At 44.0% G+C, this 110500-nt stretch overlaps 1 protein-coding gene across 1 annotated transcript; it reads left to right on the forward strand.

Moving 5' to 3' along the window:
- Nucleotides 1-41593: 41593 nt before the first annotated feature.
- On the forward strand, nt 41594-105493 carry LOC115460504 (matrix metalloproteinase-17-like). The gene is made up of 12 exons (XM_030190269.1): nt 41594-41985; nt 54448-54660; nt 63528-63764; nt 65320-65452; nt 71563-71716; nt 76132-76415; nt 81893-82069; nt 83520-83610; nt 86289-86371; nt 86678-86830; nt 91721-91978; nt 105075-105493. The coding sequence occupies exons 3-12, from the start codon at nt 63645-63647 to the stop codon at nt 105398-105400; spliced, it is 1779 nt and encodes a 592-aa protein (XP_030046129.1). The 5' UTR covers nt 41594-41985; nt 54448-54660; nt 63528-63644; the 3' UTR covers nt 105401-105493.
- The last annotated feature ends 5007 nt before the right edge of the window (nt 105494-110500 follow it).

Below are 110500 nucleotides of genomic sequence, written 5' to 3' on the forward strand. Positions count from 1 at the left end.
ACCTATTCCTCTGATTTCAAAAAGGACTAGACAATATTTTTCCATATGTGATATCAGCATTGGAAGAAAACAAACTTGATTGGAGACAGCAAAGTTCAATCCTAAAATGTATTTATTTATTTTATTTATTTGTATCCCACATTTTGCCACCTATTTGCAGGTTCAATGTGGCTTAAATAGTACTGTAGAGGCGATCACCAATACCGGTATGAACAAATACAAAGTGAGGTTATGGTAATGATCAAGTGTGATAGACACATTGGGGGTCATAAGGAGGAAGAGTTAGGTTATGTCCAGTACAAACTTTTATATTGTTGTGTTGCGGGGTTAAGGCATTTAGGTTGGGTCGTTAGGGTGTGCCTTTTCAAACAGGTTAGTCTTTAGGAGTTTCCAGAAGGTTAGGTGGTCGTATGTTGTTTTCACGGCGATTGGTAGTGCGTTCCATAGTTGCGTGCTTATGTAAGAGAAGCTGGATGCATAGGTTGATTTGTATTTGAGTCCTTTGCAGCTTGGGTGGTGGAGATTTAGGTATGTTCGTGTTGATCTTGTGTTTCTGGTTGGTAGGTCTATGAGGTCTGTCATGTATCTCGGGGCATTGCCGTAGATGATTTTAGGAACCAAGGTGCAGATTTTCAACGCAATACGTTCTTTGATTGGGAGCCAGTGCAGTTTTTCTCGTAGAGGTTTGGCGCTTTTGAATCTTGTTTTTCCGAATATAAGCCTGGCTGCTGTGTTTTGAGCAGTTTGGAGTTTCTTTAAGATTTGTTCTTTACATCCCGCATAGATTCCATTACAGTCATCTAGATGGCTTAGTACCATGGATTGTACCAAGTTGTGAAATATTTCTCTCGGGGGAAAAAAGGTTTCACTCGTTTGAGCTTCCACATTGAGTGGAACATTTTCTTTGTAGTGGCTTTCACTTGGCTTTCCAGTGTGAGATTTTGGTCAATTGTAACTCTGAGAATTTTCAGGCTGTCTGAGATAGGGAGGGTGTAATCTGGGGTGGTTATGTTGGTGGGTTTGGTTGTGTTGGGATGAAAGGATGAGACAGTGTGTTTTTTCTGCGTTAAGTTTTAGTTGAAATGCATTCATAAAAAAAAGCCAGCAGGCAAAATTCTGAAAGAGAGAAAATGACAAAGTGCAGAGCAGTAAAAGTTAAGCCTGAAAAGTGGGATTAGTGATACTGTCTCTGCACTCTCTGATTGCATGTCTGTATCCCAGTGGATCCCAATGTGTATGTCTTTAAAATATAGCATTTTTATTTTGAGGGCAAGAGATGTACAATACATGTGGACTTCAATTCCCCACACATGAACTTTTGAGAAGCTTCTTTGAGCTTAATTAATCATTTTAACTATTTAAGCTTGTTGCTGTGTAAAGTAGTGGTAGAGAGTATTAACATGAGAACTCATTAACATAAAAGGTCATATTCGTAAAGAACCTGGTGCAGTGCCAGATCAGAATGAAGGTACAAACATATTTTAATTATCATGCCTGAAGAAGCCTTTATTTGGATGCTTTTCCTTGCTCTAAAACAGTGGTTCTCAGCCCAGTCTCGGGCACACCCAGATAGTCAGGTTTTCAAGATAAGGTTGGCATTTGCTTGCAGATCTATCTGATATATACTCAAAGTGGGTACCCTGAAAACATTTTGACTCGTTGTGCCCTGAGGATGGAACTACTGCTGTAAAGTATCATAAAATTGTGGCTTACATTTACAGGTCTCTACGGTAGAAAAAGTGCTCAGGTCCTTTAAAAATAAAAAGCATACTTAGCGTTATCATTTGAAGTATAAATATTCTATCAGTTCTAGTGGCATTGAGTGCTATTGATCAGTCAAGAGTCTGATTAGAAAGAGTTGCCAGTGAAATTGAATGGGCTGCCATCATTCTGGAGTACAACTGAAAAATGTTTCTTATTAAATGAAATTGGTGTTCACATTACTCACACTCTGCATGGAGCCTCACTCAGATCCATCACTGGCCCCATGCGTGTGTCAGGGAAAGAATTTGACACATATCAGTGGTTCTAGAGTAGTATCAGTGGATATAATTAATACTCTCTTTTTTTTTCTTTCATAATTTATTGCCAAATCTAATTTGTTTGGGCCCTTATAAGCTCCACGGGAAAAGAAAACTTCCAGTTTCCTTTATTGTAATCTGTTTTTCATGTGATTGTGATACTGTAGAAGTATGCTGAGAAATTTTGAGGATATATCCTGAGGTGAAATCTGATGGTGGCATTTTATGTTTGATCGGTAGCTCTAGAGCAATGTTTCCCAAGTCTGTCCCGGAGCACCCCCTGCCAGTCAGGCCCCCCCAGGACATCCACGACCAACATGCATGAAAGAGATTTGCATATAGTACAGACAGTATATGTAAATCAGGTTCATGCATATTAATCGTCGACATCCCGAAAACCTTACCGGCAAAGGGCACTCCAGGACTAGACCTGGTAAACACTACTCTGGAAAGAATGCAAAGCTTGTCTTAAATCTTTCATGATGTCTTACTGCCTGTAGACTTTTCTTGTTAATGTGTCTGCTGATTTTTAAAATGCACAAATTTTTGAAGAAAAATGTAGTTGGATGGATTCTAATGCACTGCTTGATTTTCTGTGCCTTTCCTTCAGGTTCTCATCACCAAAAACAGGAAGGAAACCTTTTTAATGCAGAGACCTGCAGTACAGCTGTTTGGCGATCTCACTGTATCAGTAGTTTATTCTTCCCTCTTTAGCTGCAGAACATTTATTTTGGAATATTAAATGTTGTACCGGTCAGATTAAAAAAATGAGTCTTTATCTGATCTGGATCGGCCCCTACTGAAGCATGGAGCCCCATGTTTTTCACAGGGTTGGACATTGGTGCCTGTGAGTTGGCTGTGGTGTGACTAGACTTGTTCTCTGGCAGACTACTCCTCCAAATTTGGTGACAGCCAGTGCCTGACAACAATATGGCAAGTAGTGGCGGAGGTGGTGCTGGTGGCAGCTGTAAATTCGGCACAAACAGCTGGAGCAAGGCACAGGAAAAGCTGCCAGTACATGTATGTACCGACTTGCACAATGTCTCTCTGGTCTTTGGTGTCCAGGTACTGTTATGACATGAGGATTTGGTTTTGTCTGCTTTCTAGGTTGAAGATGCTCTATCATATCTGGACCAGGTTAAGATTGGTTTTGGAAGTGACCCTGCTACTTACAATGGATTTCTGGAAATCATGAAGGAATTTAAATCACAAAGGTGAATTATGGCTCTCATTAATGTGAAGAAAGATGGACTAGTACTACTCCCAAAGCTTCTTGGGTCTAGGGTCACTTTTCAAACTATGAACATAAGACCTTCACGTTCAATAAAGTCTTCAGGGTGGAGACATATCCACACTCCTGTAGTAATCCTGAGTTAGGATATTACTCATTCTCCTTCTAGTAAAACTCCAAGTGGAGTAACATTACACTGACACGCCCTCATGTTAAAATCCCAACTACATCACCAGTTTAAAAACTGGTCCTCTCAGAATGTCTGGAAAAGTATAAAAAAGCTTTTTTTGGTCCAACATGGTTCAACATGAGAGATAAGGACAATAACCCCAGCATAGCAAATTAAAGCACTTACAGATTAGAAAGACAAGAGACAAAAACAAAAAACAGAAAGATGGCCTGAGCCACCTTAATGGAATTGATTTTTATTTTGTGCATTTATTTAGTCAGGTCTGAGGCCCACAAAAAAGCATGAATAAGACCCAACTTAAGATTTTATCCAGTTCACCAATTTCAGGTTTTCCTAAATCACATTGGGTAGGTGATGTTGAAATTTGCTTCCTTCCCAAAATGCATTCTTTGGGGGTAGTTTTGAATTCCTTACTTCCCATGTCAGATCAGGTTCATAATATGATTCAAACCATATATTTCAAACTGAAGATTGTTAGGCGGCTGAAAGATTTTATACCTTGCTTTGACTACTGTAATGAGCTACTTCTTGCATTTGTATCAGCCAGTGCGGTCATTACGATCATCGTCAGCTAACGTTTTATATGTCCCATAATTTAGGATTGTTCACCTTGAGATGTATAGTTCTACAATATTTTAGATAATGGGACCTACATTATGGAATGCTCTTCCAGCTAATATTGCTTATGCCTGATTTTATTCTTACTGTACACCGCCTTGAGTGAATTCCTTCAAAAAGGTGGTAAATAAATCTTAATAAGTAAGAGATCTGAAAGATTTTAAGGTGACTCTTAAAACTATGCTGTTTCAAGAAGCTTATGGCTTATAATTAGTTTTTTTTAATTCTTGATTTCTTTTGCACTAATATTGTATTTATTTCTAATTTTATATTATTGAATGTTTTGCTTTATGTATTGTTATATGTTTGAGTTGAAATATGATTAATTTAAAAACCTCACTGTCAATCTCGCAGAACACAGACTGAGGGGCCTTGAGAATGGTGGGTGTACTGTAATAGCACATAAATGGGAGCCCTTTCTGGCTGTAAGATGTCTCTCTTAATGACACTCCATTAATAAATGAATATGTTTCACGTCAGTACTGTGTATTAGCTCCTCTTTTTTAGATTGTATGCCGCCTTATATGTACAACAGAAGAATGATGAAAAGTAAGAGTTAATTTGTCTATAGGATTAAAATTAATGATTTCCAGATACTCATAGCACTCCATTAAAAGAAACATTTCTAGATATCCTGGGTATGATTCCCTCATTCCAATTCCAGACTGCAAAGATGATAAATTATGCTACTTGACTGAAGGTCAGAGCATACCTACACTGTATGCTTAATGTTTTGAGTCCAATTCAACTCATAGTTGCAGCCAGTTGCCTCACTGCTGCCCTCTTCTGGGCCTGCTTGAAACTTGCTCCTTTAAAAAGGCATAGACAAACACTGAACATGAACAAAAACATTCACAGCCTGCTGCACAGAAGTCCAGCCCTGTAGGGAATTGCACTGGAAAAACAATGGCTGGAACACAGAGTCGAAATTACCAACCAATTCTCAACCCTAACAACATGCAAATTATATGCATGATATTAGTGTTGAATATTGGTCAGTAAAGGAACAGTGAACATTCCTGGTGGATGTCCACAAAAGTGATGCGGTAGGCACAGCTCTTGTTTACATGTCCAAGACTCCCTATTCCTTGGTGGTCCAATGGGCCCCCTCCCCTGACTTTAAAAAATCCCCAGTAGTCCACCAGACCCCCTCCTGCCCCTAAACCTAAAAAAATCACCATCAACCTGATCTGGCAGCCCCTAGACTCCCCTAGTCACCATTAGGATTTCCCCCCAACCCAGACCCTTCCATATACCTTTCTGTAGGAGCCAAAAGGAATGCCTACTCCAGTGGTTCCCAAACCTGGTCCTTGAGGCACCCCAGCCACTCAGTCTCTGGACCCATCAGCTTCAAAATGGCAGCACCCTGCCCAGTGCATCCTGGGATGCACCTCCTTATATAGTACTTAGGCCCCATCCAATGCATCCCAGGATACAATGGGCAGGGGCAGGGCACTGCTATTTTGAAGTAGGTGGGCCTAGAGGCAGGAGGGAGTTGGCATTCCTCCTGCCTCCTATGGAAAGGCATGGGGAATTTCACTAGACCACAGTGCCTAGTGGTGATTAGGGGGTTGGGTCCAGCCCAGCCTGGCTGGAGGCCTCCTGGACCACTAGGCGTTTTTTGGGCATGGGGATGTTTTAAAGGTTGGGGGGGTTGGAAGGGGTCCACCAAACCACTGGGGATTTTTTAGGGTTGGGAGGGGACCACTGGGGATTACCAAGAATTTTTTAAGACTAGGTAGGGAAGGCTCGGGCTTGGGAGGGTTTGAGGGTAAAGGGCTGTGGCATGCTGCTGTGTTGACTTTCCTGTCAGTGCCTGAGCCAATCAGCACTCAGACACTGACAGGAAAGATAGCATGGGACCCCCAACAACAGCTCTGGAGCTGTCAGTAATTTTTACCTGTTAGGGCAGGGGTTTTCTGTGAGTCAGTTCACTTTCATGGAATTGATAATGAGCTCATTTTTATACTAGCGAGCTCATTAGCTTGAGACTTTTGGTCACTGCTTTCATGCAAGAATTGGCCAAAAGCCTCTGTGCATTGGCCGCACAATAACATTTGATTTAGACTAGCTAAAACCAGTCTCCCTCCCCCAATTGCTTCAGGTGCTTCTCAGTTTTTAACAGGGTTTTTTTTTATTTTTGTTTGGTTCCTTCAAGAAAACTTTAGAGCCTGAGGTAGCTTTTCAATGAGGCTTCTTCCAGGGCGAATCAAACAGTAAGCAGCTCCTCAGGTGCAGTCCCTGGTCTACTACTGTGACCATCTTCATCACCACATGTTTCTGGATTGACTATCCAATTTGCTAGTCCTTAAACTGCACCTCCTTTGCCTTTTAACCATGGAGCCTTCAGGTAGCATCAGGTCTCATCCTGTTAAATATATTTTTTTAACCAGACATCCCTTCTTAGCTCAACCACACTAATGATGGGGAGGCTGACAAATGAGTACCATTCTTGCCAAGTCTCTCAGATGAGACATTGGATGAAACATCCTGCCAACTCCATTTTGGTAAAGATTGGTCTATAGAGTTGCCTCATTCAATCCAGAGGTCCTTGAGCACTCAGGTGGAATAGGCATAGATGAGATTCAATTTCTGATCTGGGCATTTTACCCTGTTCCATTGCTCCCACTTTCTGGAAGCCCCATTGCTTCTGGTCAGTAATTGCTCCATCTCCAGACTGGAGACAGTCCAGCGCAGGGACACACCTGAAGAAGACCAGGCACAAAATGTCAAGCATGTTACTGAACACAAGGAGGCCCATTTTGAAAATCTTTCTGGACTAATCGGCAGTGGCGTTCCTGGGGGGGGGGGGGGGGGGGGGGGCGGTGGGTGTGGTCCGCCCCAGGTGCACGCCGCTGGGGGGGGGGGGGGTGCTGCGCGCGCCTGTCCTCCATTCGTTCCATGCTTCTTCTCTGCCCCGGAACAACCTGTTCCGGGGCAGAGAAGAAGCATGGAACGAACGGAGGACAGGCACGCGGCACCCTCCCCCCCCCAGCGGCGTGCACCCAGGGGGGTTCTTTCGCAGGGGGTGTCCTTTTGCCGGGGGGGGGGCACTGCACCCGGGGGGGGCGGGGCGCATCGGCGATCCGGCCCAGGTGTCAGCCCCCCTAGGAACGCCACTGCTAATTGGATACACCCACTGTTGATGGGTCCAACTGCTGGTTTCCTAGACCTCTATCTGGTCAAACCAGGATAGCAATGGAACAGGAGACATTTATTTATTTTTATTTTTGTTACATTTGTACCCTGCGCTTTCCCACTCATGGCAGGCTCAGCTCAATGCGGCATACGTATTATATACAGGTACTTATTTGTACCTGGGGCAATGGAGGGTTAAGTGACTTACCCAGAGTCACAAGGAGTTGCCTGTGCCTGAAGTGGGAATCAAACTCAGTTCCTCAGTTCCCCAGGACCAGAGTCCACCAACCTAACCACTAGGCCACTCCTCCACTCATGACATAGTTTTTCTGGATCCTGGTGGCTTTTAGGCCCTTTTAAGCCCTCTTTTTAGATCTACTGTAATGCAGCTCTCCCTCGGCTGTAGTTCTGGGCCCCATGACATTCACACTCCTTTGTTTCCCCTAAAGGGTCCATCCAGTTGAAACTCAAAGAGCTCAAAGCATGTTGTGAACATTTTGACAAGCTGGTCGGCTGACTTTTACTCCCTCTGGTCAAACAAGGACACAAACTAAATGCTCACAAATCTTTCTCCCTAATGCAGTGCTGCTCAAACTTTTTCTGATTGCATCTCCATGATTGCAGCCACAGTGACACCTGCAACCCCCGCTGAGCTGCATCATAATGATGTACCTATATAGTATGCACCCAGGTTGTGACCCCCAAACTTGGTGTGCATGACCCCCATTCGGGGTTCTGACCCCCACTTTAGGAAGCACTGCCCTAACATGACAAAGAGGGGTTTTTGCAATTTTCAAAATTTCCACTTCTGACTGTAGGATTGTCTGCGCCCTGTTCTGTTCACCACCATAAGCAGATAGGAAAGGAGAAACCCTTTTGCAATAATTTCATAGCATAGGAGGTAGCAGAACCAACAGTTCCCGCAGTAATTTTATTTTTGCTTTATCATAGATCCAAAAAGTTTATATTGTTCCAAACATCTGCATAGTTAGGGCAGGTCCACCATCTGTACAAATCGTCGCTTCCCCCATAGCCTGGGTTCAATTTCCACTCTCACTTTATGCAGATGGTCTAGTGTTAAATACCATGATAGAAGATTTTAGCCTGTAGAGAATTCCCACTGGCTGCTCTTTGCCTCATCTTATTCATATTGTCAGAAGGAATTATTCTAACCAAATTCTTTCCCAGAGCCTTGTATATATTATTTTTTCTCATTTTTTCCTAATAGAGCACGTTGTAAACTGTACATATTAAGGATTAACCTTGTCACCTTAGTATTTTCAATTAAAATGTCTCAAATTCTTTTTACCATCTAGTACTAGATTTTAAAAACAGAAATGAAATTGTATATCTCATATTAAAGGACTTTCATCATGTGTGTGACCCACTGACAGAAAAGGTACCAAAAGTGGAGTTACAAATAACAGAGATAAAGGTTATAAATGTTTGGAGAGGCAACTTTAATTTTTGAAAGTTTTGTGTACTATAGGGTCAGTAGAGTGGGACTGACTATGCAATTTTTTCACAACTTTGATGGTTTTCATATTCTACAGCTTAAAAGCTGCAGGTACCAAAAGTGAGGTATGTGATTTCCGGCATTGGCACCGACTCTGTGGGTGCTCGAGCACACCCAATATTTCCCCACCGGAACCGGAAGTTCCCCAGGACAGGAGCCAGCTCACTGCCCGACCTCTTCTCCCACTCCCACAACAGTCCTTCGCCTGCCCCTCGCCTTCCTGCATGCCGCCCATAACTTAAAAGTCATCTTACCGGGGTCCCGGCAGCAGCAGTAGTGAAAGGCGAGCACGAGCAGGCTTGGCGAGTCGGCGCTTCAGCCTGCCTTCCCTTCTCGTTGCTCTCAGCTTTTCCTCTGGTCCCGCCCTCATTTCCTGTTTCCACAAGGGCGGGACCAGAGGCAGAGCTGAGAGCAACGAGAAGGGAAGGCAGGCTGAAGCGCCGATTCGCTGAGCCTGCTCGTGCTCGCCTTTCACTACTGCTGCTGCCGGGACCCCGGTAAAATGACTTTTAAGTTATGGGTGGCATGCAGGAAGGCGAGGGGCAGGCGAAGGACTATTGTGGGAGTGGGAGAAGAGGTCGGGCTGGAACTCAAGTCAGAGGGAGGGAGGGAGGGGGGCCTGGAACTCTGATGAGAGGGGGTCGAGGGGAGGGGGAGAGGGGGGCAAGGGGAGGGGAAGAAATGCACCACCTGTAAAAAAAAAAAAAAAATTAAGCATCCCCAATCATTTTGAAAAGTTGGCTCCTATGATTTCCGGGGTTAATTACTGTTTTTTTTAGTGAGAAACATTTCTCATTTTTAAAAACATAATTAGTCCATACCTGAGGAAGAAATTTGGCCGGATTATGCAGTTGATATTCTTCTATCTTGTGGTATAAATAAGTCACATATTCCACTTTTGGTACCTTTTCGCTCAGCAGATCACACATCTTGCTTCTTTTTGAAATACTGGTTCCTAGAAAAAGCCCCTGTCCCAGCTTGAGATATTAAGCACAGCGGACGAAAGAATGTCCAATTTGGAAAAAGGCATCAGAAAGCTCACATTTGTCTATAAAAAGAGATATTGTACAAAATGTTTGACTTCCAGAACAGTCTGTTTCAGGATTTGAACAAACTCTAGCACTACTATTGGGAGGTCAAGACAGAAACCTTTTACAAAATAACTAAATAAACACATTTAAATCAAACAGTTTCAGCCCACTTTTTATCACAATGTATGCTGGGTTTGGCATTGTTTTCTGGACCAGAGATAATCACTGTACGTTTTCTTCTCCGCCTCTGATGGCAGGAGTGGAAGCAGGGGCTGTCTGGCCCCCATCACGCTGCAGAAGGAGTCCAGGAGCCTGCTTGTGGGACCTCTGGGAATTAACAGCTGCAGACTTAGAAATTCCTGAGACTGCCTCGTTAATGAGGCTACAGAAGAGGAATCCCATTCCTATAAGAGTTTGTACATGAACTCATATCTATACGTAATCCTCCTAACAGAATCCAGTGAACAATGCCTATTGTAAACCAGCTTCATCGCTGCACAACTATGCACTCATCCACAGCTCCAGATACACATGTTTAAACACCCAGTTATACACATATACAGGGAGGGACAGACAGACAACTGGCCAGGCTTGTGGGGGAGATCTGGAAATGGAATTACATATAGAATGATGGTAGTCAACTCGATTTTTAATTTCCTTTGTCTTTTGCTGGTGCTTACCATCCTGCCACTATCCTCCCCCTCCCCACCCTCTTTTCTTTGCAAACATTATCTGCTGAGCACCTGCTCTCAGGAGGGATGAGATGCCTGATGTCCTCTTCTCAAGGTCCAGCAGAAGCTCCAGCTGGGTGTATGTATTGTTAAGTGACTCACTGTCTGTGGCTTAACTCTTAGGAGCCAACTTTTCAAAATTATTGAGGGTGCTAAACCCAACAGAAATTACCTCTGTTTGGACACAGTCAAGGAGATTGTTCAAGACTGGGGGTACTCAAGCACCCATCGTACCCACACAGCTTGCTCCTATCTCCTTCTCGATTCCTTACTCTTTGTTACAATTAAGGAGCTGATGATTACATCTACTTGTAGCATCTGAGTTATTCACGCTACGTAAAGGGAAGTATGAGAGAGAGGGACCCAAGACTAAAAAAATAGAGGGGTCATTACAAAGGAAAAGACAGAAAGAGAGCACTCTATAATTATAGAGACCAATGCAAATGGGGAAATAGCGGACAGATTCGGACAGGAAAATCAGCATTATAGCCTCCTGAGCACAAACAGCTGCAGCTTTTGGCTTCCAAGAGCTGGGCTCTGCCTCTGTCTTCTGCCTGAAAATAAGGGGGGGGGGGGGGAGGCCAAGGAAATCTCAGGCCGACACTATTGGTCAAAACACAGTGGAAAAGCCAAAAAACAACAAATCAACGAAGAGTGACGTTCTACATGGTCTTGGACTAATAGATGTAAATCTCAATCCATCTATCAAGATATATTCAAAAAAGTGTTTTATAACCAATTTCAATTAATATCCTGGAACGCAAAGCAGCACAGTTTGATTGTTCTGAAAAACAAAATATCCTTTTACCCTTCTACTTACTTTCAGTTAAATTATGCCAAAATGTTTATTCTGCATTATTAGTATCAGTGAGGCTTAGGCCTAGAATAGAGTCAGTACGCTAAGCTCCAGCTCTGTCTGTCTTCAAATCTAGGCTAAAAGCCCACCTTTTTGAGGCTGTTTTTAACTCCTAACTCCTAGTCACTTGTTCAGTACCCATGTCTGTTTCATCATTCCCACCTTAAGTAATTCCCTTATCCCTTATTTGTCCTGTTTGTCTGTCTTAATTAGATTGTAGCTCTGTCGAGCAGGGACTGTCTCTTACACTATAGAAATAATAAATAGTAGTAGTATTTCTTCTGTCTGACCAAAAGCAGGAGAATCACAGAGAATCAAAGAAAAGAGAACAAAGGTTGGACTGGGCTTTGGGTAAAGGAGATACATTATGTAATTATGTAATTCACTTATAATAAATTATTTGTATATGCAGAATACAGAGTCTAAGTTAGACTATCGCAATTCTCTATATATTGTCATTACTGAAGCGCAATGTAAGGCATTAGGTTAGTGGAGAATACTGCTGCAAGATTGATTGTAGGGCAGGGAAACTTTGAACACATCAAGCCAGTATTCATGTCTTTGCATTGGCTTCCAATTTATTTTAGAATTAGGTTTAAGTTGCTGATGATTGTTTTTAAAGCTGTCTCTGAATTTACTCTTATTTAATACAAGCACTTGAACTTCATTGCCCTACCAGAACGTTGTGATCTGAGGAACGTAAATTGTTATGTGTTGTACATTGCTCTAAAATAAATTATGCAGTCACAAGGGATGCTGCTTTTTCTGTCATTGGTCCCTTTTTATTGAACAAGCTGCCAGATCGGTTGCACTGAGGGAGGTGGCAGAGGTAAAAACGATGATGGAATTCACAAAGGCATGGGATGAACACAGAGGGTCTCTAATTAGAAAATGGAAGGTGTAAAAAAAAAAAAGAATGGCTGCATGTGTGTGGATGTGTAAAGTGGCACTTAATGGCAACTCTGGCTGTGAAAAACTAAGGCTGTTTTGGGGCAGACTTGTATAGTCTCTGTCCTGTATATGGGAATCCAGTTTAGGATGGGCTGGAAAGGGCTTCGACAGCAACTTCAGTAGTTTAAAACTTTCAATTTTCTTTTCATTCAAGCAATTCCTTGCTATATATCCTGGCTGTTGACATAACAGACAAAATATTTGAAAGGTATTAATCTGCAAATGAACCTTTTCCGGAGATGGGAAGGCGGTAGAACGAGAGGACATGAAATGAGATTGAAGGGGGGCAGACTCAAGAAAAATGTCAGGAAGTATTTTTTCATGGAGAGAGAAGTGGATGCTTGGAATGCCCTCCCGCGGGAGGTGGTGGAAATGAAAACGGTAACGGAATTCAAACATGTGTGGGATAAGCATAAAGGAATCCTGTGCAGAAGGAATGGATCCTCAGGAGCTTAGTCAAGCTCGGGAGGCGGGGATAGTGGTTGGGAAGCGGGGATAGTGCTGGGCAGACTTCTACGGTCTGTGCCCTGAAGAGCACAGGTACAAATCAAAGTAGGGTATACACAAAAAGTAGCACATATGAGTTATCTTGTTGGGCAGACTGGATGGACCGTGCAGGTCTTTTTCTGCCGTCATCTACTATGTTACTATATATGTTACTATAACAGACAAAATCTCCTTCTCCACTCCTAGGGAAATACCTCAGAGATCTTCTATCTCTTGTTTCTCTATATTTTCTATTCTTCAGTTCTCCATACTTTCTCTTCCCCAACTGCATTGTTCCAAAATTTCTTCTTGTTGTCTTTCCATTTGTGACAATCTTCTGGATATGTTTCTCAAAAGGATGCTTACTTCTGCTCCACTCAACTCTTCAGAGTCTTCAGATCCTTTATGAAACCCTTCTGTTCTGCTTCTCAGCACAGGTTTATCTTCTCATCTGGTCACCGGTTTCTCTTCCTCTGCCCACCGAACAGCAGCTAAACAGTATTCTGGGCTGTTCCTCAATCCTTCTGTTCATCATGTTACGCAGTATGTCATCACACAGTTCAAATACAAATTGTTCTTTCAATGTGTTTTCTGGATTATGTATTTGATCTGGATCCCTATCTAGAATAGCATACATTTTCTCTTGTAGCTGATAAGCATAATCCCTAACAGTTTCTCCATTCTTCTGTCTTCTTTCATAAAATTCCATTATCCTCATCCCCATGTGTACCTTATCACCATACACCTGCTGGAGAGTTTCAAACAACATCTCCAATGTACATCCAATTCGATGTAAAGAATATTTAATTGTGCTTTTGGCCTACCCTTTTATATGGCTCCATACCATCTCTAATTGATCTTCCGGCAGTATATGCAAAATTCATAGTAGAGCTCTTATAGTTTCTATCCACTCTTTAATTCTTAAATCTCCCTTCTTGAGTGGAGGAATAGCCTAGTGGTTAGTGCAGTGGACTTTGATCCTGGGGAACTGAGTTCAGTTCCCACTGCAGCTCCTTGTGACTCTGGGAAAGTCACTTAACCCTCCATTGCCCCTGGTACAAAATAAGTACCTGAATATATGTAAACCACTTTGAATGTAGTTGTAAAAACCTCAGAAAGGCAGTATATCAAGTCCCATTTCCCTTTCCCTTCTTAACTGGAGGAGTGTGGTAGCCGTGTTAGTCCACTCTTAAGGTTATCAATAGAAATCAAACAAAATAAAACATGGAAAAGAAAATAAGATACCTTTTTTATTGGACATAACTTAATACATTTCTTGATTAGCTTTCGAAGGTTGCCCTTCTTCGTCAGATCGGAAATAAGCAAATGTGCTAGCTGACAGTGTATATAAGTGAAAACCTTCAAGCATTACTATGACAGTCTGACAGGGTGGGAGGATGGGGGTGGGTCGGAGGTATGCATGGGGATATCAAAGCATATCATTGATATTCTTACAGGATGGGTGTGGATAGGTGAGGGGTGGGGTGATCAACAGAGACATACAGCTTTATGGTTTATAATGGGCTAGGAACCCCAGGTCCTTGTTAAGTCCTTTCTGTTGGGTGTTAAAATATTCAATCATTCTGACTTCAAAGGTCTTATGTTCTTGTATGGTTTTAAAGTTACCTTTCAGTATTCTCACTGTGAAATCACTGGTACAGTGTCCTGGTTCTGTGAAGTGCATGATATATACCACATTGGAAGATGAGCAAGTGAAAGATCCCTTTATGTTGAATATCTTTCCTTTGTGGATGACTTTGGGGTCCTGTGAAATATTTTGGCATAGTTTGCAACTGGATAAATTACAGGGAAGTGTGCCCTTCTGTTCCTTCCCCCCGCAGATCTCCGGTCACGCAAAAGGGTGTGGATCATCGGACACTCCTATATCGCCAATGCATCCAAGCGCCTGACGGGCAGGAGGCCCGGCCGACACCTGGGTCTGGATGAAAGAGGGGTTACACTGGCATGGATGGGAATTCCTGGTATGCGATGGTGTCAGCTGCTCCCTTCTGTTCGCCGTTTGCTGCATAATGCCCTGCCGCCGGATGTCTTGCTCATCCACCTAGGATGCAACGACATCGGGCACACTCCATGCCGCTGCCTGATCACCACAATCAAGCGAGATCTCAGCGAACTAACTACCATGATGGCTGGAACCACAATCCTCTGGTCAGATGTCATCCCGCGCTGGTGTGGAGGTACTTCTAGGCTATGGTCCAGAGGAGTCATCAAAGTCAACCGGCAGGTTGGCAAGTGGGTGGAGCAACTCGGTGGTGCCAAGATCTGGCATCATTGGGCCTTATCCCTTAGCCCTGGATACTTCCTCCCGGACGCCATGCATCTTTCAGAGGTCGCCGATTACCTCCTCCTGAACAACTTCCAGGAGGCACTGGAGAGGTACTGCTAAAAGAAGTACGGGGATGGGGAAATAGGGGGACCCGGGGGGCGTGTAGCCCACTCCGGGTTGTGGCGGAGGCACCCGAGCCTGAGAACCTGGGATGTGCCAGAGCGACAGGCAGAAGGAAGATCGGCACTTCTGCCGAGGAGCTGGGGCGCTCATCGCTAGCAGACCAAACACCTCGCTGGTTGCATGGCAGGTGGAGCTCTGGTCTAGGAGCGCAGTTCCGAATCCGAGGGACGCACGGCCACGCTGGGGGCGGAGCATGGCTGGCCACAGCGCCGGATTGAGAAGCAGGCTCTCTAGCTGGAAGGCATGGCGGAGAGCCGGTACATCGGCAATTCCGGGGTCAGGGCTCGGGTGCTTCCTAGGGATTGTTATGTGTTTGGATGTGTGTACAATAAAGCTGTGGCCATTTATTCCCAAAGAAAATCCTGTTTCATGCTTGGTATGTGGGCATTACGGGTTAAGATGAAGGAGGGGGCGTGAGCGAGTGCAGCCTGCCCATGTTACATGTACTATTCTATAAGGGCTTGATCTTCAGCCAGTGGTGATCAGCATTTTGCTAACCACTGCTGGGCCATGTCTAGGCTCTGGAATTGAATTTCCTGGTGTACAGAGCCGGTGAAAACATAGCCAGTTAAGTGCGATATTCAGGACTTGACCAGCTATGGAGAACCACATAAAGATAGGACTGACTTGTATGCAAGTTACCTTGGCCGCAACTCCCCCAAAATAGCCAGTTTTGGCTTAGGTACTATCCGGGCATTTTCAGCGGCATTAACTGGTCAAATGCTGCTGAATATAACCGATTAGTCCTAAACAAGTGATTTAACTGACCAGGAACTGTTTTTGGCTGCTTAAATCACTTGAATATCGACCCCTATATTTCTAATTTACAAAACCTCCAATATTTAGCCACAGCGGTCAGCGTTTAATTTAAATGCCAGCCACTGCAAGCTTTTTATACCCAGATATTTATTCAGTGCCAGATGGCGTCAACCTCCACATTCTATATGTAGCACCCAAAATTGGGCACCAATCCAAGATGTGCCGATTTTTGAGCACCAGTTATAGAATTCCCCCTGAATATTTAGATATAACTTGGTGGTCAGCACTTAATTCCAGCCTTCTCCCCCTATGCATACATGGAATTCAGTTTGTCCTTGCTCTTTGGATGAGGGAAGATTTCAAAATCTAACCCATTCCAAATTCTCGGCTTCTTCTCCATAAACACACGAATATGTCATCATAGAAGGAACCCAATGCTGACCTGCAAGGCCTCCCTTCAGGCCTCTTCCCCAGATGCAGTATTTCCACAGTGACAGAGCCCAACAACGTTGGAATGTACTCTGCCTCTTGTTTTGTATTGTTCTGTTCACAATTTCCTAATCCAATTTGATGCAAGTTGCTGTTGTCAAAAATCCCTAAGAGAAAAATGTGTTATAGTCCATAGTTGCCACAGAAACGACCTCAGACTGAGCCTTGGAGAAAAAGCCACACACATAAGTTTAATAGCCTTATTGTTCAGTGTGGTGACTGAAGGAGCTATAGGAACATTAAATTAACATAACCAAAAATAGAAGGGGCCAGAAGTTCTATTTTGTTGTCACTAGCTTCTGAGACACAGTCTCTATAGCAATCTGTCATAAGACACAATACCTTCAGTATCACTATGCACCACAAAACCTGCTGAATCACTCATTGTGGCTAAGGTCTGAATGCCCATAAAGAATGAGGTTTGAAGTTCTCAGATCCAAATATAAAATTATTATGTAATAATCCTGATATCAAGGAAGGGCAGCACAGAGTTGGGAACTGGTAAAACACAGCCGCCGTGTGTGAGGTTGGTTCCGGAAGGAATGAGTAAGACTCCATTGCAGTGTTTAAGGTCATTCATGAGAGCGATCAGTGAGGTTATTGCTGTGTGTGATCTCAGTGATGTGTGGGGGAAGAGAGGATTCATGTTGGTGTGATAAGCCAGTGATGGGAGAAATCATTGAGACTCCACTGCAGGGAATTTATTGTAACTCCTAGCTGTAATGGTCTGGCTTCTTAGAACTGACATGGTGTTGGTGGAATATAAGATCTAGCTGTAATGTAATGGAAAGGTGTGAGGGTAGTGATGAGAAGAATGAGATAACCCCAATACCTGTGACAGCACAAATTGGGGAATTTATACCTATGATCAGTTTGTTTTTTTTCTCCTCCATTCTTCCTGAACATTTTTTTTTGTTACATTTGTACCCCATGCTTTCCCACTCATGGCAGGCTCAATGCGGCTTACATGGGGCAATGGAGGGTTAAGTGACTTGCCCAGAGTCACAAGGAGCTGCCTGTGCCTGAAGTAGGAATCGAACTCAGTTCCTCGGTTCCCCAGGACCAAAGTCCACCACCCTAACCACTAGGCCACTCTTCCACTCATGCTATGGAAAGGAATATTATCTGAGCAAATTAGACTGTGAACCCTCCAGGGACAGGGAAATAACTAGTGTACCTAATTGTGACTTACCTTGAGCTATTACCGAAAAAAAAGTGAGAGCAAAATCTACAATAAATTAAATAAAAAGGGCACAGCAGGGTCTCCCCCCTCTGATTCTTAAGTGAAGACAATATCCTAGAAATGCATCTGTCTCTTCTTTGGATGGCCCAGGGCTGGATTAAGGCCAACCGATGCCCTAAGCACAACCCAACAATGCAGTCCCTCAGCCTTTCCGTTGTTTAACTGACAAGACATTAAGACTCATTAAGTGCTGAGAAATATCATTACTGTATGAAACAAAACATCATACATATTTATAATGATTAGAAAAACACTGAAATTTATGTTAGATAATAGGCATGGCAGATGGTAGTGAAAGAGTTAAGGGCATGATAGCTAGGGGGGGAAAAGTCTGTGGTGCCCCCTTTCCTTGGTGCCCTAAGCACCTGCTTATTTTGCTTAATGGTTAATCCACGGCTGGGAAAGCCCCAATAACTCCACAAAACCAGAACACTGTACTAATGATTTTATAGTGAGAATACTAAAATGGAACGTTAGAACAATACAGGAACGTAAGACCTTTGAAGTCAGAATGATTAAATATTTTGACACCCACCAGACAGGACTTAACAAAGATCTGGGTTTTCTAGCCTATTATCTATATAAATAAAATCTCCCCTCAAACGTTCTGAAGCTCAAATCCCCCCTCAAAGGTTCTGAACCTCACTCCCTGACAGTGAAGCACTGAACTCCTGTACTGTTTGTAGGCTAGGCTATCACCCTCATTCATAGACCCGCCCTCAGCCACGCCCCATCTGCACATAAAAAGCAACCTCAACGTTCTAAGGCTCACTTTGTGGCTTCAGGGTTCGTAAGTTCGAAGCTCTGTAACCACATTTAGTAACCATCTATCTGTGCCCCACCCTCACATCACAACGTTATGACGTCGAGGGCAGGTCATAATGAACACAAGCTCTTTCCACTCCCCAACGCAGCTGTCATTCCCATACAGTACCTACGCGTCGCCCCCCCACTCCAAAATCGAACCCCCCCTGTCTTACTCTCACAGATGCCCCTGCACGTCACCCCCCCTCCAAAAAACCACTCCCATCTGTCTCTCAGCCATCCCTCCACCCGCGCAACAGCACTCCCCTCCCCGACATAGGCCCCGCCCATCCCCTTACGTGCACGGTTGCCCCGCTCCAAAATCGCTAGCCCCCATCTGCTACCCTCCCTTCCTCTTACCGGGGTCTCGACGCAAGAACTGAGGGGCAAGGTAGCTCGCAAATTCTGCTGCCTTCCGTTGTCTTCGCTATGAGCTCTGTGCCCTGACTCTCTGGTCCCGCCGTACAGGAAATGAGGGCGGGACCACACAGTCAGGGCACAAAGCTCATAGCGAACACAACGGAAGGCAGCAGAATCTCCGAACTACCTTGCCCTTCAGTTCTGCCACTGCGGCTGGGACCCCGGTAAGAGGAGGGGAGGGTAGTAGAGGGGGGTTGCCGATTTTGGAGGGGGGGGGCGCCGTGTACGTCCATGGGATGGGTGGGGCCTATGCCCACCATCGGAGGACCTTGCTAGCGCCCGTTTCATTCCTGCCAGAAAGGGCCTTCATTACTAGTAAACCATAAAATTCTACTGCTTTGTCACCCTCTTATCACCATGCATATCATCTCCCTATCCCTCATCCACTCGGCCCTCCCTGTCCCTCACCTAACCCACCCTCACCCTGTTAGACTATCACCTAAATGCTTTGTTATTTATCAACATTTGCTTATTTCTGATCTGATGAAGAAAGGCTACCTTTGAAAGCTAATCAAAAAATATATTAAGTTAGTCCAATAAAAAAGGTATCATCTTATTTTCTTTTCCATGTTTTATTTTATTCTATTTCTATTGATTACCTTTATAATTTTATAAAAACATGGGTCATCACTGGTGCCCAGAAGACTGTGAAAAGATAATGGTAGGCACTAGATTTCCATAGAATCTGTGTCTTTCCTTTACTCTTATCTATATGATTCTCATCTGTTGAGGTCTCTCTCTCTCTTTCTTTCTTGCAAAATGTCTTTTCTGCCAGTAACTCAATTTGTCAGCAATGGCTTTTGCAAAATTATTCTGGTTATGCCTATAAAACAATTCCAAAGTGAATTAAAAGATGCAGGGAGAGCAAAAGAAGCTCTGTAAGACAGAGAGAAGAAAATAGGGAGTGCTATATGGTGTACACAAGGAGACCTTGACATCATTTAATGCACTTCTCTGAATATTCTCCTTTAGTTTTCTCTTCCTGAGCTGGAGCAGGTCGGAGCCCTGAGTTCCACATCCCCCTTTGAAAAATAAGTACTGTACCTTTCTCCATGCATTTACTGAAAGTAAGTAGAATATACTTAAAATAATATACTTAGAATATATGTGGAACGCCCTGCCTAAAACCGTGAAATCAATTCATAACCATCTTAACTTCAGGAAGTCACTGAAAACCACCTTGTTTAAGAAGGCCTACCCCTCAGACCCAACTTAATTTTCTACTTCCTGTGATACAGCAAAACTATGGACTGTATTGGACTTTTTATCATATCTTTGTTGCGCTATACTCATGTTATTTATAGGTTTACTATTATTTTGTGTATTTCTATTTTACCGAACCAGAGCCTGCCTCTACGGTATTATGTAAGCCACACTGAGCCTGCAACTAAGTGGGAAAATGTGAGGTATAAATGTGTTAAATAAATAAATAAATATCTCAGAAGCAGACTAGATGATGGTTATGGTCACCCATCTTCTCCATGAAGGTATGTGCAGAACCTTAAATAGAGGAGCTCAAAAAAAGAGAATTACAGTCAAATGTGATTGATTTGGAGGTTGCCTTGTGGGTAGAGTTTATTAAACCACGATAATAAAACTCTGTAAAAGTGAAGAATAAATAGTGTTTATGGGCTCTGTTTACTAAGGTGCGCTAGCGTTTTTATTGTATGCTAAAAATTAGCACATGCTAATGCTAGAGACACCCATGGGTATCTCTAGCATTAGTGTGCGCTAATTTTTAGTGCACGCTAAAAACGCTAACGCATCTATAGCACAGCTTAGCAAACAGGGCCCTAAGTTTGTTTATTTTGGGCTTGATATACCACCTTTCAGCATAGAATCAAAGAGGTTTACAATCAAATGAAAAATATAAAAAGAAATAAACAAATGCAAAGGAACCACAATTCAATTGATAGGACAGGTATGGTTTCTGGTTTAATTTGTTTGATATACCATCCTTCCTTTAGACAACAGCAGCACAGTGTACAATACATAAAAGCAAAAACAGAAACAAAAGAAATGGACAGGAAGTACATAGGAGGCGTGCAATATAGCAATACCCCTCGGTTTTAAATTGCTGTGTCTTGTATACAAAGCATTACAATGAGGTCGTCCTGTTTATCTTTCCAGTAAATTGATCAAATAGTCCCCTTTGAGGGCTTTGTGTTCATTGCAAAAAGGACTTCAGCCTCCAGGTCTTGATTCCATTAAGCTTTCATTAACCAGGAAATCTGTTTTTTTTTTTTTTTTAAAATGGAACTGCTTGTCTGTACACTTTCATGAAGTTCCTTACTATTTTATTTATTTGTTTGTTACACTTGCATCCCACATTTCCCCACCTATTTGCAGGCTCAATGTGGCTTACATAGTACCGTAAAGGCATTCGCCAAGTCCGGAAGAGAAACAAATACAAGGTGATGTTGTGATCAAATAAAGGTTCGTGTGTTTCAGACACAGTAGAGATAGAAGAGGGGAAGGGTTATGTAGTATCCGTTACGAGCTTTGGTTTTGCTGAGTTGCAGTGTTGAGGCACTTATGTTGGGTCAGTGGGGTATGCCATTTTGGACAGGTTGATTTTTAGTGATTTCCTCAAGTTTAGGTGGTCGTAGGTTGTTTTCACTGCTTTTGGCAGTGTGTTCCATAGTAGTGTACTTATGTAGGAGAAGCTGGATGCATAAGTTGATTTGTATTTGAGTTCTTTGCAATTAGGATAGTGGAGGTTTAGATATGTTCGTGATGATCGGAGTATGTTTCTGGTTGGTAAGTCTATGAGGTCTGTCATGTAACCTGGGGCTAATCTGTAGATTATTTTATGGACCAGGGTGAAGATTTTGAAGGTAATACATTCTCTGATTGGGAGCCAATGCAGTTTTTCTCGGAGGGGTTTGGCACTTTTGAACCGCGTTTTACCAAATATCAGCCTAGCTGCTGTGTTTTGAGCAGTCTAGAGTTTCTTTGTGAATTTTTCTTTACATCCCGCATAAATTCCGTTGCAGTAGTCAGCATGGCTTAGTATTATTGAATGTATTAGGTTGCAAAATGTTTCCCTCGGGAAGAATGATTTCACGCGTTTAAGTTTCCACATTGATTGGAACATTTTCTTAATTGTGGAATTCACTTGGCTCTTGAGTGTAAGGTTACGGTCGATTGTAATGCCAAGTATTTTCAGGCTATCTGAGATAGAGAGGGTGTAGTCTGGGGTGTCAATGATTGTGGGTTTGTTTGTATTGTGCCGAGATGAGAGGATGAGGCAGTGTGTTTTTTCAATCCATGGTGTTCAATCCGAGCTTGATTTCGTTGGTGATTTTGGTCAGATCATGCCTGAAGGGAATGTATATGGTGACGTCGTCTGCGTAGATGAACGGGTTGAGGCCTTGATTGGATAAGGACTTGGGATCATCATTAGGTTGAAAAGTATTGGTGATAATAGTGATCCTTGAGGTACTCCGCAGTCTGCTTTCCACGGTGATGATATGTGTGAATTTGATTTCACTTGGTATGTTCTAGTGGTTAGGAAACCCTTGATCCACTTGAGTATGTTTCCTCCAATCCCAAAGTAATCTAGGAGTCTTAGTAGTATATTATGGTTTACCATGTCGAACGCGCTCGACATGTCGAATTGGAGGAGAAGTATGCTTTTACCTGTAGCTATTTCCTGCTTGAATTTGGCCAGGAGGGTGACTAGCACAGTTTCAGTGCTGTGGAGGGGGCGAAATCCTGATTGTGATTCATGTAATATTAAGAATTTGTTTATTTAGTCAGTAAGTTGTTTGGTTACCATGCTTTCCATCAGTTTGACCGCTAGTGGGATAGATGCAACTGGGCGGTAGTTTGTGAGTTTGGATGTTTTTTTCTTGGTATCTTTTGGTATTGGGGTGAGTAGGACCCCATATTCCTTGGGGAAAAGACCTTGTTAGAGCATGTAGTTTAGGTGGGATGTGAGGTCTGCTGTAAAGCAGTCGGGGGCGGATTTAAGTAAGTAGCTGGGGCAGGTATCTAGTTTGTAGTGGGTATTGGAGAATCTATGAGTCGCATGGCTGTTTGGCGGTGAGGAGAGCGAAGTTTGACCAGGTACGGTCCGCTGGGTATTCTCCAGAGGTTGGGTCCAGGACATTGAAGAAGTTATCGATATCGATGTTGTTCTGAGGAAGTGTGTTGCGTAGATTTGTTATTTTTTTCATTGAAGTATTTAGCAAGGTTGTCTGCGGATGGGATGTCTGAGTTGGTTGTGGTGACTGGGGAGGTGTTTAGTACTTTATTTACGATTTGGTATAGTTTCTTCATGGCTTTGTAGTCCGGACCTATTTTAGTTTTGTAATAAGACCTTTTGGTCTGTCTTATTGCATACTTGTATTTTCTTTGAGTTTGTTTCCATGCGTTGAGTGTGTGTTCATCTTTTATTTTTTTCCATGCTCGTTCGAGTTTTCTGGATTGTGTTTTGAGTTTTTTCAATTTGTCATTGAACAATGGTATCAGGTTTTGTCTTTGTGATGTTCTTGTTCTTAGGGGTGCTATTTTGTCTAGTATGCTTCTGCATCTTTCGTCCCAGTCCAATAGGTAATGTATGGAGTCTGTTTGTGCTGTCCATTCGTTGATGTATATCTGATGCCAGAATGCTTTCGGGTCTATTTGGCCCCTTGTGCTGTATGTTGTATGTTTTTGTATCCGGTATGATCCCTTTTTCTGCCAGTTTAGGGATAGGTTTAGTTTGTAGTGATCGGTCCAAGGTGTGTCTGTCCATTTGATATCTTTTATTAGTAGGTTGTGATCTATGGACAGTTTGTGTGAGAAGAGGTCGAGTGTGTGCCCTTTGATGTGGGTAGCTTGCATGTGTGGCCATTTCAGATCCCAGGAGTGGAGGAATTCCTTGCATTCTCGTGCATTGGTGGAGTTTGGATCTTCATCGTGAAGGTTTACATCTCCTAGTACTAGTATGTTGGAGTTGGTTACACAGGTGTTTGAGATGAAGTTCATGAAATTTGCCTGGCTTTCATTCCAATTACCAGGTGGTCTATAAAACAGGACGCAATTCAAATGATCAAGCAGGGATTTGTTGCAGATTCTGATTGAGGCAATTTCAAGTTGGGTTGTTATGGACTTGGCGCGGGGTACAAATGTAACAAAAAAAATGGGAGTTGTAGATAAGTGCTATACCTCCGCCTCTCTTTTCTTTTCTGGTCCGGTAAATGTTTTTGTATCCTGAAGGGCATAGGTCAAGGATTATGGGGTCCTTTTGATCGTGGATCCAGGTTTCATTGATGAAAATTAGATCGAGGTTTTCTGACGTGATCCAGTCCGTTACTGTTGTTGTTTTGTTTACTAAGGATCTGGCGTTAATGTAGCCCACTTGAAGTTTTTGGTATGGGGCTTCTATGTTTGGTGTTGTGTGGATTTTTGTTAGTTGCTTTTCAAACATACATCAAGTCATTGTTGTTTCAACAATTTTATATTTAGTGGATGTTTGTTTTATTTGTAAGAATTTTTGAATGTATAGTACAATTGCATGTTTAGTATATATGAGAACTTATCTAGAAATTGTAAACAACTTTGAAACTGATGTAAATTGCAGTATATTTCTTCAATAAATCCAATCCAATCCAGTAAGAAAAATAGGAGAAGCGATAAGACTTAAAAGAGACCCGACAGTGGAGACACCTAAAACACTGAATAAAAGACAGGAAAAAGGGACCTGGGGAAATAAGTGGATCACAGAGACCACCGAGTCACCTAGCTGCAGATTAAAGGCTCTCTCAAATAGAAGAACATAAGAATAGTCATACTGGGTCAGACCAATGGTCCATCTAGCCTAATATCCTGCTTCCAACAGTGGCCAATCAAGGTCACAGGTACCTGGCTTAAACCCCATTAGTAGCAACATTCCATGATGCCAATCTCAGGGCAAGCAGTGACTTTCCCCATGTCTATCTCAATAGCAAACTATGGACTTTTCCTCCAGGAACTTGTCCAAACCTTTTTTAAACTCAGATATACTAACCACTTTTACCACATCCTCTGGCAACGAGTTCCAGAGCTTTCAGTGAAAAAATATTTTCTCCTATTTGTTTTAAAAGTATTTCCATGTAACTTCGTTAAGTGTCCCCTGGTCGTTGTACTTTTTGAAAGAGTGAAAAATCGATTCACCATTACCCTTTCTATATCCAGGGCCAGCATTAAGGGGTGCCAAACAGGGCAACTGCCCTGGGCCCTCATGCCATAGGGGGCCCCAAGTCTTCCTCAAGCTGAAGGAGGCATAGGCTGAAGGCCAGTTTTCAGGCCCCCTCCCCGATTTTTGCCCTGGGCCCCTGAATGTCTTCCTGTCTTCACCGCTCAGGATTTTGCAGACCTCAATCATATCCCCCCTCATCCGTCTCTTTTCCAAGCTGTAGAGCTCTAACCTTTTCAGCCTTTCCTCATATGGAGGAGTTCCATTCCCTTTATCATTTTGGTTGCTCTTCTTTGAACCTTTTCTAATCCCGCTGTCTTTTTTTGAGATACGGCAACCAAAAGTATGTAACATTTGTGTAGGAATCCTTAACAGTCCAGCTTATTCTAGTTTCCCAGTAGAAGGTTCAGTATATTGGAGCTGTAGGGCCCAGTGCAATATTTACAGCACTGTCTTTTCATAGGTGGGTTAGGGCTGATTGGTAAGTTTGCTATATAAGTTTTTGATTGTCTTTGCAGGGTTTTGTTGTTGTTCTTGTTATTTTGCAAAATGTTTGGCCCTATTTGAAAGCAGGCCCTTGACACCCAAAATAAAAATGCTGAAGACCAGCCACTCTGGTTTTCAGGATATCCACAATGCATACACGTGAGATTTGCACGCACTGCCTCCATGGTGTGAAAATCTATTCATGCATATGCATTGTGGGTAATCTGAAAACCTGAGAGTCTGAGTGTATCCCAAGGACTGCATTGAGAAGCACTGCTATGGAATAACCAAACAAACAAAAACCAAACAAACACTAAAACACATGTATGATGTTCCACCATAACGTTTACAGTTGTTGAACATTGGATTTTCTGCCTCCCTATTACAAATTGGATTTTCTGCCTCTCTATTACAACCTCTTTTCCTCTGACACTCTCTCCCCTTCTTCTCACCATAGACACCAAGGGGGGGGGGGGCAAAATTCCCCTGGCCCGGGCCTCTAGGGGGGGCCCGGTGCAGGGGTCTTTCTCTCTCTCCTGCTCCTGATGGGACCCTGGTGATCGCGTCCCAACAGGAGCAGGAGAGAGAACACTATGGCGCCAGGCCCCCCTTGCATTGCCTGCCTAGCAGCTGCTGGGTCCTCAGGCTGTGCATGCTCAGTTTTGAGACTGAGCATGTGCGACCTGAGGAAAGCAGCTGCAAGGGCAGGCAATGCTGGACAGAGGAAGGAGCCGCACTGCCTGCAGCTGGCGGGGCCAAATAAGGTGCTTTGGGTGGGCAGGAGGGAGGAGGGGAGGTGGCGGCAGCGGCGATGACGATTTTGAGGGGGAGGGTGGCGGCGATGACAATTTTGTCCTGGGCCTAGCGGCGGCGGTCCTGCCCCGGGCCCGGCTCAGTCTCTCAGTGGCCCTGCTTCTGACAGTAGAATTCTCCTATATTCTCTCTCTCCCTCCTTTTCCTTCCTCTCCTGTTGCTTGTGTGACACTCAAAGGACATCTTTCTTTATTTTTCTTTCTTCTATCTCCATCTCTCTTCACCCATCCTTCTTTCCTTGTTTGTGTTTCTGCCTCTCTATTTCAGCCATTTCACTCTTTATTCCCCCCCCCCCCTCCTCTGTCGCTGAGTGACTGATATGGAGAGACAGCGCTATACAGTTAGAGCTTGGTGGCATAATCCATAATGTTTCCTTTGCTTCATACAAGTGATCTCTGCCAATTTTTAATTCAGAATAACTCTGGCATATACTTATATTCCAGGCAGGTCGATAAAGCAAATTGAGTTATGAAAGGGAAGAGAGAGGAACACTGAGAAAGAGAGAGAGAGAGAGAGAGAGAGAGAGAGAGAGAGAGAGAGAGAGAGAGAGAGAGAGAGTGGTGAGGGAGAAGCCCAGCTCACAGAGAAATTGCAAGAAGGTTCGGAAGGTAATGTAGATTGGTCCCAGGTATTGAATCAACTGACAAAACTATCCAAAGGTTGCATCATTTTGGGGCCAACTTTTAGACAAGGCCTGTGGGTACTTTTTCCCCTCAAAATTTATATCAATCTTCAAAGTGAAAATGTTCCCTTTGAATAGACTAGAAAAATGCTGTTTGTGTGGGCACTTTTTTCTGAGAAATCTTTTGGAAAATCAAAGTGCCCTCTCTGCCCCAACTCTGCCCCCCTCCCCCCAGGAATTCTTCTCCAATACACACCTACACTTCTGTACATTTTACATAGAGCATAGATATCGGAATTGAGATGTCCAGCTTGGGATATGCTCAGTTGTAGTGGCCTTCTAGAAAATGATCCACTGGCGCATGCAGCAGGAGCAGGCATTTCTCAAATATACACATTGAAAACATGAACGGCACGGATCCAGCACCTTCCAAATGGAGGTGTCGGCATTTACAAGTAGAAGTAGCAATTCACTATTTCCACGGGAAAGTGGCACTACTTCCATGTATTGCTGCCCATTTGCTATATGTTAAAAGCCCCTTTTCTTCATATAAACCCCTCTTTCATGCATGGAAATGCCATTTAAATGTGTTCCTATAGCTTTCAGAGCATGACAAAAGAACCTGACCAGAATAAAAAGAGTGTTACAGAAAACACAATGTCAGAGTATAGCAAGAGTTCTCAATCCAGTCCTTTGGAGCAGTGGTGTAGCCAGAAGACAGTTTTTGGGTAGGACAATGGGTAGGTTACTATGTTGACAAGATCAAGGACTGCTTTATGGAGCAGTTGGTAAAGGAGCCGACGAGAGAAGGAAAACTTCTAGACCTGGTCCTTAGTGGAGCACATGATCTGGTGCAGGAGGTAATGGTGCTGGGGCCGCTTGATAATAGTGATCATAATATGATCAAATTTGATGTTGGCTTTGGAGTAGGTATACATAGGAAATCAAATACGTTAGCGTTTAACTTTCAAAAAGGAGACTGTGATAAAATGAGAAAAATGGTGAAAAAAAAAACTTAGAGGGGAGGCTGCAAAGGTCAAAAATTTACGTCAGGCGTGGATGCTGTTCAAAAATACCATCCTGGAAGCCCAGGACAAATATATTCCACGCAGTGGTGTGCTGTAGCCGGCTCGCACCGGCTCGCAAGAGCCGGTTGTTAAATTTTCTTCCGGCTTGCGAGCCGGTTGTTGCAAATAGCGAGCCGGCTCTGGCTCTCCTCCCTCCCTCCTCCCTCCCTTCGGATCCGCCTCACCTCCCGCTTGTTTTTTAAATTCTTGGCTTCCAGCGCCGAGTCGCCGACTGTCCTGAGTCCTCCCTTGCCGATTTGCGCTTTAAAAATGGCTGCCGAGACTTCCAGAGGCGGCCTCGCGAGACTTCGGCTGAAGTCTCGGCGGTCATTTTGAAGCGCAACTCGGCAAGGGAGGACTCAGTCGGCGACTTGGCGCTGGAAGCGAAGAATTTAAAAAACAAGCGGGTGCGCGGTGAGAGACCGGATCGGGAGGGTGGGAGGGAGGGAGGAGAAGAAGAATTTCATAAAACAGCTCGGGAGGGGGTGGCAGGGGGGAAAAGAGAGTCGCTGCTGGGCATGGGTGGATGGAGGGGGTCGCTGGACATGGGTGCATGCAGGGCAGGGCAGAGGAGGGTCGCTGGGTATGGGTGCATGCAGGGCATGGGAGAGGAGGGTCACTGCTGGACATGGGTGCATGCAGGGCAGGGGAGAGGAGGGTCACTGCTGGACATGGGTGCATGCAGGGCATGGGAGAGGAGGGTACACTGCTGGACATGGGTGCATGCAGGGTAGGGGAAAGGAGGGTCACTGCTGCACATGGGTGCATGCAGGGGAGAGGAGGGTCACTGCTAGACATCTGGGTGCATGCAGGGCAGGGCAGAGGAGGGTCGCTGGGTATGGGTGCATGCAGGGCATGAGAGAGGAGGGTCACTGCTGGACATGGGTGCATGCAGGGCAGGGGAGAGGAGGGGAGAGAGAAGAAATGCTGGACATGGATGGAGGGGAGAGAAAAGTGAGGAAGGAGATGAGATGAGGGAAAAGGAAGAGAGGAGAAAAACTGCACATGGATGAAGAAAATAGGCAGAAGCTGAGGACCAGAAATGAAGAAGAAAGGAGGAAAGGAAAGAAATAAATGGAAAGGAAGCCCTGGAAACGGAGTTAAGAGGACAGATAGCAGCAGAATCGGATACTGGGCCGGCATGATCAGAAAAACAGTCACCAGACAACAAAGGTAGAAAAAAATCATTTTATTTTCATTATAGTGTTTGGAATATGTTCACTTTGAGAATCAGGTGCTCAATATTAAAAGTTTATATTTATTTACTTATTTATGGCATTTTATCCCACATTAAACATGAATTAGATTGGAACCTGGGATCATTAAATTTTTTTCCTGGAGAGAGTAATGCATTGCCCCCTCCCCCGCTATAGCCAGCTCTGCAATTTTTGGGGGGCGCAGAGGTGGACGGGGGGGGGGGGGGGGGCGCTGAGGTGGACCGGGGAGAGAGCCTGTTGTTAAAAATTTACCAGCACACCACTGATTCCACGTATTAAAAAAGGAAGATGGAAGACCAAATGACAGCTGGCATGGTTAAAAAGTGAGGTGAAGGAAGCTATTAGAGCTAAAAGAAAATCCTTCAGAAAATGGAAGAAGGAACCAACTGAAAATAATAAGAAACAGCATAAGGAATGGCAAGTCAAATGCAAAGTGCTGATAAGGAAGGCTAAGAGGGACTTTGAAAAAAAGATTGTGTTGTAGGCAAAAACACATAGTAAAAATTTTTTTTAGGTATATTAAAAGCAAGAAGCCGGCAAAAGAATCTGTTAGACCGCTAGATGACTGAGAGGTAAAAGGGGCAATGAGAGAAGCCAAAGCCATAGAGCAGAGATTAAATGAGTTCTTTGCTTCAGTGTTCACCGAGGAATATTTGGGAAAGATGCCAGTGCCGGAAATGGTATTCAAAGATGATGAGTCTGAAAAACTGAATGAAATCTCTATAAACCTGGATGTAATGGGGCAGTTTGACAAACTGAAGAGTAGCAAATCTCCTGGACCGGATGGTATTCATCCCAGAGTACTGATAAAATTGAAAACTGAACTATTGTTAATAATATGTAAATTATCTTTAAAATCGAGCTTGGTACCGGAAGATTGGAGGGTGGCCAATGTAACACCAATTTTTAAAAAGGTTCCAGAGGAGATCCAGGAAATTATAGACTAGTGAGCCTGACGTCAGTGTCGGGCAAAATGGTAGAGACTATTATAAAGAATAAAATTACAGAACATATTCAAAAGAATGGATTAATAACACAAAGCCAACATGGATTTAGTGAAGGGAAATCTTGCCTCACCAATCTATTACATTTCTTAGATGGGGTGAACAAACATGTGGATAAAGATGAGCTGGTTGATATTGTGTATCTGGATTTTCAGAAGGCATTTATTTGACAAAGTACCTCATGAAAGACTCCAGAGGAAATTGGAAAGTCATGAGATGGGAGGTGGTGTCTTGTTTTGGATTAAAGACTGGTTGGGGGATAGAAGACAGAGTGGGGTTGAATGGTCAGTATTATCAATGGAGAAGGGTAGAGAGTGGGGACCGCTGCTTTTTAATATATTTATAAATGATCTAGAGATGGGAGTAACTTGTGAGGTAATTAAATTTGCTGATGACACAAAGTTATTCAAAGTTGTTGAATCGCGAGAGAATTGTGAAAAGAAGACTTTGCAAGCCTGGGAGACTGGGCATCTGAATGGCAGATGGCGTTTGGTGTGAGCAAGTGTAGAGTGATGCACGTGGGAAAGAGGAACCCGAATTACAGCTACGTAATGCAAGGTTCCACATTAGGAGTCACTGACCAGGAAAGTGATTTAGGCAGCTTTGTTGATGATACATTGAAACCTTCTGCTCGGTGTGCTGCAGCGGCTAAGAAAGCAAATAGAATGCTAGGTATTATTAGAAAAGGAATGGAAAACAAAAATGAGGATGCCTTTGTATCGCTTCATGGTGCGACCGCACCTCAAATATTATGCTCAAATCTGGTCGCTGCATCTCAAGAAAGATATAGTGGAATTAGAAAAGGTACAGAGATGGGCAATGTAAATGATAAAGGGGATGGGAAAATTTCCCTATGAAGAAAGGCTGAAGTGGCTAGGGCTCTTCAGCTTGGAGAAAAGATGGCTGAGGGGACATATGATAGAGGTCTATAAAATAATGAGTGGAGTGGAACGGGTAAATGGGAATCGTTTGTTTACTCTTTCCAAAAATACCAGGACTAGGGGGCACGCGATGAAGCTACAAAGTAGTAAATTTAAAACAAATTGGAGAAAAAGTTTCTTCACTCAACATGTATATAAACTCTGGAATTTGTTGCCAGAGAATTTAGTAAAAGCAGTTAGCTTAGCGGGTTTTTAAAAAGGTTTGGATGGCTTCCTAAAGGAAAAGTCCATAGAACATTATTAAAATGGACTTAGGAAAACTTCACTGCTTATTTCTAGGATAAGCAGAGAGGTGTGGTAGCCGTTTTAGTCCACTCTTAAAGGTTATCAATAGAAATCAAACAAAATAAAACATGGAAAAGAAAATAAGATGATACCTTTTTTATTGGACATAACTTAATACATTTCTTGATTAGCTTTCGAAGGTTGCCCTTCTTCGTCAGATCGGAAATAAGCAAATGTGTTAGCAGATAGTATATATAAGAGAAACATCAAAGCATTACTTTAACAGTCTGACAGAGTGGGAGGGTGGGGGTATGCATGGGGACATCAAAGCATTTCATTGATATTCTAACAGGATGGGTGTTGGTAGGTGAGAGGAGGGTAATAAACAGAGAAATAAACAGAGAAATACAGCTTTATGGTTTATAATGGGTTAGAAAACCCAGTTCCTTATTAAGTCCTGTTTGTTGGGTGTCAAAATATTCAATCATTCTTATTTCAAAGTGTTCTGGTCTTGTAAAGTGTATTTCTCTGTTTATTTCTCTGTTTAATACCCTCCTCTCACCTACCAACACCCATCCTGTTAGAATATCAATGAAATGCTTTGATGTCCCCATGCATACCCCCACCCTCCCACTCTGTCAGACTGTCAAAGTAATGCTTTGATGTTTCTCTTATATATACTATCTGCTAACACATTTAAGTTATGTCCAATAAAAAAGGTATCATCTTATTTTCTTTTCCATGTTTTATTTTGATAGGATAAGCAGCATACAATGTATTGCACTTTTTTGGGATCTTGCTAGGCACATGTGACCTGGATTGGCCACTGTTAGGAACAGGATGCTGGGCTTGATGGACTTTTGGTCTGTCCCAGTATGGCAATACTTAAGTACTTATGTACTTATGACTTCTTGGGGTTCCCAATTCAATTTTGTCTTTATATCTCTATTTCGATCCCATTCTGTTTTGGGTGAGGGTCTGTCTGTTTTCCGTGTGACTGAGGCACGTTATTCTGTGGGCATTCAGCTTCTGTGTAGAGATCTGTAGTTGTCCCACTTGTTCTGTTTTACCAGTAGGAGGAAGTGTATTGGTGGTTTTGGGCCTAGTGTAATATTTGTAGTGCTGCCTAATGTTCTGTAGGGTTCTTGCTATTTGAATCATAGGAATTAGTGCTATTGTTGTATGACATATTTGTACATGAATGTTAGGATATTTTTTTCAAGTTTTGTATTTCATAATGTGCTTAATAGTGGAGAGTTTTATTTTGCGATAGCTCAGATGACATCATAATATTTTTTGAATGGTGCCTTCCATGTTTTTGAATGCATGTTATTTGTGGCTAATGTTGTTAGCTTTGAAGTGTTTTGATGCCCTTTTGCAAACTTGTGTCTTCAATAAAAGTATTCAACTATAAAGACAAGGATTAAAAATGCAATTATCAAACATATAAATGACAATTGACCGACTCACCTGCAAATGCGCAGTAGAGACTTCCCTCTCTGTACCGCCCTCGCGTCAAGACGTGATGACATCAGAGGGCGGAACAGAGAGGGAAACGGAGTCGGACTGTCGGACGCTGCTGCTGGAGCCTGGAAATGAACATCGTGCGCACCAAACTCCCCCCTCCCCGCCGCCGCTCCCGCCCCCCTCCGTATCGGGCCCCCTGCACTGACCTGACAGCGCCTTTCACCTGGGGGAGGCAGCGACAGCGAGGAGGGTAGCTGGAAATCTCGCCCGTTTTAACAGGCTTAACAGCTAGTTGAACTATAAACACAGTCTTATATTCATTTGTTAAATGATAAAATATATATCCTTAAAAAACTGATGGTGTGCCTTTGACAATTTTTGCTCGTTGTCAGTGTGCCACGAGATGAAAAGGGTTGAAAATCACTGGACTGGGCTGAGAACCACTGCAGTAAAGACAAAGAACCAGAAATGACTGAGACAAACGTGAAGGGGCAGCCGGAGTGAAGTGGGAACTAGGAACAGAATAAGGAAAAGATGGGTTTAAAGAAGGAATAAAGTGATGATGCTGAAAGGAAAGGCGGGGGGGGGGGGGGGGGGAAACAGAGGGGGAAGATGGAGATTTGAGCACATGGGGGATGGGGAAGGGTCTCCTGCACTTGCTGGAATAGCTCCCAGGAGACTCAGCTTTCAATTAGTGAAAGTGGTGCTGGATATGCTGCTATAAATCACAGAGGATCAGAATAGAAAGCATCTATGTATGGTTAACTCCTTCTGCGCTGGGTGAAGAAGCCTGTACTAGGACTGCACTCCGAGAAGCATTATATGGACTATTAGACTGTCATAGGCACAGATCTGACTGTGCCACTCTCAGTTTATTCATACAGTGCATCCTATGTGAAATGTAATTGCGGAACTGAGGGAAGTCTATGGCAATAGACAGATAAAGATTTATCAACTCCAGTATTGGGGAACTAAGGCCAATGCTGAACAGGCTTCTATGGTCTGTGTCCCACATATGGCAAAAGACAGATGAAGATTTGGCAACTCCAGTATTCTATATCACTATTATTACATGCTGTGAGTGAGGGTGCTGTATAACTCAAGGGGGAGGGAATGACATCTTAATTAGCAAGTTAAATACTGTTAGCAATACACTGGCTACTACATGTATTATCCTAAGGCTGCATTATATTTAACTGCCTATATGCATGATGGCAAATTGGCAATCATTATTTAAGTATAAATGACTGTAACCTGCATAGAGTGGTGGCTATGGCTCTGTCCGCTTGTTGGATAGACTGGATGGATCGTGCAGGTCTTTATTTGCCATCATTTACTGTAATACTTTTTTCAGTACTGAAAAACTATAATGGAGGAGTGGCCTAGTGGTTAGAGCACCAGTCTTGACATCCAGAGGTGGCTGGTTCAAATTCCCCTGCTGTTCCTTGTGATCTTGGGCAAGTCACTTACCCTCCATTTTCTCAGGTACAAACTTAGATTCTGAGCCCTTCAGAGACACAGAAATGCCCAGTGTATCTGATTGTAACTCACCTTGAGCTACTACTGATAAAAGGTGTGAGCAAAAATCTAAACAAATCTCTATATATAAAAGGCACCACCAATATTCTAAATGAAGCCTCCAGCCGGAAGTGTGAAGGGGGAGAGATATCCGGTTTCCCCATGAGTGTCTGCCCTGCCCTCGCTCTCTCTGTAACACAAACAGTGAAGGAAAACACAGCAAAGCACAAAATCAAATCGCTCTTTCTGTAACAGTGAAGGACTCAGAGGGGGGAGGGGAGAGAGGGCAGAAGCCCTCACTATCTCTGTAACACAAACACAGCACAGCAGGAAACAACACTGAAGGACTCGACTCCGAGGGGGGAGGGGACAGACAGCACAGGGGAAGGGAGAGAGGGCATAGGGCAGGGACACACACACTCCCACATGCACACAGAAGAAAACCTTGCTAGCCCCCATTTCATTTGCATCAGAAACGGGGCTTTTTTTTACTAGTAATATGATAAATACCTGGAATATCCAGAGACTCCAGGAATATGTATCAATTGCCCAGTTTCTGAAAGAATACTAAAATGCTCCTGTTTTCTGCTCCAACCCTTCCCTCTGAGGTCTCCAGCAAGGAACGGGGGGCAGATGCTGGAGAATGGAGATGAGCACCTGTTTTCTGATGTTGTTACCCTCTGCTCTCCTGCCCCCACAAGTGGGAAGAGAATAAGGAAGAAAGAGGAGAGGAGGGGCTGGAGAAGGATGCAGGGCATTCATTTTTTTTCTATGCCCATTGCAGCCTCAACCCTCCCATCCTGTGTCTATAAACAGCATGGGGAGAAACAGAAGGGGGGGGGGGGGCTGGAGCAGACATAATTTACCCTGCAGCTAAGGGCAGAATGGAGAAGGAGGGTAGGAGAGACCCTGGAGCACAGGTCAGGAAATACCACCACAAATTCACCACACATTCCATGACTAGGAAGTGCTTCTTCACAGAAAGGGTGGTGAATTCATGAAATGGCCTCCTAGTGGAGGTGGTGGAGACAAAAACTGTATCTGAATTCAAGAACGCTTGGGACTAGTACATAGGATCTGTAAGAGAAAGGAAGTGATAGCAGGAGTGGAGGAATAGCCTAGTGGTTAGCGCACCACCCTTGACATCCAGAGGTGGCTGGTTCAAATCCCACTGCTGCTCCTTGTGATCTTGGGCAAGTCACTCAACAGTCTAGTGCCTCAGGTACAATACTAGATTGTAAGCCCTCCAGGGACAGAGAAGTGCCTGAGTGTAATTCACCTTGAGCTACTACTGAGAAAGGTGTGATTGAAGTCCAAATAAATAAGTGGTTGGTCTTTATCTGCATTCATTTTTTTCTGTTTCATCAGTGCTAACAGGGTTACTACACTCAATAAACAGGTCTTTGTAGTGTTAAGGAAATGTAATCCTGCTTGGGATGTTGGCTGTTCTGAGGTGCATTTCTCTTTTATAGTCTGTACGATTACCTTTCTTCCCATCCAGCACAGTTCTGGTGAGTACAATGTACAGAGCAAGAATCTTTACATTCCTCTCCCTGCTGGGAAAGCCTGGAGAGAAAGCAGGGGTATGAAGATCGTTTATCTGAAGATAATTGTAAATATAGAACAAAAATGTAATTTAAAATTACCTTCCCACCCTCCCCAGGGAAGGGGATGTTGCCAGCATCAGAAGATTGTAAGCTCTTTGAGCAGGGACTGTCTTTCTTCTATGTTTGTGCAGCGCTGCGTATGCCTTGTAGCACTATAGAAATGCTAAATAGTAGTAGTAGTAGTAGTAGTAGTAGTAAGAGTGCCAGAGGGTACATGTAGCTCCATTATGCAGGCTGCTAGCTCTAGGAAGAGCTGGCAGCACAGAGAGGAGGGAGAGCAGCTGCCCCCATGAACCCAGAAGTTCTTCAGGCCACGAGTCGTGGCAGCAGTTTGGGCCATGGAAGAGAGCTGATGGGTGTGAGCTGTGCAGGGCTGAAGAGTGCTGGACAGGGCCTGGAGTGGAGACAGCAGGCGGCGGGGGGGGGGGGGGCAGAGAAAGGGGACGTCAACACAAATAAGATACAGGGCTAGTCCATGATGGGCACAGTGAAGCAGGGCATGCTAGGCTAGAGAGAAGCAGGAGGGGAGCCATGTGGCCTGGGCCCTGAGCCTGTGGAAGAAGTCCAAACCTTGAGAGACAAGCCCAACCACAAGTGCCTGCCCTGAAAAGAAAAGGTCTGCCTTGAAAGAGACCCAGTCCGAGTGCTTGTACATAAGTGCCTGCCTCCGAGAAGCCTGCCTTAAGTACCTGCCCCCTAGGAGTCCACCCTGAGTGCCTGCCAGTGTGAGCTGTGGAGTTTAAAGGCATGTGTGTATAGGAACAAAAGGAAAGAGGCATATGTACAGTTCTGGATGGAGTCGGTCCAGAAAGTGGCTGTTAAAATGATTAGTGGTCTTCAGCAAAAAGCGTATGGGAACAGACTTAAAGATCTCAATATGTATACTTCAGAAGAAAGGCGGGAGAGGGGAGATATGGTAGAGATATTTAAATACCTATGCGGCATACATGCTCAGAAGGCGAGTCTCTTTCAATTGAAAGGAATTTCAGGAATGAGGGGGTATAGGATGAAGATGAAATGGGATAGACTAGGAAGTAAACTGAAGAAATACTTCATAGAAAGGATGGTGAATTCATGGAATGGCTTCCCTGTGAAAGTGGTGGAGATGAAAACAGTATCTGAATTCAAGAGAGCTTGAGACAAATACATAGGCTCTCTAAGGGAGTGATAGGGAAAGTAGATGGCATGGATGGGCAGACTGGATAGGCTATATGGTCCTTATCTGCCTACATTTTTCTCTGTTTCTATGTGCCAAGGGGGTAGACAGGGATTCCCTTCCTTATCTTTTATTTTAATCTAGTTAGTTATAACTTTCCCTGCCAATGAAGACACTGAGTAAGACTAGAGTGCACACACGAAAAAAGGGGTCAGGGTTTTCCTTTGAGTTTGTTGAGTTAATGTAGTAGGTTCCTACACCTAAGAGCTGATGGGACAGAGACCAACCACCAAAGTACCCAACACAAGAGATCAGCAAGCTAGCCAAGATAACTACCACCTCTTCTACAATATGTGCACAAACAAATTGAGTAACAGTAATAAAGTACCTCATCGGCCATTGAAGTATAAGTTTGAGCTGCATTGCATGAGTAGAGTTTAATTAAGAGTAATAGTGTGTGAAGATTTACTTTGAATGTGAACTGTTCATTGTGAACTTTAAAATTTGTTACTGTGATATCCTTAAGAATACTCATAAGTAATAAGTAACGCCATACTGGGAAAAGACCAAGGGTCCATCCAGCCCAGCATCCTGTCCACGACAGCGGCCAATCCAGGCCAAGGGCACCTGGCAAGCTTCCCAAACGTACAAACATTCTATACATGTTATTCCTGGAATTGTGGATTCCCAAACCTGGTCATGGAAGCACCCCAGCCAGTCAGGTTTTCAGGATATCCAGAATGAATATTAATGAGAGACATTTACATGCACTGCTGCATGCAAATCTGTCTCATGAATATTCATTCTGGCTATCCCGAAAACTTGACTGGCTGGGGTGCCTCCAGGACCAGGTTTGGAAACTGCTGCTCAAGTGTTTAAATATTTTTAGACACTAGCTGGGGTCGTAATATTCACTATCCAGTTAGGACACGTGTTACAGAATCTCTACCCCAGTCCTGAACACTGCCATTCCCCTCAGTGCTGAAGGATTCCATTCTCCTGTCTGATGGGATAGGCCTTCCTGCATAGGCTTGGTGTATTCTCCTATTTGACTAAGATCTTTATTTATGGCTGGTCCTGCTCTGCTGGGGCCTGGTGTAGAACAGTGGACACTTCACCACTCTTTCTTTCCATGCCTGTTACACACAAAGAATTTTTTTCTATCTGGAAAGGGTAGAGGACACCACAGCAACTTCAGGAACAGTTACAGAAAAGGGAAGGCGGGTTGATGCAGCTGCTGAGTGTGGTGTGATATATACAATGAGAACTTTGATTTTTTTTTTTTTTTTTTTTTAATCATTTATTTATAATTTTTTCATTTTACAAGGATCACTTGCAAAACAGTAAAACAGAGATGATTGTACATTAAAACAATATTAGAAGAAAAAAACAATCTCAACAAGATAAATGGATTTTATACAATCTTTCTCTTTCTTAGACCACAAAATAAATAGGGAGAGTGAAACAAGACAAGGAGATCAATTTAAGCAACAGCAAACAAAGAAAACGTGGTATTAACCCGATTATCCCCAGTTATTATTTATCTAAATCATTATTCCACATTGATCATCTGGTTGGTTTCTTCAAGACCACAACGGTGCATAGTCCATCAATTTCATTGGAAACATACTTATTGTCCAATATTAGTGAAAGTAATACACCTGATTTCATTTTTTTTCCCTTTTAAAACCAGAAATTGTTTAACAATACAAACCCTTGAATCTCCAATCCAATTCCCGCTGATTAAAGTAATCCCAGTTTCACAGGCTTCACTCCTTTTGAATTAATATATTAAGAGGAATCATTTCAGAGGAAAAAAAACATTAGGAGTCATACCCGGAACTCTGGGAAAACAACAATCTCGATATTAATCATCTATAACAATATTCATTTTGTTCAAATTTTTCTGGTCTTTTATCATTTTCAAATCTTAACCGTTTCCTACTTCAGTAGAACTTCATTTGCTGTATATTCTCAAAGGATTCGATTAGATTATCCATGTGGCTCATTAACAAGACTATATCTGAAGCAAAGTCATTCTCTACCACCGTCAGGTCCTGGAGCACCCTCCAGATGACATTCAATGCAACCTCCACGGGAGCCAAAAACTCCAAGCTGATAACTCTTAAGGGTTTAGGAGTAGCACCGCCGACACGGGTTCAGCTGCAAACGACTTCCGTTTCAGCATACACTCCTGACTCACTCCTCCACTCCTTTGGGCATGGTGGGTTAAATGATTTTTGAGCGATGAAGTTGTTTCTAGGTCCAAGAGCATCGACGCTCCTTCGTCGGCGCTAATCAAAGGACTCATCAACCCAGTCATCTATGGGCAGCTCGTCACACAGCGGTCCCACACTTGCTGCACAGGGGACAAAACGCTGGTCATCGGCGGCTGACCCCCCATTCTCCCCTTCCTCTGTTAAGGCAACTGCAATGCAGAGAGGAAATTTCAAGTGAACAAAAAACTGAACTTCAGAGGACAGCTGGGCCGTTGAGTGTACGAGCTTCAGGTCACCATCTTTCCTCTCTCCCTAATTTGGGACACTCTTTGTCTGGTTTCTCCTCAGAGGCCTGTCTGATATGGGTAACCCTTCAGCATAGCCCTCTGAGTCATTGAAACACGGAAGCCCCTCCACCACTTACAAGGTGGTGTCCCTTCGGAGGGGGAGAACTTTGATTTTTAAACACCTTTCATCCAAACTGAGAAAGAGATAGTCAAGGCTCATGGGCTGTTGGGATCAGAGAGGGGTGACAAGTATAACCTCAGGTCAGGTGTAGCTACCATTGAGCAAATCCGGCAAATTCCCAGGGCCGCCCAATGGTAGGGCCACCTGAAGCTGCATGCACCTGTCCAAATCCAGCAGTGCTCTAGACCCCTCCTCTCCCACTGGGCCTTCAAACGGTGCAGCGGGGATCATGGCAGAGACAGCCTGAACGCTGACACGTTGTCCGGCAGGGCCTTTCCTCTGCATGGCCCACCCACAGGAAGTTGCATCAGAGAGGTGGGACGTGATGGACTGTACAGGTCTTTATCTGTCATCACTTACTATGTTATTTTGTACCTGGGGCAATGGAGGTTAAGTGACTTGCCCAGAGTCACAAGAGAAAGGGAAAGATGTTGGGGGGGGGGGGGGGGGGGAGATTATCAGTCCTTTAGGGAAGGGAGAGGAGATGGGATTTAATAAACTGCTTTTCTGTAGTTACAGTTTACATATTATATACAGGTACTTGTTTTGTACCTGGTGTAATGGAGGGTTAAGTGACTTGCCCACAGTCACAAGGAGCTGCAGTGGGAATTGAACCCAGTTCCCTGGGAGCAAAGTCTGCTGCACTAACCACTAGGCTACTACTCCTCAAGGAACTCTGTTTAGAAGGAATGGTTCCGTGGAATCTTAGCGGAGATTGGGTGGCGACGCTGGTAATTGGAAACAAAACGGGAGCTGGGCAGACTTCTACGGTCTACGCCCTGATCGTGACTGAATAGATAGGGATGGGCTGGAGTGTAAATTTTAAGGGGCTTCGATGTTAGCTTCAGAACTTAGTACAAGAACAGTACTGGGCAGACTTCTACGGTCTGTGCCCTGAGAAAGGCAAGGACAAATCAAACTTGGGTATACATGTAAAGTATCACATACCATGTAAAATGAGTTTATCTTGTTGGCAGACTGGATGGGCCCTACAGGTCTTTATCTGCCGTCATCATTTACTATGTTACTATACTATGTTAAGTGACTTTGCCCAGAGTCACAAGGAGCTGCAGTGGGAATTGAACCCAGTTCCTCTGCAAGCCACTGCACTAACCATTAGGTTATTCCTCAACTTGAAGCAAAAGTGATGGAGAAAAGGCAGAATGTTAGTTAAATACTTGCTCGGGGCATTCAGAAGCTGAAAGATTAGTAGTTTCGGAAAGTGGAGACCAGTGGCAGGAATTGATTTGTGTGCGGACTGATTTTATGAGCAATGAACGAGGGTATTTCCAGGGCTTGTTGGAAAGAAAGCTGTGCTGCAAACACTTAGAGAGATTAAAAGCCGAAGAGGAGGAGAAATCAGCAGTGAAAACGGGAAGAGAGAGAGAGAGAGAGGGAGGATGGAAAGGGAGAGAGACACAATGAACATAGTTCATACAAAGCTGGGTAAAAAAGGAGAGCCAGAATTTAACAGCAGCAAAAGAAACTGCGTCCTGCCAAAAATGTATATATAGTCCGTGAAATGCCTTCACTGTAGCAGAAAGACCTCCGAAAGGGAATAACACTTGTTTTTTTTTTTTTTTGCATGTTAACTACTAAAGCTGAATATAAAAGACTAACGATGGAATTAATTAGAAAAGAGACAACGAGAAGAGAGAACTATAGACTGACAACAGACTGAGGACTGATCCTAGACACTGCCCAATTTTCCTACAAAAAAAGGAGAGCTGAGAAGAATATGGAAGACTGAAAGAAAAAAGTATTCAAGGGAAGAAAAGTTTCCATAGGAAAAGATCGTGGGAGGAGGAGCAGAAGGACTGAGTGGAAGAAGACCGACCACGCCAATAACATTTCCTGAATCAGATAAAGGGGAAGGAGGCGACGCAGTGAGTGAATGAGAGGCAGAGTCTGGGGTCTCTGTTCGGGGCATTAATAGGAGGATGGGCAGAGAAAGGACCCAAGAGAGTCCACTCTGAACAGGCTCTGAAGAGAAAAGCACCTGATCATCCCTGAAGGAGACAAAGAAAAGATTGAGTTAAAATCCAGAGGATCCAACAGGTAAAAGAGAAAGAAAGACGTGCTGTTATCATGTCAAATCAACGTACGTTTGATTTGACATGCCAGTAAAGTGTCAGAGACAAACTGGAAATGTGTAATAGAGAGAGGCAGAGAATTACTAGAACCTGAGAACTGTCTGTCTTTCTCTTATTTGTAATTTTTTTTTCTGTATTACTGCCGCTTATATTTGATCTTGCAAGAAAATTTTAAATGGGGAGAGGGAAAATGTGTGCAGGGGAGGCAGAGGGAGAACTGGGACAGCAAAACTGAGAATGAGAGCTGGAGCCAAGAGAAGGACAGGAAAAGGAGAGAGAGAGTGTGTGTGTGTGTGACTTCACAGCTCAGGGCATAGGTGTTGTTTGCCTGCTTTGGGGGGGGGGGGGGGGGGGGGGGGGGGGGGGAGAGGAGGGGCAAGGGCTTGGGAGCTCAGATTAGAGGAGAGGTGAGTGAAACTTTCTCCCCATCCCTTAAATGTCGCATCTCTTCAGATAATTTGCCGCTCTACCCTGGCACTTGTCCAATCTATAAGGATTTTTAGCTTCACTATCCACATAAAGCTGATGTAAATTCAAGGATGGTCCCAGTCACCATTTTTATTTGGGTAGCAGGTATTGCTACCCGGACATAAATGCTTTTACCAGGTCCTAATTTTTTATTCTCTCGGCTTTTCCTCTAGAGTTTTCCATCCTGTTGACTTCTTTGCTTCTGTTATAGATCCAAGTTTCTTTTCTTTTACCTTTTTTATTGTGTTTCCTTTATCTACCTCTCTCCTTACATTGAGAAGGAAAATCTTATCCCAGTCCTGCATGCCATAACAACATCAAAACTGGATTACTGTAATGCACTCTACGATGGTCTGACTACAACGGGTCTGCACCAGCTCCAATTGATTCAGAATGCTGCAGCAAGACTCGTAGAAGGCTGCAAGCGACATGACCACCTCGCACCATTTTTACAAAAACTCCATTGGCTACCAGTACGATACAGGGCTAAATTTAAAACTCTATATCTGACCTTCAGAGCCCTTACAGGAAATGGACCCGAGTACTTAAAGAACAGGATGACCCTCTACACACCTCCAAGGACACTAAGGTCCTCCGAAGGAGTATTCCTAAACACACTCTCTCCAAAAGACATTACACGATGTGATACCCACAAGCAAGCCTTCTCCGGAGTAGCCCCCACACTCTGGAATGCTCTCCCTGAAAGGCTCCACTTAACACAAGACTGTAGTTCAGGAAGCAGGTGAAAGCTTGGCTTATCAACCGGGCCTTTAATGGAAGAAGTAACTAACGCACACACACACACACACACACACACACACACACACACACACACACACAAGGAGTGACACAGGCTGCACATACTGCAGCAGGACGTGTTTATCCACTCCTACCCTAGCTGAGATAACATTTAATCATCTCTCTGACCTCATGTGCAACTTTCTTTAAATTAATCACCATATTTTCTAACTCATCTTACTCTCTTGCCTATCTATATGTTCCATCTTTGCTTATACCCTACACAGTCTCTTAAAATGTTCTATTACGTATTGTGTTGACATTGGATGTAGTATACTCACGCCATACTTTGTATTGTTATTTGAATATTTTTACTGCTGTAATTGTCTATTGCTTATGTTTGATTTATTCTTACTGTACACCACCTTGAGTGAATTCTTTCAAAAAGGCCGTAAATAAATCCTAATAAATAAATAAATAAATAAAAATCTCACTTATACTTTCTCATTCTCCTCTCCCTCCCTTCCTTTTTCCTCACACATCCTTCACCTGCCCACAAACATTCTTCTTCCTACTCACTCACCCTTTCCCACATCACCATAACTTCCTCATTCTTCACCTATTTTCCTCATCTTTCCCCACCCCTCCTTTCTACCCTTTCCTCCACACCACTCTTTTCCTTTTTCTTTCCACTTGCCACTTATCTCCCCTCCCTACCTTTCTCTCAGCTCTTTCTCCTCCATCTCAGTGGCGTAGGAAGGGGGGGGGCGGGAGGGGCGGTCCGCCCTGGGTGCACACCGCTGGGGTGTGTCGGCTCCACTGGTTCCCCACTCCCTCTGCCCCGGAACAGGTTACTTCCTGTTCCGGGGCAGAGAGAGCAGGGAACCAGCTGGATTGCAAGACTGGTTCTCTAACCACTAGGCCACTCCTTCACTCTAGTGCCTGCGTTTGCTTCTGATCATCAGGGCATGAGTGAAGAAATATTTTCTCTGATTTCTTTTAAATTTACTACTTAATAGCTTCTTTGTGTGCCCCCTAGTCCTAGTATTTTTAGAAAAAGTAAACAAGCAGGTCACCTAAGCACTAACATTTACATGTTTACAGTGCTAGCGTGCCGTCCAAGTGGTATTCTGTACAATGCATGTAACTTGCACGGCATGTATTTGCAAGGGAGCATATATGAGGTGGAGAAGATGATATAAAATTATTCAAGGTTGTTAAAACATGTGCGGACTGTGAAATATTGCAGGAAGACCTTAGGAAATTGCAAGACTGGGCATTCAAATGGCAGATGAAATTTAACGTGGACAAATGCAAGGTGATGCAGATTGGAAAGAATAATCCGAATCATAGTTACCTGATGCTAGGGTCTACCTTGCTCAAGAAAAAGATCTGGGTGTCGTTGTAGAGAATACGCTGAAATCTTCTGCTCAGTGTGTGGTGGCGGCCAAAAAAGCAAATGGGATGCTAGGAATTATTAGGAAAGGGATGGTGAATAAGACCGAAAATACTATAATGCCTTTGTATTGCTCCATGGTGCGTCAACACCTTGAGTATTGTGTTCAGTTCTGGTCGCCGTATCTCAAAAATGATATAGCGAAATGAGAAAAGGTTCAAAGAAGAGCGACCAAAACGATAAAGGGGATGGAACTCCTCTCGTGTCAGGAAAGGCTAAAGAGGTTAGGGCTCTTCAGTTTGGAAAAGAGACGGATGAGGGGAGATATGATTGAGGTCTACAAAATCCTGAGTATAGGGCGTCAAAACTTAGGCACTAGATGCAGCATGCCTAGTGCAGCTTCTCTAATAGCATTTGGGTACCCAGAATACTAGCGGAGGTCAGCATTTACATGCCAACATTTAGACACATCCACTTACACCATGCTATAGCAGGTGTAAATGCTATGCCTAAATGCGACACTTTAGCGTGTATTCAATAACATTAAAGCTTCAAGTTAATCACAGTTAACTCCGTGATTAATGCATTAATTATTAATCACAATTTTAAAAATTAATCACGTTGCAGTGTCTACTCTTTTCCATTCCCAACCCTTGTCCTCAGCACGATTTGGATCTTACCCCGAACTGTGATTCAGCATCATCACCACCCCCCCTCGCCGCACTGATTTACCTTGAAGGTAGTCTTCTGCTGATCCCTGGCAGTGGTAGTGTTGCACACACACTGCCTGCGGCCTGGTCCATAGCTTTCCCTAACCCATCGCACCCATAGGAAGTGATGTGAGAGGAGGCGGGATGGGCAGAGGGAAAGCTTCAGAACAGACTGCAGACAGCGTATGTGCAACACTCCCACTGCTGGGGACCAACAGAAGACCGCCTTTAAGGTAGATCACAGGGGGGAGGGGAAGATGTGGAACCTGCGAGCAGTACTTCAGAACTGGCAGGGTCACCGGTGGAAGCTATGGCCAAGGTGGTGAACTCCAGCAGCTTCAAGAAAACCTTGGTGCTCCTCACTACCACTTTTGTGTCACCACTCATGGGGGTGGAAAGGAGGGAGGGAGAGGTGCTGAACAATGGGAGGGAGGGAGGGAGGGAAAAGCGATATAATAAACCTCAGGAACAAAAGAAAGGTAATGGACCTGAGGGAAGAGGAGAGGAAGGGAGGGAGAGGGAAAGATATTGGATCTGCGGTTGGAAGGGAAGGAGATTAGCAATCCTTTAGGGAAGGGAAAGGGGATGGGATTTGATATACTGCTTCTCTGTGGGTTCAATGAAAGCAGTTTACATATTATATACAGGTTCTTATTTTGTAATGGGTAATGGAAGATTAGGTGACTTGCCCAGAGTCACAAGGAGCTGCAGTGGGAAATAAATAAATAAAAATAGCTTTAATTGTGTGGTTGATTGCAACCGAAATGCAGCCCTAAATAACATGCCTGCATAATGTGGGAGATGTGCATGATTCCGCTCATTCCCTGCCCATGTAAATGTCCTCCTTGCATCTGCATGCTATGATTTTGGAATACCGCTTAGCGCCCAACTAGCACTTACGCATAGGACTGTTACAGGTACATGCGAAAGTGCCAGGATTCTACAATCTTAGTGTGCAAATGACGCTCACACTTAGGCAATTTACAACATTTTTTTAGACACAATCCCCCTGGTATTTAGCCAGTGCTGGGCAGCGCTTTTGCTGTCCATCGCCAGCGTTAAATCCAGATATTCAATTCTGGGCCATTTCCAGCAACTGACATTGAATATCTGGTTTTATTTTTGACTATAGCAACTTAACTAGTTAAGCCAATATTCAGCACTCGCTGGTTTAGGGATTAGCAGTTAAAGATAGGCTGCTTAATTAGCCGGTCTGTTCTAACCACTAGACATAGCCAGTTTGGTGCTGAATATTCACGCCTAACTGGCTATGTCGCATGATATTGCTGGTTAGCGTTTAACTGCAGATATTCAGTGGGAAATAATCAGTTATCTCCTGCTGAATAGCCACAGTTAGGTGCTAAAATGCTACTTAACCGGCCAGGAGCTATTTCTGGCAGGTTCAACAGTTTTGAATATCAGGCCCAATAAGTCTTTGCCCTAAAAACATACAGGACATAACCGGGTAATGCATGTTATTGAAAGCTGCATTTCAGTAAAAAAAAGTTTTATTTACAAACAATCACACAATGAAAGGTACCTTATTTATTTATTTCCCATTGCAGCCTCTTTTGACTCTTACCCTTAAAGCTCATAGGGCCGGTTACCCCCCCCCCCCCCCCCCCCCCCCCCATCTGGCTTCCTTTACTATTCCATAGTCCCCAAACCTGTCTTCTTCATTCTATAAATGATCATCGCTTGGTCCTCCCCTGTTCCAGATCTGCTCAGTTGGAATTGACCAGACATCGTGCCTTATACTTCACAGTCCGTTCTTTTTGGAATTCCCTCCCATTAGCTATCTGTGCTGAATTAGTAACATATTAACATAGTAATTGATGGCACATAAAGACCTGTATGGTCCATCCAATCTGCCCAACAAGATCAACTCATTTTACATGGTATGTGATACTTTATGTATACCCGAGTTTGATTTGCCCTTGTCATTCTCAGGGCACAGACCGTAGAATTCTGCCCAGCACTCTTCTTGTACTAAAAGTTCTGAAGCTAATGTCGAAGCCCCTTAAAATTTACACTCAAGCCCATCCATTTCTGTTCAGTCACAATCAGGGCGTACATCGTAGAAGTCTGCCCAGCACTGGTTTTGCTTCCTAGTTACCGGTGTCACCACCCAATCTCCCATTCAAGAACTTCAAATCTGCTTTGAAGGCCTGGCTTTTCGGACAGACTTTCAACCCAGATTAACCTACTACAGACAAAGGCTATGTCTGGTTTCCCCATCACATTTCCAGTACCCAAGTACCCAATTTGATTTCCTCCCCCTCCCATCCCCTTTGTACACTTCCCCGACTATCTTTGTTGTGAAGACCAATATACTTGATTGTCTCCAGACTCTGTCTAAGATAGTAGTTCGTCTCCTACTTTGAAATTTTGTTTTAGTCTGTAAACCGCTTAGATCTGTGAGTTAGTCTAGGCGGTATAGTAAGCCCTAATTAACTATAAACTATAAAATATGAGGACCCACCTAAATTTAGGCAGCTAAAACATGTGTAAATGCCAGTATTCTAGTCACCGATGGGCATTAAGTGGCCACTCATGCATTTACCCCCAGATTCTATATAGCGCAACTTAAGTACATAAGTAATGCCATACTGGGAAAAGACCAAGGGTCCATCGAGCCCAGCATCCTGTTCACGACAGCAGCCAATCCAGGCCAAGGGCACCTGGCAAGCTTCCCAAACGTACAAACATTCTATACATGTTATTCCTGGAATTGTGGATTTTTCCCAAGTCCATTTAGTAGCGGTTTATGGACTTGTCCTTTAGGAAACCGTCCAACCCCTTTTTAAACTCTGCTGAGCTAACCGCCTTCACCACTTTCTCCGGCAACGAATTCCAGAGTTTAATTATACGTTGGGTGAAGAAAAAATTTTCTCCGATTTGTTTTAAATTTACTACACTGTAGTTTCATCGCATGCCCCCTAGTCCTAGTATTTTTGGACGCTTCATATCCACCTGTTCCACTCCACTCATTATTTTATATACCCTAGGGTCATCATCTTGTTCAAGTGGGAGGTTCAGATCCCCAACTAATATCAACCTTGAGTATTGGGCGAAGCAAGAGCTTAGGAGCTTGTATAATCTGGTTCATATATTGGGCCAGGAATCCAGAGGTCTGCAGACCAGTATGATCCCAATTCTGTTATGAGACTTGTTAGTGTCATCTTGTAGTTGACAGTGCATAAATTCTAGACCTGGGACGAAGTGCGAGTCAATCAGGGTCAGGTGAAAAAAACTCCTATAGAGTATAGTTGGCCCTCCTCCTTGTTTCTCTGACCTAACCTCTTTAGCCTTTCCTGATACGAGAGGAGTTCCATCTCCTTTATCATTTTGGTCGCTCTTCTTTGAACCTTTTCTAATTCCGCTATATCTTTTTTGAGATACGGCGACAAGAACTGAACGCAATACTCGAGGTGTAGTCGCACCATGGAGTGATATAGAGGCATTATAGTATTTTCGGTCTTATTCACCATCCCTTTCCTAATAATTCCTAGCATCCTGTTTGCTTTTTTGGCTGCTGCCGCACACTGAGCAAAAGATTTCAGCATATTATCTACAACGACACCTAGATCATCTTCTTGAGTTCTGACCTCCAAGGTGGACCCTAGCATCAGGTAACTATGATTCAGATTATTCTTTCCAATGTGCATTTGTCCACATTAAATTTCATCTGCCATTTGGAAGCCCAGTCTTCCAATTTCCTAAGGTCTTCCTTCAATATTTCACAGTCCGTATGTGTTTTAACAACCATGAATAGTTTTGTGTCATCTGCAAATTTAATCACCTCACTCATCGTTCCAATTTCCATATCATTTATAAATATGTTAAATATCTCTGCGACACTGCACTGTTCACCCTCCTGCATTGAGAAAAATGACCATTTAACCCTACCCTCTGTTTTCTGTCCAATAACCAATTCCTAATTCACACGAGAACCTTGCCTCCTATTCCATGACTCTTTAATTTTCTCAGGAGTCTCTCATGAGGAACTGTATCAAAACTTTTCTGAAAGTCTAGATACACTACATTAAACGTCTCACCTTTATCAACATGTTTATTCACGCCTTCAAAGAAATGAAGCAAATTGGCGAAGCAAGACTTCCCTTGGCTGAACCCATGCAGACTCTGTACCATTAAACCATGTTTGCCTACGTAATTTTATTCTTTATAATAGTTTCCACTATTTTGACTGGCACCGACATCAGGCTTACCTGTCTAATTTTCCGGATCATCCCTGGAGCCCTTTTAAAAAAATCGGTGTCACATTGGCCACCCTCCAATCTTCAGGTACTACAGATGATTTTAAAGACAGGCTACATATTATTAACAGCAGATCAGCAATTTCATGCTTGAGTTCGTTGAGTACCCTTGAATGTATGCCATCCAATCCAGGTGATTTACTACTTTAATTTGTCAATTTGGCTAGTACATCTTCCAGGTTCACCAAGATTTCTTTCAGTTCCTTCGCATCATCACCTGTGAAAACCATTTCTGGTACAGGCAAATCTCTTACATCTTCTTCCCTAAAGACTGAAGCAAAGAATTAATTCTGTTTCTCCACTATGGCCTGGTCCTCCGTTTGGTTCCTTTGTGATCTAATGGTCCCATGGAGTCCATAAGTACATAAGTGCATAAGCACCGCCATACTGGGAAAAGACCAAGGGACCATCAAGCCCAGCATCCTGTCTCCTACAGCGGCCAATCCAGGCTTCAGGAACCCGGCAACCCACCCCCCCCCCCCCCCCAAAAAAAAAAAAAATAATAATGTTCAATGGACTTTTCCCTCAGGAATCTGTCCAAACTCCCTTTAAATTCCATAAGGCCAGCTGCTGTCCCTACATTCTCCAGCAACGAGTTCCAGAGTCTAACTACACGCCGAGTAAAGAAAAACTTTCTCTTATTTGTTTGAAATCTACCATATTCTAGCTTTATCTTGTGTCCCCTGGTTTTGTTGTTGTTTGAAAGTGTAAACGCGTCACATCTCTCCGCTCTACTCCGCTCATTATCTTGTAGACTTCTATCATATCACCCCTCAGCCGCCTTTTCTCCAAGCTGAAGAGCCCTAACCTGCTCAGCCTTTCCTCATAGGGAAGTCGTTCCATTCCCTTTATCATTTTCGTCGCCCTTCTCTGCACCTTTTCTAATTCCTTTATATCTTTTTTGAGATGCGGCGACCAGAATTGGACACAATACTCGAGGTGCGGTCGCACCATGGAGCGATACAACGGCATTATAACATCCTCGTTTTTGTTTTCCATCCCTTTCCTAATAATACTCAACATTCTGTGCGCTTTCTTAGCCGCGGCAGCACACTGGGCAGACGTTTTTAGCGTCTTATCAACGATGACTCCCAGATCCCTCGCAGGCTTTCTGCTTCTGATGTTAATAAATCCCAATAAATAAATAAAATAAATACATAAATAATCCTACACTAATCAGTTAGCATGTGGTAATGTAGCTGCACTGATTAGTGCAGAACACCCACTCTCTGCCCCCGAGCACACCCTTCACAAAAAATATTTTCAGTGCGTGGTTTTCGCATGCAGATTAGGATGTTACTGCAGGATGTGCGAGCGCATCCCGCAGTAAGCCTTTTTAAGCAGCTTAGTAAAAGGGCCCCTAGGTTTTTTGTACCTGGGACAATGGAGGGTTAAGTGACTTGCCCAGGGTCACAAGGAACTGCAGTGGGACTTGAACTGTCCACTGTGCTAACCATTAGGCTAGTCCTTCACTTATCACTTCATTTTATGGAGAGTGGCTATTGCCATGTGTATGTATAGCTTACTGCGCAGAGCAGGACTTGTGCAGAATTCCATAGCTGCACAGAATTAGCCATTTTTGCACAGAATCTGTTGATCACCTGGGAATGTCAACAGGGACTAGTTTTTCTAGCCACTAAATTTAAGCAGTGCTGGCTGGCTGGCCGGCTGGCCCATCTTACCCCACCCCACCCCCTGCCTTGGTGGTCCCTTCCCAGGCGTACCTTAACACGCCCTGGTGGTCTAGTGGCCTCTTCGGGGGGGGGGGGGGCAGGAAAGAACCTCTCTTTACTGACTGCTCCTGCCGCTCTCTTTGCCAGTGCTCCGCTTCTTCAAAATGGTCGCTGAGACTTCAAGTGGTAATCTTGAGATGCTGCTGCAGGAAGTCTCGGTGGCGTTTGGAGGAAGAGGTGGTAGCGGCACAAAGCAGTTGCAGCGAGCAGGAAAAAGTGGGGTTCTTTCCTGCCCCGAAGAGGTACTCCTGATGCAGCTCCTTTCATTGCTCACTGGTGAGTGTGGGGAGGGGGAGGGCGGGCTGGAAAAAATAATAGATGATATTTGTAGGTGCATGATTGTATGTACTGGTGTGGGCGCTGGGGGAGTTGGAAAAAATAATGGATGGTATGTTTGGGTGCAGGGAAGGAGGCTGTAGTATTGTTCAAATTAAGGAAAACAAACGAGAGACTTATGTGTTAGGTGGTGAGAGTCTGATAAGTACTGAGGGGGAGAGGGATCTTGGGGTGATAGTATCCGAGGATCTGAAGGCGACGAAACAGTGTGACAAGGCCATGGCCGTAGCGAGAAGGTTGCTAGGCTGTATAGAGAGAGGTGTGATCAGCAGAAGAAAGGAAGTGTTGATGCCCCTGTATAAGTCGTTGGTGAGGCCCCACCTGGAGTATTGTGTTCAGTTTTGGAGGCCATACCTTGCGAAGGATGTTAAAAAAATGGAAGCGGTGCAAAGAAAAGCTACGAGAATGGTATGGCATTTGCGTTCCAAGACGTATGAAGAGAGACTTGCTGACCTGAACATGTATACCCTGGAGGAAAGGAGGAACAGGGGTGATATGATACAGACGTTCAAATATTTGAAAGGTATTAATCCGCAAACAAACCTTTTCCAGAGATGGGAAGGCGGTAGAACGAGAGGACATGAAATGAGATTGAAGGGGGGCAGACTCAGGAAAGATGTCAGGAAGTATTTTTTCACAGAGAGGGTGGTGGATGCTTGGAATGCCCTCCCGCGGGAGGTGGTGGAGATGAAAACGGTAATGGAATTCAAACATGCGTGGGATATACATAAAGGAATCCTGTGCAGAAGAAATGGATCCTCAGAAGCTTAGCAGAAATTGGGTGGCAGAGCAGGTGGGGGGAAGAGGGGTTGGTGGTTGGGAGGCGAGGGTAGTGGAGGGCAGACTTATACGGTCTGTGCCAGAGCCGGTGATGAGGTGGGAGTGGTGGTTGGAAGGCAGGGAATCCTGCTGGGCAGACTTATATGGTCTGTGCCCTGAAAAAGACAGGTACAAATCAAGGTAAGGTATACACATATGAATTTATCTTGTTGGGCAGACTGGATGGACCATGCAGGTCTTTTTCTGCCAACATCTACTATGTTAAACTTGCAGAATTTTGCAGAATTTGTAAATTTTGGGCTCCTTTTACTCAGCGGTGGTAAGCCCAACGTGAGCTTACTGCTCGCTGTACAAGAAGTACCGCCGGGCTACTGCAGCAGCCTGGTAGTACTTCCCAACCCTAGCACGCCGTCAGTTCTGGCACTACAAGCATTTAGTTATTTTTGTAGCACTGGAGTGTACCCGGCGGTAATTGGGCAGTGCCGCGTGCTGCCCGGTTACTGCTGGGTTAACACAGGCTCCCCCCCTCCCCCGAATTGGCCATGCGGCAAGTGCTTTACTTGTCACACGGCCACTTCCTGCAGGAAGGTGAGACTTCCCTTTTGCCAGCTGCGGTAAAAGGGGGCCTCGACACACATGTGAAACACACGCCGACGCCTGCCCCCTTTTGCCACAGCTTGGTAAAAGGGCCCTTTGTGCACAGAATTTTGAATTTTTTTGTGCAGAATTTTTTTTTTTTGCGCAGAATTCTGGCAGGACTAATAGCTGCTGGCAGCAAACACTCTCCAAAAACATTTAGTACCATCACCTGTCTGACTAGCAGCACTGAATACGTACATTTTTAAAATACTGCAGCCAGCATTTTAGTAGAACATTCTCAAATATTTACTTATGCATTTTTAAAAATCTTTGCTAAATATGTTTCCAAGTTAGACATGTGTATAAGCTTAACAATACCTATTTCATCCCTGATTAATCTCCCTCACTGTATCGCTTCCTGCTGCATCCTGTATCTCTGCCTTTCTTGTTCCCTTTTCGGGAATTTCTCAGTTCTACTGTTTGATGTCATCTCTGTCGTTCTCCTCTCTCCTCCATCTGACTGCCGGTCCATTTCTCATTCTTGCTTTCTGAATGTATAAAATGCCGTAACCAGAAATGACAAACTGTGAAAGGAACTGTTTAGCATTGAGAAAAAATTGATTTCATCAGAGAGTATTTGCATAAAAGCAAATTATGCAGAACTGCTTACAATTGCAATCCATAACACCACCTGGAATCTCCGTCAACGATCTTTAAACATCTTGGACAAATAGACTGCCTTAAAGCACTGATTTCCTTGGGAAAAACAGAACTACAAGTTAATCCACGAAGGGGTTAAAACCAGGGCTGAGTCAAGTATAATATGCTCCAAGATGTTCTGAAGTTCAGAATACTCAACAGAACCAAATCTGAACCTCACAGCTATGCATTCACAAAAAAACAATTCACAATTTACCTGATCTAGAATCAAAGGAATCCTGTAGTTGCTCTCACTGATAATTACCTGAGCAATTTGTCAGTCATAGGGAAACCAGGCCTTAAGGTCCCGATCCCAATAATCAGACTCTCAATTGTAGGAGTTTTATATTAATTTTTCTTTCACTCTTCATCCCTCCCTTCTTGTACTTATTCAACCCTTCACTATCAACTATAATGATCTATTAATTACCTATTGTGTTGACATTGTAAGTAGTATACCATACAATATGTTATTTGAATATTTTTACTGCTGTAATTGTCTATTGCTCATGTTTGATTTATTCTTACTGTACACCACCTTGAGTGAACTCCTTCAAAAAGGCGGTAAATAAATCCTAATAAACAAAATAAATAAATAAATAAATCAAGTCCTTCCTTTATCCCGGAGCTGGTCTGCCCTACACTCAGGCATTTATAGATCTGAATAATAACCATTCACTCTCTTTCTCCTCCTCTCTGTCCCTTTGCCAGGAATATCACTAGAATTGGAGGAGCAGATGTTCAAACAGAGCCTCAGAGCTGGAGAAAGGGGAAACAGCTAGTTCCTGCATCCAAGGCTTACTCAGGACTTAGAAACAAGAATCGGAGATTTGAAAACAAAGAATAACAATGTGATCTCTACTACCTCCTGCCCATGGCACAATCCCATCCCACTGGCTGCTCAAGAGCAAGATTCCTATCCAGGTATGAGAGCCAGAATGAATTTGGAGATTTAATGGGCACCACTCACAGAGGAAAATCCAAAACTGGAGGGAGGGAATCTTTTCTACTTCATCTCTGTCAGGAGCTAGCTCAGTGCTGTCAGGTAGGGGTATGTAGTTTCCATCCCATCTAAAGTTGAGTCCGAGAACTGTAGCATTGTAGAACCATATGGAGTGATTGAAGTGGTGTGAAAAGCACCAAGAACTGACGATTATCTGTAAAAGAGTCACCGAACACTGAGGAGAGGAGGGAAAGGAGTAGAGTTGTATCTGGGAGAGTCCCCAAACCCCCAAGGAAGGGTGGAGCGTGCCAAGGGGAGTCAAACAGTACTGAAGAGAGAGGGATAAAGATGAAGAATTGTACCTGAGGGGTTTGTAGAACTGAAAGGGATACAATGTATCTGTTTTGGTTATTTTGTACAAGAAACCAGGGATACAAAATGTGGAACTTCTCATATCAACATGATCGAAAGTATTAGGGAGGAACAGTCAGAACATTTTCGTTTTGTGTTTTTCCTGGAAATGTTTGTTTTATTTGTTTTCGATTGGCCATTTTGTCATCACAAAAGTGAAGTTGTTGAGTGTGCGTTCTTTCAAAGGAGTGCACATTATTTGCAAATAAGTGTGCCTTCTTTTCTCAATAGTGCATTGGGCAAAATACAGTGCATGCTTATGAAAACTATTCACACACACATACTGATTCATGCATATACATGATGGTTTGCACATGCATAATGGTTCTTATGGGCACACTATTGGGAAAAGAGTGAGCACTCCATTGAAAGAGTGTTCACCATTATTGGCAAACAAAATGCTCTTTTTCTGCTCGTTTTCATTCATTGATGTCATGCAATGAAAAGTTCCCATGCTGTTGCAAATGACAGCCTATGCCTAGAAATTATATCTATATGGCTCCCCTCCCCTCATGGTGGAGCAGCTTGGAGCAGTGGAGTTCCTATGTTGGCTGCCACCCGGGGCGGATCGCCGCTGCGTGCACACCCCCCCCCCCCCCCCGTGTGCAGCAGCGTCCATTCCCCCAGGGTGCAGCACGGCATCCCCCCCCCCGGCGCAATGACACCCCCCCCCGGTGCATCAACCCCCTCCCCCCCAGGTGCATTCATATCTGCTGGGAGCAGCCGTGCGGCTGGCTCCCTCTGCCCCAGAACAGGAAGTAACCTGTTCCGGGGCAGAGGGAGCAGGGAACCAGCGGAGTCGACAGACGCGCGGCTGCTCTCTGCACCCCTCCAGCAACATGCACCCAGGGCGGACCGCCCCCAACGCCCCGTCCTTGCTACACCACTGGCTTGGAGGGTATTAAAATGACAGTGGCTCCTGAACTAAATTATATCTTAAGGATGCTTTCTCTCCCTCTTCCTACTGGGTTATTTTATAAGCTAGATAACATTGGGCCCAATATTCAGCCAGAGACAATCAGCGCACTGCCAGCGTTGTACCTGGAAATTCAATTTTGGGCCATGTTCGAGCTTTGGCATTGAATTTCTAGGTATATGGATCTAGCAGAAACATAGCCAGTTAAGTGCAATATTCAGCACTTAACCAGCTATGAAAAACTGTATACGGATAGGACTGCATTTTATGCTGTCCTGTTTACGCAGTTATCTTAGCCAATTAAGTGACAGCTCTGCCCCACCCCCCCTCAGAAGGCCCACAAAATAGCCACTTTCAGCTTGGATGCTTACCGGGCATTTTCAGTGGCACTATTCGGTTACATGCTGCTGAACATGCCCGGTTAGCCCCAGACAGACGATTTAAACTGCTAGGATCCTCTCCTGATCATTTAAATCATTTTGAATAATGGGCCCATTTGTCCCAGAAATGGGAACATTGATTTCCAAGAATATTTTATTTAAAAACTTTTAGGCAGGTTACAATAAAAATAACTTAAACAATATAATTAATTACGTAAAACAACATACAATCTCCAAACCATGTTTTATGTAATAAGTTTTATGTGTCTGTTTTTTTCTCTTTAAATGTGTACATGGAATGTTTTGTCTTTCCTTCTATAATGTACTTTTTTTTAGTTCCTAATAAAGATATTAAAAAAAAAAAAGGAAGTGAATTGCATAATGATGGCCCAACCTAGAATACCCCAACACTGTGGAAACCTATACAACATCTAAAAAACATAATAGATCAAGTGACACTGAAAACTTCCTTAACTGCAAACAAATCTTAGTGTCAAAATTGTTTATTATTTTTTCTGGTTTTCTTTCTTTTCTTTTCGTTTTCTTTTAAAATTTTCTTTTTCTAAAAATGGAGGAAAAGGTCTCAGCAGTAAAAGGTAATTGCCAATGGCTGGGCACTATTGGCCCATTTTTGTTCCAAAGCCAGGCACCAAATGACTCAGACCAATCATCAGATTAAAAAACCTCCAAATCATTCAATTTTAATGGAATTCTTCCTTATGTATGCAATCCTTTAACTTAAAAAAATATTTAAAGGTCTCATCAGTCTCACAAAACCAATGGTATTTTTACCTGTGTCACCATCCATTAAAGAATCAAATGTTTCAATATTCAATCTTTCTACTGTTCGCCACACTTCATAACTTAAAGAAGCTCTTAACGTTCCTTGCAGTTCCAAGGATGTTCGCTGGGATTTCAATTCCTCTCAACTGAATTCATCAATGACTCAGAGTGAATCCCAACAGGACCGTTTCACCCAGTGGCGTTCCTAAGGGGGCTGACACCTGGGGCGGATCGCCGATGCGCCCCCCCCGGGTGCAGCGACCCCCGGAACAGCGTGACGCCCCCCCCTGGCGAAAGAACCCCCAACGAAAGAAACCCTCCCCGGGTGCACGCCGCTGGGGGGGGGGGTGCCGCGTACCTGCCAGCTCTTCGTTTTCATGCTCCCTCTGCCCCGGAACAGGAAGTAACCTGTTCCGGGGCAAAGGGAGCATGAAAACAAAGAGCTGACAGGCGCGCGGCACCCCCCAGCGGCGTGCACCTGGGGCAGACCGCCCCCACCGCCCCCCCCCTTGGTACGCCACTGGTTTCACCCACCTAGGCTCCTTCAGGGGATGATTCTCAAATAACACTGTGTGAAAATGAGTTTAAAATTAATGATAAAAAAATAGTCAAAAAATAGATGCAGTTACACCACCCCATCAAATAGTAACTCACCACAGCACTAAATCTTTCACATTCTGCATGCCAACCGGCAGGTTACAAAGACATAAAAATGGCGCCGTTATTTCACTACAACGCCAACATCCACGTCAATGATGACATCTTTATTGATGTCTGCCAAAATTCAATGATGTGGAGGGGCATAATCGAGCGGGGGCGCCCATCTCTAAGGGTGCCCATCTCCGGGGACGGTCCAGGGAAGGGGCGGAGCCAACCGTATTATTGAACAAGATGGGCGTCCATCTTTCGTTTCGATAATACGGTCAGGGCCGGCAAAATCTCAATATCTAGGTCGACCGAAATGTTGAGATCGCCGGACTCAGAGATGGCCGGCCTCGGTTTTCACCGATAATGGAAGCCGAGGCCGGCCATCTTAAAAACGACCAAATCCAAGCCATTTGGTCGTGGGAGGAGCCAGCATTCCTAGTGCACTGATCCCCCCTGACATGCCAGTCACCAACCGGGCACCCTAGGGGGCACTGTAGTGGACTTCACAAATTGTTCCCAGGTGCATAGCTCCCTTACCTTGGGTGCTGAGCCCCCCAACCCCCCCCCCCCAAATCCCACTCCCCACAACTGTACAACAGTATCATAGCCCTTAAAGGGTAAAGGGGGGCACCTACATGTGGGTACAGTGGGTTTCTGGTGGGTTTTGGAGGGCTCCCATTTACCACCACAAATGTAACAAGTATGGGCCTGGGTCCGCCTGCCTGAAGTGCACTGCAGTACCCACTAAAACTGCTCCAGGGACCTGCATACTGCTGTCATGGAGCTGGGTATGATATTTGAGGCTGGCAAAAAATATTAAAAAAAAAATTTTTTTGGGGGGTGGGAGGGGGTTAGTGACCACTGGGGGAGTAAGGGGAGGTCATCCCCGATTCCCTCCGGTGGTCATCTGGTCAGTTCAGGCACCTTTTCGTGGCTTGGTTGTAAGAAAAAAAGGACCAAGTAAAGTCGTCCAAGTACTCATCAGGGACGTCCTTTTTTTTCCATTATGGGTCGAGGACGCTCATGTGTTAGGCATGCCCAAGACCTGTCTTTGCTACGCTTCCAACATGCCCCCGGGAACTTTGGTCATCCCCACGACGGAAAACAGTTGGGGATGCCCAAAATCGGCTTTCGATTATGCCGATTTGGGCGACCCTGTGAGAAGGATGCCCATCTCCTAATTTGTGTCAAAAGATGGGCGTCCTTCTCTTTCTAAAATAAGCCTGAATATGTCCCAGTTGTTCCAGAGGATCTTGGCCAGTTCTCCACCCCCCCCCCCCCCCCCACCCACCATATATTTAATCACACAAACTTCCATAGGCACTTCTTCTTGAACATCTTGTCTAGTCCTCAAAAGCCATTCACGGTGGTTCTATTTTGACCGAGTATAAGCTGGTTTAAGAACATGCTTCGGATAACTTCTGTGCATCAATTGTTGAAAAACATCATGAGCTTGCTCCTTGAATGTAGAATCTTCAGTGCAAATCATCCTAAAATTCAAAAATTGCGAATAGGTAAGTTCTCTTTCAGCCATCTAGGATGGCTACTATCAAATGCCAAAAAAGTATTCCGATCAATAGTCATTCTAAATACTTTAGTACAAAATCTGGTGCCAATCTGTGAGATTTTGACATCCAAAAAGTGAATGCATTCCTTAGAACACGTAAAAGTGAACTGCAATGCCGGATTCCGTTCATTCAGCCAGTTAATAAAACTGTCCATTTCCAGTGAATCACTGGTCCATAATAGAAAGGCATCATCAATAAACCTGCGCCAGAGAAAGACCCTGCTCTGAAAAGGGGAGTTTGTAACCCAATCCTTTTCAAACTGCTCTTGAAATAGAAAAATATTTTTTGCATGAAGCTAACCCAACTAGTTCATACAAAAAATCTGTAGGTACTTCATGTGGTCTCAATCATGATTCCAACACACCCCAGATGACTCTAAGGACCTGATCCTGGGGAATGGACATGTACAATGATTTTATATCCAAAGTCACCTTCAACAACTCTTCACGGGGTTGATCATCAACCTCCGCAAGTATGTTCAGAAAATGAGATGTATCTTTAATGTAGGAAGAATCAAATTACCAGATGAAGTTCAATGTTGACAAGTGCAAAGTGATGCATGTGGGTAAGAGGAACCCGAATTATAGCTACGTCTTGCAAGGTTCCGCGTTAGGAGTTACGGATCAAGAAAGGGATCTGGGTGTCGTCGTCAATGATACGCTGAAACCTTCTGCTCAGTGTGCTGCTGCGGCTAGGAAAGCGAATAGAATGTTGGGTGTTATTAAGAAGGGTATGGAGTCCAGGTGTGCGGATGTTATAATGCCGTTGTATCGCTCCATGGTGCGACCGCACCTGGAGTATTGTGTTCAGTACTGGTCTCCGTATCTCAAAAAAGATATAGTAGAATTGGAAAAGGTACAGCGAAGGGCGACGAAAATGATAGTGGGGATGGGACGACTTTCCTATGAAGAGAGGCTGAGAAGGCTAGGGCTTTTCAGCTTGGAGAAGAGACGGCTGAGGGGAGATATGATAGAAGTGTATAAAATAATGAGTGGAATGGATCGGGTGGATGTGAAGCGACTGTTCACGCTATCCAAAAATACTAGGACTAGAGGGCATGAGTTGAAGCTACAGTGTGGTAAATTTAAAACGAATCGGAGAAAATTTTTCTTCACCCAACGTGTAATTAGACTCTGGAATTCATTGCCGGAGAACGTGGTACGGGCGGTTAGCTTGACGGAGTTTAAAAAGGGGTTAGATAGATTCCTAAAGGACAAGTCCATAGACCGCTATTAAATGGACTGGAAAAATTCCTCATTTTTAGGTATAACTTGTCTGGAATGTTTTTACGTTTGGGGAGCGTGCCAGGTGCCCTTGACCTGGATTGGCCACTGTCGGTGACAGGATGCTGGGCTAGATGGACCTTTGGTCTTTCCCAGTATGGCACTACTTATGTACTTATGTACTAATTAGGGCCAATTGGGTGAATCAACCACTTATTTAAGACTGGAGAATGATCCTACTGAGGAGTTACAAGATCTTATCAAAAAAGTGACCTTATAGGGGTTAGAACTGGGTTTTATGACTTTATGAGAATTTAAATTTTTGAATCCCAAACATCATATGATCCCAATTCTCTATACTTTGCCTAAGGTGCACAAACATCTTGATAGACCCCCCCTGGGCGACTGATTCAATCCTCTCGTGGCAGTGAGATTGTGGTGAGTCTATTGTATTGAACATATCGTATCGTATTGAACATATCGTATCATATTAGAACCCCTGTCTTCCTTTTGAGGCTGGATCACCTTTCTGTTCCTGTACGAAAGAGGGAAATGTCCTCACTAGCTCTTCAGCAACCCAGGGAATTTCTTCCCCTCAACCTTATCTGATCAAAAGCCTGTGCCCTCTCCTTCTTCTCTTTACTTTTTAACAACTTAGATTTCCTTTCCTTCCCTGGGGGTCCTATAACCCCTTCCTGGAAGCAAAAGAACTTAGCTAAGGAATGCCCTACCCCGTGAGGTGGTGGAGACGGAAACAGTAACAGAATTGAAAAATGCATGGGATAAATATGAAGGAATCCTGTATAGAAGGCAATGAACCAAACGTGATTAGATGGGCAACATCAGTAATTGAGAAGCAAAGCCAATGCTGAGCAGACTTCTACGCCCTGTGTCTTCTTCATGACTGGACAGATTCAGCTACAGTAGTTGGAGTGCAAGGCCAGTGCCACACAGACTTCTACAGTCTGTGTCCTAATTGTAGCTGGACAAATAGGCCAGTGCTAGGCAGACTTCTGTGGTCTGTGCCTTAATCGTGGCTGGACAGATATGTGAGTTCCAGACAGACTTCTACAGTCTGTGCCCCAATCATGGCTGGAGAGATTTGGATGGGCTGGAGTGGGCTTCGATTACAGCTTCAGTACCTGGAGAATAAGGCTAGTACTGGCATACTTCTATGGTCTGTAGCTTGAAAATGGCAAGAACAAATCAAGATCAAGTGTACATATGTACACCATTTTTATGATTGTAAATTGTACTAATATATCAAATTTATAATCAGGGCCTATTGGAATAACCCACACGCCAGATGCCAACTCAGGAGATTGGTTTGAGATTGCTGAAAGCGATATACAACATATTAACTGCACGACAGCCACCAAAGACCAACAACACCATGTTTATTTATTGTCTGTAAGTCATGTGCTTCTCTTTGAACCATTTTCATGATTGTAAATTGTACTAATATATCAAATTTATAATCAGGGCCTATTGGAATAACACACACGCCACAAGCCAACTCAGGAGATTCGTTTGAGATTGCTGAAAGCGATATACAACAATAAACTGCACGACAGCCACCAAAGATCAACAACACCACTATCACACCTGATTGACATCAAAATGAAAACCGCCAAACTGCTCCTAATAATTTACTCCCTAACCCTAATTCACCACACACTCTCACAGATACCAACAACATACCCACAATACACAATCTAAACAGACTATCCAGAAACATATCCTACCAAAATAACAATAACCAAACCAAAGGAAGAACTACCACACGCAGACAAAATCAACACAAAGGAAGGAAAGGACCTAACAAACCCAAAATGCAAGAGAACAAACAACTAATAAAAATCAATACAACTTTGAATCTAACCGTCCCCTACCAAGCAATCCAGAACTATACAAAACGGAACTCTCTATTCCTGATTGTTTAAGCTAATCTATCACGATTGTATTTTAACCCAATATCTTTTATTTCTTATTACGAAAATGAACTCTCTGTGTTTGTGCAGCGCTGCGTACGCCTTGTAGCGCTATAGAAATGCTAAATAGTAGTAGTAGTAGTAGTAGTACCTGATTACCTAATCCACTCTGTCACCTCCATTATAACTATGTATTTCTCTTTCCGGAATTGGTGATCACTATTAAGGAACAATGTAAGCCACATTGAGCCTGCAAATAGGTGGGAAAATGTGGGATACAAATGCCACAAATAAGTAAGTAAATAAATAAATATGTAGTGTCACATCATACCTTATGCTCCGAGTTTAATCTTGTTGGGCAGACTGGATGGACTGTACAGGTCTTTATCTGCTGTCATCTAATATGCTACTATCCCCCCTGTTTACTAAGCCACACGGCAATGCCAAAACAGCCCATTCAAAGTGAATAGGCTGTCTCGGTATTAGTGCACCGCCAGCCGCTAGTGTGGCTTAGAAAACAGGGGGATATGTTTGATTTGATGGTATATATTGGGATGGGCTTTTTTTTTTTTAATATTTTTGCCCATTTATTTCTTTAATAAGTATAACATCACAATTTTGTGTTTCTTTCTTTTTTTTCCATGTTTGGCAGACACACAGTGTGGGTGGAAATTGTTATGTTGATTTGTTTTCTCTTTCACATATCGATATGAAAACTCAATAAAAATATTCCGCCTGATATTCAAAGCCATTTAAATGGCCAGGAGAAAATCTAGGGTCATCTCAGTCTGTGGCTGTGAGTGACTCAGACACCGTTTACCACCTTGGGCTGAATATCAGGTGGGTTGAAACTAAAAAAATATAAAGAAAGGGAAATCCTTAGATCCTCCGATAACAATAGGGGTAAAAGCTGTAAATCTATGGATTTGATTTAAGCAATAGAATTGGTTCTAGATTTTTGATTTTGATTTGATGTGTTTGATTTTAGCCCCTGCCTCTGAGTGATTAATGTGATACAGAGCAGCTCCTAGTTGGGAGCTATTAACTCATCTGAAGTGCACCTTCTTACTCCATGGACCAGTAATACCCAAGTCTGGCTTGGAAGATGGAAAGAGGTTGGATCTGGATAAAGACAGTGCTGCCACTTCTCCACTGGCTGGCATTATCCATGCCCACATTGTCCTCGCCCACTCCAACACCAGTTGATGAAAGCAGTGAGATTGTGGTGAGTCTATCGTATTGAAGTTCATCAAACCAGTGAAAGATCCTTCCTCCTTCTTTTATTCCCCTTATCTACCGCATATCTTACATGATACACCGTCCGTAATATACAACTTTCATCTACTATAAAATAAGCTGCAAGGTAGTAAGTTTCTGAGCTGCTGGTGGTAATTTGAAGATAAGTATCTTGTGCTTGCATGTGCCAGAGAAGGCATCCCCTCCCTCTTACTTCCTGTTTAGTTTATATTTAAATATGCTGATTATCTGATTTAGCATCTTGTTCTCAAGGCTCTATCTCTCTCTCCAGATCTGAAGCCTCATGTTTTGTGCAGTTAGAAAGACTTTCTTACTGCTTAGCTATAAGGCTACCCAGCCTTCCTTTTATACTTTTAACAAATAGAAATGTATTTATATTCTTCTAGCCCCTTCCATAACCTCTCAACAACAGCAGATAGCTTCCATCTCCCACAGGTGGAGAGTGACTTTAATTTGGGAGTCAAAGGGTAGGGAGATCAGACTGGCAGGTGGAAGAATGCAAATGATCTCCCCCTCTGTATTCCCACTGACACTGTCCCCCTTCTCGCAAGCTCAGTACTTCTCCCTCACCTCCTACCCCGAAACACCTCCCCCATTCTAGTTGTGCCTCCACTTCCTCTGTAGTACAGCATCTCTCCCCCCCCCCCCCATACTGGTTTTTCTCCCATTCTCTTGCCCTGTAACAATACCCTCTTGTCTCTCTGGTTTCCCCCCACCCCTCTGCCCTGCAACACCTCTCTTCCCAAGATTCCCCTCGTCCCTTCCATGCAACATCTCTCCATTCTGAATTTGTCTCTAACCCCCTGCCTGCAACATCTTTTCCCCTGTCTGATTTTTCATCTGTCTCTGATTTTTCATCTGTCTCTCTGTCCTGCAAAATCTTCCCCTTCTTTCTCTGGTTTTATTCCCACCCCTTTCCATCACAACATTACACCTCTGGTTTGTGTCCATCTCCTTTCCTGCAGTATTTCCCCCACTCCCCAGTTTTCCCCCATTACATATCCTGTAAAATCAAATTTCCCCCCCCCCCCCCCCCCCACACATACACTTTTTCTGGTTTCCCTTCAGCTCCCTACCATATATCATACATCAGAAACAAAAAGGGTTTCAGAATTATGGCAAAAACAAGCAGACCAGAAGAGAAAGTCAAACCAAATGTAACGCTGTTTGTGAATATGTCGTGTGTGGAGATTCTGTTGGTTCCATGAGGCGAGGCTGCCATCTTCTGGAGTTTTCTGTCATACCAATGTGGTGAAATGTTTTGCTGCCACCATATAGAGCCCCTGATACAGTCCTGAGGTGGGTGAAACACGGCCTGTATCAGGCAGTTTGAATTTATATCATTTCAATAAGCATTTGGTTTGACCTTCTGCTTTGGTCTGCTTGTTTCTGCCATCATTTTGCAGATCATTTACCCTATTGTTTCCTGGGACAAAAAGGGTTTCAAACACAATGAAGGCATCACTGCTTGATCCTAGGTCATGTGATTTCTAAATCCCTTATCTATGTTCCCTCTTCTTTAGGACTGGTTGACACGCTATGGTTACCTCCCTCTGCCTGATCCAGTCTCAGGAAAGCTGCAGACCTGGGAAGCAGTGACCAATGCAATACGGAGCATGCAGCACTTTGCAGGCATCACAGAGACGGGAATTCCAGGTATTACACTCGAGAAAAAGGACAGAGGGAAGCCATCAAACCTCCAGTCCTTATTTAAGTTTTTGTCAAAGTCAGCCTCATTGTTACTTGCACAAACCCCAGTTTTCTGTGATTCTAGACTTAAATAATCAATGCATAATCTGCTTTCTATAGCAGAATTACAGGATGGAGCTTCTCTTAACATAGAAACATGGAAAAATGAAGTCAGATGAAAACCACATGTTGTATCCAGTCCCTCCATCCTTGCCATCTACTATCCCTTCTTTTCCCTTAGAGATCCTATGCACTTGTGTCAAGCTTTCTTGAATTCAGATACAGTCTTCAAGTTTCAAGTTTAAGTTTATTTAAAACTTTCCACCCCACCCATCAGACAAGTCATCCTGACAGCTTACAGACTAAAAAGAAGAGGTAGTATAAATCAGACAGCCATGAGTTAAGAGAAAGAAAGTAGGGAGGAACTACAAAATTTGATAGGATTGGGGGGGGGGGGGGGATGAATAAGGTTAAAAGCTACATGCTCCAAACTGACATCCAAATGTCTCCAGTGAAAGGGGACTAACAGACTAGCAAATGCATCCTTGAATAAAAAAAGTGTTAAGGTCCATCCTGAACCTGTCTAGTGATGATTGCAATCTTAAGTGTTCTGGTAGCATATTCCAAAACTCAGAGTATCTCTTATCTCACAACCCTCTTCTTTTCTTGTAAAGTGGGTAAGAGGAACCCGAATTATAGCTACGTCTTGCAAGGTTCCGCGTTAGGAGTTACGGATCAAGAAAGGGATCTGGGTGTCGTCGTCGATGATACGCTGAAACCTTCTGCTCAGTGTGCTGCTGCGGCTAGGAAAGCGAATAGAATGTTGGGTGTTATTAGGAAGGGTATGGAGTCCAGGTGTGCGGATGTTATAATGCCGTTGTATCGCTCCATGGTGCGACCGCACCTGGAGTATTGTGTTCAGTACTGGTCTCCGTATCTCAAAAAAGATATAGTAGAATTGGAAAAGGTACAGCGAAGGGCGACGAAAATGATAGTGGGGATGGGACGACTTTCCTATGAAGAGAGGCTGAGAAGGCTAGGGCTTTTCAGCTTGGAGAAGAGACGGCTGAGGGGAGATATGATAGAAGTGTATAAAATAATGAGTGGAATGGATCGGGTGGATGTGAAGCGACTGTTCACGCTATCCAAAAATACTAGGACTAGAGGGCATGAGTTGAAGCTACAGTGTGGTAAATTTAAAACGAATCGGAGAAAATTTTTCTTCACCCAACGTGTAATTAGACTCTGGAATTCGTTGCCGGAGAACGTGGTACGGGCAGTTAGCTTGACGGAGTTTAAAAAGGGGTTAGATAGATTCCTAAAGGACAAGTCCATAGACCGCTATTAAATGGACTGGAAAAATTCCTCATTTTTAGGTATAACTTGTCTGGAATGTTTTTACGTTTGGGGAGCGTGCCAGGTGCCCTTGACCTGCATTGGCCACTGTCGGTGACAGGATGCTGGGCTAGATGGACCTTTGGTCTTTCCCAGTATGGCACTACTTATGTACTTATGTACTTATGTACTTATGGGTTTCCTGGATGAGGCCAATATCACAGTTAAGTCTGTTTTACTTCTTAAATAATCAATAGAAATAGAATAAAATAAAACATAGAAAAGATGATACCCTTTTTATTGGACTATTTTTGATTAGCTTTCGAAGGTAGCCCTTCTTTGTCAGATCAGAAATAAGCAAATTTTGATAAGTAACAGCATATAAAAGTGAAACATCGAAGTATTTCAGTGACAGTCTGAAAGATGAAGGAGGGGTGGGCTAGGTGAGAAAACAGAGGGCTGAGAGGATGAGGGACAGGGAGATAAGCATGGTGATCAGAGGGTGACAAAGCAGTGAAATTTCATGGTTTATAATGGGCTAGAACTGAAATACTTTGATGCTTCACTTATATGTGCTGTTACTTATCAAAATTTGCTTATTTCTGATCTGACGAAGAAGGGCTACCTTCGAAAGCTAATCAAAAAATGTATTAAGTTAGTCCAATAAAAAAGGTATCTTATTTTCTTTTTTATGTTTTATTTTATTCTGTTTCTATTGATTACCTTTAAAAATGGACTAACACGGCTACCACAGCTCTCTACTTCTTAAACAGAAAGCTTCTCTTGTGACAGTCTTAGTTTCCAGAATCTCCACTGGGAGGCTGTTCCATGAATTCAGCACACTTTCCGTGAAGAAGTATTTCCTCAGGTTATTCCTGAGTCTATCCCCTTACACCTTCATCCTTTTCCCCCCCCCCCCCCCCCCATTCCAGAATTTCCTTCCAATTGAAAGAGACTCGCCTCCTGTGCATAAATCCTACATAGGTATTTATTTATTTGTTGCATTTGTATCCCACATTTTCCTATCTTTTTGCAGGCTCAATGTGGCTTACAATGTTCGGTTATGGCATTCGCCATTCCAGAGTAAGAAAGTTTCATTTGGAGTTGCATAGAGAATAGGATAATAGGCATAGAAAGAAACCAGTTAGAATAAAAGGTAAAGTGGTGATGTGTTGCATTTACAATAATTGATCGATGTTGTGATATGCCTTATTGAAGAGATATGTCTTCAGAGATTTGCGAAAGTTGGTTAGTTCATAAATTGTTTTTAAGTTACGTGGTAAGGCATTCCACAGTTGCGTGTCCATGTATGAAAAGCTGGACGCATGTGTTAGTTTGTATTTCAGTCCTTTACAGCTGGGGAAGTGTAGATTAAGGAATGTGCAGGCTGATCTTTTAGCATTTCTGGGTGGTAAATCAACAAGGTCTGACATGTAGGCCGGGGCATCTCCGTGAATGATTTTATGAACTAATGTGCAGATCTTGAGTGTGATACGTTCTTTAAGTGGCAGCCAGTGTAGCTTTTCTCTTAGTGGTTTTGCACTTTCGTATTTTGTTTTTCCAAATATGAGTCTGGCTGCAGTGTTCTGGGCTGTTTGAAGTTTCTTGATGATTTGTTCTTTGCAGCCAGCATAGAATGCATTGCAGTAATCGAGGTGACTCAGCACCATTGACTGTACCAGGTTGCGTCTCTATCATATTTCCTCTTCCCATCTTTCTTCCAAAATATTGAGATCTTTAAGTCTGTCCCCATACGCTTTATGAAAAAGAGCACTGACCATTTTAGTAACTTCCCTCTGGACTGACTCCATCCTGTTTATATTTTTTAAAGGTGTGGTCTTCAGAATTGTATACAGTACTTTAAATGAGGTCTCCCCAGAGTCTTATACAAAAGCATTATCCTTTTTCCTGCTAGCCATTTCTCTCCCTATGCACCCAAGCATCCTTCAAGCTTTCACCATCACCTTTTCTATCTGTTTTGCCACCTTAAGATCATCAAGTCCTGCTCCTCTTTCGTGCACAAAAGTGCGTCACCTCCTAAACTGTACTGCTGCTTGTGACCCTGCATTTTTTAGCATTACATCTCAGCTGACAAATTCTGAACCATACGTCAAGCTTCACTAGGTCCATCCTCTTGCTATCCACACCATCAAGGTTATCTACCCTATTGCAGATTTTGAAATCATCCACAAAGAGGCAAACCTTACCAGAGAGCTCTTCAGCAATATCACTTACGAAAATGTTTGAAAGTACTGGGCCAAATTTCCTGCAGTCGGGATCCAAGATGGTGGACCTAACTGACCTCTAAGCGTGTCTTTATTTCTTCTGCTCTTGTTTACTCAATGGAGAAGCAAAAAGGACACCAGCAGGGGGCGGTTGCACAGTCTGTGGCTTCCTCTCTATCTAGACCCATGGAACGATTTGTGATGTGACCTGGAACTGTACTTTCTCAGGAAACTCCAGCTTTGATGGAGGCAATGGAGGGAGCATCCAAACACATCAGTTGGAGATGTGACTCTTAACCCAGAACGGAGAGCGCACCACCCCCACCACCCCTTCAAACTGCAAGCTCAGAGTTCTCCGTTGACATTGACTCTGGCCTAGCTAGGAGCTAGCGTGGCAGAGTCTTGGGAAATAGTTTCTCTGGGTCCTGGCCTGCAAGAAAATGCAGCCCAGAAGGGCATGGAGTTGGGCGGAGCAAGCTCAATTAACAGCTGTGCAGCCTGGAAGTTTGGAAAAAATGACTGCTTCTATAATCCCACAGGCTTCTGCCAGTACTACAGGTTTGACTTTGCTGATTTTACTTCTTTCTCAACCCTGCAGTAGTTAATTTGGAGACAATTTAGGAGGCTGTTACTGAACTTACTAACCCCCCGTTTACAAAGCTGCTGGAATGGTAATGCGAGCATAGCCCATTCACTTTGATAATAGAGTCTCCTAGCAGTAAGAATGTTCTGCTTTTCATCAATCTGTCATTGTTTGGGGGATGTTTCTTGGGTTGTGCTACTTTCATTGCCTCTTGTTCCACCACAGTAATTCTTTTTTCAGCATAATTATGATGCAACACAGCAAAAGAATTAGAGAGGGGCAAAGGTTGGCAGAGTGAGTGCTTCTGTGTCACAGGTCTTAGTCTACCAGAGCCTACTGTGACCCATCTATTCTTCTGTTGTTTCATTCTCTGTGGCAGTGGTGGTGGTAAATTGGCTGGATGCTTCTTTAATTGTAGCTAATTCCTTCTTGAGTTTGTTGATCTCATCTTTCAAAGATGATATTTGGAGACAGATAGGACAAGTTCTAAGGTTCCAGATAGTTTGCTTTAGAATTAAAGCAGAACATGTATTGCACTGAATGAAGGTCATGTTGATGTGATTCACAAGTGTGAAAAGGTGAACTATGATAGGGGATAACAAGGAGTAGGATTGAACAATTATGGTGTAACATAGTAACATAGTAGATGACGGCAGAAAAAAGACCTGCACGGTCCATCCAGTCTGCCCAACAAGACAACTCATGTGTGCTACTTTTGTGTATACCCTACTTTGATTTGTACCTGTGCTCTTCAGGGCACAGACCGTATAAGTCTGCCCAGCACTAGCCCCGCCTCCCAACCACCAGCCCCGCCTCCCAACCACCGGCTCTGGCACAGACTGTATAAGTCTGCCCAGCACTATCCCCGCCTCCCACCACCGGCTCTGTAATGAAGATACTTGTCCCTTGATTGTCCTATATAAAGGGAGTTCACCTAGGGGTGGGTTGGTGATCTGTAAATGCCAAATATAAACTTAAGTGCTATTCAGTAAATAAACACCTGTCTAACGCAGCATGTATTTTACCAGAGTCTGCCCCGGTTGGCCTTCTTGTCTATCTCCAATGCTACCCCAAATATAATCCTTTTATGATCAAATCTCCCACCAGATGATGTTTTCCTTTTTTCTGGGATTCTCTTATGCTATTTTTGAGTTCTCCTTAATGGTGGACCTCCACCTTCCACTCAGTCTTCTCATTAGAGGCTTCATTTACTTCCAGCACTAGGAAGATGTTCAACAGTGGTTTCCTTTGTGTCTGACTTAGAATCCATAGCATACCAGTAGTTAACCCAATCCCTCTACTCCTTGTTTTTCAAATTCTTTTTAGGGATGGTAGACTTAGGTTGGCTCAAAAAGTTTTCTCTAAAATCTCAGTTCCACCCTCCCATTATTACACCACCCCACCCCATCCTTTCTGATCCTTTTATTTGGCTCAATGAAAGTGAGTTTCCTGCTTTTTAAATTTCTCTTTTACTAACTGCTATGAAATACATTATCTTAAAAATGCCAAATTTGAACCCATTTTCTGTAATTTGAAAAGTCACAGATTCTGGGCTCCTTTTACAAAGCTGTGCTACCGATTAGCAGTGCACTGAATGCGAAGAAGTCCATTCTATTCCCATGAACTTCTTCGCATTCTGCATGCTGCTAATTGGTAGCACAGTTTTGTAAAAGGAGCCCTCTATAAATAAAACAGGAATTAGAGTGGGTGGGCCTCAGTGTAAGGAAAACTCAAAGATGTGGTTGTACATAACTTTCTGAGATAACAAAATCCCTTTTTCTCTGGATGATTCTTCTGTTGCTCCAGTACAAGGCTTTACCGTCTGCAGAGAATTCTGTGTTCTTCTAGATCGATACCAACACTGCTGTCTATACTCTGAAATGCATCAAACTTGAATCCCTCTCCCACCTCATTTTGCTTAATTTCTGCCCCAGATGATGCCACACTGGCACTTATCCATACACCACGTTGCTCGTTGCCTGACATCAGCCCCATCCCTCTGGAGAAGAGAAAAAGGAAACGGAGAAGTAGAAAAAGAATGAAGCGCAGTGCTGGGTCTTCCTGGGCCAAGAAGAACATCTCCTGGAAGTGAGTAAAACTGAGCCTCGCCTCTACATCTCACTGCCTCTCTCGTCCTCTGTCTGTCTCTTCTCCTTCTCTGTCTTTGTTCTTGCTTCTCATTCTCTCATCTGCCATAATTTTATTCTCTCATCCTCTATCCATGGATGCATGACAAAAAAAAAAAAAGTCTTCCAAAATGGGCAATTTACCAAAAAAACAGGAAAGGATCAACCTAACCAACAGACGTGGAGCTGCCACTTGGAAACCCAGTATGAAAAAGAATTTTACTACTTAGAAACATACAACCCAATATTGGAAGGGGTTCATGCATATTGTCCACCAGTACTATACACATTGGGGAAATTCTATAAAGAGAGCCAGAAGTTAGGTGCTAAAATGCAACATGCTGAGAAAAGATTCTATAATGGCATCTGGGCACCAGACTCCATATAGAATACTGGTGCTGGTCGGCATTTATACGCCTACATTTAGATACAACCACTTACGCCATGTCAAAGTAACAGGAAATGACAGTATTCTATAACCTGTGTATGTAAAATGTTGACATGCCCCTCACACGTGTGATTACTAGCACTCTATAAATTTTAAAGCACAATTTCACCAAAATTGCGACCTCTTTGGAAAGCAGTGACAGGATGTTCTTGAAAACATGAATGTAATTGTAAAATATGCCATTGAGATAAATGTCTGACTATTGTAATACATTTATTTTTTATTACATTTGTACCCCACACTTTCCCACTCATGGCAGGCTCAATGTGGCTATGGAGGGTTAAGTGACTTGCCCAGAGTCACAAGGAGCTGCCTGTGCCTGAAGTGGGAATTGAACTCAGTTCCTCAGGACCAAAGTCCACCACCCTAACCACTAGGCCACTCCTCCACTAGTCCTAATTTCTCCCTATTATCATCTTACTTATACTGCAACAATAGAGATCTCTGTGCATAACATGTCCTTTGGTATGCCTTCATAACAACCTTTCTCAGGAAGCTGCAGGAAGCTGTTGTTGCGGTTGAGCAGCTTATATTTGGAACTGTCTGTCATCATGGCATATCTGTCGTAATCTTAAAAATTGACTCACAGGTAAACTTGTTTTTAAATGATAAGGATGGAAGCTGTGAAATTTCAAAAAATTATTTCTATCCACATCTTTCCTAAATAATGTGATAATTAGTCTCCCCGCCTGTTTGAAATCCAAATAATTAATGACCACGGTATCATGATGTTCTTCAAATTTTAAATTTGGATTCAACTGGTTTATCCATAACAAAAATTCTTTCAAAGTGTCTTCAGTGTCATCCCACAAGAAGAATATGTTGTCTAAAAACCTTTTCCACATCAATACCTTCTTAAAACGCGGTGAGGCATACAAGTTATCTTCCTCAAATGTAGCCATGTATAGCATGGCCACTGATGGTGCTCATGTGGCCCCCATTGGTACACCATGAGTCTGCACAGGAGATGATGTTTTATGAAGGCGTTTCCTGTTGCTGCTGGACGGGGAGACCACTCCTGTAGCCACTGGCTGCGAATGAGCTAAGCTGGGATGGAGAAATGGGCGTAGTTGTGGGTGGCGTTGGGTGGAGCAATGGATGGGGAGGTGTGGAGCTGGGTGCGGACCCTAAATCTCCCGCTGAGTGGATCGGCCCCCTTGGCAGCTCTGTAACACACTGAATATTGTCCAAACCTGCATAACTTCCAGGCACCATTGATGACCCTGATATTCAGTGCTGGTGCCCAGGGTTGGCCCAGAACTCAATATACAGATCAATTTAATCAGCAGCTGTGACCCTAAGGTCTCTATCTTTCTGTCCACCTTCCTTAGCTAATGTTGTTTTTCTTATTACCATTAGAGGGGGCTCATGATATTCTCTTTTTTAGTAAGTGTGTAAACCAGCACTTATCAAACATTCTGGGGCCACAACCCCAGGAGGCAGGGGCTAATGACATTTCAGTGTAAGCCTGCTCAGGTTGCAACCCAAAGTGTGGGTTTTGCAAGCCCATTTGCAGTGTTACCCACAGTTTGGGAAGCAGGGTCAGTTTTGGACATGGTGGGCTCAGGGCAGAAATTAAGGAGGGAGCCCCTGATCCCCTCTCCTCCCTTCCCCCTCCCCTGATCTCCCCACCTGTATTGCTATTAGGATGCCAGGGCATCTCTTACCCTTCTCCCCATCATGGTCTGTCTCTCTCCCTTCCCCTCATTTTGTGTTCTTCTTTAAAATTTATTTCCCTTCTCAGAGGTGCCCCGGCATGGCAGCCATCCTCACAAGCTGCCCGCGGCTGCCCCAAAGCTTTCCCTCTCTGTTGCGATCTGCCAAGACAGAAACAGGAAGTTGCATCAGAGGGGGTGGATCACAGCAGAGAGGGAAAACTTCGGGGCAGCTGCAGGCAGCTTGTGAGGATGGCTATTGCGCCGGGGCCCCTCTGAGAAGGGAAATAAATTTTTAAAGAAGATTGGGAAGGTGAAGGGAAGGGAGGAGGAGACAGTGGTGGATAGAAGGGGAAAAGGTGCCTAGACCACAGTGCCCCCTGGAGCTGTGGGGCCCAGGGCAGCTGCCCTGTTTGCCCCCTCCCCCGCCTAACGCTGGCCCTGTTGGCAAGCCCTGGTGTAAACACACAAATGCTGGAAAGTCAACATATTGCCTTTCTCATTCATTTCGCCTCTTTAATTACCATCACCGCACAGACACATTCTTCAGACTTCTGATATTTATTTATGTATTTATATTTAATTCTTTATTAATTTTCTTCTTTATAACATTCATAAAAGAACATAATAATATGTTCTATTATTATTATGTATTTAAAAAATGTATATTCCACATTATCCTGCAACTCTAGGCAGACTTTTGCTCCTTGCACTGTGCCAGCATCTCCAATGCAACCTAGAGTCCAACAAAAGTGAATTGCAAGCCACACTCTTGAACTTTTTTAAATTATAAGAAATATGGACAAAATAAAACATCCATACTTTTTTTTTCCTGCAAAATAAAGAATACTTGAGTTAGTGGTAAAAGAAATGAAAGAACGCTTATAAGAGCAGAAGAGGATGCAACAGAGGAAAGAAACAGATAAATTGATATTTTAATCAGCGTTAATTTGAAATGGTCCCAGCATCCTTAATACTCTCTCCCGCCGATATTTAAAACTATTTAACCAGCCAGGAAAAGCTCCTGGCCGGTTAAATAGCCTCAAGCTGGCTACAGCTCGTAATGATCACTAAACTGCTCCTGTTCTGCTTCATGTGACCCCACCACATGAACCTTGAACCTTTTCCTACCACTACTTAACCTATTATTTGTATTTGTTTACTCCGGAGTTTACCAACACCTCTCCGGCACCATGTAAGCCACATTGAGCCTGCAAACAGGTGGGAAAATGTGGGATACAAATGTAACAAATAAAATAAATAATAAATAAATAAATGCTAATATTCAGCACGAGATAGCCAGCTAGCTCAGCTGAATATTACTGCGTCGTGGCTAGCGCAGTCACCGGTTAGCGCCAATATTCATTGGATGACTGGCTAAATTTAGCAGCCAGATAGACCTGCATAAATAGCAGGTCTGTCTTTGGCCATTATTACATAGCTGGTCAGCAGATAAATATTGGCTTAACTACCGTATTTTTCGGACTATAAGACGCACTTTTTTCCCCCAAAATTTGGGAGGAAAATGGGGGGTGCGTCTTATAGTCCGAAGGTAGCGGTTTTTGACCTCCGTTTTGTACTTACAGGATTCCGTGTTCCCTGGTGGTCTAGTGACGTCGGGGCAGGAAAGAGCCCCCTCTTTCCTGCCCATCGCGCTGCTCTCCCTGCTTCTCAATGGTTTCCGACGGTCTCGGCGATATTCAAAATGGCCGCCGAGATTCTCGGCGGCCATTTTGAATATCGCCGAGACCGTCGGAAACCATTGAGAAGCAGGGAGAGCAGCGCGATGGGCAGGAAAGAGGGGGCTCTTTCCTGCCCCGACGTCACTAGACCACCAGGGAACATGGAATCCTGTAAGTACAAAACGGAGGTCAAAAATCCGGACAAGACGCACCGGAGCACCTAGGTTTTAGAGGAGGGAAAGAGGAAAATTTTTTTTTTCCTCTTTCCCTCCTCTAAAACCTAGGTGCGTCTTATGGTCCGGTGCGTCTTATAGTCCGAAAAATACGGTAGTTATGTTTTTTAACGGCCAAAAACCCCCCCACAGAAATTCAATGCTAGTCTCCTGACACGGCCTTGGCATTGAATTTCCAGCTTCACCGCGACCACGGGAGTTAGCTGGGCTCCCTTCTGTGGTTTTGATATTGGCTCCTCTGTATCTCTCTGTCTTTCTCTCTCTCTCTCTCTGCTGTATCTTTTCATCTGCCTCTCTGGCTTATTCTGTTTCTCTTCTTTGCCTTGTCTCTTTCTTACTTCCCTTTTCCCCTCGTGTAGGGTGAAGTCGTACCCGCGGCACTCACTTCTGAGCCGGGAGACCATGCGGGTGTTGATGTTCTATGCACTGAAGGTGTGGAGCGATGCCACGCCCTTGCACTTCCATGAGGTGAGAGCCCGGAACCCAGACATCTTGGTGGAGTTCATGCAGAGGGAGCACCAGGATGGGTACCCCTTCGATGGGATGGGGGGTATGGTCGCTCATGCTTTCTTCCCCGATGATCCCGTCAGAGCTGGCAACGTCCATTTTGACAGCGATGAAAACTGGACATTCCGGTCAGCAGGTGAGGGTCATAGATCCAGTCCTCAGTTCTCTCTGCCCCCCTTCTGCAGCTTCAGTTCAATTCAATTTCAATCTGTACCCCACATTAAACCGAGTTGAGCACCCAGTTCTATGTGGCTTAGCCAGATAGATCTGTGTAAATAGCAGGTCTATCTTTGGATGCTATAACGTAGCCAGTCAGCTGATGAATATCGGCTTAATCGGATGTTTTTAATGGTCAAAAAAATCCCCCACAGAAATTCAGTGCCGGTCGCTGAATATGGTGTTTGCATTGAATTTCCAGGTTCGTTGCTGACTGTGGGAGTTAGTAACCCCCAAAACTGCATCCCTACCATCTCAACCCAAATCTACTCAGAGTCTGGTTCATTCAGGGCCAAGAAATGTTCTTTGTATGAGATGTGGTTTATGTTGCCAAAATAAAGGGGTGAATTCTAGATATTGCACCGGAAAAAGCTCTATTTTTTAAGCTGCGCTTAAAGGGGTCCTTTTACTAAGTTGCGGGAAAAAGGGCCCTGCGCTAGCAGTGGGGACTGTTAAGCCCCCAGAAGCGCATGGCCATGTGGTAACAGAACTCTTACCACATTGCTATGCAGTGGGGAGCCCTTACCATCACCCATTGAGGTGGCAATAAGTGCTCTTGCACCAATCCGGTGGTAACCTGCCCGATTACCGCTGGGTTACCACTGCTCAAGCCATTTCCGGGGGCTTTCTTTTTCCCCCGGAAATGGTGGGCGCTCTTTCAGGACTACCACTGGCAGCTGCGTTGGCCGGCAGTAGACCCGAAAGAGCGAGCAGTAAGCCTGCATTGGGTGTACTGCTGCTCTGTAAAGGACTCCAAAGTTAGGCATGGTTTATAGAATAGTGCTTATGCTCAGGAATACTTGCCGGAGGATGTGGTAACAGTGGTTAGCATATCTGGGTTTAAAAAAGGTTTGGACAAGTTCCCGGAGGAAAAGCCTATAGTCTGCTATTGAGATAGACATGGGAGAAGCCACTGTTTGCCGGGGACTGGTAGCACGGAGTGTTGCTACTAATTGGATTTCTGCCAGGTACTTATGACCTGGATTGGCCACTGCTGGAAGCAGGATACTGGGCTAGATGGACCATTGGTCTGACCCAGTATGGCTATTCTTATGTTCTTATGAGACTCATTGAACCATGTCTTCATCCTGGCCTCAATGTCCAAGTCCATTTCTATCATCAGGGCTTCTAGATCAGGAGTTCTGTTGACTTGATGTAAAGTTGTTTCATTATGATTTATTTTGTGTGTTTTATCTGTAATCTGCTGAAAATTGCATAGATCTTGCGTAATATAATTATTTTTTAATTTAAATTTGTGCTCTTAACTTTCCAGTACTCTTTGGTTGGCTTGCTTGGATTTTCTGTAATTTTTACTCTGATCTCCTTCTCCCCTTTCTTGTTGATGAATGAGTTAAGGTGTCTTCTTTTGTTTTTGCTACCACTGTAATGCTTTTGCTTGGGATGACACCTCATACTTTTCTTTTATATGTCATGCCCTTCCTCTAGTTTAATTGGCTATCCACCTAGTGCTTGAATTTTTCACTTAGGATCCTTCTTCTTGCCACAGAAAGGTGTAGCCCTTCATTACAGTACAGCCTTTTGTTTTTCCATCTATACACATTTAGAATCAACAAGAAAGAGTGCCTTCTATTTTTGGCACCTTCTCTTGGAACATCCTCCCTTTGGTGCTTCGCTCCGAGCAATCCTTTACCAATTCAAAGCCATTTTTCAACCTACCTCTTCAAAAAATTCTATAACTAACTAATAAGCTATCAATGTCCTTTTCCACTTCCTAATTGTAAACCATCATGTAATTTTAACCAGAATGTAATATTGTAAGTCACTTTGAACCGAAACCTGTTTTTGGATAACAGTGGGATACAAGAATAAATAAATAAATAAATACAATTGCCCAATCACCTATATATCTAAACCCTTCAGGGCTCAGATACCTTCCACAATATGGTTTTACTGTCTCCAGTAAAAGGCCTTCTCACAAGAAACTGTAATGTAGAAAGTCTGTAACGATTGCTTTGTACCCTTGACATTTCAGTCTTGGGCTGTCATATACTCTGCTATGATTAGCTGTGTTCTTAAGCACAGGGTGTGAGCTCTGAGCTAAGGATGGTTCCCTTTGGCTAAGATCATGAGGATGCTGAATACAGGAGGTTAACACCCTGCCACCGACACCCCTGGGGCTATATCCAAAGCAAGAGGTTTAAACCTTCTTCTTAAAAATAAAACACAATTTTCCTTGTTGTGTTCACGTTATTGTACTAGGCTGCGTTTGGATGCCATTCTCAAAACAACTTATGCAATTTTATTTATTTTTTTTATTTGTTACATTTGTACCCCACATGTTTCCACCTATTTGCAGGCTCAATGTGGCTTACATTGTACCGTGAGGTAGTAGCTACCTCCGGTGGTGAAACAAATACAGAGTGATGTTATAGTCAGTGAGATAAATATATTACAGATACAGTAGGGAATCGTAGAGAAGAGGAGTTATATAGAGTTCATTATACATTTTTGTTTCTTTATGTTGCTGGGTTAAGGCATTTAAGTTCGGTCAGTAGGGTATGCCTTTTCGAATAAGTTGGTCTTTAGTGATTTCCGGAAGTTGAGGTGGTCGTACGTTGTCTTTACGGCTCTTGGGAGTGCACTCCAGAGTTGCATGCTTATATAGGAGAAACTGGATCCATAAACTGATTTGTACTTAAGTCCTTTGCAGCTAGGGTGGTGAAGATTTAAATATGTTCGTGATGATCTGGTTAAGTTTCTGGTTGGCAGGTCTATGAGGTCATACATATATCCTGGGCATCGCCTATAGATAATCTTGTGGACAGGGTGCAGATTTTGAAAGTAATACGTTCTTTGATTGGGAGCCAATGTAGTTTTTCTCGAAGGGGTTTGGCGCTTTCGAATCGCGATTTTCCAAAATAAGCCTGGCTGCTGTGTTTTGAGCAGTCTGTAGCTTCTTTATGAGTTGGTGTGTTTGCATCCCGATAAATTCCATTGCAGTAGTCGGCATGGCTTAGTACCATTGATTGTATCAGGTTGCGGAACATTGCCCTAGGGAAGAATGGTTTTACGCGTTTCAGTTTCCACATTGAGTGGAACATTTTCTTGATTGTAGAATTAACTTGGCTGTCGAGTGTAAGGTTCCTGTCGATTGTGACACCAAGGATTTTCAGGTTATCTGAGATAGGGAGGGTGTAATCTGGGTGATTAAGTTTGTAGGTATTCTCGTGTAGTATTGGGATGAGAGGATGAGGCAATGTGTTTTTTTCTGTATTGAGTTTTAGTTGGAATGCGTTTGCCCATGAGTTCATGGTGTGCAAGCCGAGGTGATTTCGTTGGTGATTTCTGATAAATCATGTTTGAAAGGATGTATATTGTAACGTCGTCTGCATAGATGAATGGGCTGAGGCCCTGGGTAGATAAGGACTTATAGAAAAATGTACAGGAATTAGAGAGAATTAAAAGTCTTTAATTACTCACCCACCATCACAGCATCAGATATCAGTTGTAAAGTTATAACAAACTTACAAAATCTAACATCAGTACCTCTGGTAATTATAAGTAATTCAACTAATTATATAAAGAAGAGAAAAAGGAGGAAGAAAAGTTTGTTCCTCATACAAAGGTCACAGAACAGAAAGAAAGAAAGAAAGAAAGAAAGAAGAAAGAAAGAAAGAAAGAAAGAAAGAAAGAAAGAAAGAAAGAAAGAAAGAAAGAAAGAAAGAAAGAAAGAAAGATTCTTAGATATAGAGAATTAGATTCTACGAAGGGGGGAGCGCAAACCCCTTTGGGAAAAACCATAGGCTATTGGACGGATCTGAAACTCTCTCTCCAAGCATGCCTAGTTTTTCAGAGTTCCTTTGTCTGCAGTATGGTTTCATAGGCTGTGGTGAGCATCCACCTGTCCTCTACCCTGGACCAATCATAGGTGCTGCATATGGGCTGGAGACTTGTAATTGGGACTTTCATATGTGCTGGAGGCTCGCAATTGGTCCTTGCCATTCCTCTTCTCAGTAAATTACTTTTGTAACAAGATACACCAGGTATCTGAGTTGCCAGTTGCCTTAGCAACATTTTCACCATTAGAGCATGTGACCAGCCAGAAATTCCTTCATGTGGCTGATAGGAAAAGAGAGATGGGGGATGGGAAATAGTGCAGTATACCTGAAGTAAAACTTTATAGCTTATAGCTAAAAATTTTAGACATTATTTAACCACTGCATTCTGGATTTAATAGCATAATAGCTACAACTTGCCATTGAGGAAATGTCCTACTGTGCAGAAGTTAAAATTTGTTGTGTTACATTTTTACTGAGTCTTACACTAGGGCATTTTTAGCATAGGAGCCAGCTCTGTAGGTGCCAGTGGGTGCTATGCACCCACAATATTGAGCAAGTACCTTCAAAGTGTCCAGGGAGGGACAATTTGTATTATGTTTGGCACTATCAATCATTTTGAAATATTGGTGCCTTTTTAGCACAAGGTATTAATGTATAGGCCTCTCTGCATCAGACTAAGTTATGCATAATCTTGGCTGTTTAGGTAAAATTTGAATTTTTGCTGTGGGGTTTTTAAAAAACTTTTTCTAGAAAATAATTCTTTTCCAGGGGCATCTGGACAGCCCCTAATTTATAGTAGGGTCTCTAGCGGGGCTTAAAGTATCTTGGGACCTTGTGGGTTTAGGGTATAAAGGGTTAGATTCTATGTGTGGTACCGAAAAATACCTGTTTACACGGTATTCCATAAGTGGTGCCTAAAGTTCACCACAGTTTATAGAATACACACTTTAAGCGGAGAGTTGTGCATAAATTTAGGTGCAGCCATTTGAACCAATGAAAATGGCACCATTATTCTGTAATTATGTGTGTTACTCAAAACCACACCCTTGTTTCATCCTGAAACACCCGTGACCCTCACATTTCTGCGCCCTCTTTTTAGACCACGCATAAACACGCCTAAATTTACGCATGATAGTCCCAATTAAATCTAATTAGTGCCAATTATTGCTTGTTAAAAAGCCAATTATTGGCACTATTGGCTCATTATTCTATTAAACTGCACAGGCAAATCAGGACTGTACCTACATTTCTGCACACAATTTTTGGTGTCCTTTATAGAATCAGGGGGAAAATGTCCAGATCATTTACAAACAGCAGGCATTTGATCTCTGAGCTGTCTAGACTGAAGATCTATCCAGTACTTTGGGGATGTAAGTAATCTAAAAGTTAAACAACAGTGATTTATGAGATTGTAAAATCTATTTATTTATTTGTTTTCCCTTATTCATTTGCAGTAATATGAGACTGAGGCCTAACTGCCAGATATAATCAAAAGTTTTGAATTTTTCTTTCATTGTCTCTCACTATATACCCCTCATTCATCCTGTCTTGGGCTCTCCTTTCTGGTCTCATTCCTGTGTTTACTTTGGTTTCCTAGAGGATTATGGGACAGATCTCTTTGCGGTGGCAGTCCATGAGTTTGGGCACAGCCTGGGCTTGGCTCACTCCTCCCAGAAGCGCTCCATCATGCGTCCGTATTACCAGGGCCCAGTGGGGGACCCCCTGCAGTACCAGCTGAATGCCGAAGACAGGACGGAGATACAGAGACTTTATGGTGACAAAAACATGGCCACCTAATCATCACCAGTGTTGTACAGTCTGGGGCTAACCTTCTTCTAACCTTCACTCCTGAAAGAAACAGAACAATTTATTTAGAAATCTGTGACAAGAGACAGACAGGAAGAAGCAAAGATATGAGGGTCAAAGAAAACCAGACAAGAGGACAAAGAGGGAAATACAGAGAACTGTAGGAGAAATAAGACAAGAAACAAAGGGGCTTTTTTACTAAGGCGCGGTAGGCTTAATGTGGGCCTACTGTTTGCTAAAAGAGCACTACCATGGGATGCACTGGGGCTTCCTCTGGTAGTTTCCCACTCAGCATAGGCAAATCCCACACTGAAAAATACTTTTTTATTTTCTAGCGCGGGAGGGTTGTCCATGAATGGACAGTAGCTGTGGAGGAGAACCTCCCTAGATTTCTCACCTTGTTCACCAGGTTCTCTTTACCTTATTCCTTCACCCTGTTTCTTCTTACCCCCTCCCCCTCCAGTTTCTCAACATCTGTCCCTTTCCCCTCATATTCATCACCATCTCTTCCTCCTCCTCCCCCTCAACCCATGTTTCTTTTCTTCCTCCTTTCCTTATCCTCCTCATCATAACTCTCTCTTTCTCTCACTCACACACACACACACACTCACACACACACACACGTTTCTCTTCATCTTCACCTACTCTTAGATTCTTTGTCTCCCTCCCAGACTTCTTTCTCCCTCCTTTACCATAAGCTACTCTCATAACACCCTTCCCTCTTCCACCATTTCTCCCTAATTCCTTAGCTTCCTATCACCCCCTCTCAGTTGTTTTCCTCCTCCATATGTGGAGTCCTCTTCATCTCCCCATGGAGTCCTCTCCATCTCTCCCAGGTTCTTCTCCATCTTTCCATTCATCCTCAGATTCCTTTCTATCACCCACTCTTGAGTTCCTCATCTCTTCCCCATTCTCTCTTTCAAATTCATCTGAGTTTCTTTTCCTCCTCTACAGGTGAAGTCCTCTTCATCTCCCTGTGGATTCCTCTCCATCTCTCCCCTTCTCCATTGCCCCAGGTTCCTCTCTGTCTTCCCAGTCATCCTCAGAATCCTTTCTATCACCCTCTCCCAGGTTCCTCATCACCTCCCCATTCTCTCTGTCAGACTCCTCTCAATTTGTTGGTGCACATTAGCAGTGTCAGGGGCTTTTCCTGCGTCATGAGGTATTCTTCCTTTGTAATCAGGAAATCAGGAGGGAGAGGAGGAGAAGTTGCAGAGAATGAGTGCACATTTATACTGGATCTCAATGCTGTGGGCTTATGGCACTGATAGGTAAGAGGACAGGTGGAGGAAGGTTAGCCTTTTACACATGCTACTGTCTGATACAGCTTTGATTCTGGGGATATGTCATTGAAAATCCTAGGAGACAGGGAGGGTCAGTCAGAAATTTTAATGATTTGTGTATTTTCTGGATCACAGGGAGCCAAAATCTTCACTCAACAGAGCAACCTGCTGTGACTGCTGAATTGGGAGATCTGTCACCCTCTATTCGAGAGATCCCAACATTCAGGTGAGAACAAGAAAAGGAGGGTGCAGGAGAGACAGTGAAAGAAAGGAAGAATACAATAGATAAAACAGAGAAATGGCTAATGAAGGATAGAAAGAGAGAGAAAAAGAGAGAGGTTGAAAGGGGGTGAGAGAAGATGAGAGGGAGAACAAAAGTCAGGAAGAAAGAAGTCAAGAGACATAAGGAGCCAGGAGAAGGGTAAAAACAGATAAGGAGAGAGGGGAAGATGGAAGGCAAAAGAGACAAAGAGGAAATGAGAGAGATATAGAGAGGGGAAGGGTAAAGGAGACAGGGGAATGCAGGAACGTTGAAAGATTTCAGGACAGAAGGAAAGAGAGGCTAAAAGAGAGGGAAAGATGGGAAGTGATGGGAAAGGAGAAAGAGGCTAAAGGTGAGAACAGTAGAGAGAAAGGGAGAAATAGAAATAGGGAGACATGGAGGGGCATAATCGAACGGCGCCGGCCATCTATATGGCACCGTAAAGAGGTGTCCTGAACCGTATTATCGATACAAGATGGCCGGCCATCTTTCGTTTCGATAATACGGTTGGGGCCAGCCGAATGTCAGAGATGGCTGGGTTTGAGATGGCCGGCATCGGTTTTCGCCGATAATGGAAACTGATGCCGGCCATCTCAAACCTGGCCAAATCCAAGGCATTTGGTTGTGGGAGGGACCAGCATTCATAGTGCACTGGTCCCCCTGACATGCCAGGGCACCAACCGGGCACCCTAGGGGGCACTGCAGTGGACTACATTAATAGTTCCCAGGTACATAGCTCCCTTCCCTTGGGTGCTGAGCCCCCCAAATCCCCCCCAAAACCCACTCCCCACAACTGTACACCACTACCATAGCTCTTATGGGTGAAGGGGGGCACCTACATGTGGGTACAGTGGGTTTCGGGTGGGTTTTGGAGGGCTCCCATTTACCACCACAAGTGTAACAGGTAGGGGGGATGGGCCTGGGTCCGCCTGCCTGAAGTGCACTGCAATACCCCCTAAAACTGCTCCAGTGACCTGCATACTGCTGTCATGGAGCTGGGTATGACATTTGAGGCTGGCATAGAGGCTGGCAAAAAAGTTTTTTTTTTTTTTTTTTTAGGGTGGGAGGGGGGTTGGTGACCACTAGGGGAGTACGGGGAGGTCATCCCCGATTCCCTCCGGTGGTCATCTGGTGAGTTGGGGCACCTTTTTGAGGCTTGGTCCTAAAAATAAATGGACCAAGTAAAACCGGCCAAATGCTCATCAGGGCCGGCCTTCATTTTCCATTATCGGCTGAGGGCGGCCATGTGTTAACCACGCCCCTGTCCTGCCTTCGGTACGCCTCCAACATGCCCCCTTAAACTGCAGTTGAGGCTGGCCAAAATCGAAAAGAAGCAGGATAGGAAAGGAGGGAGAAAGGGGAAAGAAGAGACAGGCAGGGGTCTACTTTCCATTCCTTAGTGTCAGCAGCAGATGAATCCAGGAACTAGTGGGTTCTGTCCGTCTACCAGCAGGTGGAGGAAGAGATCACTTCTCAGAAAGCCAGTATATCTCTATCTCCAGCAGGCAGATGGACAGATCTCCACTAGCTCATGGATTTCTCTATTAGGGGAGCTCCTGACCCAGGTCTCCTGGGCGGTTGAGGGTGGGGTGTTCTGGCTATACAGCACCAGTTTTAAAGGGGTATACCTGGTCACCCTAGGTCCCTCCCCCACCCCGGGTGTCCTATGCCACTGTCCGGTCTGCTTGCCCTTTCCTCTGCTCGGTGCCACTGCTTGTGGTCTTTCTGACTTGACTGCCAGAAGTGTGCTGCTCCTTCAAAAAACAAAAAGAGATGCAATTTTAAAAAAAAAAGAAAGAAAGACAAACAAACAAACAAACGGAGAAGCAGCAGTTCGACTTGTGCTGGGCAGGAGTTTGAGGAGACGGGAGCGGAGGACCACCCCTATGTGTAGCTTCAGTTTGCAAGGCTGTTCTTTGTGATGTGGCTGTTGGGTGAGTGTTCTCTTTTTTCCCTCACGCTACATGGTGCGGTTTCACAGGCATGGAGGCAGAAACTGTGATATCATGGAAGTATGATCTAATCTTAGTGATGAGATGAGCAGAGAGTGGAAAGACAGAGGGACACAGAGAGGGCTAAAGAAGAAAAGAGAAAATGATTACCTTAAAACATTCTGTACTTGTTTATCAAATTTTGCATGGTTTATTACCTTGCTACATACAAAACCTGATAGAGCTGCTTTTACGAAATGCTTTTCCTACATCTAGGGATTATTTCATTCTTCATTATTCAAGTTGTAAGAATCTTCATCATAAATCTATTCATAATGCAGACTATCAAGATATAAAGATACATTAACGATTATCTCTTATTTCATAAGCTGTTGAAAGCATTTTTACTTAGTAAATCTCTTACTCACATTAGTAATTGCTAGCTCTCAGGCATGCTCAGAATCCTGCTCTTGTTATTCAATAGTAATGAAGTTTGTCTATTGTATTATTACTACATATGGTAATACTAATTGTATTGTACATTTTGCAAATGTTTATTGTTAGCCACATTGAACCCGAACTTGTTTGGGATAATGCAGGATATAAATGTCATAAATAAATACAGAGAGTTTCTGCTTCTATCTCAGAGATTTTCTCTCTGTTCTCTTTCTGTCTCCCTTTATTATCTAAGGTTCTTTCTGTTTGTTCTAGGTCTAGTAGAAAAGTTCCTGATCGTTGCATGCTGGGGGTTGATGCTGTCACTCAGATCAGAGGGGAGACATTCTTCTTTAAAGGTTTGTTTTAATATTTGTGATACATTCACTCCACTGCAGTTCCCTGTGACTCTGGGCAAGCCACTTAACCCTCCATTGCCCCTGGTACAAAATAAGTACCTGAATATATGTAAACTGCTTTGAATGTAGTTACAAAAACCTCAGAAAGGCGGTATATCAAGTCCCATTTCCCTTTCCCTTTAACTATTGTCAAGAATTTCTCGTTGACAAGGGATGGGCTGCTTCTAGGGTTTTATTATTGGTCAGTGTCCTTTCTCTTTGTGTCTCTGTCTTGCTGATGTTTTAGCGTCCTCCCTCTCTTCTCAGGTCAGTATTTTTGGCGCCTCACTTCAGCTCGACATCTAACCTCCCTTCGCCCAGCGCTGATTCACGGATTCTGGCGGGGCATCCCAGGGACCCTGGAGAAGGTGGATGCTGTTTATGAGAGACATGTGGACCATCGCATCCTCTTCTTCAGTGGTAAGAGGACAGAATAAAGCAATCTGTAGGCATCAGTGCTCATCAGATGCCTTCATCCGCCAGTCCATGATCAGCTTATACTGTGATCTACCTCTGTTTCAACACTTTCACTTTCCTATTCTCTCATTTTCTAATTCTATTTATCATACAGCTCTCTTTTTTGCACTTCCTTTCTCCATCCCTGTTCTACCTCCATATTCATGGAAACAAGATGCATTGTTATGTATATTTAGTATAAGTATTATTTGTATTCAGTTGCATTGTCTATATAGACATATAGACAATGCATATTTATTTATTTATTGCATTTGTATCCTACATTCCCCCACCTATTTGCAGGCTCAATGTGGCTTACATAGATTTATTGACATTGTCATATCAGGATATCAGATACAGTTAGTAATGTGTAGCGATCGAGGAAGGGAAGAGGGAAGAAGGAAGGGAGTGAATAGGATAGTTGTATAAGGTGAGCTTTCATAATTGAGTGGGTTGGTGAGGTGACTTAGTGAGGCTATAGGTTCTCATTGTAGGCCTTGTTGAAGAAGAATGTTTTCAGAGATTTTCGAAAGATAGTTGTTTCGTTGATTGCTTTCAAGTCTGTGGGTAATGCGTTCCATAATTGCGTGCTCATGTACGAGAAGGTAGTGGCATGCATCAGTTTGTACTTCAGTCTTTTGCAGCTGGGGGTAGTGTAAGTTGAGAAATTTGCGAGATGTTCTTGTGGCGTTTCTGGGAGGTAGGTCCACGAGGTTTAGCATGTAGATTGGGACATCTGCATGAATGATTTGGGGGGAGTGCGGTGGGAATATTAATCAGCAAAGGAACTAGGGGAGTACGTTTTAACAAAGAAGTAAGTTTTCAGCAATTTTTTGAAGAGGATGTGGTCCATTTGCGTTTTGATACCTTTGTGTATTATGGCTGCTATCCTTGAAGTTTGCAGTTTTCTGCGTGTGATTCTTTGTGAGCTCTCCCTATTGGCTCTTAGCTATGGGCAAGGGCCAGCCCTCCTTTACTTCCCCTGGGGGCTGTGTGAAAAAGTCCCATTCTTGCTAGCATACCTTTGTGATCAGCAGCTGCTCTAGGAGCTGATCACTCCTCAATCTACTGTGATTTCATCAAAATTCTTCACTATTTTTCCCAAGGCACGTATTCACAATTGATTCCCAGTATTCCCACACTTTCCTGTTTGTGTACTGCATCTTTTCCTCTCAGCTGAGCTGAGGTTCTGGCCATCTCCTTGCTTCTGAGGTGGCTGGACACAGACTCTGTTTTGCAGAAGGCAACAATTCTTTCCAAGGAACTCAACTATAAGTTGATTTTCTTTGTTTTCTGTGATTGCTACATTAAAGAAGAGTTGGTTTAAGAATTGAGAGTCTACTGGTAAAGTTTTGGAATGGTGTAGCTGGCTGTTGAAGCTTTTTGACCTCACCTAGTCTAGAATAGTACAATCCCATCTCGCTATATTTGCTTTTTTTTTTTGCTCTTCATATCTTCTTTATTTTCCTCTTGCTAACTCTATTGTTGTGACTTTCCTTCTTTCTGTCTTTGTTTCTTCCCCTTCATACTCTTCTCCCATTTTTCTTTACCAGGTTTCTCATGTTTCTTCTCTATTGCTTTGCATCTTCCTCCTCCTCTTCCATCTACTCTCTCTGACTCTGTGTCTGTCTCCTCTTCCTCCTCCTGTCTTTCTCTTACTCCATCTCTTTGCCCTCCCATGTTTATTTACAATATTCATTTTTAAAGAATCTCTAATTTCATGATTCAAAACAGACTTTATAATCTACCAAGTCAAAATACAGTGTCAGAATCACATATATAATGAAACACAAATCAGCATAACAATACTAAAATAAATACATTATAAAAGAGTCACATGATGATATGGGAAGGAGAAGATGCTGATTTGCAGCTCTTTTACTCTCCTATCTCACGAACTGCAATATGTTACTGACCTGTCGGTCCCCTCGTTCACCACCACCATCATTAAACCTTTGCAATCACAGCAGAGTGGATTTCAGCAGCAAGCTGCAGTAATGTCGATGAAACTAGCAAGGAAAGGGCATGAGAGGACCCACATGCAGGAAAGCAAAATGGCTGTGGCAGCAAGCCAGGCAGGTACTGCACCAAATTTGCTTTCGGTCTCGGAGGTGGCGGTCAATGTAGCAACTGTTAGGACTTGAGTAGTGAGCCCTTGTGCCACGACTGAGCACAGTGGACGAAGAGCAGCGCCACACTCGGTCAGGCAGCCGGAGAACCCCTAGCTTCACCTGGGAAGCGACCACCATTCCCCAGGAGTTGAGCCACCAGGACTTCGGGATCTGGACGGGGTTGGGCAGCCAATGACCTGGCTAGTGATAAAGGCAGGCAGCAATACAGTGGATAATCAGGTCCGGTCCAAAGCTCAAGGCAGGCAGCAACACAGCGGGTAGTCAGGTCCGGTCCAAAGGTCAAGGCAGACAGCAACACAGCAGGTAGGTATCAGCAGACAAGTAAGCAGTGAAACACATGATGTGAGCACCAAACCTCTATAATCATAGAGGCTCAGGCCAGCTCTTAAATAGGCCTCCAATCAGAGGGTCCTGTTCTCAGCTGTGAGGCAAAAGCTCCCATAGGGCATGGCCAAAAGAACTCAAGATGGCTGCCTCCTAGTGAGCTACCTAAGATGGCTGCTCCTCAAACGATCCTTCCAAGATGGCTGCCCTTCAGATGATCTTCCCAAGATGGTTGCTGCTCAGATGATCCTTCCAATATGGTTGCTGCCAGAAGAACAAGGTAGGGTTGCAACAGCAACACTAATGGAAACACTTTTAGATAAATGTCTGGCCCCGCTGGAAGAGAAAATAAGCCAAACACATGTGACAATAGCGGAGATTGGTAAAGACCTGGCCCTATACCAGCAGTGGGTTAGTGAACTCGAGTAGCGCATGTAAGCAGCTGAAACTATTAATGCCCAACTACGGAAAGAGCTCACTACTTGTCAAGATAAAATCAAGGCGCTGGAAAATCACTCCCAAAGGAACAATCTTCGGTTGTTGGGCATCTGTGTCACCTCTGGTATCATCAAACTGTGAAAACAAGTTGGGCCTGATCCGAGCTGTGGATTCTGCCTCGGGCCTTGGCACAGGAGTTGGGCAATAGCTTTGGATATGAGCCATTTCCATCTCCATCTTTAATTTCTGCAGCTGGAACTCCCACTCCTCATGCGCTGTCGCTCTTCCCGTTCGTGTTGCCGCTGCTGGAATTCACACTCTTCATGCCGCCATTGGTCTTCCTCTCGCCACTGCTACTGTTCCTGTTCCTCTCGCTGCAGCTGGTCTAGCTGCTGTTGTTCTATCATGTAGATCTGCTGGATTTCAGCTGGCATGGCACCTGGCCCTGCCAATGCACAAGTTGTTGTCCACAAGGAGTCTGGTCTTCCCTCAGGAGAACTCTGTGCACACCAGTCTTGTAGCTGCTCCCCGCTGAGCTTAGGACAGGCATAGCCAGTGTCTGAGGGCTGCTAACAGTTGCCATCAGCATGCTGCTAATCTAACACTACCAAATAAAACTGAACAGGAAAGGGACCCTATTACTGCTGCACTTGTTCACTGTGCTCTGTGTCTGGAGGTTACAGATAAAAAAGACAATGAACCATTCAGTGGATGGTGACCCTCATACCACACACTGAGCCTGACAGTCCCACCGCTGCCACAATAAAAGAAAGACAAGGTCTGTCATGAAATGCCTAGCCACCTGCCTGGGGTTACCCCGCGGCCACTTAGAGAGTCTATCCCCAGCACAGCTCAGGTCTACTGGCACCTGTCGGTAATGCTCTACACTAGCACCCTCCTCCCACCGACTGGGTCACAACTGTCTCTGGGTGAGTATCCCTCTCTCAAATTATCCCCAGTGATTTCTAGGTTACTGGGGCCACACTCCCAGTGGTTCCATAGTTCCCAGAAAGCACTCACAGACCCAACATAACAAACCACCAGGATTCTTTATCAGTCCAGACAGCAGAGTCAACAAACTAAACAGGTTTATTGTCACGCTGGAATAATGAACAAAAAATGTGCAATCAGCAAACAATAACAGGTAACTGAAATATGGATCAATTATAACACTAACAAACATCTATATACTGTATAAAAAGTACCTGGGAAGGTCAGGACATATAATTCACCGAGGCACAGCAAAGAGGTCTGTCTCTCTTTCCTCCCGGGCTAAGACTGAAGCAACAACCAGAACTACTGGATAATTTTTCAAACTCCAGGCCAATCGGAGCCCAGTCAACAAGTTTTAAAAGTATACTGCTGCTTGTTGCCTGCTTGTGTTAAAGAAAAAGGACATTCAGTTCCCTATAACAGATTTACCGCAAAGAAACACCAACTGCTGGCCACATAGGAGAATTACACTTCAGGACATAATTAAAACAGGAAAAATATCTAATACATTTTATAGGCTTAAAACACCCTGTTTCTCTCAGATTCATTTTCTAAACATTTTATTAAAATGACAGTTTAATCATATGCTATTTCCTCCTCCAACTGTCCCCTATTCCCCTCCCTCTTTCTCTTAGATTCAGATTCTGAAAACTTTATTGGAATTAGTTTAAACATGTGTTGTCTCCTCTTCCAACTATCCCCTCTCTCTTTCTCTCAGATTCAATTTCTAAAAATATCATTAGAATGACAATTTTATCATGTGCTATCTCCTCCTCCAACTGTCCCCTCCCTCTTTCTCTCAGATTCAGTTTCTAAAAACTTTATTAGAACAACAGTTTAATCATATGCTATCTTCTCCTCCAACTGTCACCTCCCTCTTTCTCTTAGATTCAGATTCTGAAAACTTTATTGGAATGACAGTTTAAACATATGCTGTCTCCTCTGTCCCTTTTCTTTCTTCTCCTAGGAAGGCAGTACTGGGTATTTAAGGATAATGGTATAGAGGAGGGCTATCCTCGCCCAGTGACAGACTTTGGTTTACCAGAGGCAGGAGTGGACGGAGCTTTCTCACACCCTCAGGACAGCAAGACATATTTCTTCAAGGATGGGAAGCACTGGCGCTACGATGAAGTTGTGAAACAAATGGATGCTGGGTATCCAGAGGAAAATTCAGTCTGGCACCACCTCCCTAGTCCAGTAGATGATGTCATCAGTGGAGCAGATGGTGAGTAGCCTGGTGACTTTTTTTTTGTCACCCAGGGGCTATTGATGTGTTGTTTTTGGTCTTTTTTTTTCCTCAGTGTCTTCAGTGGCTTTGAAAACACACCTCTTCAACAAAGCTTACAAAAGTCAACCTCAATGATACATATCATCCCTTAAACTACCCAAGCACACCAAAATCACCTCTCACACAACCTACCCAACATCTAAATCTAAACTGTATCTAAAATCTAAACTGTATTTAAATCATGTATTGACTTTATCATAACCTTACTCTGTAAGCCACATTGAGCCTGCAAAAAGGTGGGAAAATGTGGGGTACAAACGCAATAAATAAATAGATACATAAATAAATAAATATTATTCTCTTAATAGGAGTCAATTTTTCAAAATGTTTGGGATGCTAAACCCAATAGAATTCACTCCTCCCTGAACAAAATCAAGGAGTTTGCTCAATATTGGGGGTGCTCATGCACCGATAGCACCCATGGAGCTGGGTCATATGGCTCAAACTACCATGTATCCGCTCTTTTCTACTCTTTGTTTTTTTTCTACCGTTTTTTTCTTTTAGTATTGTTCTTCCCTTCTCCCTGGTTTTATTTCCTTTCCTTCCAGCAGTCTGTGACTTGCTGTCTTTCGTTTTCTCCTCATTTTCTCATAATCCTTTTCTTTCCTAAACCTCAGTCTCAGACCCTTTCCTTCCATCTTTTAGTCTTTTAGCCTTCATTTACTAGCTTTTGGTTACACACCCATCTAACAAAGCTCTGAGGGGGTCTTTTACAAAGGTGTGCTAGTGTTGTTAGCGTGTGCTAAACACTAGCAAAGCCCAAGGGAATATATGGGCATCTCTAGCGTTTAGCACACATTTATTTTTAGCGTGCAGTAAAAACGCTAGTGCACCTTGGTAAAAGGACCCCTGAATGAATTAGAGGAACGAAAGCATGAGGTGAGGGGAAGTCTTCCCGGCTGGCAACTCTTGTTCTTCATTGCATCCACTACTTACCACACTCATTCTCCAAACTTCCAGTACTGACCACCTTCATTCTTCAAGCTTTGCTAATCATCAGGCTCATTCTCCAGACTTTTCCTTAATTGACCATGTTCATATTCTAGAAGTTTCCTATTGACCATGGTCATTCTTTAGGATTCCCCTAGTCACCATATTCATTTTCAAGGTTCTCTATGCTGACCATTTTCATCTTCATGAAACCTTCTGCTCAGTGTGCTGCTGCGGCTAGGAAAGCGAATAGAATGTTGGGTGTTATTAAGAAGGGTATGGAGTCCAGGTGCGCGGATGTTATAATGCCGTTGTATCGCTCCATGGTGCGACCGCACCTGGAGTATTGTGTTCAGTACTGGTCTCCGTATCTCAAAAAAGATATAGTAGAATTGGAAAAGGTACAGCGAAGGGCGACGAAAATGATAGTGGGGATGGGACGACTTTCCTATGAAGAGAGGCTGAGAAGGCTAGGGCTTTTCAGCTTGGAGAAGAGACGGCTGAGGGGAGATATGATAGAAGTGTATAAAATAATGAGTGGAATGGATCGGGTGGATGTGAAGCGACTGTTCACGCTATCCAAAAATACTAGGACTAGAGGGCATGAGTTGAAGCTACAGTGTGGTAAATTTAAAACGAATCGGAGAAAATTTTTCTTCACCCAACGTGTAATTAGACTCTGGAATTCATTGCCGGAGAACGTGGTACGGGCGGTTAGCTTGACGGAGTTTAAAAAGGGGTTAGATAGATTCCTAAAGGACAAGTCCATAGACCGCTATTAAATGGACTGGAAAAATTCCTCATTTTTAGGTATAACTTGTCTGGAATGTTTTTACGTTTGGGGAGCGTGCCAGGTGCCCTTGACCTGGATTGGCCACTGTCGGTGACAGGATGCTGGGCTAGATGGACCTTTGGTCTTTCCCAGTATGGCACTACTTATGTACTTATGTACTTATGTACTTATTTTGTGTCTTCCCCTGCTGAACACTCTCATTTCCAGGTTTCACTGCTGAATATATTCACTTTCCATTACTGACCGCGCTTATTCTCCAAGGATGCACTATTAACCACTCTCTTCTCCAGACTTCCTGTACTGATCACATTAAGTACATAAGTATTTCCATACTGAGACAGACCAAAGGTCCATCAATCCCAACACCCTGTTTCCAACAGTGGCCAATCCAGGCCAGATCCCAAGATCACATTCACCTTCCAGACCAAACTCATCCTCCAGGCATTCAGCACTGTGCCAATACTCAGCAGCACTGCCTGGTTGGATCGGGAGGGAATGCTTTTTTTGAACAGGGTGGTTTTTAATATTTTCCGGAAGTTTAGACGGTCGTAGGTCGCTTTTAAGGCTTTTGGTAGTGCGTTCCACAATTGTGTGCTTATATAGGAGAAGCTGGATGTATAGGTAGATTTATATTTAAGACCTTTACAGCTTGGGTAGTGTAGGTTTAGATATGATCGTGTTGAATCGGAGGCGTTTCTGGTTGGTAGGTCGATTAAGTCTGTCATGTACCCAGGCGCTTCACCATAGAGAATTTTGTGGACCACGGTGCAGATTTTAAAGGCAATGCGTTCTTTGATTGGGAGCCAGTGTAGTTTTTCGCGGAGGGGTTTTGCACTTTCAAATCGCGTTTTTCCAAACATGAGCCTGGCTGACGTGTTTTGAGCAGTTTGCAGTTTCTTTAAGGTTTGTTCTTTGCATCCTGCATAGATTCCATTGCAGTAGTCAAGGTGGCTTATTACCATTGATTGTATCAAGTTGCAAAAGGTATCCCTCAGGAAGTATTGTTTCACAAATTTGATCTTCCACATTGAGTGGAACCTCTCCTGACCGCTTAAATTGCTTTGCATATCGTGCCAAGTACATGTACATGTAGACACCCATAATGTGCCTGATAGACGCATATTATTATTATTATTATTAGCATTTGTATAGTGCTACCAGACGCACGCAGCGCAGAACACCTGACATAAAGAGACAGTCCCTGCTCAAAAGAGCTTACAATCCAATAATACAGACAGACAAGACAGTTACGGGTGAGGGAAGTAATGGGTGAGAAGGAAGGAAGGGACAAGGGGAGGGCAATTGAGTATTGGCTAGGAGCTAAAAGCAGCAGTGAAAAGATGGGTTTTCACCATAGATTTGAAAATAGGTAGAGATGGAGCTAGACGTATAGGTTCAGGAAGTTTATGTTTAAATTTTGTTTATTAGGCAAGATGTCAAAATACCAAGTCAAACAAATAATGCTTATTAACAAAGTGTTATCATCTTAGCCAACTTTTATACATACCCAACAACCCTATCTTCCCCAGCCTCCCCTCACGCTCTCCCCCTCTCGTTCCCTCCCCTTCACCCCCACCCTCCCCTCTATCCACCCCCTACACATCATATCCTTGGGATCCCCAGCAATGACCCGGTGGTTTATCTGTTCAAAATGCGGCTCCTCGCCACGGGAGTCAGGGTGTTCCAAAACAGGCCCCAGCATTGTTGCAATTGTTCTCCCATACGTGACAAAAGGTCAGGCAAGCCCAGCCTTTCCATTCTCGAAAGTGTCATCATCCTTATTCTCCACTGTTGTGTTGTTGGAGCTTTGTTAGATAAGTTTAGGAAGTTTATTCCAGGCATAAGGTGCCGCGAGAGAAAAGGAGCGAAGCCTGGAGTTAGCAGTGGAGGAGAAGGGGGACGACAAGAGAGATTTGTCCAGTGAACGGAGTTCATGGGGAGGAATGTAGGGAGAGATGAGAGTGGAAAGGTAATGGGGGGCTGCAGAGTGAATGCACTTAAAGGTCAGTACAAGAAGTTTAAACTGTATGCGGAATCGGACAGGGAGCCAGTGAAGTGACCTGAGGAGTGGGTTAGTGTGCGTAAAATGATTCTGGTGGAAACTAAGTCGTGCCGCAAAATTTTGGACAGATTGGAGAGGAGAGAGATGGCTGAGTGGAAGACCAGTGAGAAGTAAATTGCAATAGTCCAAGCGAGAGGTGACAAGGGTGTGGACAAGGGTTCTGGTAACATATTCAGAAAGGAAGGGGCAAATTTTGCTAATGTTGTAGATAAAGAAACGACAGGATTTGGCAGTGGCATTCCTAGGGGGGGCGGTAGGTGCGGTTCGCCCCGGGTGCACGCTACTGGGGGGGTGCCGCGCGCGCCTGTCCTCTGTTGTTCCATGCTTTTTCTCTGCCCCGGAACAGGTTACTTCCTGTTCCTGGGCAGAGAAGAAGCATGGAACAACGGAGGACAGGCGTGCGCGGCACCCCCCCCCCCCCCCAGCGGCGTGCACCTGGGGGGTCCTTCACGGGGGGGGGGGCCTTTCGCCGGGGGGTCCGCGCTGCATCCGGGGGGGCGCTGCACCCGGGGGGCAGGGCGCATCGGCGATCTGCCCCGAGTGCCAGCCCCCCCTAGGAACGCCACTGGGTTTTGGCAATCTGTTGAATATATGCAGAGAAGGAGATAGAGGAGTCAAAGATATTCTATATTATATTCTATAAGGGAAAGTAAGCACCTACTTACATTTATAGAAAACAAGCATAACCATGTTTACATGTGCAAATGCTCTTAGGTGCAATCATTCAAGTAAATTGTGTGTGCATAATTCCAGTAATGCACACATAATTTGTAATATTGTATGGTATTGTATTGTATAATGTATCTTATATTCTGCCTTTAACCCTTAGAATGCAAGGTGTATCACAAATAAAGAAACCTTCACATAAAAGGAAATTAACAACTGTTTCCTTAACATCTTGAAACTAAATAAATTTACAATTGTTGATTTGAAAATAAATAAGTTTTAAGTGCCTTTTGAAAAAGATAGTAAGACGAAATTTGACAAATTTTAACGCTTTGGTAAGTGTATATTTTTTCCCCAGATAGATTTTAAATGTACCTTCTTCATTGATGGAAACTCTAAATTCAGCCTGTATATACTTCTTGAGTTTGCCCTGTTCATTAGGAAATAGCAAAAGTTGTACTATATTTTCTGAATTAAATCCATGTAAACTTTTGTAAACCATACAGGCTATTTTAAAATGGAGGTGCGTATCTGTTTTAAGCCAGTGTAGTTTGTTTAAAAGTGGAGTTGCTCCATGAAACTTCCCTAATCAGAAAATCAACCGAGCAGATGTATTTTGCAACAGTTGCAAATTCCTGTCAGGCTTATTTTCGAAAGAGAAGGGTGTCCATCTTTTGACACAAATCGGGAGATGGGCGTCCTTCTCTCTGGGTTGCCCAAATCGGCATAATCGAAAGCTGATTTTGAGCATCCCCAACTGCTTCCCGTCGCAGGGACGACCAAAGTTCCCGGGGGCGTGTCGGAGGCATAGTGAAGGCGGGACTGGGGCGTGCCTAACATATGGGCGTCCTTGAGTGATAATGGAAAAAAGAAGGGTGTCCCTGACGAGCACTTGGCCGACTTTACTTGGTCCCAGAAGTATTCACGAGAGAATCGTTACACCAATCTGTAGGAATTAAAACTGATAGACTATGGTTATCATGATAGACAAAGGTTATCATTTCCCCTACTTCTTCAATAGTGAAATATTTCCTATTGAAATATTCATCCTCTAATTGCATAGGCGTAGACTGGGGGGGGCGAGGGGGGGCAATGCCCCCCCAAACGACGATGAGGCGCCGCCGCGCCATTAGTTAAAAAAAAAAAAAAAAAAACACATGCACGCACGCGCTCCTCTCCGTCCGCTTGGCTTCCCTGCTCTCTGTCTGCGTCCCGCCTTCCTCTGACGTCAGAGGAAGGCGGGACACAGACAGAGAGGGCAGGGAAGCCAAGCGGAGTAGCGGACGGAGAGGAGCGTGTCCGTCTACCCCTCTCTCTTCCTCCCTCCCTCCCTCCCTCCGCCGCAGGCAGCAGTCTTTTCCAGCGTTCCTGGCAGCGGTAGCGTTGTACACGCTGCCTTTGGCTCTGCCCCGAAGCCTTCTCTTCAAGTTCCTGTTCCCGCATAGGTGGGAACAGGAACTTGAAGAGAAGACTTCCGGGGCAGACCGAAGGCAGCGTGTACATCGCTACCGCTGCCAGGAACGCTGAAAAAGCTGAAGACTGTTGCCTGCACCGGAGGGAGGGAGGGAGGAAGAGAGGGGGTAAACGGAGTCACCATCTTGGACCTCGCGGGGGGGGGGGAGCAGAGGGAAGATGGATGGGACTGGGAGGGGTGGGGAGCAGACTAGCAGAGGGAAGGAGCAACAGATGGATGGGACTGGGAGGGGTGGGAAGCAGAGGGAAGGAGCAGGAGATGAATGGGACTGGGAGGGGTGGGAAGCAGAGGGAAGGAGCAGGAGATGAATGGGACTGGGAGGGGTGGGAAGCAGAGGGAAGGAGCAGGAGATGAATGGGACTGGGAGGGATGGGACTGGGAGGGGTGGGGAGCAGAGGGAAGGAGCAACAGATGGATGGGACTGGGAGGGGTGGGGAGCAGAGGGAAGGAGCAGGAGATGAATGGGACTGGGAGGGGTGGGAAGCAGAGGGAAGGAGCAACAGATGGATGGGACTGGGAGGGATAGGACTGGGAGGGGTGGGAAGCAGAGGGAAGGAGCAGGAGATGAATGGGACTGGGAGGGGTGGGAAGCAGAGGGAAGGAGCAACAGATGGATGGGACTGGGAGGGGTGGGAAGCAGAGGGAAGGAGCAGGAGATGGATGGGACTGGGAGGGGTGGGAAGCAGAGGGAAGGAGCAGGAGATGAATGGGACTGGGAGGGGTGGGAAGCAGAGGGAAGGAGCAACAGATGGATGGGACTGGGAGGGGTGGGGAGCAGAGGGAAGGAGCAGGAGATGAATGGGACTGGGAGGGGTGGGAAGCAGAGGGAAGGAGCAGGAGATGGATGGGACTGGGAGGGGTGGGAAGGAGCAACAGATGGATGGGACGGAGGGGTGGGAAGCAGAGGGAAGGAGCAGGAGATGAATGGGACTGGGAGGGGTGGGAAGCAGAGGGAAGGAGCAACAGATGGATGGGACTGGGAGGGGTGGGAAGCAGAGGGAAGGAGCAACAGATGGATGGGACTGGGAGGGGTGGGAAGCAGAGGGAAGGAGCAGGAGATGAATGGGACTGGGAGGGGTGGGAAGCAGAGGGAAGGAGCAACAGATGGATGGGACTGGGAGGGGTGGGAAGCAGAGGGAAGGAGCAGGAGATGAATGGGACTGGGAGGGGTGGGAAGCAGAGGGAAGGAGCAGGAGATGAATGGGACTGGGAGGGGGGGGGAAGCAGAGGGAAGGAGCAACAGATGGATGGGACTGGGAGGGATAGGACTGGGAGGGGTGGGAAGCAGAGGGAAGGAGCAGGAGATGAATGGGACTGGGAGGGGTGGGAAGCAGAGGGAAGGAGCAAGAGATGGATGGGACTGGGAGGGGTGGGAAGCAGAGGGAAGGAGCAGGAGATGGATGGGACTGGGAGGGGTGGGAAGCAGAGGGAAGGAGCAAGAGATGGATGGGACTGGGAGGGGTGGGAAGCAGAGGGAAGGAGCAGGAGATGAATGGGACTGGGAGGGGTGGGAAGCAGAGGGAAGGAGCAACAGATGGATGGGACTGGGAGGGATAGGACTGGGAGGGGTGGGAAGCAGAGGGAAGGAGCAGGAGATGAATGGGACTGGGAGGGGTGGGAAGCAGAGGGAAGGAGCAGGAGATGGATGGGACTGGGAGGGGTGGGAAGCAGAGGGAAGGAGCAAGAGATGGATGGGACTGGGAGGGGTGGGAAGCAGAGGGAAGGAGCAGGAGATGACTGGGAGGGGTGGGAAGCAGAGGGAAGGAGCAAGAGATGGATGGGACTGGGAGGGGTGGGAAGCAGAGGGAAGGAGCAGGAGATGGATGGGGGTGGGAAGCAGAGGGAAGGAGCAGGAGATGGATGGGACTGCGAGGGGTGGGAAGCAGAGGGAAGGAGCAAGAGATGGATGGGACTGCGAGGGGTGGGGAGCAGAGGGAAGGAGCAAGAGATGGATGGGACTGCGAGGGGTGGGGAGCAGAGGGAAGGAGCAGGAGATGGATGGGACTGGGAGGGGTGGGAAGCAGAGGGAAGGAGCAGGAGATGGATGGGACTGCGAGGGGTGGGAGCAGAGGGAAGGAGCAGGAGATGGATGGGACTGGGAGGGGTGGGAAGCAGAGGGAAGGAGCAGGAGATGGATGGGGGTGGGAAGCAGAGGGAAGGAGCAGGAGATGGATGGGACTGCGAGGGGTGGGAAGCAGAGGGAAGGAGCAAGAGATGGATGGGACTGCGAGGGGTGGGGAGCAGAAGGAAGGAGCAAGAGATGGATGGGACTGGGAGGGGTGGGAAGCAGAGGGAAGGAGCAGGAGATGGATGGGACTGGGAGGGGTGGGAATCAGAGGGAAGGAGCAGGAGATGGATGGGACTGCGAGGGGTGGGGAGCAGAAGGAAGGAGCAAGAGATGGATGGGACTGCGAGGGGTGGGGAGCAGAGGGAAGCCTACTGGAAAGAAGACACTGAATAAAACAGAAGACACTGGGACCAAAGCGAATAGAAAAACTAAATGATCAGACAACAAAGGTAGATAAAAGTATTTTATTCATAATTTATTAATTGAAATGTGTCAGCTTTTTGAAATGTGATCTGTGATATTTTGCCTGTAAATTCAATTCCTTCCTCCACATTAGTATATTCATTTGCATATGTATATATGCAAATGATATGCTAATATGCTCCGCCCATTCTTTGCCCCCCCAAATGAAACAGTCAAACTACGCCTATGTCTAATTGCATACTAGATTCTCGACCCAACTACCTATTAAAAGCCACACCCGATATGTTCATAGAGTATCTTAGATCTCATCTCTCTATTTTGTTCTCACTAGGTCACTTCCCATAGATAAAGGATCTATAAGGCTAACCCCCATTCCAAAAAATCTTCAGGCAAATATAAATAACATCACCAACTATAGATCTGTGACCTCCAGCCCCTTGGTGTGGGAGAGCCCACGAACTTGAGCCTGGAAACATTCTGTATCCTCCATGCTGTAACCCACCTTCCTGCCTGGTGTTTTTTGTTTTTGTTACATTTGTACCTTGTGCTTTTTCACTCATGGCAGGCTCAATGAAGCTTACATGGGGCAATGGAGGGTTAAGTGACTTGCCCAGAGTTGCAAGGAGCTGCCTGTGCCTAAAGTGGGAATTGAACTCATTTCCTCAGTTCCCCAGGACCAAAGTCCACCACCCTAACCTCTAGGCCACTCCTCCACTCAAAGGGTTTGACTGCACCTGACCTGGATGTGGAAGGTGCTGCCGGGAAGTTGCAAGAGGTGATCTGCCCTGGAGGTTCTATCTCTGCTGGGATTCCTCCTGGTCGAACTGATTCTACATCTGTTGCCCTTGGTCGGGTAACTTTGAAAGGTGTGTGGCAGATGCTACAGAGAATGGATGTCTCTTTAACCAAGACATCAACTGACTTGTCCAAGCTTGTGAGTAAGATTGATATTTTATCTAAAAACATGGAGACTGTCAAGTCAGATTTCTCAACGCAAATTCAACAGGTTACAAAGGACGTTAAATCTGTTCCCGATCTTACAGCCTCTCTGGTGAAGGGCAATATTTGGATTCACAAAAAAAGATGGAAAATTTTGAGAACTATAATCGTTGCTTAAATATGCATCTGTTGAATTTTCCTATGTTTGTGGGTTTGACTCCAGGTGATGCTTTTAAGAAATATTTGATTGATATTTTGCACTATTCCTCTGAACATATTCCCCCAGTTAATAGGGTGTGTTTGTCTAAATCTTCAAGCAAACCACCTTGTGAAACAGGTGCAAACAAAGAAGCTGAAGTTGAGTGAAAGGAACATTTAACTAAGAACTTTGAAGAGAAAAAAATCATATAGATTTGGACTTAAGTAATTTGTCTGCCCTTTTAGAAACCTCTACAGTTGAAGTGATAGAGAGCAACCTTGCTGGTTATGTTTATTTTTGAGCAAGATTTAAGTGCTTTGATGAGATCGTACTTTAGGAAATCTAGTGATCTATTTTTGGACAGAAAGTATGGATTTATTTATCCAAAGTGACACAAGAAAGGAGGAAAGCTTTTATTTCCTTACGGCAGTGGGTTTAAGATTTGGGAGCCTCCTTTTTATTAAACTATCCTTGTAAATGTATTATTAAGTACTTAGGACTAACATATGTTTTCTTTGTACCTGAACAGTTAAAATCATTCTTGGATTTGAAGAGTATCTCCATTGCTCCAGATAGCAGTGCTAAAGATACAGATTAATATTTAGGTAGCAGGGTTTATCATGCTAGTGCCTTTCCTCATGCTCTTTTTGTGTTCTAATCTAAGAGCTAAACAATTTCTTGTTTATAGGAAATACTAGTAAAACAGGCCCGTTTCTGTTAGTAATGAAATGGGCGCTAGCAAGGTTATATTGATTAGTTGTTTTTTGTTAACCAAATAGTTAATATTAAAGTATTGTAATAAGATGGAGTAATAGTGAAGGGTGTATAATGAGGAAGGAGGAGGCCCTGTGTAGGACCACAGGGGCAGTGATTGAGACAGAGTGTTTGTGTGTGTGAGAGTGTGTGTAAGACAGAGAGACAGACTGTGTGAGTTTGAGAGTGAGTGTGTGTCTGAGAGAGAGTGATACAGAGGCAGTGAAAGAGTGTGCCTGTGTGTGTGTGATAGAGATTGTGTGTTTGTGTGTGGTACTGATTTCCATGTCCCCCTCCTCCCCTTGCTGTAATTCCATCTGTGGTGAGAGAATGTGTGTGCCGGAGCACAGGAGCGGTCATAGAGACAGTGTTTGTGTGTGTGTAAGATAGAGAGACAGAATGTGTGAGTTGCAGAGTGAGTGTGTGTGAGAGTGAGACAGAGGGATTGAAAGAGTGTGTGTTTGTGTGACAGACAGTTACAGAGAGTAGTGTGTCTGTGTGTGACTGAGTGTGTGTGTGTGGAACTGATTTGCATGACCCCCTCCTTCTCTTGCTGTAATTCTGTCTGTTGTGAGAGTGTGTGTGTGTGTGCTGGACTACAGGGGCGGTCATAGAGACAGTGTTTGTGTGTGTGTGTGAGTGTGTGTTAGACAGAGGGACAGACTGAGTCCAAGAGTGAGTGTGTGTGAGAGAGAGACAGAGGGATTGAAAGAGTGTGTGTGTGATAGAGACTGTGTGTGTGATAGAGATTGTTTGTTTGTATGTAATGGCGTCTGTGATGTGAGAGAGTGCTCTCCTTATGTATGTATTGCAGGCCCCGCCCCCTCCCTGCCTCTTCGTTGCTACTTGAAGACAGGGATTGTTGTTTGTAGCGATGGTGCCCTCTGGTTGTGTGCGTTGGAGGGAGGTTGGTGACGTCTTGCTGGGGATGTGTAGTTGGGCGCTCATCCCTGTTGTACCGAGTGTGGTCTGCGGATTGTGTCGCCAATTGTCCGCTGATTGTGTACGGGTTGTAGAGCCCCAATATCTCCCTATCAGTGGTGGCTGCACTGTAGATCGAAGGGGAGCAATGGAGGCTGCAGCCGCTCCGCACCAGCGCTGTAAATTATTCTTTGGCCCATATTATGTGCGTGAAGCAGATCTCGTGATCCCCCCTCCCCGGCTCACCAATCTTCGGACGCGCAGTAAAAGTGTTCGGCTACCACAGGGAATCCTTTTAATTTGCAGTTCCGCCTGATTCCTGGGAGGGTGACAGGGGGAGGAGCCTACTCCTCCCCCTGCCTGGGTCGCGTTTTTGTGTGGTGCGTCCGTTCTGGATACGTTCGGTGAGTGTCATTGCTCTGCCCTCGACGTCATCACGTTTGACGCGTGGGCGGGGCTGACACTCATGTAGGAAAATCGATCTGTGCCACCTCACTTTTAGAACGTTGGGTAAGTGAGGCTTCAATTAGAACGTAAGAGTTGTCTTTTATATAGAGAGATGTTTCTGTCCTTGATTCTTTTAAACATTGTTTACTAATGCTCTGCATTTTCTAAAACAAGTGGATTTACTTGTGTTTATTATTTGCTTAAAAGGATAAATAAAGATTTTTTTAATTAAATAGAGAAAAAAAACAAATTCTTGATCTTATCTAATCTGTATCACACTATACATTACCATAGCTTTACCATCGATCAAGTAACTTATCCATTGGAGTCACAACAAAAGATATTAGGAGTAATAATAGACTCATATGTCTTTCGATGCCCAAGTTCAAGCAGTCACAGCAAAAGCATTCAGAGTAATATGGAGGTTAAAAAGAATCAGATATCTCTTTCCTAATGATATCTTCAGAACCTTGGTACAATCTTTGTACTATCACACTTTGATTATTGCAATGCCATTTATGCCGGCTGCAAAGAATTGACGTTAGAAAGATTAAAACAGCCCCAAACACCACAGCCAGACTTGTTCACAAAGTCACACGTTTTGAGAAAGCATTTCCTCTGCTCAAGAAACTGCACTGGCTTCCTATAAAAGCCAGAACAGCCTTTAAACTCTGCGTATTTATTTTCAAAACGCTAAGTGGGTTAACCCCAGATTATATGCAACCTTTAATTAATCTCTCTTTATGTAATGCTCTTCCTGATTCCAGAGACTATTTAAGTCTCCATTATCCTAGTTGCAAAAAAAGTGGTATATAAATCAGTTTTCATAGCAGGGTTCCCTTATCAATGTACCAAATGGTGGAACTCCCTCCTGAAACTTGGGAGCATGATTATTTGAAACTCCAAAAATCTTTAAAAATACATTTTTTTGCTGATGGACCCCTCTGTAAGGAAGAATCCTAATGCAAAGTGTCCATTTCCATTATTTTTCACTTCATAATGTTAATTATCATATTCTATTTAAGCATTGTTTAATTCAACCTTACAAGTATTTTATACTGATGTATTCACTAATTTGTATTGTTAGTTTAATAATATGTTAGATACACTGAACTCAGTTTCTATTGTTAGTATAATAATCTGCTGTTCTTATGGGTTCAGTACTTCAGGCCTGAGCAGAAATTTGTGTGAATACATCAAAACTAAACAGAAATTCTTTCAGCCTCAATCATCTGCAAATGAGACCCACATGTGCTGTACTGTCACTGCGTACATAAATTGTGCAGTGATCCTTTAGAGACAGGAAGGATAACTGAGTACTGAATCTTGACCATCTCGCGCCTTTTGTGTCTCTGCAGGGGAGGTTTATGTTTTCAAGGGCCTGGACTATTGGAAGTTTGACAGTGAAACCCTGCAGCCGGAGGCTGGTTACCCTCGCACTATTGCAAAAGACTGGATGGACTGCACAGAGGATTCAGTTGCAACCCAAATCGTCACTTCAAGTCCCTCCTTGGGTGCCAAAATCCAGCAGAATGGTCAGGGGCCTGAGCTAGAAGTGGGGAGATGTGTGTGTTACAACTCCCGGACTGGTTCTGGTACTGAAAGGACTTTACCACCTGTGGTGACCTGTGCTGTCCTGACGGCTGTCTGCACACTGGTGGCACTCGCAGCTGGATCCACTTAGAGGCCCCTTCCTTCCTGCCCCCCCCTCCCCTCCCCATGTGCATGAGCAAACCCACTGGACAACAAGTGACGAGGAGATGTAAATATCTGTACAAAGAAAAAAGTAACAGTAAATAAAACATGTAAAGATCTTTCTGCTCTTTATTCCCTCTATCCTGGCAGTATCAAAGAGAAGGAGTGGCAGCTGAGGAGACATTTCTTGCATTTTACTCCTATGTTCCTGGTCCTGTATATAGGAGGAGTCTGGGCAGCAGGTTCAGTCAGGATACAATTAGTGTCAGGTAGTGGTTAGTAGGTGGGGCTCCTGAGCGTGAGGCAGTGATTAGTAAGTGGGGCTTATGGTTGTGAGGTTGTGGTTAATAGGCAGGGCCAATGTGTGTGAGGCAGGGATTAGTAGGTGGGGCTCCTGAGTGTAAGGCAATGTTCCCTCTAAGCTGTTTAAGTCTTCTTGCATCCACCAATAGACAACAGATGCAGGAGGTAGGCTTCTGCCCTCTTCAGATCCAAGCATACTCAGGAACAGGAGACTGAGTTTCTCTATGTCAATTGATTACATCTCTTCTAGGATCAGAGCCTTTGGAGAGACAGAAGACAGACATCATCAACCTTCCCTCATTGACTCCAACCGACTTCTCTCATAACTCCCCTACCTTCAGTCTCAAACTCCAGCCCTTGAGTGCCACAAGCCAGCTGGCTTTACAGGATATCCCTAATGAGTATGAAAGAGAGATATTTGCGGACAACAGAGGCAGTAGGAATGAAAATCTGTCCCATATATATTCATTATACCCATATACCCGTATCCTTCCTCTCCTGTTCTTCTCCCTCTGCTATTGTTGTTTGTAGTTCTTTTCCCCTGTGATGATGATTATTATTATTATGTAAATCGCTCTGTTGTGGTCTCATGAACAGCAGTATATCAAGTTTCATAAACCATTATAGATATCTTAAAAACTAGACTGGTTTGTAGTTTTGTAGTGCTTCATCGAGGATTGGAGTTTAAGATCCCTGCTCAAGAATCTCCTGAGGAACTCTGGCCAAGCCCAAGCCCTCCTGCTGTGGTTTAGTAGTCCACTCTCATATAGTATTCTCCATATGTTCCCTGCTGAGAGGAGAATAAACCTTGCTAAAGGGTACAAAGGTCTATTTCCGCAAAAAAATGTGATGGAAACAGAGGCCTTCTGTATGAGCTGGAACCTTAATTATTTGCTTGAATCCTAACAATACCATGTTTTCTTGGTTCATGTCATCCGTATGAACATTAAAATGACCAAACACTAACTTCCTTGACCATTGGGGGATGAAGATACATCATTTGGTCCAGTAAGTCCAGCTTTCTTCTGATGACCTGTTTCTCTCTGTTCTCGTCTTCTCTCTTCAGATTCTTTTCTTTGCTCGCCCCCCTCCCAAGTGTCTCTCCTCTAACTTTTCTTTCTCTCCTCATTTCTCATATTCTTTCTCTGCTCTCTGTTCTCCTCCTTCAGCCTTCTTTCCTCTCTTGATAGGTTCTATAATTCCACTTCCCTCTGCCTTTTCTTTTCTCCCTTTTCGCCCACAAATGTTTTTTTTTTCTTCTTTACTTTGATTAATTTTCTTCTACCTTTGGGTTTCTCATCTTTCTGTTCTATTTTTGTATTCAATTTCTTTGCTCTTAATACGCTTGCATTGCTCACTCTGTGATGTGTCTCTAACAAAATGAAAAGTTGAAAGCTGTGAAGCTTTGACTTAGATTGTAAGCTCGTTTGAGCAGGGACTGTCTTTTCTTCATGTTCAATTGTGAAGCGCTGCATACGACTGGTAGCGCTATAGAAATGATTTATAGTAGTTGTAGTAGTAGTTGTGATTTTGATGTCATCACAGCAGGCATCTCGCAGCTGGTTATGAAAAATATAGGAGATGTCACAAATGAACAATTCATTAATGTCCTCCAGTCTGCCCACACATATCCCATAAATACCCAGTCATCCACATTTTCATGCAAATATACATTATTCTCCAGATCCTATATATGGTGCACAAAATTGTTCATGCAAATTTGGGTGTGTGCCCAATTTGTGTGCATAATTTAATTGAATAATGAGCCAATCAGTGCTGATAATTGGGCGCTAGCAATCAATTATCAGCACTAATTGGCAATAATTAGAATTTGCGCATGCATCTTGTTAGGTACTATTCTATAAAGATGCGCATGTAAATTCTTATGCATGGATCTGTTAAGGGGCATGGCCAGGGGAGGGGCATGGCCACATGGGTGGATCATGGGCGTTCCAAGTATTTGCACACACTGTTACAGAATATGGCAGATCTGCACCTAATTTAGATGCAAGGATTTATACCAGGTTTCAGTTGGTGTAAATCCTTTTAGGCGTAGATCCCAGCGCTAAGCACTATTCAATAAACAGCCCCTAACTCAGAGTGCCATTTTTAGACTAGTGCTTAGCACCCATTTTTTCAGCACCCTATGTAGAATTTGGTTCTATGCTCCTTTTTATTTGCCTTCAGGAGCTCTTGAGCCAAATGGGTTTTTAAAAAATGATTTTGATATACAATCATTCACAATGACTGCCAAATGGATCCAGATTCGTGGGGCACGATTGATCCAGTCCTGGGTTTACTCCAGTGTATGCTGAGACTTGTAGTCTTGTTTTTCATAGGGAAAGTAATGGGAAAATCAGAGCAGCAAATTCCTGCATGCATCAGGGTAAACCCAGGACTGGATCAACCCTGTCCTGCGAATCTGGATCCAGTTGTCAGCCTTATTTATCATACAAGATTATATCAGTATACAATAGACAATAAATTAGGCAAACAAACAAAAATGAAAACAGACAATACAAAACATAATGACATCACAGGAAAATACATGAAAGTAAGGGAGTGAATAGCACAGTGATTTTCAATCGCTGTGCCGTGCAAGTATGGGGGGGTGGTCATTTATTAGTAGGGCCTTTGGGGGAATTTGAAGGAGGGTAGAACCCAAGGCTGGTCAGGCAGAGGCGAAAGGGGTGGCTGCAGAGGGCCTCAGGCTCCCAGAGGCACCACAGCCCAGCACATGCAGGGCTTAATTTGTGCCAGAATTTTTCTGGCTCCAGAAGTGATGTTATTCTATTCTATTCCTGTTATTTATATCCCACCTAAATCAACCTGGAATCAAGGTGAGTTACATCCCAAAAAAAAACACAACAAAAAAAACAAAACAAAACAACTAATATAATAATAACAAGTATGTACTACTAATCTTCCATATATTTGCTAAATTGGTAAGTTTTTAGAGCGTTCCTAAACATCATGGAATTCGTTGCCAGAAAAAGTGGTTAAGGCGGTTGACGTTAGCGGACTTTAAAAAAGGTTTGGACGGCTTCCTGGAGGAAAAGGCCATAGAATGTTATTGAATGGACATGGGAATAATCCACTATTTCTGGGATGGGCGGGACAAATTGTTTGTTCTTTTGGCTGCTGTCTGAGACAGGGTGCTGGGCTCGATGGATCCTTGGTCTGTCCCGGCATGGCGATAATTATGTACTTATATCATGTAATTAGGAAGTATCTGCATTTGAATTGGAATAGAATTCCAAATCCCACTAGACTGATAGTTAAACGAACTTTCATGAATGCATTTATAGCGAACCTGAGATACAGAAGGACTACCCAGTCTTAATAAAGATCCAAAGCGAGAGACAGAAGGAATAGTAGGAAAGGTAATTAACTGGACTAGAACTTGAGAACAGTAACCATTAATTATTTTAAAGACCCAACATTCTACCTTAAATTCAATATGAACCTCAATTGGCAGCCAATGTAAACCCCTCAATAATGGGGTCACATGCTCAAATATTTTACAACCAAAAATCATTCTCGCAGCCATGTTCTGCCAAAGTTGAATTCTATCTCTAATCTTATGGGCAGTTCCCACTTACAAAGCATTGCAATAGTCCACCTGAGTTATCAACATTGCCTAAACTAGAAGTCAAAAATGCTCTGGTTAAAAAAAGATCTTACACCCCAATGTTCTCCGCTACGTTGCTGCCTTGCCTCCCCCTCTCCTCCCCCTTCCTGGTCTGGCTTCTCTTCCTCTCGCCTATCCCCCAGCCAAAGATCCAGCATCTGCTTTCCCCCCTCCCCCAGAGTACCTTTTAAAAGTATTTTTTTCTTCCAGAGGTCTCGGGCAGTGAGCCACTTCCTGTATCTGCATAGACGGGAAGCGTCATAGAAGGTGGTGAGCTCAGGGCGAGCAGCAAGTGTGAATTGCTGCTCACTGACAGAGAGCTCTGGGAGAAAAAAACAACATTTACAAGGTATTCTGGGGGTGGAGGTTGAAAGGTAAGAGGAGATGCTGGATTAGCGGCCGGGGGGGAGGGTTTTTTTTGGCAAGACCAAGTACTGGATTGCTGGCTGGGGAGGAAACAGGAGGGAGAAATGCTGGACCATTGATTTTGGGAGGAGGGGCAGAAGAAGGGGGATGCTGGAGTATTGATTGGGGGGAAGGAGGAGAAGGAATGCTGGACCATTGGGAGTGGGGAGAAGAAGAAATGCAGGAACACTCTTTGGGGGGAGTAGGAGAAATGCTGGAGTATTGGTGAGGAGGAGAAGGAATGGTGGACCATTTGGGGACAGAAAAGAACAAATGCTGAACCATTGGTGTGGGGGGGGGGGGGGGCGGAGGGGGGGGAGAGAAAAGAACAAATGTTGCACTGAAGGTGTGCCTTGACAATTTTAGTACCTTGTCAGTGTGCTGTGAGATGAAAAAGGTTGAAAATCTCTAGAATAGCACATCATATAACCAAATTGTAGCTGGGTCTACCTAACAGGCTGTGTGTGTTCCATGTTTTATCTCATTTCATTTATTAAAATTTGTATACCACAATACAACAAAGTCATTCATAGCATCTTACAATACTAACTGTAAAAGCAGTCATCCTCTAACAAGATCTCTCTAAAATAATCAAAACACACACACAAAGAGCAATAATACAGACCAAGCCACATAAATTAAGACCCCCCCCCCTAAAAATTCAACTGAGCCACCTCCACCTTATATCTTGAATAAGCTCAGGGAGAAAGCATTCAGCTGCTTCCCGAAAGAGAGAAAACTTTGTTCCAG

The sequence above is a fragment of the Microcaecilia unicolor genome, chromosome 1, assembly GCF_901765095.1.
Source record: "Microcaecilia unicolor chromosome 1, aMicUni1.1, whole genome shotgun sequence".
Taxonomy (NCBI): domain Eukaryota; kingdom Metazoa; phylum Chordata; class Amphibia; order Gymnophiona; family Siphonopidae; genus Microcaecilia; species Microcaecilia unicolor.

Excerpts from the sequence above, each read along its gene's own strand:
- LOC115460504 (XM_030190269.1), top strand. The coding sequence starts at position 63,645 with ATGGAAAGAGGTTGGATCTGGATAAAGACAGTGCTGCCACTTCTCCAC. Across the intron at positions 71,717-76,131 it reads AAGAAGAACATCTCCTGGAA|GGTGAAGTCGTACCCGCGGC; the intron begins GTGAGTAAAACT and ends CCCCTCGTGTAG. Across the intron at positions 86,831-91,720 it reads TCGCATCCTCTTCTTCAGTG|GAAGGCAGTACTGGGTATTT; the intron begins GTAAGAGGACAG and ends TTCTTCTCCTAG.